Source organism: Nerophis lumbriciformis, linkage group LG01, assembly GCF_033978685.3.
Source record: "Nerophis lumbriciformis linkage group LG01, RoL_Nlum_v2.1, whole genome shotgun sequence".
In the NCBI taxonomy this organism is placed as follows: Eukaryota; Metazoa; Chordata; class Actinopteri; order Syngnathiformes; family Syngnathidae; genus Nerophis; species Nerophis lumbriciformis.
Genome location: NC_084548.2, coordinates 14,040,241 through 14,184,419, shown reverse-complemented (window position 1 = coordinate 14,184,419; position 144,179 = coordinate 14,040,241). Strand labels below are relative to the sequence as shown.

Below are 144,179 nucleotides of genomic sequence, written 5' to 3'. Positions count from 1 at the left end.
AGCCAAGTTATGTTATATTCATGTTATATTTATGCAAGTTTGAAGTATCAATTATCTAAACAGTTTTGTTTGCATATTTTCAGGATGTAGATATAATATATATATATATATATATATATATATATATATATATATATATATATATATATATATATATATATATGTATGAAATACTTGACTTGGTGAATTCTAGCTGTCAATATACTCCTCCCCTCTTAACCACGCCCCCAACCACGCCCTGTCCCACCCCCGACCACGCCCCCACGCCCCACCTCCCGAAATCGGAGGTCTCAAGGTAGGCAAGTATGAAACAAGGTAAAATATATAAAAAAATAATGAATGAAATGGACAAATTTAACATCACTTGTATCTTTATTGAAGACTTGTTGGCGAAGATGGCGATGAGTGGAAAGGGAGAAGCCACGCGAATTCACCTTCATCCATCCATCCATCCATCTTCTTCCGCTTATCCGAGATCGGGTCGCGGGGGCAGCAGCCTAAACTGTTATGATCCTGATGAGAGTGCGGAAATACGACCATATCACACCAATTCTCAAATCCCTTCACTGGCTTCCTGTTCCACTCAGGATCGAATACAAAGTCTCCCTACTAACCCACCAGTGCCTCCATGGAAATGCCCCCTTCTACCTCAAAGAACTACTCACCCCCAAATCCTCCACACGACACCTCCGCTCCGGACAGGCTAACCTCCTCCAACCTCTGAGGACAAAGCTACGAACTATGGGAGACCGGGCTTTCTGCTCCGCCGCTCCCAGTCTGTGGAATGCTCTCCCTGACCACCTGAGAGCACCACAGACTGTGGATGCTTTTAAAAAAGGCTTAAAAACCCTTCTATATGCATACTATAGTTCTAGCTATTAGGCTGTTCTAGTTTTTATTTGTATTTCTTTTTTTATTATCTTTTTTTTTTTTTTTTTTTTTTTTCAATACACTGTAGCACTTTGAGGTTGTTTGCTCAATGTAAAGTGCTTTCTACAAATAAAATCTATTATTATTATTATTATTATTATTATTATTATTAAGCAGGGAAGCCCAGAATTCCCTTTCGCCAGCCATTTCGTCCAGCTCCTCCCGGGAGATCCCGAGGCGTTCCCAGGCCAGCCGGGAGACATAGTCTTCTCAACGTGTCCTGGGTCTTCCCCGCGGCCTCCTACCGGTCGGACGTGCCCTAAACACCTCCTTAGGGAGGCGTTCGGGTGGCATCCTGACCAGATGCCCGAACCACCTCATCTGGCTCCTCTCGATGGGAGGAGCAGCGGCTTTACTTTGACCTCTGATTTGACCACAGAAAGTCTTTATTAGTGTATAGTTAATCTATTTTCATAGTCTAATTAGGCCATGTACAAACCCCGTTTCCATATGAGTTGGGAAATTGTGTTAGATGTAAATATAAACGGAATACAATGATTTGCAAATCCTTTTCAACCCATATTCAATTGAATGCACTACAAAGACAAGATATTTGATGTTCAAACTGATAAACTTTTTTTTTTTTTTTGCAAATAATCATTAACTTAGAATTTCATGGCTGCAACACGTGCCAAAGTAGTTGGGAAAGGGCATGTTCACCACTGTGTTACATGGCCTTTCCTTTTAACAACACTCAGTAAACGTTTGGGAACTGAGGAGACACATTTTTTAAGCTTCTCAGGTGGAATTCTTTCCCATTCTTGCTTAATGTACAGCTTAAGTTGTTCAACAGTCCGGGGGTCTCCGTTGTGGTATTTTAGGCTTCATAATGCGCCACACATTTTCAATGGGAGACAGGTCTGGACTACAGGCAGGCCAGTCTAGTACCCGCACTCTTTTACTATGAAGCCACGTTGATGTAACACGTGGCTTGGCATTGTCTTGATGAAATAAGCAGGGGCGTCCATGGTAACGTTGCTTGGATGGCAACATATGTTGCTCCAAAACCTGTATGTACCTTTCAGCATTAATGGCGCCTTCACAGATGTGTAAGTTACCCATGTCTTGGGCACTAATACACCCCCATACCATCACAGATGCTGGCTTTTCAACTTTGCGCCTATAACAATCCGGATGGTTCTTTTCCTCTTTGATCCGGAGGACACGACGTCCACAGTTTCCAAAAACAATTTGAAATGTGGACTCGTTAGACCACAGAACACTTTTCCACTTTGTATCAGTCCATCTTAGATGAGCTCAGGGCCAGCGAAGCCGACGGCGTTTCTGGGTGTTGTTGATAAACGGTTTTTGCCTTGCATAGGAGAGTTTTAACTTGCACTTACAGATGTAGCGACCAACTGTAGCTACTGACAGTGGGTTTCTGAAGTGTTCCTGAGCCCATGTAGTGATATCCTTTACACACTGATGTTGCTTGTTGATGCAGTACAGCCTGAGGGATCGAAGGTCACAGGCTTAGCTGCTTACGTGCAGTGATTTCTCCAGATTCTCTGAACCCTTTGATGATATTACGGACCGTAGATGGTGAAATCCCTAAATTCCTTGCAATAGCTGGTTGAGAAAGGTTTTTCTTAAACTGTTCAACAATTTGCTCACGCATTTGTTGACAAAGTGGTGACCCTCGCCCCATCCTTGTTTGTGAATGACTGAGCATTTCATGGAATCTACTTTTATACCCAATCATGGCACCCACCTGTTCCCAATTTGCCTGTTCACCTGTGGGATGTTCCAAATAAGTGTTTGATGAGCATTCCTCAACTTTATCAGTATTTATTACCATCTTTCCCAACTTCTTTGTCATGTGTTGCTGGCAGCAAATTCTAAAGTTAATGATTATTTGCAACAAAAAAAAATGTTTATGAGTTTGAACATCAAATATGTTGTCTTTGTAGCATATTCAACTGAATATGGGTTGAAAATGATTTGCAAATCATTGTATTCCGTTTATATTTACATCTAACACAATTTCCCTACTCATATGGAAACGGGGTTTGTATGGAATAATTGTACTATTGCTAACCTACCAACTAAAGATGTGCTGAAACTGACGTTAAATAACTTTTTATCATCGTTTAACTCTCGGCATGTGTTTGAGGCTAAACTGTGTTGGCAAAAAAATGTTAGTAGTTGGCGCTACACACAAAAAAATGTTGGGTTAAAAAGTAACCAAATTTGAACCCAACTGCTGGTTCAGAAAAGGACAAACCCCTTATCTGAGTTATTTTAACTCAACATCCATCCATCCATCCATTTTCTACCGCTTATTCCCTTCGGGGTCGCGGGGGGCGCTGAAGCCTATCTCAGCTACAATCGGGCGGAAGGCGGGGTACACCCTGGACAAGTCGCCACCTCATCGCAGGGCCAACACAGATAGACAGACAACATTCACACGAGCTTGGGATTGAACCCCAGACTACTCATAGTGGGTTAATTTTTTTCAAGCCAGCTTTTGCGTTGAATTATTTAACCAAAAAGTTGAGTTATGATAACTTAATTTTGGGTTATTCCCAACCCAACTTTTACGTTGAATTATTGAACCAAAAAGTTGAGTTATGCTAACTCAATGTTGGTTGGTTCATAACCCAACTAGTGGGTTAAATTTATTTAACACAAAAGCTGAGTTATGCTCACTACAATGTTGGGTTATTCTTAACCCAACTATTGGGTTGCACAATTTAGCGCTCATTGACCCAATAGTTGGTTAAAAATGATACATTTTACTGCTGATTTGTCCTACTCCTTCCCAACTACTGATCAATATTATGTTTATTCCATTAAAATATACTCAAAAGCAAGATATGAGTGACATTTTTTTTTACCAGAATTGCCATGTATGGTCATAGTAGTTCTAAAGTTAAAGTTAAAGTTAAAGTACCAATGATTGTCACACACACACTAGTTGTGGTGAAATGTGTCCTCTTCATTTGACTTGTTCACCCCCTGGGAGGTGAGGGGAGCAGTGGGCAGCAGCGGTGCTGCGCCCGGGAATCTTTCTATACAGCATGCTCAATTATTTTCATGTACATAAGATGTTTGATTGTAAATAATAATAATGAGATTAATCCTTAATGAAATTCCCTTCAATTCAGTCATTTTTAATTAAAAAAACAAAACAACCTTTTATCCAAAAATGCGTTGAAAAACAACCTAAAAATGGTTCATAGATTTGAAAACCCAGAAATTTAGTTAAAATAATACCCTTATAATACCCAAAATGGATTGCTCTTCATAAAAATAACTCCAAAATTTAACACAACACTCGCAACTCATAAATTGGGTTATCAAAATAACCCAGCATTTTTTAGTGTGTAAGGAATGCTATACAACAAATCAAAAGCATATGTTGAGAGCTTGTTGAATTTGGTCCTGACTTTGAGCAACTCAAACCTCGCGTTGAAACTACATGCTTTTTGACGACGTTTAATCAATGTTGGGTTCGGACCTTGATTTGACCATTGCATTTTTGGTCATTTCTCAACCAATATTCTACAACACAAATACAAGGTTGGAACAACATGCTTGGTTGGGGGCGTGGTTAAGAGGGGAGGATAATATTTACAGCTAGAATTCACCAAGTCAAGTATTTCATATATATATATATATATATATATATATATATATATATATATATATGTATATGTATATATATATATATATATATATATATATATATATATATATATATATATATATATATATATATATATATATATATATATATATAAGAGAAATACTTGACTTTCAGTGAATTCTAGCTATATATATATATATATATATATATATATATATATATATATATATATATATATATATATAGATATATATAATAATAAATTTAAAAAAAAAATATATATATATATATATACATGTATATATATATATATATATATATATATATATATATATATATATATATACATATATATATATATATATATATATTTTTTAATTATATATATCTATATATATATAGATAGATATAGATATATAAAAATAAGAGAAATACTTGAATTTCAGTGTTCATTTATTTACACATATACACACACATAACACTCATCTACTCATTGTTGAGTTAAGGGTTGAATTGTCCATCCTTGTTCTATTCTCTGTCACTATTTTTCTAACCATGCTGAACAGCCTCTCTGATGATGCATTCTGCTTCGTCTCCTTGTTGTGTGCGCAATTGTGCACTGCACTCTCTAAAAGCCCTAGATGTTATTGTCACATATGCATGTACAGTAGATGGCAGTATTGTCCTGTTTAAGAGTGTCACAACATTGCCGTTTATGGCAGACGAACTGCTTTACGGTAGAGGAAAACGTGACTGCTGTTGTGTGTTGTTGCCGCGCTGGGAGGACGGTAATGAAACTGCCTAACAATAAACCCACATAAGAAACCAAGAACTCGCCCTCGATCATTCTACAGTTATAACGTGATTGGGCAGGCACGCTGTTCATATTGTAGGAAAGCGGACGTGAAAACAGGCTGTCGACACGTCACTCAGGTCCGCCTGAATTTCGGGAGATTTTCGGGAGAAAATTTGTCCCGGGAGGTTTTCGGGAGAGGCGCTGAATTTCGGGAGTCTCCCGGAAAATCCGTGAGGGCTGGCAAGTATGCATGTAAGCTTTTTTTTTATTTTTAACTGACTGCATGGGACAAACCAAAATAAATGTTCTTGGAAATTAAATGTTTTTATTATTATTTTTTTGTGTGTATCATCTTATTGTAATATAACATTATGTTCAATGTATAACATGTTAAATATAGGATTAAAGTAGAAACTCTAAAAAAGTGTTAACAACTTAACTGTTTTGCAAATGTTATTTTAACTCTGTAGAGTGTGGAGTTATATAAACTAGGGATGTCCGATAATGGCTTTTTGCCGATATCCGATATTCCGATATTGTCCAACTCCTTAATTACCGATACCGATATCAACCGATATATACAGTCGTGGAATTAACACAGTATTATGCCTAATTTGGACAACCAGGTATGGTGAAGATAAGGTACTTTAAAAAAAAATTAATACAATTAAATAAGATAAATCAATTAAAAACATTTTCTTGAATAAAAAGGAAAGTAAAACAATATAAAAATAGTTACATAGAAACTAGTAATTAATGAAAATGAGTAAAATTAACTGTTAAAGGTTAGTGGACCAGCAGCACGCACAATCATGTGTGCTTACGGACTGTATCCCTTGCAGACTGTATTGATATATATTGATATATAATGTAGGAAGCAGAATATTAATAACAGAAAGAAACAACCCTTTTGTGTGAATGAGTGTAAATTGGGGAGGGAAGTTTTTTGGGTTGGTGCACTAATTGTAAGTGTATCTTCTGTTTTTTATGTTGATTTAATTAAAAAACAAACAAAAAAACCAAAAAAAACCGATACCGATAATTAAAAAAAAACCGATACCGATAATTTCCGATATTACATTTTAACGCATTTATCGGCCAATAATATATCGGACATCTCTATTTGTTATGCATTTTCGGCCGGTGCGACTTATACTCCGGAGCGACTTATACTCCGAAAAATACGACATCTCTAATATAAACCCTGAAAATGTTTTTACTTGCTTAGTTTAAATCGCTTAGTGTTAATTTAACCCCGTCTGGTGAGTTAAAGAAGGAACTCTGACATAGGGTTAATGACAACTCCCAAAGTGTTGATTTAACCCAAGTTGGTGAGTTAAAAAAGGAACTCTGATATCATGTTATATAATTAACTATTTTGAAAATGTGAATTTAACTCTGAAAAGTGTGGAGCTATATAAACCCTTAAAAGGTGTTCAAATCAACTCTGTGGGAGTTGATTCAACATTCCAGTTTTTGCTGTGTATAATCAACATTGTATCAATGTCTTGTGGCTGCTGGGTATACTTATGTAGCTATTAGAAATCCTTCTATTTAAAATATTATATATTACAGTGGAACCTCTATTTAACAAAATTTCGTTCTTATCCGTGCTGTAGAGTTCAAATTTGAATGACAATAAAAAGGAAGTCTAAGTCTAACCTCTATTTACGAACCCCTTGTTGTACAAACTTTTCAGTTTACAAAATACAGGCTGAAGAAAAATATGCTCTGTTGTAAGAACCTTGTTTACGTGTACAAACGTTTCATCCACCCATTTTGTGCCCACAGAGTAGCCATTTTGTGCCTGGCAGCACATCCATTGTGAGCGGGCTAATCGATCTCCGGTGCTCATTTTGTCAGCAGAGCAGTGCTATTGTTAGCTACTGTGCTAATGTGTTATTTTTAAGTGTGTTTTTTAGCCGTTTCACAACATGTTTCTATTTTTGCTAGCTCAGTATGAGTCTAAAAACAGCAACGGACAAGCAATGTGTGGTTTGAAACATTCTGAAAGTATCCGCAGCGACTCCACCTGCTGCCACGTTCTCCATTAGAAGATTAACCGACAACGTAAAGTTTTTTCAATGAACAAAAATGTGCCTTGGCTCCAAAAAGGTTGAAAAACACTGCTGTACACTATGTTCTCCTACCATGCATGTTATTAAAGGGGAACATTATCACCAGACCTATGTAAGCGTCAATATATACCTTGATGTTGCAGAAAAAAAACCATATATTTTTTTAACCGATTTCCGAACTCTAAATGGGTGAATTTTGGCAAATTAAACGCCTTTCTAATATTCGCTCTTGGAGCGATGACGTCACAACGTGACGTCGCATCGGGAAGCAATCCGCCATTTTCTCAAACACATTACAAACACCAAGTCAAATCAGCTCTGTTATTTTCCGTTTTTTTCGACTGTTTTCCGTACCTTGGAGACATCATGCCTCGTCGGTGTGTTGTCGGAGGGTGTAACAACACGAACAGGGATGGATTCCAGTTGCACCAGTGGCCCAAAGATGCGAAAGTGGCAAGAAATTGGACGTTTGTTCCGCACACTTTACCGACGAAAGCTATGCTACGACAGAGATGGCAAGAATGTGTGGATATCCTGCGACACTCAAAGCAGATGCATTTCCTACGATAAAGTCAAAGAAATCTGCCGCCAGACCCCCATTGAATCTGCCGGAGTGTGTGAGCAATTCAGAGACAAAGGACCTCGCTAGAACGGCAAGCAATGGCGGCAGTTTGTTCCCGCAGACGAGCGAGCTAAACCCCCTATCGATCCTAGCTTCCCTGGCCTGCTGACATCAACTCCAAAACTGGACAGATCAGCTTTCAGGAAAACAGCGCGGATGAGGGTATGTCTACAGAACATATTAATTGATGAAAATTGGGCTGTCTGCACTCTCAAAGTGCATGTTGTTGTTCCTAAATGTATTTCATATGCTGTAAACCTAGTTCATAGTAGTTAGTTTCCTTTAATGCCAAACAAACACATACCAATCGTTGGTTGGAAGGCGATCGCCGAATTCGTCCTCGCTTTCTCCCGTGTCGCTGGCTGTCGTGTCGTTTTCGTCGGTTTCGCTTGCATACGGTTCAAACCGATATGGCTCAATAGCTTCAGTTTCTTCTTCAATTTCGTTTTCGCTACCTGCCTCCACACTACAACCATCCGTTTCAATACATTCGTAATCTGTTGAATCGCTTAAGCCGCTGAAATCCGAGTCTGAATCCGAGCTAATGTCGCTATAGCTTGCTGTTCTATGCGCCATGTTTGTTTGTGTTGGCTTCACTATGTGACGTCACAGGAAAATGGACGGGTGGTTAAAATCAGGCACTTTGAAGCTTTTTTTAGGGATATTGCGTGATGGGTAAAATTTTGAAAAAAACTTCAAAAAATATAATAAGCCACTGGGAACTGATTTTTAATGGTTTTAACAATTCTGAAATTGTGATAATGTTCCCCTTTAAAAAGCCGTGCGCTGTAAACCTAGAAAAAAACAAAAACAAAGGTCGACCAAAGACGCATGATGAAGATCCTGGTCCATGAATCAACACGAGAGCGCGTTATTCATGCTCTTTTTAAATGAGCAGTTTTCATTGACATTATACAAGCGGTTATGTAAGACTCCTCCCATGGACGCTGCCTTCAGAGCCGTGTTCCTCCCTCAGGGCTGGCATTGTACCCAGTGAGAAAAGGAAATACGAACACCCCCCCACCCGTGACTGCGGTAAACGTGATCGTCATCCATTCGCTGCGTGCACCTGCCCACGTTCACCGGCACACCTGACAGCTGCACATCCTGGGAGGTGCACTCCTCCCCGTTCTGCAACAATCTCTCCAGGGGACGCAGTCGATAAAAGCCGCAGCTCCCCCGAGGTTTCACTTCCGATGACATGTGTAATTGGGCCGCGACAGACATCAACACAATCTGCATACGTTAAGTAGGCCAACAAAACACACAACAGCGTAAACGTGTAAACAGAAGCAAACGACAGGAATAGAAAAAAAAAACCAACGTTTGGACGCAGGAGATGCAAAGCCGTGCATGCTTGAGGCTTTCGGAGCGGCGTGCGCGCACTATTTCATCGGTCAATTACAGCACTTGATGACGGGCTTCAAGCTGAGGGGTTTCAAAAGGAGACATGAAGCCTTCCTCACGCCGGATGAAAGTTATAACCATGGTAACCTATTAGACTTCATCAGCTACATTTTGCAGCACCGCTCTTTTATTTTCCTGTTCATGGTCAAAAGTGAGATTGGTGTTATTATCTTGCTTATTTCATGGGCTTTAAAAGGCTATTGGACCACGGTAAGTGTTTCGGCCTTTCCACGCTTTCCCAGGTTCTAAACCAGAGGCCATGGGCTGAGCCAGGACAGGTGGCGCACATTCATGCGCACTTCCGACCACAGGCGCCGATCCCGTGGCCTACTCGGTGGCCTAGTGCGGTGTTTTTCAACCTTTTTTGAGCCAAGGCACATTTTTTGCGTTGAAAAAATGCGGAGGCACACCACCAGCAGAAATCATTAAAAAAAGAAACACAGATGACAGTAAAAAGTTGTTCTCGCAATTGTTGGATATGACTTGAAACCCTAACCAAGCATGCATCACTATAGCTCTTGTCTCAAAGTAGGTGTACTGTCACCACCTGTCACATCACGCCGTGACTTATTTTGAGTTTTTTGCTGTTTTCATGTGTGTAGTGTTTTAGTTCTTGTCTTGCGCTCCTATTTTGGTGGCTTTTTCTCTTTTTTTGGTATTTTCCTGTAGCAGTTTCATGTCTTCCTTGACCGCTATTCCCCACACCTGCTTTGTGTTAGCAATCAAGAATATTTCAGGTGTTTTTAATCCTTCTTTGTGGGGACATTGTTGATGGTCATGTCATGTTCGGATGTACTTTGTAGACGCCGTCTTTGCTCCACAGTAAGTCTTTGCTGTCGTCCAGCCTTCTGTTTTTGTTTACTTTGTAGCCAGTTCAGTTTTAGTTTCGTTCTGGATAGCCTTCCCTAAACTTAAATGCCTTTTCTTAGGGACACTCACCTTTTGTTTATTCTTGGTTTAAAGGGGAACATTATCACAATTTCAGAAGGGTTAAAACCATTAAAAATCAGTTCCCAGTGGCTTATTTTATTTTTCGAAGTTTTTTTTCAAAATTTTACCCATCACGCAATATCCCTAAAAAAAGCTTCAAAGTGCCTGATTTTAACCATCGTTATATACACCCGTCCATTTTCCTGTGACGTCACACAGTGATGCCAATACAAACAAACATGGCGGATAGAACAGCAAGGTATAGCGACATTAGCTCGGATTCAGACTCGGATTTCAGGGGCTTAAGCGATTAAAAAATTTACGCATATATTGAAACGGATGGTTGTAGTGTGGAGTCAGGTAGCGAAAACAAAATTGAAGAAGAAACTGAAGCTATTGAGCCATATCGGTTTGAACCGTATGCAAGCAAAACCGACGAAAACGACACGACAGCCAGCGACACGGGAGAAAGCGAGGACGAATTCGGCGATCGCCTTCTAACCAACGATTGGTATGTGTTTGTTTGGCATTAAAGGAAACTAATAACTATGAACTAGGTTTACAGCATATGAAATACATTTGGCAACAACATGTACTTTGAGAGTGCAGACAGCCCAGTTTTCATCAATTAATATATTCTGTAGACATACCCTCATCCGCTCTCTTTTCCTGAAAGCTGATCTGTCCAGTCCAGTTGGAAATGCATCTGCTTTGAGTGTCGCAGGATATCCACACATTCTTGCCATCTCTGTCGTAGCATAGCTTTCGTCGGTAAAGTGTGCGGAATAAACGTCCAATTTCAGGATGCCACCCGAACGCCTACCTAGGGAGGTGTTTAGGGCACGTTCGACTGGTAGGAGGCCACGGGGAAGACCCAGGACACGTTGGGTAGACTATGTCTCCCGGCTGGCCTGGGAACGCCTCGGGATCCCCCGGGAAGAGCTGGACGAAGTGGCTGGGGAGAGGGAAGTCTGGGCTTTCCTGTTTAGACTGCTGCCCCCGCGACCCGACCTCGGATAAGCGGAAGAAGATGGATGGATGGATGGATAAATATATATGTATATGTACAGCCCGGGCCCCGGCCAAATTTTTTTCAACCCAATGTGGCCCCCGAGTCAAAAAGTTTGGGGACCCCTAATTTAGTTCATTTTTGACGGCTTCGTCCATGCTGGCGCTCCCTGTTTTTCCAACAACTGTTCTTTTTTTTTTTTTACCTGCAAGTGGCCTGCCGTCTCTGCATCCTGGGTTCATGCTGCCAGCTCAAGCTTTCTAGATCGTGACAGAATGAACAAGCCAAGAATGGACGCCACATGGACTGATAAGGTTCTTGGGTGGCACCAGATGGTCTGCCCGTGGCACAAAGTTGGAGAAGCTCCCTGCTTCATTGCCGCAGGGACTGGTTCTAAGGTCTATCTCTAAGCCACAATCCACCCATCCCTGTCCTTGTGTTATATGTTGACTTTAAACCGCACTTATTTGTTACGTTCCTTTCCGGTTGCTGTACCCTTGCCTTTGAGCACTGGTTATTCCACTGTTGCACTCAAGAGGCTCACCTGTCGATTAATAATTTGGAGGTTTCTATCCTCATTGTGTGCTTGTTTTGATTGTCATGGTTACCTAGTTGTTGCACCTTGTTACTTCTTTGTAAACTTTTTAAACCTTGTGGTGCTTATATTACCCTTTTTTTTTTTTGATAGTCTCTTTCCAGCGTTCAAATATACATTTTCCTGCACTTTCCCGCCTTTGTCTCTGCATCCCGGGGTCCAAACCAACACAGAATGGGACAAAACATATGAAGTCGTGTACACGTTAAATCTGTTTTCTTCACATCTTGTCCGAAACTTGCAGCTCGCTCACTCGCTCTCGTACGTTTGGTCAAGAGTCGAGGGTTGGCTCCAACGACTCCGCCACAGATTGGCCCGCGAATGAACTATCTATGGCCCCCGGGATGATATTTGATTAGTATTAGAATCGGCCCGCCGGCCACAGCCCCCTGCTGCTGTTTTGCACGCACCAATACTCCATCAGTGTTGGCGCGAGGAATTATCAAAACGGGGTCCCAGGGACCCCATCAAGCCATGAAAATGGGATCCCACAGTAAATTTTTGGGGTCCCACTTTTTTGTAACCGTTTTGAAAACAAATGATAAATGTATGCATTATCCTGTTATATCTCACATTCTATATTGTGTTTTGGAAAAAGGTTGTCATAAACTTTACTTAATTCATTAAAAAAATTATACAAAAGAACACACATTTTTATGCATATGTAAACGTATTCAGTTATAAACATTCATTCCCTTTTTTCTTTCTTTCATGGATCTAAACTTTACCACTGCCGGTATTTTTTTCTATATTTTTATTGTAATATATTCAGACTGTTTGTTCTATTTTTGGCCAAAGTAAGACAAAGAAAACATTCTGAAGTTGTCTTTATTTTCTAGTTTTAATGCCATGATTTTAATGTGCACAGGTTTTCCTCCATGCGGCCCCTGAGCTAAAATTAGTTTGACACCACTGGAATAGACACATGTCCCCCCCTTAAGCGTTAAAGTGCTAGTGGTTATCAGCAAACTGCAGAAAAATAATTGGATATTGAATATAATTGGTTAAACTTACTTCCCCTATAAAGCGGATTCTGATTAATTTTTGGCGAATGCTGCATGGATTTGTGCTTTGTTCACAAAATAGGTGTCCATGAAGTGGTGAGAGCAAGTCTCAAAAACTAATTTCTCATTGCTGCCTTAACGCTGGTTCAGAAACACAATTACTTGCCAAAAAAACCCCCCCGTTAACAGGATTTAAGAGGGGCTTAAAAATGAAACCAGGGATAACTTAAAAACACACCAACCTGATGATATTGCACTTCCACATCAAACAAGTAGAACATTTTAAACATGCATATAAGCCTGCATAAAAGTCTAAAAAGCTGGAAATGGAGCATACAGTTCATTTAAAGGGGAACATTATCACCAGACCTATGTAAGCGTTAATATGTACCTTGATGTTGCAGAAAAAAGACCATATATTTTTTTAACCGATTTCCGAACTCTAAATGGGTGAATTTTGGCGAATTAAACGCCTTTCTAATATTCGCTCTCGGAGCCATTTTCTCAAACACCGAGTCAAATCAGCTCTGTTATTTTCCGTTTTTTCGACTGTTTCCGTACCTTGGAGACATCATGCCTCGTCGGTGTGTTGTCGGAGGGTGTAACAACACGAACAGGGACGGATTCAAGTTGCACCAGTGGCCCAAAGATGCGAAAGTGGCAAGAAATTGGACGTTTGTTCCGCACACTTTACCGACGAAAGCTATGCTACGACAGAGATGGCAAGAATGTGTGGATATCCTGCGACACTCAAAGCAGATGCATTTCCAACGATAAAGTCAAAGAAATCTGCCGCCAGACCCCCATTGAATCTGCCGGAGTGTGTGAGCAATTCAGGGACAAAGGACCTCGGTAGCACGGCAAGCAATGGCGGCAGTTTGTTCCCGCAGACGAGCGAGCTAAACCCCCTATCGACCCTAGCTTCCCTGGCCTGCTGACATCAACTCTAAAACTGGACAGATCAGCTTTCAGGAAAAGAGAGCGGATGAGGGTATGTCTGTTACGTTCCACGTAGTGCTGGTTTGTTTGTTTTGTGTTTCTTTTTTTGTTTGTACAGGTCACACTCAATCACGGCCTCTGCTGCCAATCAACCGATTCCTGTTCCCAGCTGCTGCTCATTTCACCTGTTGATCAGCCAGCCAATCCCAGTCCACCATTCATCCTCCCAGCCTGTTTAAAACCACCTGCTCACCACTGGATCAGGGGGATTATTTTTCTGAAATGCTGTGTGGAGCTTGGAGAGACGCTACTTTGTCTTTGACGCTATTTTGTTTTGTAATCATTTTTGTTAAGCTCTTTGCTAAACTTGTGCCCCCTGTTTTTGAGTCTTCCTTTTTGTTTTACCTTTCAACTTTTGTAAGTATCTGTAGCCTAGTCTTGGGAAAGGCTAGACAGAGGCCTCTATACACTACACACGTAGGATTTGTTTGTGTATAGAGACACCAGGCTTAGTGGTGGCTGTCACCCTTGTATGTTTTGGACCCCCTCTTTGGCTAGAGTAGGTAGGTAAGTTTTTGGTTTATGCTAATTAAATAGCTTTAGTTAGTAAGCTTACCTTTCTTTTTCAGAGGTGTCTTTTGGTATGTTTTGTTCATTTCTTTGACAGCACCTGTATTCCCAAGCTAGGCTAGTGTGTCTTGTTGTAACCCCCCCCCCATGGTTACTTTTCAATAACACTAGTTTTTGTTTTCAATTCTTGGCTTCTGTGTCTTTAATTTACAACTCATTTGGTTTATACATTTTTATGTTGCGTTCCCCTACGATCCCTAGACTCTGAGCCATCTGGGAACGTAACAATGTCTACAGAATATATTAATTGATGAAAATTGGGCTGTCTGCACTCTCAAAGTGCATGTTGTTGCCAAATGTATTTCATATGCTGTAAACTCTAGTTCATAGTTGTTAGTTTCCTTTAATGCCAAACAAACACATACCAATCGTTGGTTAGAAGGCGATCGCCGAATTAGTCCTCGCTTTCTCCCGTGTTGCTGGCTGTCGTGTCGTTTTCGTCGGTTTCGCTTGCATACGGTTCAAACCGATATGGCTCAATAGCTTCAGTTTCTTCTTCAATTTCGTTTTTGCTACCTGCCTCCACACTACAACCATCCGTTTCAATACATGCGTAATCTGTTGAATCGCTTAAGCCGCTGAAATCCGAGTCTGAATCCGAGCTAATGTCGCTATAGCTTGCTGTTCTATGCGCCATGTTTGTTTGTGTTGGCTTCACTATGTGACGTCACAGGAAAATGGACGGGTGTTTATAACGATGGTTAAAATCAGGCACTTTGAAGGTTTTTTTAGGGATATTGCGTGATGGGTAAAATTTTTTAAAAAACTTTGAAAAATATAATAAGCCACTGGGAACTGATTTTTAATGGTTTTAACCATTCTGAAATTGTGATAATGTTCCCCTTTAACAGCAGAGGCTCGGTCATGTTACAGCCAAGAGGGAGAGCCCAGTTTAGTAGGACTTCCATCAAGATCCCCTGTGGATGGGAAAAAAATGTGGATGGTTGGGGGGCTTCACCTGCTATTCCTCTGTAAGTAAAGCCCGGCTGGCTTCGATCCCAGATAACACAGGAGAGCTGGATGAAGGACTCCATGGGGGCAAGAGTCAGTCAGGTTGGACATCTTCCATCGCCATCAAACACCTTTGGGATGATATTGTGACTCTGCAGTGACCTCACAAATATTCTTCTTGGACAACATCTTGAAAAAAGTCTTGCCAAAAAAAAAAGTGAATATAGTTTCTGTAATAACTTTTGCACAGCTATAAACCACAGCTGGGACTATTGGCTGGTGTGTGTGTGTTCTTGTATTTCTACCCTTCTTGAGACATCAACAAGGAAAAGTACCTTCTGTATTAGGACATAAATCATGGTCCCAATAGGAAAATCATTGCATCTAATAAAGAATGTCTCATTTGTACCCCCTGGTGGTGAAATCTATCAAAATGAGTGTGGTCCCAAAAAGGAGGGATTTTTCAAATTGACTGTGTCGGTTTTTAAAAGTGCGCCCCCTCTGGCCAACATATGAAATAACAAGTGTGTGTAAACATTTTAAGTGCTCCCCCTCTGGCCAACAAATGAAATAACAAGTGTGTGTGAGAAATGTGCAAAATTAATTAAAACAATTCAAATAAATATGTCTATATAGACATGCTGTAATAACTTGAAGTAAATGATGAAGATTAAAAACCAATTACAAACAAATATTCCCCCCCCAAAATAAATGAACTATAAGAAGTCTTTCTCTCACAATGTGTCAACTTTTTTGTTCTTTCTGTTTCTGTAATATTGCAATATTTTCTCAAAAAAATTATAACTTTTTGATGTAAAATTATGACTTTTTAATGCAAAATGGTGACATCTGTCATATAAAATTATGACTTTTATCACAATATTGCCAATTGTTTTGTTTACTCTGTTATTGAGTAAAATTCCCACTTTTATCATAATATTGCACAAATATTCAGTTTTTCTTGTAGAATTTTGAATTTTGGTGAGTAAAATTACGACTTTTATTACAATACTGCCAAAATTCAAAATTTTTCTTGTAAAATTGTGACCTTTTTTTTGTGAAATTCCAACTAATTTTTCATAACAAGCTTGTTTATATTTGCATATTATGTATACATGATTAATGTTGTAAATACAAATCTTTATATATCTAGAAATGCTGGTTCTACAGAGGTAGGCATTTTTCAGAGGTCTCAAGAAGGTAACACATACAAGAATGTGTGTGTGTGTGGGGGGGGGGGGGGTTCTTGTATTTATCCTTCTTGAGACATCAACAAGGAAAAGAATATGCATATGAGGACCGGTGAACAAGTTAGGACCGAAATGATGGTCCCAATACGGAAAACCATTTCATCTAATAGAGAGCCAAATACTAAAGTCTGTGAACATTGCTCCAAAGTCAGGATTTTTGGTTGATTTAATTTGCATACAAAAGTAAACAGGTGCAAAGGGAGCAATATATGTTAAAACAAGACGGCAGCTAAAAAGAAGGACTTCCCTATTTATCACCGAAAAAACCCGCCAAGCAAAATTCCGATTATTACTCAGTGACGTGCGGTGAGGTTCATGGCTGGTGAGGCACTGACTTCATCACAGTCAGATTTACAAACATATGAACCCTAAAGAGTATCTTATTCACCATTTGATTGGCAGCAGTTAACGGGTTATGTTTAAAAGCTCATACCAGCAGTCTTCCCTGCTTGGCACTCAGCATCAAGGCTTGGAATTGGGGGTTAAATCACCAAAAATGATTCCCGGGCGCGGCGCCGCTGCTGCCCACTGCTCCCCTCACCTCCCAGGGGGTGAGCAAGGGGATGGGTCAAATTTCACCACACCTAGTGTGTGTGTGACAATCATTGGTACTTTAACTTAACTTTAACTTTACACATACAAACTGTAGCACACAAAAAAGCACATTTAATAAAAATAACGTTATTATGGTCTTACCTTTACTTATAAATGAAGTCCATGCGCCGCTCCTTCTGAACAAAAGCATCGATAACTTGTTTATAGAAGTCTTCCTTATCTTTCTTCAGTTTTAAAAGTCTCTCTGTCTCAATGGAGATCTTCCTTTAATTATTACATCCTGCTTCGATGGAAAGTCCAGTTTAGAAAACTGTTTTATTTTAGATATGTAATCCTCCATGTTAAAAGTCTAGGCGAGAGGAAAAAATAAACGATCGCTAACTGTTGCTGCTTGTTGTCACTTCCTCTGCAGCCGAATAGTCGCAAGAATGATCTCTGGGATCACTAGCGCCCTCTACTACCATGAGGCGGGATTACTGTGAGCCTCAGCCAGTGCGTCTTTGCAGCCGTTTTATGATTGCTCAGCACAATAAATACGTTACACACATACAGTTGTTGACAAAATACACTGTACATTATATACCTCAGCTAACTAAACTATGGAAATGTATAATATAATTCATATAGCAATACGGTCTCACTGCAAAGCAGGCCAGCAGTTAGCCGAGTCATTGCGCAATCCATGGCGAGGCTCAACTGACTGGTGACTCACCGCAAGTCTCTTCTCAGTATTTGAACGGCAAATGTAAAAAATTCTGCGATTTTGAATAAAAATAATCTAAAACTGGTGAAGTTAAATGGAAAATAACTTTATAGTATAATCACTGCATACATATAACAATTTAGTTATTTTTTTTTCTTTTTACATTTTTTTTCTTTCCATGATGGCAGGTGAGGCCCCCGCCTCACCTGCCTCCCCTGACTGCACGTCACTGTTATTACTATAATATCGCCACCATTTGAAAGTTTTCTTATAAAATTGTAACTTGTGTCGAGTAAAATTACGACTCTTTTCATAAAATTCCCAACATTTTAAGCTTTTCTTGTAAAATTCAGTAAAATCCCAACTTTTACCATAATATTGCACAAATGTTCAGTTTTTCTTGTAAAATTTTGACTTGCGTTGAGTAAAATTATGACTTTTATTATAATACTAGAGGTAGGCATTTTTCGGAGGTCTCAAAAAGGTACGAAATACAAGAGTGTGTGTGTGTGTGTGTGTGTGTGTGTGTGTGTGTGTGTGTGTGTGTGTGTGTGTGTGTGTGTGTGTGTGTGTGTGTGTGTGTGTGGCAAGCATCAATAGCGTCTGTCAACAGACTTGTGCAGCCTTATGAAATCATTGAGATCTTTCCACAGCTGACCTTAGGGAGTACGCTCAGGTGTGTGGGGGGAAGGAAGCTGCAGCTCCGCCTGTCAAAGAAACGATTGACGATGAAGATCAATGCTGAGAAAATATAAGGCGGGTCACTCAGTAATGAAAGCTGATAGTTTTCACTTCATCTTTAATCCATCCCGGTGAGCCCCTTAATGGTTTCCCTTCTGCACCATGCAGGCCATCACTCATCCTGCAAGTGGTCCTGCCGTTCTTCTCATGTCAAAAAATGACCCGATGTGTGTTGATCGGCTTCATTTCTTCTCTCTTATTTTGCATGTTTACCTGCATTTCTGTTTTTAATTCAACTCTAATTGTAAAAAAAAAAAAAAGTTTTCATATGAAATGGTGACGGTGTACAATAAACAAGATTATTGCTAATATTACAAGTCGCCAGGAGGCTCCTTCTAGAACGCCATGAGGGGGATTTCATGGAGCCTCCAAAAAAAAAAAATGCTGGAGTCAGCGGTTTGTATGAGAAACACTTATTTTTGCACCCAAAAGACAGAAACGGCAATACGTAGGTACCAAAACTTGGTTCATTAATACCACCGGTGCAAATGGTAATAATCAGAGAGAGAGAAAAAAGTAGCCATCTGTGGCTTATAAGTTTTGTAGCCTCCTAACAGAAGCACATTTCAACTTTATTGCCGACCTTAACGCCACAACAGTTCAGTTTCAACACCACGGTCACCACACAAACACACAACACTTCCAAGCGAGGTGCATTCCTGAACCCCAAAATTCTGAGCATCAACTTAAGAAGACAAGTATTCTCTGTCTTCTAGTGGTCGTATATTATGGTTACCGTATTTTTCGGACTATAAGTCGCAGTTTTTTTTCATAGTTTGGCCGGGGGGTGCGACTTATACTCAGGAGCGACTTATGTGTGAAATTATTAACACATTACCGTAAAATATCAAATAATATTATTTAGCTCATTCACGTAAGAGACTAGACGTATAAAATTTCATGGGATTTAGCGATTAGGAGTGACAGATTGTTTGGTAAACGTATAGCATGTTCTATATGTTATAGTTATTACCATATATGTTATAGTTATTACATTACCATAATATGTTACGTTAACATACCAGGCACGTTCTCAGTTGGTTATTTATGCCTCATATAACGTACACTTATTCAGCCTGTTGTTCACTATTCTTTATTTATTTTAAATTGCCTTTCAAATGTCTATTCTTGTTCATGAGTGAGGGAAGAGTGGATCGTGAGATCGACAGGCGGATCGGTGCAGCATCTTCAGTAATGCGGACGCTGTATCGATCCGTTGTGGTGAAGAAGGAGCTGAGCCGGAAGGCAAAGCTCTCAATTTACCGGTCGATCTACGTTCCCATCCTCACCTATGGTCATGAGCTTTGGGTTATGACCGAAAGGACAAGATCACGGGTACAAGCGGCCGAAATGAGTTTCCTCCGCCGGGTGGCGGGGCTCTCCCTTAGAGATAGGGTGAGAAGCTCTGTCATCCGGGGGGAGCTCAAAGTAAAGCCGCTGCTCCTCCACATCGAGAGGAGCCAGATGAGGTGGTTCGGGCATCTGGTCAGGATGCCACCCGAGCGCCTCCCTAAGGAGGTGTTTAGGGCATGTCCGACCGGTAGGAGGCCACGAAGAAGACCCAGGACACGTTGGGAAGACTATGTCTCCCGGCTGGCCTGGGAACGCCTCGGGATCCCCCGGGAGGAGCTGGACGAAGTGGCTGAGGAGAGGGAAGTCTGGGCTTCCCTGCTTAGGCTGCTGCCCCCGCGACCCGACCTCGGATAAGCGGAAGAAGATGGATGGATGGATGGATGGATGTCTATTCTTGGTGTTGGCTTTTATCAAATACATTTCCCCAAAAAATGTGACTTATACTCCAGTGCGACTTATATATGTTTTTTCCCTTCTTTATTATTAGGGATGTCCGATAATGGCTTTTTGCCGATATCCGATATTGTCTAACTCTTTAATTATCGATACCGATTTTAACCAATACCGATATCAACCGATATATACAGTCATGGAATTAACACATTATTATGCCTAATTTGGACAACCAGGTATGGTGAAGATAAGGTACTTTTAAAAAAAATTAATAAAATAAAATAAGATAAATAAATTAAAAACATTTTCTTGAATAAAAAAGAAAGTAAAACAATATAAAAACAGTTACATTGAAACTAGTAATTAATGAAAATGAGTAAAACTAACTGTTACTATTAGTGGACCAGCAGCACGCACAATCATGTGTGCTTACGGACTGTATCCCTTGCAGACTGTATTGATATATATTGTTATATAATGTAGGAACCAGAATATTAATAACAGAAAGAAACAACCCTTTTGTGTGAATGAGTGTGAATGAGTGTTAATGGGGGAGGAAGGTTTTTGGGGTTGATGTACTAATTGTAAGTGTATCTTGTGTTTTTTATGTTGATTTAATTAAAAAAAAAACACAAAAAAAACGATACCGATAATAAAAAACCGAATACCGATAATTTCCGGTATTACATTTTAACGCATTTATCGGCCGATAATATATCGGACATCTCTATTTATTATGCATTTTCGGCCGGTGCGACTTATACTCCGGAGCGACCTATACTCCGAAAAATACGGTATATTATATTCCTATTTAAATCAAATTACTATTCAGTTCAACGTGCATGTCATAACATTTTTGAAATAAAAAGCCATTGTTCCCCCCCCCCCCACGACTTATATCTTTTCCATTTTTTCCAGCACCGTTAAAGCACTGACAATGGTTTCAAAATGACCAATCTGGAACCGGCATCGGTTAAAATATAAACGATAGCCGCCCCTAGACAGCATCTATAGTTAAAGTCATTCCAAATCACTGAAACTGTCATTTAAAATGACCTTACATGCCGTACTGTACTACTAATAATAGTGGGCAAAACACGGACCCCTGTGGTACTCCATGACTCATTTTTGCACAAAAAGAAGAAGAAAAAAAGACTATTTACTGACTGTAAGTGTTAGCCCACTTAACTCATGGTTAGTGCTCTTGTGTCATCCTTTCGTGTTCCTGATGTTTCCCTCTTGTTTTCATGTGGGTTTTTTTGCCTTTTGGTCCAGGACACTTAAGGGGTGGCACTTTCGTAATTTCTGCGGTGCTTTTTTGGTGAACTTCTGAATCTGCCTCCCGGGAGCCTTTTGGCCATGGAGACCAGCTGCTGGGTCTCTGCCACACCAGAGTCCGTTTGGAGAGACTGGAGGAGATGCGGATGAAGGGACAGGACTGTGGAGCTGGCACGGAGCGCTGGGACGGACCCCCTGTCCAGGGGCCCAGGCTTAGACTGAATATTTTTTTCACTCTGTAATGCTATTGTCAAAAGATGAACTAAGGCCGCACATATACAGGTTGGTTCGGACCGACCAGGGAGTTGGTAAGCTTCACCCGTGCTGATGAATTTAAATGGTAAATGGTAAATGGGTTATACTTGTATAGCGCTTTTCTACCTTCAAGGTACTCAAAGCCCTTTGACACTATCTCCACATTCACCCATTCACACACACATTCACACACTGATGGCCATGCAAGGCCCTAACCTCGACCCATCAGGAGCAAGGGTCTTGCTCAAGGACACAACGGACATGACGAGGTTGGTAGAAGGTGGGGATCGAACCAGGAACCCTCAGGTTGCTGGCATGGCCACTCTCCCAACTGCGCCACCATGTCCTCATTTAAAATTCTGATTTACTTTAAAACCCAATGATCAGTTCCTCATAAGAACTCATCCAATACAAAACTGCTCGATATCACATATGGTCGGTTACCATAGTTACCACATAGTGTCTCCGTGTATGACAGCCGTCTGCAGGCAGCACAAATGAAATGGCTGAAAGTACGACGCTACAAGTTCCGCAGCAGAACACGTCATCATCATTGCAACGTGACGACGGCCGTGCTTTTTCCCTGCTAATATTTCCAAGAAGTCACGTCGAGCCTCCTGACAAGGATTGTGCTCTCTTTTTATTCCCACAAGGTTCCCTTAACCTCGCCAGGGTTAAAAATAGATGCAAGCCCCCCAACATGCCGCGTCACCCCCCTACCCTCCCTCAGCGGAAGCTTGAGACTAGCTTTATTTTCATGGGGAGGGTAAATGAAACGCTAGCACGGCGCTCTGGAGGGAGCCTGGGGGTCAGAAACAATAACCTTGAAGATCCAATGACAAACCGTTTTGTGCGTGCGTAAGGGGGAAAAACCCGATGTGGGTAATGACAAAGGATGTTTGCGAGGATGTTTTTGTCTCTAACACTCACTCGCTTCACTTTTTATGTTCATCTCTCCATCAGTTTACCGGGGACTTAAAAGTCGCAGCATTCAGCCTTTTGAGGTCAGGACAAATCAATAAAATACATTAAAAATGACATTTTAATTCCTATATTATTATAAAAAGTACATTTTAATTCATATGATGATTAATATTTCCAAATGTTAGACTTAGACTTAGACTTCCTTTTTATTGTCATTCAAATTTGAACTTTACAGAACAGATAAGAACGAAATTTCGTTACATAAGCTCATGGTAGTGCAGGATAAAAAAAGCACTAAGGTGCATATATAAATAAATAAATAAATATATATAAATAATATATAAATATATATATAAAATAAATAAATATATATATATATATAAATATATATAAATAAATAAATAGATTACTGTACAGATAAATATATTGCACTTTTTCACATGCGTCCACGTTTATGGATGTATGTTATATTGTCTTTTTTATTCCAGCGAGTTAATCCATTTTTGGGGGGAGTTGAGCGGATAATCTAATTATGATGCGTTCAAGAGTCTTACAGCCTGAGGGAAGAATCTGTTACAGAACCTGGAGGTTCTGCTTCGGAGGCTGCGGAACCTCTTTCTAGAGTCCAGCAGTGAAAACAGTCCTTGGTGGGGGTGGGAGGAGTCTTTGCAGATTTTCTGAGCCCTGGTCAGGCAGCGGCTTTTTGCGATCTCCTGGATAGGAGGAAGAGGAGTCCTGATGATCTTTTCCGCTGTCCTCACCACTCTCTGGAGAGACTTCCAGTCTGAGGCATTGCAGGCTCCAGTCCAGACAGAGATGCTGTTGGTCAGCAGGCTCTCTATAGTGCCTCTGTAGAACGTGCTGAGAAGGGGGGGAGGGAGCTGTGCTCTTTTCATCCGACGCAAAAAGTGCATGCGCTGCTGAGCTCTTTTTACAAGAGCTCCGGTGTGTAGGGACCAGGTTATATTGTCAGTTATCTGCACCCCCAGGAACTTGGTGCTGCTTACTATCTCCACCGCTGTGCCGCATGTTCCCATTAAACCATGGAAATTTTACATTTTTAATATGTTATTTTGCACAATTTTCTACCAATTCTGTGAATATTTCCCAAATTTCTCTGCTAAATTACATTTATTATATTTTTAACTCGGAATTTTCCTATCTGTGACTTTAACCGTTAAGTATATATATTATGTTTGTACTTACATTTGAAGACTCATTTTCAAGGAAAATATTTTATTTTCTGCACATACCAGTATACTATAGCATGGGTCTCAAACTCTGGCCCGCGGGCCAAAATTGGCCCGCCGTGTAATTTCACTTGGCCCTTGAGGCGATATCAAATTAACACTAGAGCTGGCCCGCCGATTAAATACAGCGGCGGTGCCGCGGTAACACCGCATTCACTGGGGGGGGGGGGGGGTTTGGTGGTAGCGGAGGGGTGTATTTTGTAGCGTCTCGGAAGAGTTAGTGCTGCAAAGGGTTCTGGGTATTTGTTCTGTTGTGTTTATGTTGTGTTACGGTGCGGATGTTCTCCCGAAATGTGTTTTGTCATTCTTGTTTGGTGTGGATTCACAGTGTGGCGTATATTTCTAACAGTGTTAAAGTTGTTTATACGGCCACCCTCAGTGTAACCTGTATCGCTGTTGATCAAGTATGCATTGCATTCACGTGTGTGTGCGTACAGAAGCCGCACATATCTTGTGACTGGGCCGGCACGTTGTTAGAATGGATGAAAAGCGGACGTGACGACAGCTCGTAGAGGACGTTAAAGGCAGTGCCTTTAAGGCACGACCCCAAGACTGTGGTCCGGGTGGACTACGAGATATAATCAGTGATGAACACCTTCGTTCGATAATGAAGGTTGCCTCAGCTCAAAACCTGAGCCCGGACATTAATGAACTAGCATCCATGAAAAGATGCCAGGTATTTCGGGAGAACATCTGCACAGTACGACAACATAAACACAACAGAACAAATACCCAGAACACCTTGCAGCCCTAACTCTTCCGGGCTGTTTTATACACCCCAGCTACCACCAAACCCTGCCCCCCAACCCCTCCACCTCAACCGACGCACGGGGGGGGGGGGGTCGTTGATGTGTGGGGGCTCAGGGTTGGGGGGGAGGGGTTTGGTGGTAGCGGGAGTGTATATTGCAGCCCGGAAGAGTTAGGGCTGCATGGGATTCTGGGTATTTGTTCTGTTGTGTTTATGTTGTCTTACGGTGCGGATGTTCTCATGTTCTCTCTCCTGTTTGTCATTCTTGTTCGGTGTGGCTTCACAGTGTGGCGTATATTTGTAACAGTGTTAAACTTGTTTATACGGCCACCCTCAGTGTAACCTGTATCGCTGTTGATCAAGTATGCATTGCATTCACGTGTGTGTGCGTACAGAAGCCGCACATATCTTGTGACTGGGCCGGCACGTTGTTAGAATGGATGAAAAGCGGATGTGACAACAGCTCGTAGAGGACGTTAAAGGCAGTGCCTTTAAGGCACGCCCCCAAGACTGTGGTCCGGGTGGACTACGAGATATAATGAGTGATGAACACCTTTGTTCGATAATGAAGGTTGCCTCAGCTCAAAACCTGAGCCCGGACATTAATGAACTAGCATCCATGACAAGATGCCAGGTATTTCGGGAGAACATCCGCACCGTAAGACAACATAAACACAACAGAACAAATACCCAGAACACCTTGCAGCCCTAACTCTTCCGGGCTGCAATATACACCCCAGCTACCACCCCAGCTGCATGGGATTCTGGGTATTTGTTCTGTTGTGTTTATGTTGTCTTACGGTGCGGATGTTCTCATGTTCTCTCTCCTGTTTGTCATTCTTGTTTGGTGTGGCTTCACAGTGTGGCGCATATTTGTAACAGTGTTAAACTTGTTTATACGGCCACCCTCAGTGTGACCTGTGTGGCTGTTGATCAAGTATGTCTTGCAGTCACTTACGTGTGTGTACAGAGGCCAAATACAACATGTGACTGGGCCGGCATGTTGTTTGTACAGGTTGTAGAGGGCGCTAAAGGCAGTGACATCACGGCACGCCCTCAATATTGTTGTTTGTGTGAAGACATTTGAGAGAATGGTTGCCCTGTAATTCGGGAGTCTCCCGGAAAAATCGGGAGGGTCGGCAAGTATGACGCTGTCAAGCGCCATTCATATAAAACTTGCGGGCCGCACTAACATAAAATTTTCATATTAAGGTGCGGGCCGCAATATAACGCAATTGGCCCGCGGACCGCGTGTCTGAGACCCCTGATGTAAATCAATACTACAATGAGTATATTGTATGGATTTTACAAAGAGCATCCTGTGAATCAGCTCCATAAGGCAGTTCTAATGGAAGACAAAAACCTGGGACAAGAAAGCAACAAAATTGTCTGAGGCACAAAAAGGAGTGAAAGAGAAGAGTCAGAAAGTGACAAAAACAGCAGAATGGAGAGCCAACATGGAGGCTGCTGCTGCTTCGGGAGGAGGAGGAAGGGAAGCGAGCAGGAAGTCAGAGTGTGACAGCGAGGAAAGGCGAGAGAGGTCTTCACCCATCCCTCCCCCCGCCGGGGCGTGGGTGAGATGTGAGTTGAGTCAAAGCCCCCCAAGCCAACTCCTGCAAACCCTCTCCCGCGGTGGAAAGATGGATAGCGTGTGTCCTCTCTGCCAAGGCATGCCCAAGACAATGACATCATCAACATCATCATCATCATCATCAAGCCAGCAAAGGACACGAGGCGAGAGCCCAGACTCACGCTTGCATCTTTAATTCATTATTTATCCTTTTAATCATCTTTTTTAATGCCCTTCTTAAAATCTCAATACTTTTTTTTCAAACCATCTCATCAGAAAATACTCAGTAGTTACATCAAAATAATTCTCTTAAGATTTTTAAAGATCTTACTATATGTGAACACTTTGGTCAAGTTTGAGGAGGAGGCTATGACAAGAGGAAAGGAAGAGGAAGAGGAAGAGGAAGAGCGGGCTTTGATTTCCTTCAGTGTTGCGGCGGTGTCACTGCTTGCCTTCCTTCTCTGCCATTCTCTTGGCTTTATTGTGGAGGTAACGGACTTGGCCTTCTTCGTAACGCCTCTGCTCCTCCTCACCGCTCACCTGGGTAGAAGAACGACAACAATTTCCAGATATTTTCCAAAAATATTGTGCATTTTATTTGTGCATTTGTCCATTATTATCAGCTGTTTGTTCACCCGTGCCATTTTTCTTTCACCACAGCTCCAACTGTCGGATCTGGTGGCTCAACACCCCCACTTTAACCCCAATGCTAGTGGACCGTAACAGTGAAAAGCACAAAGAAAGTCCTTGATTAAAGTTAAAGTACCAATGATTGTCACACACACACTAGGTGTGGTGAAATGTGTCCTCTGCATTTGACCCATCCTTGTTCACCCCCTGGGAGGTGAGGGGAGCAGTGAGCAGCAGTGGTGGCCGCGCGCAGGAATATTTTTTGGTGATTTAACCCCCAATTCCAACCCTTGATGCGGAGTGCCAAGCAGGGAGGTAATGGGTCCCATTTTTATAGTCTTTGGGTTTGAACTCACGACCTACCGATCTCAAGGCGGACACTCTAACCACTAGGCCACTGAGTAGGTCAGTTGATCTGCCAAAATGTAATGACTCCTTCCTTGGTCCATCAAACAAAATGTAAGTCCCCAATCATTCCGGTTCTCCATACACCCGGCCAGCTCCGTAGAGCTTTCAGCTCCCGCATCTTTCTTCAGGATGTCCACGTACGTTAGCGCGGGACGTCCTCGCGATCGATACCCGTGCGTTGGTTCCCATAGGACCAGCCTGCTGGCCGGTAGCTCCCGATGTCTGTGCCTCATCCTCCTAGCTGTTCCCTTCTTGCTGAGCCCATACAGGTCCTTGTTGGTGATGTGGATGTTCTGGTCCACATTCGGAACAGCTCGTATCATTCTGGTGTAGCACCCATCTAGGGACTTTGATTGATTGATTGATTGAAACTTTTATTAGTAGATTGCACAGTACAGTACATATTCCGTACAATTGACCACTAAATGGCAACACCCGAATAGGTTTTTCAACTTGTCGGGGTCCACATAAATCGATTCATGGTACAGATATATACTATCATCATAATACAGTCATCACACAAGATAATCATCAGAGTATATACATTGAATTATTTACATTATTTACAATCCGGGGTGTGGGATGTGGGGGGGTTTGGTTGATATCAACACTTCAGTCATCAACAATTGCATCATCAGAGAAATGGAAACGCGTCCTGATGCAGACCTGTCCAGGAATCAAACACACGCCCTCTGTCATGGAAGGCAGAAGACAACTGTATACCAGGGGTTTTATAGTACTGATTATTTTTATTTTGTATAAATATTAACATTTGCCTTGTCACACACCCCGACAGCGGGAGATTTCAACCATGCAGACTTAAAAAGTGTCTTTCATAAATACCATCGGAATGTTTATATGTGCAACCAGGGGAGAGAAAACGCTGGATCAAGTGTACACAAACATTGCAAATGCATACAGAGCCCATGCATATCCTCATCTAGAAATGTCAGACCACCTTTCTCTTCTGTTGCACCCACGTTACACACCCAAAATCAGAACTGCTGGAATTACTAACAAAACTATAAGAACATGGCCAGAAGATGCTATCCATCAGAATCAAGATTGTTTTCATCACACTCTCTGGGACATATTTAGAGACCAGCGTGCGATTTCGCGTGAGTCTCTGGACGAATACACCTCAACTGTGCTGAACTATATTACCTTCTGCGTAGATTGTGTTACATCATTTAAAACAATCCGTGTGTTACCAAATCAAAAACCCTGGATGACACACAAAGTTCATAACTTTTATGGACAGAATTTCTAGGCGCAGTCAAGGCGTTGAGGGTATCTGGTTTGGTGGCTGCAGGATTAGGTCTCTGCTTTTTGCAGATGATGTGGTCCTGATGGCTTCATCTGGCCAGGATCTTCAGCTCTCACTGGATCGGTTCGCAGCTGAGTGTGAAGCGACTGGGATGAGAATCAGCACCTCCAAGTCCGAGTCCATGGTTCTCGCCCGGAAAAGGGTGGAGTGCCATTTCCGGGTTGGGGAGGAGATCTTGCCCCAAGTGGAGGAGTTCAAGTACCTCGGAGTCTTGTTCACGAGTGAGGGAAGAGTGGATCGTGAGATCGACAGGCGGATCGGTGCGGCGTCTTCAGTAATGCGGACGCTGTATCGATCCGTTGTGGTGAAGAAGGAGCTGAGCCGGAAGGCAAAGCTCTGAATTTACCGGTCGATCTACGTTCCCATCCTCACCTATGGTCATGAGCTTTGGGTTATGACCGAAAGGACAAGATCACGGGTACAAGCGGCCGAAATGAGTTTCCTCCGCCGGGTGGCGGGGCTCTCCCTTAGAGATAGGGTGAGAAGCTCTGCCATCCGGGAGGAGCTCAAAGTAAAGCCGCTGCTCCTCCACATCGAGAGGAGCCAGATGAGGTGGTTCGGGCATCTGGTCAGGATGCCACTCGAACGCCTCCCTAGGGAGGTGTTTAGGGCACGTCCGACCGGTAGGAGGCCGCGGGGAAGACCCAGGACACGTTGGGAAGACTATGTCTCCCGGCTGGCCTGGGAACGCCTCGGGGTCCCACAGGAAGAGCTGGACGAAGTGGCTGGGAAGAGGGAAGTCTGGGCTTCCCTGCTTAGGCTGCTGCCCCCGCGACCCGACCTCGGATAAGCGGAAGAAGATGGATGGATGGATGGATGGACACACAAAGTGACACAGTTACTCAAAGAGAGGGACATGGCATTTAGATCAGGCGATCCAAATGCCTACCGTTCAGCCAGGACTGCTTTAAAGAAGGGGATCAATGCTGCCAAATCGGACCATTATAATAAACTCCAGGATTGCTTAAATAACTCAGACCCTAGGCAGGTGTGGGAAGGCGTCAAAGCAATTACAAACTTTAAAAAAACAACTTCTTCCTCAATGAAAGGCAGCGCCGTCTTAGCTGAGGAATTGAATATTTTTTATGTCCGCTTTGACAAGGAAAACACAGACCCAGCACTGCCCCCCCTCTCCTCCAACGACACGGCCACAGTCCTCAGCTCGCACTAAGTAAGACTCACCTTGCGTAACATCAACCCAAGGAAAGCAGCTGGACCTGATGGCGTTCTGGGCCGTGTGCTTAAGCACTGCGCGGACGAACTGACGGATGTATTTGTTTCCATTTTTAATCTGTCACTGTCTACATCCTGGGTCCCTGCCTGTTTTAAAACCGCTACAATAATTCCCATCCCCAAACAGCCCATCATCTCATGCCTAAATGACTACAGACCTGTAGCACTCACCTCCATACCTGCCAAATGCATGGAGAGACTGATATAGAAACGAATTAAAAAGGCAATACTACCATCCTATGACCCATATCAGTTCGCGTACCGGGAGAACCGATCAACCGAAGACACCATCGCTATTGTAATCCATAGACTCTTGGAACATCTTGAGCTTAAGGACACTTATGCAAGACTGCTCTTTGTCGATTTCAGCTCAGCATTTAACACAATAAGGCCAAACAGACTCAGATCTAAGCTTCACAACCTTGGTCTGAACACCTTCCTCTGCAACTGGATTTTGGACTTTTTAACGAATCGCACACAGTATGTGAAAATAGGCGAGCACATTGCTGCCACGCTCACCATCAACACCGGTGCCCCACAGGGTTGTGTGCTAAGCCCTGCGCTCTTCACCCTCTTCACACATGACTGCATAGCCTCTTCAACATCCAATCTCACTGTCAAATATGCCGACGACACCACGGTGCTTGGGCTCATCAGTAATAATGATGAGACAGCATACAATGCAGAGGTCCAACAGCTGGCTTCATGGTGTGCTAACAATAACTTGGTTCTTAACACTAACAAAACCAAAGAACTAATTGTAGACTTCCGCAAGAAAGGGCAGAACAAACACCCTCCACTTTTAATTAATAACAATCTCGTAGAAAGGGTCAAACATTTCAAATTCTTAGGGGTGAACATAACAGAAGATCTATGCTGGGACATTAACACTGCTTCTACAGTCGGAAAGGCCCAACAACGTCTTTTTGTTTTGAGGAAACTAAAATGTGCAAACATTCCGCAGAAATCAATGGTCAACTTTTACAACTGTGCCATCAGCAGTGTCCTCACTTACGGATTTTTAGTGTGGTTTGCTAGCTGCACTAAAGCGAACCAACAGGCCCTTCAGCGAGTGGTTAAAGCGGCGGGGAAAATTACAAGGACGATACTCCCAGAGATGAGTGCCATGTACACAACTCGCTGCCTAAAGTGAGTACAAAACATCCTGAAGGACAGATACCACCCAGCACATGGCCTCTTCAACCTGCTACCCTCTGGAAGGAGGTATAGATAGATTCGCGCCAGGACCACCAGAATGTCTCACAGTCTGTATCCCCAGGCTGTGAGACTGCTAAATGAACAGCCTGCCCCTTTGCTGCCCCGGACCATCTTATTACCTCACTCTTCACCACCTCAATAATTGTGCTCTGGACATTGCATTGCTGCAACATCAACGTAACATCCATCAGACATCTGACTGTACCCACCCCCACACCCCTCTTATCGCGATCTTCCTGACAATGCTAAAATGTTAAAATGTAAACTATTGTCAACCTGCACATCAATGCAGTTTTTATGCCGCTGGACAAAGCTCAAACAAAATCTCGTTGTTCATGTATGACTTAAGTGTTATTATGACCAGGGGCGCCAAAAGGGGGGGGTAAAGGAGACGGATTCTAGGGGCCCATGATGGAGGGGGGCCCAGAGAGGCCCCTAATGATGATGAAATTATAATACAGAAAAAATAATGACACTGTGTTGGGGGCCCTGTAAAGATTCTTTTCATGGGGCCCAAAATCCCTAGCGGCGCCCCTGATTATGACAATGACAATAAAGGAATTGATTGATTGATTGATTGATTGATTGATTGATAAAGACAGGATCTCATTTGTCATTTAATATTTATGCATGCCATTTGTATTGTGTCAAGACTTCCAGGTTTTGTAATCCATTGTTTTGCAAACTATACAAAGAAAAAAAACAATTTTTCTGCTTCACTTAGGTCAGGTTGACTATAGATTGGTGGGGGTCGACGTACTCCTGCCTGCGGTTTAATTACCACTTAAATAGCATTGCCACCCACGCGAGACAGCATCCACGCTAACTTTTTTGATGCAGCAGCAGCCCTGCACTACTCCGCCAAACAGGGAAACGTGACTGAGCGTCTGTTGTTGTTTTTTTAACGCACCCTGCATGTGAATACGGAGCATTTATGGCTTATTCAGACGAGACTCTTCACTCTGCTCACACGAGGGGGTTGGCACGTTCAAGAGCACCTGCCACTCAGTAGGGCTCAGAGCTTGACAGATGGCGCTTTAACTTGATGGCGGCAGCAAGGTGGTAAGACATACCGCAAAATGGGATGGAGCCGAGTACTGACTCGTGGGATGAGTTAAAGGCCTACTGAAATGCGATTTTCTTATTTAAACGGGGATAGCAGGTCCATTCTATGTGTCATACTTGATCATTTTGCGATATTGCCATATTTTTTGCTGAAAGGATTTAGTAGAGAACATCGACGATAAAGTTCGCAACTTTTGGTCGCTGATAAAAAAGCCTTGCCTGTACCGGAAGTAGCGGACGAGTAGCGTGACATCACAGGTTGTGGAGCTCCTCACATCTGCACATTGTTTACAATCATGGCCACCAGCAGCGAGAGCGATTCGGACCGAGAAAGCGACGATTTCCCCATTAATTTAAACTAGGATTAAAGATTTATGGATGAGGAAAGTGAGAGTGAAGGACTAGAGGGCAGTGGGAGCGATTCAGATAGGGAAGATGCTGTGAGAGGCGGGTGGGACCTGATATTCAGCTGGGAATGACTAAAACAGTAAATAAACACAAGACATATATATACTCTATTAGCCACAACACAACCAGGCTTATATTTAATATGCCACAAATTAATCCGGCATAACAAACACCTCCCCCCTCCCGTCCATATAACCCGCCAATACAACTCAAACACCTGCACAACACACTCAATCCCACAGCCCGTTCACCTCCCCAAAGTTCATACAGCACATATATTTCCCCAAAGTTACGTACGTGACATGCACATAGCGGCACGCACGTACGGGCAAGCGATCAAATGTTTGGAAGCCGCAGCTGCATGCGTACTCACGGTACCGCGTCTGCGCATCCAACTCAAAGTCCTCCTGGTAAGAGTCTCTGTTGTCCCAGTTCTCCACATGCCAATGGTAAAGCTTGACTGTCATCTTCCGGGAATGTAAACAATGAAACACCGGCTGTGTTTGTGTTGCTGCAGTCGGCCGCAATACACCGCTTCCCACCTACAGCTTTCTTTGCTGTCTCCATTGTTCATTGAACCAATTGCAAAAGATTCACCAACACAGATGTCCAGAATACTGTGGAATTTTGCGATGAAAACAGACGACTTAATAGCTGCCCACCATGCTGTCCCAAAATGTCCTCTACGATCCGTGACGTCATGCGCTGACGTCATCATACCAAGATGTTTTCAGCAGGATATTTCACACGAAATTTAAAACTGCACTTTAGTAAGCTAACCTGGCCGTATTGGCATGTGTTGCAATGTTAAGATTTCATCATTGATGTATAAACTATCAGACTGCGTGGTCGGTAGTAGTGGGTTTCAGTAGGCCTTTAACATATAATACACACTCACTGGCGATAGGATAATCCTACCTGTTGGGAATTGATACAATGTCATATAAAAAAATAATGACCAGGAATTAGTTAAAAATGGACATTTTTGTGGTGGGAATGTTTGCCTATCACATTTGTATATACCAGATAATTCGAAACCAGCAAGACTATTATTGCCATAGCGGCTGCAGACTAATAACTATGATTATACCACCGCTATTAAGTAGCAACGCTGCTAAAGGAACCCTTTTATTTGGTTGTATCGCACCAAACTTATTTAGATCTTGCACTAAAAACTAGAAGACAGTAACACAATCTTTGCAATAATTGTCGATGCAACAAGAAATAATTATCAATTATGACCAAAATGAATTTCACACATAAGAAATGACATCGATGTTGACTTCAATGCTGCTGACACGCTTGTCGCCATTAACCCGTTGCTTATTGAGCTGAACGCCGGGCCATCTAAAAATAAACGCCGCACATAGCTTGGACTACAGCAGGTTGCCGTGACAACCGGCCTTGTTTTGTCTGTGAGGGGACACCAGCTGAGTCTCTGCCACTAAGGAGTCAGAAGGAAGAAGGAAGGAAGACACATACAAGAGGAGAAAGGAAGGAAGGAAGGGTAAGAAAGAGGGAGAGAGACAAAGGAAGCAAGGAGAAAGGAAAAGGGACCGGACAAGGGAAGGAAGGAAGAAGTTGAAATAAATGGGGGGAAGAAAGAAGGTAATCCAGGGAAAAGGGAAGAAAGGATTAGGAAGGAACATAATAGTTGAAGAAGGTTAGAAGAAGGAGGGAGGAAAAGAAGGAATGGAGATGTAAGGAAGCATATAGAAAAGGAGATGAAGCAAAGAAGGATGGAGATAGGAAAGGAAGGAAATGAGCGAAAGGGGGGGGGGGGGGAAAGGTGGAAACGTTGAAGACAAAAAAAAAGGAGAAAAAGTAGATGAAGGGAGCTGAAGGAGTGAAGAATTAGCGAATGGAAGATCCAAGAAGAGGAGAAGGAGACATAAATGGTATAAAGGAGGGATGAAGAAAGACAATAAGTAAGTTATAAAGGAAGGACAGAAGGTTGGAGAGGAAGGAGACATACTGTATGAACTATAAGGATGTTCCCATCAGTGTTTTATGCTGCCGATTTCGATCATTCACATGTGAGATCGGCCGATACCGAGCACATGTATTAACTGTAAATATTGTGGTTTATTTACAGTGAGTGCAACTGACCCAATATTTAAACTAGTTCCTAATTACTAGTACACAATGACCAAATACAAGTTAAAAAATTAAAGCTGCAAGCAGCGTTTGACGGGGCCGACTTTTGCTGGTGTTTCCTACCTTTACCCATTCAACATATCTTTACCCGCACATTACCTACCTTCTCTGGTAGTGGGGTCACGCTGGTGTTAGTCCGAAGTGTCCCAATACTTCTGTCTACTTTTAGTCCATAAGTGTCCCAATACTTTTGCCTAGTGTTAGTACTAAGTGTCCCAATACTTTTGTCCAGTGTTAGTCCTTAGTGTCCCAATACTTTTGTCCAGTGTTAGTCCTAAGTGTCCCAATACTTTTGTCTAGTGTTAGTCCTAAGTGTCCCAATAATTTTGTCCAGTGTTAGTCCTAAGTGTCCCAATACTTTTGCCTAGTGTTAGTCCTAAGTGTCTCAATACTTTTGCCTAGTGTTAGTCCTAAGTGTCCCAATACACAGTACCTACCTTTTCTGCATTGTGTGCTCACGCTGGTGCTTCCTGCTTTTAAGCGGCCATCTTGAGACGGCAGCAGCGCAGCAGCATCAGCGCAGCGGTTCTTTGAAGGCTCATAAAATCAAAACCGGAGCAGTAATGAAAACTCTTTCGTCAACGTTTAATCAGAAGGGTTCAATCTCTCTCCTGTGTTAGTTTGAAGCCGAAACAAACAAACGCGCTCAGAGGAGATAATGTTTGAAAATAGGTGACCGGTTTTTACAAAACCTTTGTTTTGAAGGGAGAATTGCAAACTTCCTGTTGATTTTTGCTGGGGGTTGTCAATCTATGAAATGTAGGTCTAAGTGAGACCTACATAGCGGTTTTTGTTTCATGTCTCTACGACATTCCTACTGGAAGTTACAGGCAGTTTTTTCTGTGTTTTCTTCCTAGGGGGCGCTAAATCGCAATTTTGAGTTTTGGGGTTAGGTTTTTTTTTATTAGATCGCAATTTTCGCCAGTCCTGATGTGTGTGTCCTGTTTGATGAGTTTTGAAGCATGTTAAGGGGGTCAAATTACAGCTCAAAGAGGCGGCGGAATAATAATAATAATAAAGAATAATAATAACAATAATAAAACCTAACAAATTCAATAGGGTCCTCTGTCCCAAAGGGACATTGCGGTCCCTAAAAATACTATCTACTACTCAAATTCTTCCTTTGTCCAGGGAATTATTCACAAGATTTTGTAAACAATGACAAAACCAACAAAAAAATGTTGAGGTAAATAAAAATATCGCTCTGATCACTCCATCGATCATATGGATCAATGCGCCCTCCTCTTATGTGTCGTGTACTGACTGTGACAATGCCGACGCACCAACAGTTGTTATATTATCCTCTCTCTAAATTGTTATTCATCTACTCGTTCATTTCTGCTGTACCGTGGTTCCATCTACACTTCTTAAAAACTTTACTAAGCACTTATTACTTGGTGTTGTTTTAATCTACGTTAGCTGTTCGCTTAACTGTGCCTGCTCCTGGCTTGCACTTGGTGTGTAACATGTTTAGCCTCGTCTTCCACTCATAATAATTGGTAATGATATTAAGAAATGGAGACCGAAATTGTTGCTTTTATAGGCACTGCCCGAATTATCTCGGTACTACTGGCTATCAAGTCAAGTAAAATCAAACGCCGGCGTATTTTATTATCTTTGTTGCTTGTGATGAACCAACGAAAGATTTCTCTACAGAATCTCCTCTCCGGTCAACAAAAGCCCCATGAAGATTCTAGCGGGAACTCTCATTCAACCCTTTTTCGACTACGCATGCACCTCCTGGTAACCTAGCGCCTCCAAAACCCTCAAATCTAGACTCCAAACATCCCAGAACAAGCTAGTCAGGTTCCTTCTAGACCTCAACCCCAGATCACACCTCACTCCTACCCACTTCTCCAAAGTGGGCTGGCTCAGGGTGGAGGACAGAGTAAAACAACTTGCACTGAGCCTAGTCTATAAAATTCGCTGCACCTCCCTGATACCGAAGTACATGTCAAACTACTTCCATAACGTAAATGACCGCCATAACCACAACACCAGGGGGAGCTCCACAAACCATGTTAAACCCAGGTTCCGATCTAACAAAGGTCTTAACTTATTCTCCTTCTATGCCACATCAATATGGAGTGCACTCCCTACAGGTGTAAAAGAAAGTGCATCTCTACCCTCCTTCTAAACCACACTAAAAGAACACCTCCAGGCAACTACAACTCTAGACTAACACCCTCCTCCCACCACATCCCACCTCCCCAGATTGTAAATAATCAAATTAATATACTTGTTCTTATGCTTTCTGAGCTCACTATGTTCACTGCTCGCTGCACATATCCTATGTAATCAGACCTTCACTGTTTCAATGTCCATTTCTCAGATGATATAATTGTTGATGACTGAAGTGCTGATATCAACCAAACCTAACCCCCCCGCCCCAACCCCCTCCACATCCCACCCCTCGGATTGTAAATAATGTAAATAATTCAATGTGTATACTCTGATGATTAACTTGAGTGATAACTGTATTATGCTGATAGTATATATTTGTACCATGAATTGATTAACGTGGACCCCGACTTAAACAAGTTGAAAAACGTATTGGGGTGTTACCATTTAGTGGTCAATTGTACGGAATATGTATTGTACTGTGCAATCTACTAATAAAAGTTTCAATCAATCAATCAAAAACGTCATGTCCGGTAGCAGACTGAAGACCAGCTCATACATTTCAGCCAAATGATAAATCAAGGCTCTGCTTTTCCAAAATACACTAGCATTAGCGATTTTACATGGCAATTTTAACGCCTCAAAATGTGGTCGTAAAAACTACAACAAAGATGCACATAATAATCAAACAACTAGTGTGTAATAACAGGGTTTCGCCTTAAAGGGGAACATTATCACCAGACCTATGTGAGCGTCAATATATACCTTGATGTTGCAGAAAAAAGACCATATATTTTTTTAACCGATTTCCGAACTCTAAATGGGTGAATTTTGGCGAATTAAACGCCTTTCTATTATTCGCTCTCGGAGCGATGACGTCACACGTGACGTCACATCGGGAAGCAATCCGCCATTTTCTCACTTTCGTCGGTGTGTTGTCGGAGGGTGGAACAACACGAACACGGACGGATTCAAGTTGCACCAGTGGCCCAAAGATGCGAAAGTGGCAAGAAATTGGACGAAATTTGTTCAAAATACGAGGCTGTGGGGAAAGCCGACGAAATGGTCAGTCGTTTGTTCCGCACACTTTACCGGCGAAAGCTATGCTCCGACAGAGATGGCAAGAATGTGTGGATATCCTGCGACACTCAAAGCAGATGCTGACATCAACTCCAAAACTGGACAGATCAGCTTTCAGGAAAAGAGAGCGGATGAGGGTATGTCTACAGAATATATTAATTGATGAAAACGTTATTCATTACTCGCCATTTTACGTAAATTATTATACATAAACTGTGTTTACCAATAATTTAGCTTAAAAACATTTTTTTTTTTCAATCATTCGAGTACATTCGGGTAGTCTTGTGTAATGCGGTATTTTGTGTCTATTTAGGTATGGTTAACCTGAGTGCTGAAATCGTGGAAAAATATATGTTCTTAGCGCGCCTGAAATGGGCTGTCTGCACTCTCAAAGTGCATGTTGTTGCCAAATGTATTTCATATGCTGTAAACCTAGTTCATAGTTGTTAGTTTCCTTTAATGCCAAACAAACACATACCAATCGTTGGTTAGAAGGTGATCGCCGAATTCGTCCTCGCTTTCTCCCGTGTCGCTGGCTGTCGTGTCGTTTTCGTCGGTTTCGCTTGCATACGGTTCAAACCGATATGGCTCAATAGCTTCAATTTCTTCTTCAATTTCGTTTTCGCTACCTGCCTCCACACTACAACCATCCGTTTCAATACATTCGTAATCTGTTGAATCGCTTAAGCCGCTGAAATCCGAGTCTGAATCCGAGCTAATGTCGCTATACCTTGCTGTTCTATGCGCCATGTTTGTTTGTATTGGCATCACTGTGTGACGTCACAGGAAAATGGAAGGGTGTATATAACGATGGTTAAAATCAGGCACTTTGAAGCTTTTTTTAGGGATATTACATGATGGGTAAAATTTTGAAAAAAACTTCGAAAAATAAAATAAGCCACTGGGAACTGATTTTTAATGGTTTTAACCCTTCCGAAATTGTGATCATGTTCCCCTTTAATGTATTTAATTTGTAGCGTTGTGCCATGGCAATATATTAGCCGTCACACATTAATTTATATATATTTTTTTTTTACATGAAAACAAAGTATGTGAAACGACGTGGACGCATCGTGATGCGGGTGTGGTTCTCCCAAGGATGCAGACGGCTTCGGACACAGCTTGCAGGTAGGAAAATGATTTATTTTAAATATAAATCATATGGTGAATAACAAAAAGACATGCACGTAGCACAAAAGGCAAAACAAAAGGACTAGCGTGGGAGCTAGCAGGAAAAAATAGCATAGCATGAAATCTAAGTAGTCGTTAACAGTTGTATGGGAACAAACTGGGAAGCCAGCCCGAGTGAGGCCAGGGCAAAGACTAAATAGCCCTCTGATTAGCGCCCGGGCAACAGGTGCGCGTCCCGGACACTAACCAGAGGCAGGTGTAAACAATCTGCCGTCATGGCAACAGAAATAAACGAAACTCAAGGTGCTGAAAACACATGTGACTCAAACATAAACAAACTATGATCCGGGCAGCGGATCGTAACAGTATGTCTATGAATGTTCTCAATCATCCAGGTCATTGTCATCTCATAAATACAGTGTCAGCCAAAGAAGAGAAAAGAAGGAAAGAAAGATGGAGAGTGGTGGGAAAAAAAAGAAGAATAAAGGGAAATAGGGGGGCAAAATAAGGGATATGGTGGAAAAGAAGGGTAGACGTGATGAAGACAGAAGAAAAGTATACGCATGGAGAAAAGGAGACCGAGGAAGGAAGGAAAAGAGCCTGAGACATAAAAGGGAGGAAATGAAGGATGAGGTAAAGAAGCATACACATAAAGGAAAGGAAGGAAGAATGAGAATAAAGAAACTACAAAGGAAGGATGGAGAGCAGATGAAGGAAGAAAATGAAGAAGTGGAGGAGATAGATGCAAGTTAGTGAAAGAAGGCATGGAGCAAGATGGCAGGGAAGAAAGAGAAGGCGGAGATTTAAAAAAATGAGGCAAGTAGGATGAGATATAGAATTTAGGGTGAAGAGATATGGAATAATAACTGTATAGGTGTACAGTATATACATTAGAGTTACAAACCCCGTTTCCATATGAGTTGGGAAATTGTGTCAGATGTAAATATAAATGGAATACAATGATTTGCAAATCATTTTCAACCCATATTCAATTGAATATGCTACAAAGACAACATATTTGATGTTCAAACTCATAAACATTTTTTTTTTTTGCAAATAATCATTAACTTTAGAATTTGATGCCAGCAACACGTGACAAAGAAGTTGGGAAAGGTGGCAATAAATACTGATAAAGTTGAGGAATGCTCATCAAACACTTATTTGGAACATCCCACAGGTGAACAGGCAAATTGGGAACAGGTGGGTGCCATGGTTGGGTATAAAAGTAGATTCCATGAAATGCTCAGTCATTCACAAACAAGGATGGGGCGAGGGTCACCACTTTGTCAACAAATGCGTGAGCAAATTGTTGAACAGTTTAAGAAAAACCTTTCTCAACCAGTTATTGCAAGGAATTTAGGGATTTCACCATCTACGGTCCGTAATATCATCAATGGGTTCAGAGAATCTGGAGAAATCATTGCACGTAAGCAGCTAAGCCTGTGACCTTGGATCCCTCAGGCTGCACTGCATCAACAAGTGACATCACTGTGTAAAGGATATCACCACATGGGCTCAGGAACACTTCAGAAACCCACTGTCAGTAACTACAGTTGGTCGCTACATCTGTAAGTGCAAGTTAAAACTCTTCTATGCAAGGCGAAAACCGTTTATCAACAACACCCAGAAACGCCGTCGGCTTCGCTGGGCCTGAGCTCATCTAAGATGAACTGATACAAAGTGGAAAAGTGTTCTGTGGTCTGACAAGTCCACATTTCAAATTGTTTTTGGAAACTGTGGATGCTGTGTCCTCCGGACCAAAGAGGAAAAGAACCATCTGGATTGTTTTAGGCGCAAAGTTGAAAAGGCAGCATCTGTGATGGTATGGGGGTTACCCAAGACATGGGTAACTTACACATCTGTGAAGGCACCATTAATGCTGAAAGGTACATACAAGTTTTGGAGCAACATATGTTGCCATCCAAGCAACGTTACCATGGACGACCCTGCTTATTTCAGCAAGACAATGCCAAGCCACGTGTTACAACAGCGGGGCTTCATAGTAAAAGAGTGCGGGTACTAGACTGGCCTGCCTGTAGTCCAGACCTGTCTCCTATTGAAAATGTGTGGCGCATTATGAAGCCTAAAATACCACAACGGAGACCCCCGGACTGTTGAACAACTTAAGCTGTACATCAAGCAAGAATGGGAAAGAATTCCACCTGAGAAGCTTAAAAAATGTGTCTCCTCACTTCCCAAACATTTACCGAGTGTTGTTAAATGGAAATGCCATGCAACACAGTGGTGAACATGCCCTTTCCCAACTACTTTGGCATATGTTGCAGCCATGAAATTAAAAGTTAATTATTATTTGCAAAAAAAAAAAAAGTTTATGAGTTTGAACATCAAATATCTTGTCTTTGTAGTGCATTCAACTGAATATGGGTTGAAAAGGATTTGCAAATCATTGTATTCCGTTTATATTTACATCTAACACAATTTCCCAACTCATATGGAATTGGGGTTTGTAGTTGTAAGCATTAATAGCTACTGTATATTACAACAACAACATGAGTTCATGCATGCTGCAGCACATTTGAGGATCCCAAGTGCTGACCTTCTGATAACAAGGCAGCCTTTTTACCCTCCAGGCCAGAACGTTCCCCCATTAGAATACATCTGAAATACAGCAAAGACATCAAGTGGCCAAAAGGTGCTTGCAGGCATCTTTGCTCGTTTTTTGTTTTTTTGTTTTTTGTTCTTTCTTTCTCTGCTGGCCCATGCGGCACATAAATTACGGTGCCTTCTCTCATCCTCACGCAGTCCTCCTTCCACAATTTAGCATCAACGTTAGAGCGACATCCCCCACTCACAGTTCCCAACACCCCAACAAGCCAAAAAGGGAAAGTCTAAAAATAGAAACACAGCGGGCTCACTGGAGAGGAAGCCTGGATGAGAGAATGGGGTGGCGGTTGTGGGGGGGAAGCACCTGCAGTCAAAAATAGAGGGTTTTTTTTTTACTCAAGCTATTTATAGCACACGACTGGAGCCGAATCTGTCACAGTGTCATGAAATATTCATCCTTGAAGCCTTGTGTCGCTGGGGAGACTATTTTATTAGATTAGATGTGTAAGAAAAAGATTACGTCTAGTGAGAATAATCTGCATTTTCAATGAGTGCACATATTATGTACTGATATGTAAGTAAAGCTGCAGACATTTTAAATGCAAGTAGCTTGTCAGGAAAAATTAATCATCACAAACACGCTTCTGAGAACAACAAATATGAGACTTCAGCTCAGTGAGCATCTAAAGCAGGGGTGTCCAAACAACAGCATTACTAAATATTTTTCTTTTCTTTTATAAATGCTAAATTATTTATGTTACACACAAATCCTCACATTTTGGCATTATGAGAATAAGTTAGGTAATGACTGCACATTCTGTAAGCAACTTATCATAGCAGTGTGGTGTGTTCAATGACACTAAGAAAACAAATACTCTAAGGCTCTCATTGACTTTGACTGCACTACAACTTTATTATTCTCTATGCTGTCTTATTGTCATGATCTGGCAGCTCTGCTGCAGCCTGTCTGCTTTGTGTTGCAGTGCCTGGTTTTCGGGCTATGGGGCAAAGCCACCTTCACGCACACCTAATACCCATTTCCTCTAGACTACTTAGGCTCTCCAGTCCGTTCACTTAGAGGCAGTAGATTCCTGATGTTTCACCCTTCCAGTCGTGTTCATCTCCTCTTCTCTGTCTCCACTCACACTCCTCGTTCCTGTGGCTCTGCCCCGGCGCTGATGTGTAGTGTTTACTTATTCTCCTTCACACATCTTGTGTGCGATTTCCGTTTTCTCCAGACCTTTTGATTCATCCTTAGTTGTTTTTCTCACTCCTTTTTGAGTGTGCTTTTTGTTATTATTCTTATTAGTTTTGTATCTGCATTGTACTGTATAATGCATATGTTCCTTCTTGACTGTACTTAAATGTAGAGTATATGTAGTATATGTAGAATATATTTATATTATTTATATTATATATATAATATATTATATACATTATATTATTTATTATTATTATTGTCTATTGTGAGCGAACTGTGGTGCTGAATTTCCCGCAGGGATCAATAAAGTACTTTCTATTCTATTCTACAAACCCCGTTTCCATATGAGTTGGGAAATTGTGTTAGATGTAAATATAAACGGAATACAATGATTTGCAAATCCTTTTCAACTCATATTCAATTGAATGCACTACAAAGACAAGATATTTGATGTTCAAACTCATAAACTTTATTTTTTTTTGCAAATAATAATTAACTTAGAATTTCATGGCTGCAACACGTGCCAAAGTAGTTGGGAAAGGGCATGTTCATCACTGTGTTACATGGCCTTTCCTTTTAACAACACTCAGTAAACGTTTGGGACCTGAGGAGACACATTTTTTAAGCTTCTCAGGTGGAATTCTTTCCCATTCTTGCTTGATGTACAGCTTAAGTTGTTCAACAATCCGGGGTCTCCGTTGTGGTATTTTAGGCTTCATAATGCGCCACACATTTTCAATGGGAGACAGGTCTGGACTACAGGCAGGCCAGTCTAGTACCCGCACTCTTTTACTATGAAGCCACGTTGATGTAACACGTGGCTTGGCATATTCTTGCTGAAATAAGCAGGGGCGTCCATGGTAACGTTGCTTGGATGGCAACATATGTTGCTCCAAAACCTGTATGTACCTTTCACCATTAATGGCGCCTTCACAGATGTGTAAGTTACCCATGTCTTGGGCACTAATACACCTCCATACCATCACAGATGCTGGCTTTTCAACTTTGCGCCTATAACAATCCGGATGGTTCTTTTCCTCTTTGGTCCGGAGGACACGACGTCCACAGTTTCCAAAAAAAATTTGAAATGTGGACTCGTCAGACCACAGAATACTTTTCCACTTTGTATCAGTCCATCTTAGATGAGCTCAGGCCCAGCGAAGTCAACGACGTTTCTGGGTGTTGTTGATAAACGGTTTTCGCCTTGCATAGGAGAGTTTTAACTTGCACTTACAGATGTAGCGACCAACTGTAGTTACTGACAGTGGGTTTCTGAAGTGTTCCTGGGCCCATGTGGTGATATCCTTTACACACTGATGTCGCTTGTTGATGCAGTACAGCCTGAGGGATCGAAGGTCACAGGCTTAGCTGCTTACCTGCAGTGATTTCTCCAGATTCTCTGAACCCTTTGATGATATTACGGACCGTAGATGGTGAAATCCCTAAATTCCTTGCAATAGCTGGTTGAGAAAGGGTTTTCTTAAACTGTTCAACAATTTGATCACGCATTTGTTGACAAAGTGGTGACCCTCGCCCCATCCTTGTTTGTGAATGACTGAGCATTTCATGAAATCTACCTTTATACCCAATCATGGCACCCACCTGTTCCCAATTTGCCTGTTCACCTGTGGGATGTTCCAAATAAGTGTTTGATGAGCATTCCTCAACGTTATCAGTATTTCTTGCCACCTTTCCCAACTTCTTTGTCATGTGTTGCTGGCATCAAATTCTAAAGTTAATGATTATTTGCAAAAAAAAATTTTTTTTTATCAGTTTGAACATCAAATATGTTGTCTTTGTAGCATATTCAACTGAATATGGGTTGAAAATGATTTGCAAATCATTGTATTCCGTTTATATTTACATCTAACACAATTTCCCAACTCATATGGAAACAGGGTTTGTATTCTATTGTGCTCCTACTCTTGACACCTATTTCGCAGCCACTGAAATGTGTGTTGAATCGCACTAAAACAGAGATTGTGTAAAAAATCCAAGACATATTTTTGGTGGAATTTTTTTTTTCCAAGACAGAAACAATCTAAAACCAAGGCATATGAAAACCGAGGTACAACCATACTTATAAAATGATCGTTAAGAATGTTAAACCATGACCTGCACAATAAAGCATTCAAATAAATCGAAAAAAAATGATTGTAGTTGATAATAGTTGTTCCACTGGATTATTTTAGTGTTTACAATTAAGTTCACTGAATCATAACTGAAAACAGTAAAAGAAACAAAAAAAACACCTCACTACCTTTAATCTAAAAATTAAAGGAGTTTATGGGGTACCTATAATAAAGAAAATACTACAAGAACGACAATTCCAAATGCATACATGTTTTTTCAACATTTTGGACACGATTATATGCGGACATTTTGAAAAACTGGGTCACACTACACTCAAAATCCTTTGGCTAGGATGGCAAATGAGTGTCATCATGTTATTTCCATCCATCAGAGTCCCATCGCTATGGTTAGGGCAACATCAAGTGTTAATTGGCTTGATGTGTTAAAGCTTATTTCCTGTCTGTGATTACGCAGCTCTTTGCACAACAGGGGCAGCCACTTTTGAGAAAAGAGGCACTTAAACAGTCGCTTTTTAAAAATAATGCTTTTAATAACCTCCTTATTTCTAATCCAGTGCGTATACCCTCGATTTCATATTGGCCAGCTTTAAGTAAAAAAAATATATATAAAAATATAAAAATAAAACTAGGACTGTCAATTTTCTATTTCTTTTTCTTCTTTTTTTTTAAATCAGATATAATCACATTTTGGAATTTGGATAAATCATGATTAATGACAGGCAATTACTTGCTTGCATGATTAACATTTGTTCAGCAAAAGACCCCAATATTTGTACACATACAATTTTACTGGCAGAATGTCATCCAGGAACATTCTTAAACATTTTTACGAAAATGCATTTCATTTATTTGCACGAAACTTAGTATCAGTTTTATGTCAAATTCTCTCAGGCTGTATTTTGCCAACCCTCCCGAATTTTCCGGGAGACTACCAAAAATCTCCCGGGACAACCATTCTCCCGAATTTCTCCCGATTTCCAGCCGGACCTGAGTGAGGACAGCCTGTCGTCACGTTCACTTTTCCTCCATATAAACAGCATGCCGGCCCATTCACGTTATAACATCTACGGCTTTTGGAGCTCAGTGCGCAACTGCACACACAACAAGAAGGAGACTATTATATATGTCTTCGTTAGCCATAGGTTTATCTATAACCCATAAAGTAGGCAGGCACGGAGCTATTGCTCAGCGTGTGTTTATTCCAGCCGGCACGTTAATACACTGACACACAACATCCGGATTCCCATCATGCATTGCTTCAAAACTACGGCAAGTAGTAATGTCCAAAAACACAACGGTATGGTTAGAAAGATAGTGACAGAGAATAGAACGAGGATGGACAATTCAACCCTAAACTCACTCCTTTCCTGCAAATTAAATTTCACAGATGCTGCCCATACCTATGCTCCTTCAAAGGCTGTGCTACTGGCTGCAAAGCATTGCACTTTCAAATACGACAATGAGTAGAGAGGAGTGTTATGTGTGTGTATATGTGTAAATAAATGAACACTGAAATTCAAGTATTTCTTATATATATATATATATATATATATATATATATATATATATATATATATATATATATATATATATATATATATATATATATATATATATATATATATATATATATATATACCGGTATATATATTAGGGCTGCAACAACTAATCGATTATCAAAATAGTTGGCAATTAATTTAGTCATCGATTTGTTGGATCTATGCTATGCGCATGCGCAGAGGCTACTTTAAAAAAAAAAAAATTATAATCCTTTATTTATAAACTGCAACATTTACAAACAGCTGAGAAACAGTAATCAAAATAAGTATGGTGCCAGTATGCTGGGTTTTTTTCAATAAAATACTGGAAAGGATAGAAATGTAGTTTGTCTCTTTTTTCCGATCATTAATCGATTAATCGAAGTAACAATCGACAGATTAATCGATTAACAAATGAGTTGTTAGTTGTAGCCCTAATATATATATACTTGTGATTTAGGGCTATATAAATAAACATTGATTGATTGATTGATTGATATATATACATATATATATATATATATATATACACATATGCAAGTATTTCTTTTATATATATATATATATATATATATATATATATATATATATATATATATATATATATATATATATATATATATATATATATATATATATATATATATATACATATATATATATATTAGGGCTGCAACAACTAATCGATTTATCAAAATAGTTGGCAATTCATTTAGTCATCGATTTGTTGGACCTATGCTATGCGCATGCGCAGAGGCTACTTTTTAAAAAGAAATTTAATAATCCCTTATTTATAAACTGCAACATTTACAAACAGCTGAGAAACAATAATCAAAATAAGTATGGTGCCATTATGCTGTTTTTTTTTTCAATAAAATACTGGAAAGGATAGAAATGTAGTTTGTCTCTTTTATCCGATTATTAATCGATTAATCGAAGTAACAATCGACAGTTTAATCGATTATCAAATTAGTTGTTAGTTGCAGCCCTAATATATATATATATATATATATATATATATATATATATATATATATATATATATATATATATATATATATATATATATATATATATGCAAGTATTTCTTTTATATATATATATATATATATATATATATATATATATATATATATATATATATATATATATATATTAGGGCTGCAACAACTAATCGATTATCAAAATAGTTGGCAATTAATTTAGTCATCGATTTGTTGGATCTATGCTATGCGCATGCGCAGAGGCTACTTTTTTTAATTTAAATTTTTTTTTTTATGATCCTTTATTTATAAACTGCAACATTTACAAACAGCTGAGAAACAATAATCAAAATAAGTATGGTGCCATTATGCCGTTTTTTTTCCAATAAAATACTGGAAAGGATAGAAATGTAGTTTGTCTCTTTTATCCGATTATTAATCGATTAATCTAAGTAACAATTGACAGATTAATCGATTATCAAATTAGTTGTTAGTTGCAGCCCTAATATATATATATATATATATATATATATATATATATATATATATATATATATATATATAAAAGAAATACTTGAATTTCAGTTAATTCTAGCTATAAATATACTCCTCCCCCTTAACCCCGCCCCCCGGCTTCACAATAATAGCGCGACACGTCACATCCGCCAACAAAATGAAAAAAACCAATGGCTTACGCTAACGTTTATGTCCTCCTGTCCCACTCCTTTATGTTACATCTATCAAGCTGGAAAAGTTGGCTATATTGAGTATGTGAAAAATGGATAAAGTGCACAATAGAACTTCTTGGACACACAAAAGGGCGTCTTCACAGTAGAGCTTACATAGAGTTACATAAAGTCTAGATCGTGGGCAACACACTTCCAATACACTACTGTGGGACCTCTGAGTCATGTAAAATTATAATCTAGGACAGGGGTGTCAAACTCATTTTAGGTCAGGGGCCACATTGAGGAAAATCTATTCCCAAGTGGGCCGGACTGGTAAAATCATGTCATGATAACTTCAAAATAAAGACAACTTCAGATTGTTTTCTTTGTTTAAAAATAGAACAATCACATTCTGAAATTGTACAAATCATAAGTTTTTTGTTTTTTTTACACTTACATGTTGCTGTTCATAGTAGTCTATCTTCATTTGTCTGGATTTATAATTTCTGAATAAATAATGAGATAATATTAATCAGTCAAATAGGTGTGAATCTGGCAGAGTTTTAAAATGCTCTCATTGGTGTGAAATTTTAATCTATATATGTAATAAATAGTAATATCAGAATCAAATACAGGATGTTATTAATGTAATTTACTATTTTTTCTCAACTGATGTACTAACATGTGGTTTATTCTGTACACATGTAGCATCATCTACAACAAAACCTGTGAATTTGGACTCATTTCATGAATCACACATGAAGTTAGAAGGGGATACTTGTTATTTCGGCATATTTATGTGCACCCATATAATGTGTCCTCAGACCTCTATCTTAACCAGGCACATAGCTCCGCCCCCTCTGAAGTCATGCGCACTACTGCTGTAGGGGATACAAATAATTGTTATTGCGACATCCAGTGGACACATTTAGAAGAGCAATTTGTTTCATTCAAATTTCATTCAAATTTTTATACCGACCAAAAACCTCTCGCGGGCCGGATGAAATTTGTTCGAGGTTGACACCCCTGGTCTAGGACCCTTTTAAGCATTTAGCCTTGTGTGCATCTCAAATAAATAAATATGTTGATGCTCTTCTGAACACACAAAGCCCACTACATTACTCACACAAATATATATTACACTGCTTATTTTTGGTCTTTTTTCTCATTCAAACAAACACATCAATCATTTCTGTCAGTATTTATGTCCAACATTATCCCTAACAAACATAAATGTCTCCCTTTTCATTTGGCATGCTGCACGCCGGAGTCCCGGCTGTGCAGATTCCATTTACAGAGATGAGGATAAATTATTAAAATCATCAAGAGAGTTGGTTTTCCTTGTTTTGCGTCTCTTTTCATCAAATGGAGGCACGCAGATACATTGCAGCGAGCGCTATCATGGCTGCAGTTCCGTGCCATTAAAACCAAAGCCAGGAGCAGCTCGTGTGAGATGGAGAAGTAGCTAATGAATGCATGAAAGCAAGCATACAAAAGGAGAAACACAACACAGGCTTGTGTCAAATGGAAATGAGGACACTGGCAGGCGATTTGGTAAGTGATGACCAGCAGCAGAGGCTGATAATTGATTCAAATGTTTATATGACGTGAACAAAAGCACAGAAATGTGTTTGTCAACATGTACGGGCTCTACATTTAAAGGGGAACTGCACTTTTTGGGGGAATTCTGCCTATCATTTACAGTCCTTATGTAAGACAAGAAAACATGTTTTTCCTTTTTTTATGCATTCTAAATAGTAAATAAATGCAATCAAAAGTCAGCTTACATTGGAGCCTAAGGTATTCTGCCTATATAGCCCTTAAAAACATCCAAACACCTCCATTAGGTTTTATATACATGCTATAAGTAGTAAGTATATTTAATGTAGTACAGGCGCATTTATAATAACATTTAATATTTGGATCATTTTATGCAAACGCAGCGTATTAATTAAAAAAACGCATCACAACTAGGGATACCATACCATACCATACCATACCAATTTTATTTATAAAGCCCTTTAAAAACAAGCACAGTTGAAAAACAAAGGGCTGTACACCACAAAGAAATAGAGGCAAAGGACAGACTAAAAAATAACATTTAAAACAGAAATAAAAATACACATTTAAAAAGCAAATATAAATTACCCTAAGAACAGTTTGTTAGATAAAAACAGTTTAAAAGTTAAAAACCGTTCAAAAAGTTAAAAGCTAAAAACAGTTCAAAGTCTCATGCTGTCCGATAATATCGGCATGCTGATATTATCGGCCGATAAATGCTTTAAAATGTAATATCGGAAATTATCGGTATCGTTTTTTTTATTATCGGTATCGTTTTTTGTTGTTGTTGTTTTTGTTTTTTATTAAATCAACATAAAAAACACAAGATACACTTACAATTAGTGCACCAACCCAAAAACCTCCCTCCCTCACACAAAAGGGTTGTTTCTTTCTGTTATTAATATTCTGGTTCCTACATTATATATCAATATATATCAATACAGTCTGCAAGGGATACAGTCCGTAAGCACACATGATTGTGTGTGCTGCTGGTCCACTAATAGTACTAACCTTTAACAGTTAATTTTACTCATTTTCATGAATTACTAGTTTCTATGTAACTGTTTTTATATTGTTTTACTTTCTTTTTTATTCAAGAAAATGTTTTTAATTTATTTATCTTATTTTATTTTTAATTTTTTTTAAAAAAGGACTTTATCTTCACCATACCTGGTTGTCCAAATTAGGCATAATAATGTCTTAATTCCACGACTGTATATATCGGTATCGGTTGATATTAGTATCAGTAATTAAGAGTTGGACAATATGGGAAAATCGGATATCGGCAAAAAAAGCCATTATCGGACATCCCTAATCACAACGTTCGTTTTTTTCTTCGACAACATCACTGATTATTACTGACTGCAGACTTCATGAGAGCCAACAAGCATAATTAAACATTACTTACTTGGGCAATGTCTGCTGTCAGTAGGATGCCGACTGATAGAATGTTGTTATATTCCCGTTTAGATGAAGAATGACTCATAATCCTTGCGAACCAATATGGGGTGAAATCAAGTGTTTCTTTGTGTCTTTCTCGCCATTTCCGGGTCTAAATTGGCTGCCAAATGTTACCAACTTGGCGGATTACGTCCTCATCCTTCTACTATCAAGGTGAGAGGCATTATTTATAATCTAGAGTAAACTTCCACAAGCTCCGACGCGCCAAAGCAGCTCACCATACGATTATGTCAACATAGGTACACAAACTAGTGATCACGGCGCTGCTATAAATAGTTTGTCTGTGTTAGGACTTATAATCAGAAATACAGTACCATTTAAAAGTTTGAGTACACCTGGTTATTCAAATACAGGAGAAAATGTCCCTAAACCTTTGTCTAGTACTGTAGATAAAAGTGAAAATCATATTTGTTTCTAAAAGAATACTAGTTTGTTGGACAAAACTGTGATATTTATCTGTATTTATTATAAGAAATAACATACCGCATTAAAAAAACAAACAACCCTATACATTTTTTTGTGAGCAATCATCTTTTGGAGCATCAGAGCAGAAGAATGGAGCATGAAAATATTAAAGTTGCTGACTTAAACAGATGGTCAGTGTGTGCTGAGTTTGCATATAAACAGGATATGGACGAGAGTGTGCAGGTAAACATGAATATGCTGAAAAAAGTGCTTCAGCGGGCCACTTAAGGATCTGTGATTCTGACATAGCAATGCATTTAATCATCTTCCTTGGCTAAAGATGCCGCCTCTCATGGGCTTCAGGCAAATAGTTCGAGTCATAACGACCCACTCAAGTCATCCACACGCACATTCACTGTACAAACATACATATACACATACTGTACATGTACATTCACTGTACAAACATACATATACACATACTGTACATATACATTCACTGTACAAACATACATATACACATACTGTACATATACATTCACTGTACAAACATACATATACACATACTGTACATATACAAGCACATATACAGGTAAAAGCCAGTAAATTAGAATATTTTGAAAAACTTGATTTATTTCAGTAATTGCATTCAAAAGGTGCAACTTGTACATTATATTTATTCATTGCACACAGACTGATGCATTCAAATGTTTATTTCATTTAATTTTGATGATTTGAAGTGGCAACAAATGAAAATCCAAAATTCCGTGTGTCACAAAATTAGAATATTACTTAAGGCTAATACAAAAAAGGGATTTTTAGAAATGTTGGCCAACTGAAAAGTATGAAAATGAAAAATATGAGCATGTACAATACTCAATACTTGGTTGGAGCTCCTTTTGCCTCAATTACTGCGTTAATGCGGCGTGGCATGGAGTCGATGAGTTTCTGGCACTGCTCAGGTGTTATGAGAGCCCAGGTTGCTCTGATAGTGGCCTTCAACTCTTCTGCGTTTTTGGGTCTGGCATTCTGCATCTTCCTTTTCACAATACCCCACAGATTTTCTATGGGGCTAAGGTCAGGGGAGTTGGCGGGCCAATTTAGAACAGAAATACCATGGTCCGTAAACCAGGCACGGGTAGATTTTGCGCTGTGTGCAGGCGCCAAGTCCTGTTGGAACTTGAAATCTCCATCTCCATAGAGCAGGTCAGCAGCAGGAAGCAGGAAGTGCTCTAAAACTTGCTGGTAGACGGCTGCGTTGACCCTGGATCTCAGGAAACAGAGTGGACCGACACCAGCAGATGACATGGCACCCCAAACCATCACTGATGGTGGAAACTTTACACTAGACTTCAGGCAACGTGGATCCTGTGCCTCTCCTGTCTTCCTCCAGACTCTGGGACCTCGATTTCCAAAGGAAATGCAAACCAAACCAACCCAAACCATCAGTGATGGTTTGGGGTGCCATGTCATCTGCTGGTGTCGGTCCACTCTGTTTCCTGAGATCCAGGAAACACTGGCAAAGCTTACTTAACCCATTGTTACTATAACAATCTACAAGGTTAATATAGTTGGCTTATCTTTCTTCCCCTCCATGTATCTGCTTTCTTTTGTATTTCAAGTTATCATTACATATATGTATTGTTGCATTTGAACAATTGTATTGTTGATAATCAGTGTTGGGTTAGTTACTGAAAACCAGTAACTAGTTACTTTATTTCAAAAGTAACTCAGTTACTTACACCAAAAAGTAATGCGTTACTGTGAAAAGTAACTATTTAGTTACTTCTTCTACTTTTTTTTTTTTTAAAGCTCCCATTAATGCCCCTTTAGCCTTCATTTCAGTACTGTTATTGCACTGGAGAATAATACAATCTGTTGATCAACTTGACATGCATTTGCATCACTGAACTCTGCTAAGCAATGTGGTCTACATACAACACACAAAGACAAAGATATGTTTCAAAGGGCCAATTTATTTCAGGCCAGAACAAATTGACAAAACTATTTTAAATAGCTGCAACATAACATACATAAGTAACAAACAGCATAACAACAACATAGCTGTAAACCTGGCTTCACCTAAGGCAGGGGTCTGCAACCTGCGGCTCTAGAGCCACTTGCGGCTCTTTAGCGCCGCCCTAGTGGCTCCCTGGAGCTTTTTCAAAAATGTATGAAAGTAAAAAAAGATAGAGGAAAAAATATATTTTTGTTGTAATATGGTTCTGTAGGAGGACAAACATGACACAAACCTCCCTACTTGTTAGAAATCCCACTGTTTATATTAAACATGATTATCTGATGAGAGTATTTGGTGAGCGCCGTTTTGTCCTTCTAATTTTGTCCGTCCTTGAACTGACCGTAGTTTGTTTACATGTACAACTTTCTTCAACTATGCCACAGAAAGACATATTTTATGCCACTCATTCTTTGTCTCATTTTGTCCACCAAACTTTTTATGCTGTGCGCGAATGCACAAAGGTGAACTTTGTTGATGTTATTGACTTGTTTGGAGTGCTAATCAGGCATATTTGGCAAGCTAATCGATGCTAACATGCTATTTAGGCTAGCTGCATGTACATATTGCATCATTATGCCTCGTTTGTAGCTCATTTAATTTCCTTAACTTAACTTAAACTATCATTTTGATAGTAGGCTAATATAGCTAACAAAGACACTTATATCATGTGTTGACTTCATTATATCACTTATAAAAGGCTTTAATTTTTTTGCGGCTCCAGACAGATTTGTTTTTTGTATTTTTGGTCCAATATGGCTCTTCCAACATTTCGGGTTGCCGACCCCTGACCTAAGGAATGCACACGTGACATACACAAAGCCTAGCCAAGCAGATTTGAATTGTTGTTTTGAGCAGTAGACGGGATCTTTGATCCAAGACACAACTTAAATTTAACTAAAATGTTATTTTCTTTGTGCTCGACAAAAGAAAAGAAGTGAGAATATCTCATACTTGCCAACCCTCCCGAATTTCAGTGCCTCTCCCCGGGACAACCATTCTCCCAAATTTCTCCCGATTTCCAGCCGGACTTAAGGCACGCCCCCTCCAGGTCCGTGCGGACCTGAGTGAGGACAGCCTGTCGTCACGTCTGGTTGGCCAACGGTTTACGTTGTATTGCGCACCCCCCCCCCCCCTCCCTTCCCCTCCCCTTCCCACACCCAGACACACACACACACAGAGAGCGCAGAGGAAGATTCAGAAGCACGTCACTGCTTCGCTGCAATAAAACACACTCAGATCTTCTGTTTCTAGCCGATACTACATCAAAAATAACGTAAAATAACGCAGTAACGCATCATGTAGTAACGGTAACTGAGTTACTGAATATAAAAAATAACGCGTTAGATTACTAGTTACCGCCGAAACTAAAGGCGTTACAGTAACGCGTTACTTTGTAACGCGTTAGTCCCAACACTGTTGATAATAGAGGTAATTATTGTCAATATTCATTATCAATAGTGCTATTTGTATTGGTATCTGTATTGCTCCATTTGTAGTGTAATAATGTTCATTGTCATTTCTGTATTATTTATTTCACTAACTGCTTCTTTGCTATCACTTTTACCATCATATTTGTACATACATACATACATACATATATATATATATATATATATATATATATATATATATATATATATATATATATATATATACATATATATACATATATATATATATATATATATACACATATATATTTGCTGATGTTCTATTGTTGTTGTTGTTATTGTTGTGTTTGCTGTTGTCTCTCTGTCTTATCCCCCTCTTGTCCCCACAATTTCCCCCTCTGTCTTCCTTTTTTTCCTCTTTCTATCCCCTCGTGCTCCGGCCCGGCTGCACCAAATAATGATATAAATCCATTTAATAAAGTCAAATACAGAAAAGGCAACAAAAGAAGTATCCCACACTTCTCCTTTGTAAAGTAAATTTGTACAGCTGATATGGGCATCTACATCAACCATATGATTTGCCTGAGTAGCTGGACAGGACAAACCCTCCCCCCCCCCCCAAAAAAACGACCACTCAAGTCAAGTACCACCAATCAACCCCTTTTCTCACAGTCATGATTCACTACAAAAAGTTGAGTGTTAGTTTCTACTTACTTATTTTAGAGTTGTGAATATCTGTGGTGTCACAATGTGTGCTTATACAGTAAACCAAACAAAGATGGACCCAGAACAGAGCAATTGAGTTACATTTGAGACCAGCAATATGATGTTTTTTTCATTTTTTTCATTCTAACCTCTTTAAAAACACCATTAACTTATTTGCAACTTTCTTAAGGTCCACTTAATTAATCTTTGTACCTAAGTTTTCTCCCTTTTCTGCTCCCAGAGGTGAAAAGTGTGAGCAGACATACGGTCAGGGTCAAAAAGCACATAACAGACATAACTGTTATCACCACCAAGGCAATTATACTTTCATTGTGAGTTGTTCAAAATGTTTTACTGATTTTTTTCATACTTGGTACAGTATTTTAATGTATGTATAGAAATATGCCTTCAATTAATCTAATACATTATAAGCAATACAATATTAACAAAACTCATATTTGTAATTAACAGGGTTAATGCGATTATAACGAGTAAACGCAAATTTCGTTTAACGGCACTATTTTTTTGATACCCGATTTACGTGCGCTCGTCATGTGTGACCGTCGGCCACAGCCACAAGTGGGAAGTTGTATTGAATATGGCCAAATACCGTCATTTTTTACAAATCAAATGTGCTTCATTTATAAGGTTTGGATATGTTGAAAATGTGCTCCTAAATCCATACTCAAAAAAATGTACAATGTCAAGAAAAACCTTATTTGCTCTAAATTGGAAATTATATTTTAGAAAAATACAAAGACGTACAAAGCGTTAGAACACAGATTAATACTAGAGTTTCTTAATACAATATTTTAATGTACAGTATTAGGATTGTTAGGTGGGCTGAAAATGACCACCACCCCAGCCATGGTATGTCTGTCAAAGAGTGTTTGCGTCTATTTTGTGTTGAGCTGGTTAAAAAAAGCATAATGTTTAATAAACAAATATTTGCAGAAAACAAACAAATTGTCCAATCCCATGTTGATAGGATTAAAAACTTGTAAATTATATGTCTAAGGTTTGGTTTGGTTTAAATTTATTTCGAACATGTATGCAATTACAAATAATCCATTATTATATTTCTCTAATAACTCATGTTCAAAAAGTAGTAGGAAGAAGCCAGGCTTATTTAATCCTACCCCTTTTCCAATTTTTATCAATTTAGTAGCAGTATATATGTTCACTTTCTGTCCTCATTTTGTAACACAATGAAATACACCAGATCTCTTAATAAATAGTTAAGTCAGGTATGATGAATAATATCTATATAAGATGTTTATTAAAATTCTTCTTCCTGGTACTTTGTAAATACTTTAAGTTTGAACAGCCTTTTAACTTAGATTATATTAGTACAACTTATTTGTTTAATTCATTCTATAATGTAATTCCACAGACTCATATGCTAAAGGTTTTAAGTATTGTACGTGCATACAAATGTTTTAAGTTAGCTTTCTCTCGAAGGTTATATTTCTCCTCTTTTGTTGAGAAGAATTGTTGCACATTCTTGGATATCAGGTTATAGTTTGCTTTGTGCATCATTTTAGCAGTTTGCAAATGCACCAAATATAAAATTATATATTTTTATTCACTAAATTAAGGGTTTGTGTGTTCTCTATATTCAACATTATGTATTATTCGAACTGAACTTTTTTGTAACACAATTAGTGATTGAAGTGTACTAGTTATTTCCCCATATTCCTTCGCAATAGTTCAGGTATGATAACACTAGCGAGCAGTAGAAAATATTAAGTGATTTTTGGTCTAAAACATAATTTTCTTTGTTCATTATTGAAATACTTCTTGCCATTTTATGTAGTATATTTTTTACGTTAGAATTCCAGTTTATTTTTTCATCTGATATAACATTTGATTTCATTTATTCTTTCAATATCTACTCTATTTGTATTTGTGTTTGACTTTCTCTTCTACTGTTACCGAATAGCATTATTTTAGTTTTACTGGGATTCAAAGATAGTCTGTTTTTGTTAAACCATCTCTTTAATTTGTTCATTTTTTTTCTGTTAATATTTGTATTAGCTTCCGTGTGTTCTCTCCTGAACATAACGCAGTGGTGTCGTCCGCAAATTGTACCAACTGAGTTTTTTGTACTTTTACAAATGTCGTTTGTATAAAGGTTACACAATTTTGGTCCCAGTATTGATCCCTGGGGTACGCCGCAAGATATTTCTAGCGCTGATGACGTATTTTCATTGAGTTTCACGTATTGTTTCCTGTTGGTTAAGTAGCTTCTCATCCAGTTTAATACCAATCCTCTGATTTCATATCATTCTAATGTGTTGATTAAGATATTATGATTCATTTTGTCATATGCTTTTAATTGATCCAAAAATACTGCAACTTAATACTTTAATAAAGTAGCGGAAGTACAAATTTCGTTCCGTCTTCTAGTCGTCCGTAGCGCTTCTACTCAAATAGATTCTTCATTTATCACTCGAAGCAAAGTTTGTAGGTTTTACACTATAACTGAAACAATTTATACTAACTAAACTGTCCCATGTGTGATGTCTGTAGGAGTTTTTTCATGCATATTTGTATGGGCTATTGGACAGCATTAACTAATATGCTAACCTGTTTACAAATGTCTTTGTTAGTATTATAAACTTACAATGGCATTCTTTACATTTACAAAACCTTTCTATGTAAATAACTAATTTCACAACGTATAAGTCTGCAGCATATAGTCTGGTCCGACTAATATATGGAAAAGTAGGTGCAGGTTATATACCGATGCGCAACAGTCCGGAAAATAGAGTAAATAAATACATGTATGTAAAGGGTTAGACAATATAAAGTCAAGCCACCTTTCATTACGATATGATCCTGATAAGCACATTTGGCAGAAATTGAACAAGAAATTAACAAGTTCTGGCTATAATCAAGCAGTGTAGTTTTTTTTTAAAGGGGAACATTATCACCAGACCTATGTAAGCGTCAATATATACCTTGATGTTGCAGAAAAAAGACCATATATTTTTTTAACCGATTTCCGAACTCTAAATGGGTGAATTTTGGCGAATTAAACGCCTTTCTATTATTCGCTCTCGGAGCGATGACGTCACAACAGGAAGCAATCCGCCATTTTCTCAAACACATTACAAACACCGAGTCAAATCAGCTCTGTTATTTTCCGTTTTTTCGACTGTTTTCCGTACCTTGGAGACATCATGCCTCGTCTGTGTGTTGTCGGAGGGTGTAACAACACGAACAGGGACGGATTCAAAGTTGCACCAGTGGCCCAAAGATGCGAAAGTGGCAAGAAATTGGACGTTTGTTCCGCACACTTTACCGACGAAAGCTATGCTACGACAGAGATGGCAAGAATGTGTGGATATCCTGCGACACTCAAAGCAGATGCATTTCCAACTGGACTGGACAGATCAGCTTTCAAGAAGAGAGCGGATGAGGGTATGTCTACAGAATATAGTAATTGATGAAAACTGGGCTGTCTGCACTCTCAAAGTGCATGTTGTTGCCAAATGTATTTCATATGCTGTAAACCTAGTTCATAGTTGTTAGTTTCCTTTAATGCCAAACAAACACATACCAATCGTTGGTTAGAAGGCGATAGCCGAATTCGTCCTCGCTTTTTCTGTCGTGTCGTTTTCGTCGGTTTCGCTTGCATACGGTTCAAACCGATATGGCTCAATAGCTTCAGTTTCTTCTTCAATTTTGTTTTCGCTACCTGCCTCCACACTACAACCATCCGTTTCAATACATGCGTAATCTGTTGAATCGCTTAAACCGCTGAAATCCGAGTCTGAATCCGAGCTAATGTCGCTATACCTTGCTGTTCTATGCGCCATGTTTGTTTGTGTTGGCATCACTGTGTGACGTCACAGGAAAATGGACGGGTGTATATAACGATGGTTAAAATCAGGCACTTTGAAGCTTTTTTTAGGGATATTGCGTGATGGGTAAAAATTTTTAAAAAACTTCGAAAAATAAAATAAGCCACTGGGAACTGATTTTTAAGGGTTTTAACCCTTCTGAAATTGTGATAATGTTTCCCTTTAAAGATTTCATTTATACATTTTGTTCCCTCAGATCCAGAACTGCCCTATTCATTGTTATTATAAAGCACATGTAAAGCGGTGTGACATCATTTCCCACATTATGAGTGTGGTGAGACGGTACTGACCTTGAGAGGAGGAACAGGCTGAGCTTTGCCAAACTTGTCCAGCGAGATGAACGTGAAGAAGGCCGAGACGGCGCGATTGTTGACTTTCTCAGCATCGACCAGCGAGCAGGCGTCTACCAGCACTTCTATCTCCATGGACTTGTTACTGACGAACGTGAGATGACCCGTTACGGTCACTACACAACCTTGATAAGGAAAAACAGGATGTCAATGACACATTTTTTTTCAGTGCATTTAGCAAACGTTTCATTAAAAGGTGTGGTTATCCTATGTGAGGTTTAGACATAATATAAAAAAGCACTTAATATATCAATGTTAAGCTCGTCATTCTTTTCCTTTTGTGTATGACATGAAAATAAGTAATCATCTGCTTTTGTCAGGGAGGTTGTTTCTTTACTCCTATAATGTGCTCAAACTGTGTTATTACGGCTGGTTGCCATGGAGACGGGGAAGGAAGGCGTTATCCCTGCAGTCTGAGGTCTATTTTAAAACTCAAATAATAAACTAGACTACATGGAAGATGAGCCCGTCTTTGTCGGGGCTGCAAAACATTAGTTTGTGTGTCACATCTGATGCAGAATCCTATGATCATGGAGCGGGTGGCGTATGAATAAGTGGATTTTTCCATCAGCCGCATGTCTCCCTTTGGATTTTCATATTTTAAAAAAACAGCAGTTGGAGCTACAACAAAATCTGTGTAGACTCTATAACCAGTAACCAAGCATTGTTAAGGAGTTTAAAGGCCTACTGAAACCCACTACTACCGACCACGCAGTCTGATAGTTTATATATCAATGATGAAATCTTAACATTGCAACACATGCCAATACGGCCGGGTTAGCTTACTAAAGTGCAATTTTAAATTTTGCGCGAAATATCCTGCTGAAAACGTCCCGGCGCGTGACGTCACAGATTGTGGAGGACATTTTGGGACAGCATGGTGGCCAGCTATTAAGTCGTCTGTTTTCATCGCAAAATTCCATAGTATTCTGGACATCTGTGTTGGTGAATCTTTTGCAATTTGTTCAATGAACAATTGAGACAGCAAAGAAGAAAGCTGTAGGTGGGAAGCGGTGTATTGAGGCCGACTGCAGCAACAAAAACACAGCCGGTGTTTCATTGTTTACATTCCCGGAAGATGACAGTCAAGCTTTACCATTGGCCTGTGGAGAACTGGGACAACAGAGACTCTTACCAGGAGGACTTTGAGTTGGATACGCAGACACGGTACCGTGAGTATGAATGCAGCTGCGGCTTCCAAACATTTGATCGCTTGCCCGTACGTGCGTGCCGCTATGTGCATGTCACGTACGTAACTTTGGGGACTTTGGGGAAATATATGTGCTGTATGAACTTTGGGGAGGTGAACGGTACTTTGGGCTATTGGATTGAGTGTGTTGTGCAGGTGTTTGAGTTGTATTGGCGGGTTATATGGACGGGAGGGGAGAGGTGTTTGTTATGCGGGATTAATTTGTGGCATATTAAATATAAGCCTGGTTGTGTTGTGGCTAATAGAGTATATATATGTCGTGTTTATTTACTGTTTTAGTCATTCCCAACTGAATATCAGGTCCCACCCGCCTCTCACAGCATCTGAATCGCTCCCACTGCCCTCTAGTCCTTCACTCTCACTTTCCTCATCCACGAATCTTTCATCCTCGCTCAAATTAATGGGGAAATCGTCGCTTTCTCGGTCCGAATCGCTCTCGCTGCTGGTGGCCATGATTGTAAACAATGTGCAGATGTGAGGAGCTCCACAACCGGTGACGTCACGCTACTCGTCTGCTACTTCCGGTACAGGCAAGGCTTTTTTATCAGCGACCAAAAGTTGCGAATTTATCGTCGATGTTCTCTACTAAATCCTTTCAGCAAAAATATGGCAATATCGCGAAATGATCAAGTATGACACATAGAATGGACCTGCTATCCCCGTTTAAATAAGAAAATCGCATTTCAGTAGGCCTTTAAGTGTGTCTCGATACTTTTGTCAGTCACCTTTCTTGATCTTGCGATGGAAATTGATGGCGTCCACAGAGGCAGTGACTATGTTGGTGTTACAGTGACGTGCTGCAACAATGCCTGCGACTTCATCCATCAGCTTCATGGTCACGCCTGTTCAACACACAAACACATGACTTTGGTATCATATTACCGGTAGGTTTTATTTTTTAGCTTTTACACCTGAGGTCCCAAGCGTAGTCAGAACGATGAACCCTTCATATTCACATTGACGGATGAAGGTGAGGAGTCAAGGGTACTTGCAGTATTAGCGTCTTTATTCATGCTTGAACAATAAACAAAGCTCCAGGCGGGTGGCAGCAGTGCTCAAATTAATCAAAAGGCTGTGCAGAATAAGATCTTTATTAGTAATTGGTAAATGGGTTATACTTGTATATTGCTTTTCTACCTTTCCACATTCACACACATTCATACACACATTCACACAGTGATGGCGGGAGCTGCCATGAAAGTCCCTAACCACGACCCATCAGGAGCAAGGGTGAAATGTCTTGCTCAAGGACACAACGGACGTGACAAGATTGGTAGAAGGTGGGGATTGAACCAGGAACTCTCAGGTTGCTGGCACAGCCACTCTCCCAACTGCGCCACGCCGTCCCCGTGCACCCGTTAGTAACACGTGCTAACCAATACCTGCTTGACATATACAAATAAATAAATACCATCAGGTTAAATAGTATGACCTGTATGTTTTTAGACAGGAAACATGAAAACCCTGGAGGCTCAAAACGGTTGCACAAAGATTGAAACTGAGGTGACCCTGTTGCCACCATGCCACTCTCATGTCAGCATATTCAATACTGAGAAGACAGTGGGATATTTATTCTGGGAAATATTTTTCACTTTTAAGTTGTGAGAGCACGTCAAATAATTCAGAAAGCTTACAGGGCACGTTGCCTGTTTTGCACATTAAAAGTTGATTAAAGTTTAAAGAGTGAGAAAGAAATCCTTTGAGAGGGCGATGAAAGTTGAGACGGAGTGTAAAAGGAGCACTAAACTCCGCAGAAATTCCATTATTTGTCTGTGCAACTGCTCAAAATGAAAGAGCTGCTAGCGGATTTCGGGCGGAAACACCATTATCTATTGATGCTTTGCAAAAAGCACGTGTTACATACAAGTGAGATCGTTTTCTCAGTCCAAAATATTGGAATTTTTCTGCACAAGGAGAACATAAAAAGTGCTTGGCATCATCATATGATTAGAGATGTGTACAGAATTTGGTACTTTTATAGGTACCGACTGAAGTCGGTCAGTAATAATAATAATAATAATAACAGAGGTGTGGACTCGAGTCACATGACTTGGACTCGAGTCAGACTCGAGTCATGAATTTGATGACTTTAGACTCGACTTGACAAAATGTAAAAAGACTTGCAACTCGACTTAGACTTTAACATCAATGACTTGTGACTTCACTTGGACTTGAGCCTTTTGAATTGACATGACTTGACATGACTTGCTACTTTCCCCAAAACCCAAAGATGAAAAAGTTATTCGGGAGCGCTCCGTATTTTTCATTGTGTACTTGTCTATCAGCGTTGCGTGTGTCAGCTGGTGTGGTCTAGAGCACACCAGCTGTTGTACTGAGCTCAGTACAACAGCCAATCAAATTAGATCTACTTTGTTTTCATCACACAGCATTCATCCAATCAAATTGCAGGACAACCAACGAAGAAGACATGTCCAAACCACACGCCAGTGAACAAAAAATGATACCTAAAATAATTTCGTTTGGGTATAAAAATTACGAGGTGGTCAACACAAAACGGTTTGCAGTATGCAACACATGCGGTTCGAGAATTACTGATGGAGAGGCAACAACTTCCAACTTCGTCCGGCATTTGAAGTTGCACAAAGAACGGTAAGTTTTGAATGTAAGATAACGTTTATTGGCTAAGTAACGTGACTTTTATTTGCTGTGTAGTTAAATCAGTGAGGCTGTAAACTCACTGCTAACGTTATAACGTTATTGCAAACACGAGAATCTGTTGCAGTTCACTACCTTATTCATACTTTTTGTTCAGTGATTTTTTTTAAGCAGGGTTACGTTAGTCAATATATCACACGTAACGTTAGACGGCAGTCAGCAGCACCGCGTATTTTAGCCACCTAAAAAAAGACAAAAATAGTAAAATAAAGGTAAAATAAATACTACGCCCCCATCGTGCACAAATGACTGACAGACTCTTGGCTAATTTGGTCTTTTGCAAATGCAATGCAGCATAGGGCCCTGACATATAAAAAGTACAATTTTTTTGTTATGTTCACGTATGTCATGTTTTTTCAATGTTAACACTTTTGTACAAATAAGTACATTTGCACTTTATTTTTTAATGTGTTTGTTCTGTAAAGGAATGAGTTAATGTTTAAAATGACTGGTTAATAGTGCTATTATAAAGTGCAATGTCAGCACAATTTTCTTTCCTGCAATTTAAAATGCACTTGTTTTAATAAATAAATACAGCGTTTGAAAAGCATACACAATCTGTGTTAATATATTAGTCTGTGGTTAAAAGGACTTGAAAAGACTCGAAACTCAAAACGCAGGACTTAGGACTTGACTTGAGACTTTCCAGTCTTGACTTTGGACTTGACTCGGGGCTTGCCTGTCTTGACTCGGGACTTGACTCGGACTTGAGGGCAAAGACTTGAGACTTACTTGTGACTTGCAAAACAATGACTTGGTCCCACCTCTGAATAATAATAATACATTTTATTTATAAGGCGCCTTTTTGGGCACTCAAGGACACCGTAAAAAATCAAAACAATAAAATCAAATTGGATAAAAACAACAATAATAACAACAACAAAGATAGAGAAGAAAAGATCATTACAATGAATAAGCAGTCAGGAATATGTGTGTTTTGAGTCTTGATTTGAAGAGGGATATTGAGTCCAAGTTACGAAGAGTTCCAAAGATGTGGGGAAGAGCGGCTGAAAGCTTGGGCACCCATGGTGGACAATTTAAATAAAGGGACAGTGAGATGGATGGATGAAGAGGATCTTAGGGAACGTGAGGGCGTGGCGACATGGATAAGGTCAGAGAGATAAGATGGAGAGAGGTTATGGATGGCTTTGAAAGTGAGGAGAATGATTTTAAAGTGGATACGATGTTTGATGGGTAGCCAGTGGAGTTGCTGCAGAACAGGGGTGATGAGCTGGATTGAAGGGGTTCTGGTGATTATACGGGCTGCAGAATTCTGGAGAAGCTGAAGTTTGTGAAGTGACTCGTGAGGGAGACCAAACAGTAATACAACGTACCGATCCAAGTATAATCCTACGATGCCATATTTCGATACCTTTTTTGCATGTGACGTCAAGTCAGGTTTCAGACTTGCTTCAGCTCAAGCATTTATGTTACAGTCTTGGTTTGGTGGTGTTGGTCTGGAACCCAGAAAGCAGCGATGGCAGGCAGAGCGCAGGTAAAAATGTATTTAATAACATAAACAAATAAATAGTGCAGCCGGGAAGTGCACAGGAAGCATAGGTAAACGTACGCACATCTTAGTTATGAACAAAGCAACACGGTGAGGAACAATGCAAACACAATGATGCAAAGTAAAATTACAAAAGTCGACCAATCTCCAGACGACAGGGCTGGCATATAAAGCATCCTTATTGGCAACCAGGCACAGGTGTGTCCTGATTGCCAATCAGGCACAGGTGAGGAAGCCATTGCCCTAACAAGAGAAATGATGGCAAAAGGAGGCAAACAGGAAATGGAAACAAAAATACGAGCGCTGGACAGTAAATAAAAAACAAAATACCATAAACTAATGATAATTGTCCCAAGATATCATGACAAAACAAGCAGTCGAGCACTCATAGTGAACTCAGCCAGACTGCCTCTAGGTACAGTCGTGGTCAAAAGTTTATATACACTTGTGAAGGACATAATGTCATTGCTATCTTGAGTTTCCAATAATTTCTACATCTCTTATTCTTTTGTGATAGAGTGATTGGAGTACATACTTGTTGGTCACAAAAAACATTCAAGAAGTTTGGTTCTTTTATGAATGTATTATGGGTCTACTGAAAATGTGACCAAATCTGCTGGGTCAAAAGTATACATACAGCAATGTTAATATTTGGTTACATGTCCCTTGGCAAGTTTCACTTCAATAGGGCGCTTTTGGTAGCCATCCACAAGCTTCTGGCAAGCTTCTGGTTGAGTTTTTGACCACTCCTCTTAACAAAATTGGTGCAGTTCAGCTACATTTTTTGGTTTTCTGACATGGACTTGCTTCTTCAGCATTGTCCACATGTTCTCAATGGGGTTTAAGTCAGTACTTTGGGAATGGCATTCTAAAACCTTAATTCTAGCCTGATTTAGCCATTCCTTTACCACTTTTGACATGTGTTTGGGGTCATTGTCCTGTTGGAACACACAACTGCGCTCAAGACCCAACCTACGGGCTGATGGTTTTAGGTTGTCCTGAACAATTAGGAGGTAATCCTCCTTTTCCATTGTCCCATTTACTCTCTGTAAAGCACCAGTTCCATTGGCAGCAAAACAGGCCCAGAGCATAGTACTACCACCACCATGCTTGACGGTAGAATTGGTGTTCCTGGATTTAAAGGCTTCAACCTTATCTCCTCCAAACATATTACTGGGTATTGTGGCCAAACAGCTCAATTTTTGTTTCATCTGACATCACATGGACAAAGATAAGACCTTCTGGAGGAAAGTCTAGTGTCTTTCCCAAGAACCCAAAAGCAGGGACTAGGATGGATTCGAACATTCGACACTACATTTACTAGAAGACCGTTTCTGCCTGATCAACACCATCCCAACAACAACAAGGCAAACTAATAGCCGTAAGCTCAAATGTCAGAGTGAGTGATCACATGGCTTCAGTTGAGCAGGTACTATAAACAGGAGAAACACGTCAATAGAAAGAAGAGTAGTGCCAAACTCTGCAGGTACCACACAGAGGAAAAGGGTAGTACTGTAATGGGACTCTAATGTAATGAATATAAACTTCTGCACGTTTGCATGGTGTCTTGGGATAGCGACCATGATCTATGGTGTATTTTAGCTGAGTGACATCATCTATTATGCCACTTGTTACACAAAATCAATAAGTCTGCCTGCGATGGCTTTTTTTTTTTGGGCTCAGACCGTCTGCACTCTGTAGCTTTTTGCCTAATGTGTGGGAGTACAAACAAGAATGTGCTGCCTACTCCAAAATGCAGCACTCAAAAATAAAAGTGGGCCTGCTAGGTTGATTTGCAATACATTTTGATATTTCTCTGATACCTTTCTCGCCTAAATCGATGAGACGTCCACTCCAATTTTGTCAATAATGACCATAAAGCTTTCGTGGGAGTTACAGTCAGAAAGATCTTGGAACGGCTGCCTCAATTTCCTTCTACCGTCCTTCACCTCTCATTTCCCGTGCATTCCATAATATTTTCATTCACGATTCTGATGTCACTTCTTAATGTCCGGTCCTCTCCTCTAAGCTCATCAAAACTCTGCCGGATGCCCTTTAAATATCGTGCAGACGCAGACATCCTGCATGTACGATTGTGCCAGCATCACAAACACTGAAAAACACTCCTAGAAGTACAACCTCCGTCACCCTACCTAAGAGGGTCCACGCCAGGGGTGTCAAATGTAAGGCCCGCGGGCCAGATCAAGCCCGCAAATAAGGTTTTATTCAGACCGTGAGATGAGTTTGCTAAGTATAAAAATGAGCTGAAATTTCTAAATGAAAGAAAATGCTGTTTTAAATGGATGTCACAATATTAATTATTTGTATCTATCCCCTGCCGCGTGACTTCAGAGGGGGTGGAGCTACGTGCCATGTTAAAAATGGGAGAATAGAGGCGACACGTCCGTGTTTGGACACTACGTACTTACACAGAAGTGTAAATGTGATTTTGATTATCTTTACATTTCCCCTTCTAACATCGTGTATGATTAATGAAATTACTCCAAATTCAAATGTACAAACCCCGTTTCCATATGAGTTGGGAAATTGTGTTAGATGTAAATATAAACGGAATACAATGATTTGCAAATCCTTTTCAACCCATATTCAATTGAATTAAAAATAGACCAAATCATAATGGGTTTTTTTGTTAGTGTTTTTTACACTTACATGTTTCGGTTAATAGTATTCTATTTTCATTACGTCGTTTTTTTTATACTTTCTGAATAAATGATGTAATAATGTTCATCAGTCAAATTGGTGGAGTTGAGCCTGGCAGAGTTTGAAAATGCTCCCATTGGTGTTCAGTTTTAATCTATAAAAAGATGAAATGAGTAATAATAACATGACAATCTAATTACAGAATGCTATTATTGTATCTTACTCATAATCCTCAACCGATGTAATAACATCACGTTGTTTATTCTGTACATATGTAGCATCATGTACAACCACAAACCCCGTTTCCATATGAGTTGGGAAATTGTGTTAGATGTAAATATAAACGGAATACAATGATTTGCAAATCATTTTCAACCCATAATCAGTTGAATATGCTACAAAGACAACATATTTGATGTTCAAGCTGATAAACATTTCTTTTTTTGCAAATAATCATTAACTTTAGAATTTGATGCCAGCAATACGTGACAAAGAAGTTGGGAAAGGTGGCAATAAATACTGATAAAGTTGAGGAATGCTCATCAAACACTTATTTGGAACATCCCACAGGTGAACAGGCAAATTGGGAACAGGTGGGTGCCATGATTGGATCTAAAAGTAGATTCCATGAAATGCTCAGTCATTCACAAACAAGGATGGGGCGAGGGTCACCACTTTGTCAACAAATGCGTCAGCAAATTGTTGAACAGATTAAGAAAAACCTTTCTCAACCAGCTATTGCAAGTTAGTTAGAGATTTCACCATCTACGGTCCGTAATATCATCAAAGGGTTTAGAGAATCTGGAGAAATCACTGCACGTAAGCAGCTAAGCACGTGACCTTCGATCCCTCAGGCTGTACTGCATCAACAAGCGACATCAGTGTGTAAAGGATATCACCACATGGGCTCAGGAACACTTCAGAAACCCACTGTCAGTAACTACAGTTGGTCGCTACATCTGTAAGTGCAAGTTAAAACTCTCCTATGCAAGGCAAAAACCATTTATCAACAACACCCAGAAACGCCGTCGGCTTCGCTGGGCCTGAGCTCATCTGAGATGGACTGATACAAAGTGGAAAAGTGTTCTGTGGTCTGACAAGTCCACATTTCAAATTGTTTTTGGAAACTGTGGACGTCGTGTCCTCTGGACCAAAGAGGAAAAGAACCATCCGGATTGTTATAGGCGCAAAGTTGAAAAGCCAGCATCTGTGATGGTATGGGGGTGTATTAGTGCCCAAGACATAGGTAATTTACACATCTGTGAAGGCACCATTAATGCTGAAAGGTACATACAGGTTTTGGAGCAACATATGTTGCCATCCAAGCAACGTTACCTGCTTATTTCAGCAAGACAATGCCAAGCCACGTGTTACATCAACGTGGCTTCATAGTAAAAGAGTGCGGGTACTAGACTGGCCTGCCTGTAGTCCAGACCTGTCTCCCATTGAAAATGTGTGGCGCATTATGAAGCCTAAAATAGCACAACGGAGACCCCCGGACTGTTGAACAACTTAAGCTGTACATCAAGCAAGAATGGGAAATAATTCCACCTGAGAAGCTTCAAAAATGTGTCTCCTCAGTTCCCAAACGTTTACTGAGTGTTGTTAAAAGGAAAGGCCATGTAACACAGTGGTGAACATGCCCTTTCCAACTACTTTGGCACGTGTTGCAGCCATGAAATTCTAAGTTAATTATTATTTGCAAAGAAAAAATTAAGTTTATGAGTTTGAACATCAAATATCTTGTCTTTGTAGTGCATTCAATTGAATATGGGTTGAAAAGGATTTGCAAATTATTGTATTCCGTTTATATTTACATCTAACACAATTTCCCAACTCATATGAAAACGGGGTTTGTACAACAACAAAAACACTAACATCAGTATTGGACACCACGAAAAAAAATAAAAATAAAATGAAACATCATAGTAATCACGTAAGTGCGTAGAAAAGTCTTATGGCTGTGGGCAGAAAGGACCTGCGATCGCGCTCCTTCTTGCACTGTGGATGCAACAGTCTAGTGCTGAAGGAGCTACTCAGGGCCTCCACAGTGCCGTGCATGGGGTGAGATGGAATGGACATTACGGATGTCAATAACGTTCTATAGTCCCAATGAAACATCGTGTTGGGCTTGCTTAATAGCGTCATTAATTGAACAGGCGTCAACCTGCAGTCCACACGAATCTCTTATGTCTATTTGCCGTCTACTGGTCACACTTATCATTACGCCATCTACCAAATAAAGTTAAAGTTAAAGTATCAATCAATCAATCAAAGTTTATTTATATAGCCTTAAATCAGCTGATATAGGCTCCAGCACGCCCCGCGACGCCGAAAGGGAAAAGCGGTAGAAAATGGATGGATGGATCACAACATAACAGGCGTTGATAAGCCACATTTAAAAAAAAAAATTGTGAAGGCCTTGTAAATTGTGACCAGTTTAACCTCCTCAGGTACTGAGTTCCACACATTTGCGCTCCTTACTGATCAGGCCGACTTACTGAAAGTGCTCCTGCGCAGAGGAATATAACAGTCACCTCTGACAGAGCCTCGAGTGACACGCTCAAGGCTGTTTCTTTGGCTGATGAACTCTGCCAGAGGATCTGGAGTCAATCCATGCAGTACTTTATAGGTCAGTCTTAAGTCTGCAAATGTGTGAAAAATACTGTATTTTTTAGAATGGCACAGGGATGATAGTGCCTAGGTTTATTATCCATAACCTTAATTGATTGTTTGTACTAGATTTCCAATGGGTTTTTTTTAAACTCTGACCAGCCTGAGACCAGCTGATAAGGCAATAGTTGAAGTGGCTGAAAATCATCGAATGCAAATCCAATTTTGCAGCTTCAGTTGACATTTCATTTCGAATTGCACGAAAATTTGCGAGATTAAACTTGATTATTTTACACAATTTGCCATTATGGGCTTTAAAGGAAAGCTCTGAATCTATTAATTAACCCAATATATTTATATTGGCTGACAATTAAGAATAAAAAGTATCAAAAATGTCATAAAGTTGAAATATACCAAGAATAATAGAAGTGTAGGCATGGCAACGCGTATTCTTTTCATACATCTTATTTTTAACACTGGTCAACTAACATTGACACTTGCATGTCAGTTAAACTTGTTTAAAGGGGACTTAAAACAGGAATGGATTATTTTAATTGCAATTCATATTGGACTCCCTGCTGTTTTTAAAATAAAAAAACAACAGGGAGTTGATCAGTGGCACTGAATTTTGGAGAATTTGGAGGTTCCAATGTATTGCTTTAAGTTGTGGTTGCCTTCTTGTTAACAGTTAATGTCTACCATTATCTTTTATTCTCTTATCTACCTCTTATCTATACAAGTACAACCCATTACCACCACTAGAAGAAACACACAACTTCTGCAAGCTGTCTTAATAGGTAGCCATAATGGTGACATACTAAGAAACTGATGCCAGTCAAAAATTACTTGAATCTCAGTTGGAGTAGAACAGTATGCTCCCAATAAGTCTATTGGAGTGGTACACAGTCAGGTTAGTCTGACCTGCTGTTCTAAACTGTGGGTACATTGTCACAAATAACTCAATTTCTCTGCCAATAACATTTTTTTTATTTGGTTTCAATGTGGCAGTCTGCCTTTGTAACTGCTGCAATGGGGAACATTAGAATAGAAGCCAGTGACCTTGATGTGATGGGAAAACACGATCTGGAGTCAGATGCGCAACCATAATAAGGCTCTGATATATGTATGTCTGCGGTCAATTTTAAGTTGTTTGCGAAGTAAAAAAAATAAATGCGCTTGGATCTGCCAACACATGTACAGATGTGTTGGCATCTGTACATTGAATACATCTGAATTTTTACTTGCGTATGTTGTTTTCTGGATTGGAACCTACATCTATTTTTAGTAGGAAATCCATGTGACTTTTGTTACATAAGGCCCCTGGTCTGGTGAGGGTCCACATTGAAAGTGACATTGATGGAGGTCTTAAAATGGGCCATGACCATCTTTGGAGTGAGGGTTCCTGGCCAATCGTCTTTCAGACCTGGCACTGTGGTGCTCTTTGGTACAGGAATAATGGCCGCGGACTTCAAGCATAAGTACAGCATATTATATACAGAATAATAATTACCAAATTTTTTTGGACTTTAAGGCACTCTTTTCTCAAAATTCGACAGTGCGCCTTAACCTGGTGCGCCTGTTGTACGGATTAATTCTGGTTGTGCTTACCGACCGTGAAGCAATTTTATTTATCAAGCCTGGTTAGAGTGTCCGCCCTGAGATCGGTAGGGTCATCTGCGGTCCCCTCCAAGGTTTCTCATTGTAATCCCATTGGGTTTGAGTTTTTTCTTGTCCTGATGTGGGATCTGAGGGTGTCATTGTGACTTGTGCAGCCCGCGGAAGGCGGGGTACACACTGGACAAGTCGCCACCTCATCGCAGGGCCAAAACAGATAGACAGACAACATTCACACTCACATTCACACAGTAGGACCAATTTAGTGTTGATGTTGTATTTTTTTTTTTTTTATCATATTGTATATGTATTGTGTGCTTTTTTCTTTTTTTGTCTTTATTTTCTTTTTCTTTTAAATTGTAATTGTACTGCCTTTTTTTACATCATGGCCAGGGGACTACAGATGAAAACTAGCCTTCTGGCTAATTCTGGCTTTTTTAAAGGGGAACATTATCACCAGACCTATGTAAACGTCAATATATACCTTGATGTTGCAGAAAAAAGACCATATATTTTTTTAACCGATTTCCGAACTCTAAATGGGTGAATTTTGGCGAAATAAACGCCTTTCTAATATTCGCTCTCGGAGCGATGACGTCACAATGTGACGTCGCATCGGGAAGCAATCCGCCATTTTCTCAAACACTGAGTCAAATCAGCTCTGTTATTTTCCGTTTTTTCGACTGTTTTCCGTACCTTGGAGACATCATGCCTCGTCGGTGTGTTGTCGGAGGGTGTAACAACACGAACAGGGACGGATTCAAGTTGCACCAGTGGCCCAAAGATGCGAAAGTGGCAAGAAATTGGACGTTTGTTCCGCACACTTTACCGACGAAAGCTATGCTACGACAGAGATGGCAAGAATGTGTGGATATCCTGCGACACTCAAAGCAGATGCATTTCCAACGATAAAGTCAAACAAATCTGCCGCCAGACCCCCATTGAATCTGCCGGAGTGTGTGAGCAATTCAGGGACAAAGGACCTCGGTAGCACGGCAAGCAATGGCGGCAGTTTGTTCCCGCAGACGAGCGAGCTAAACCCCCTGGATGTCTTGGCTCACACCGTCCCTTATGCCACCGAAGATGATCACAGGCAATTACAGAGCCTGCTAGTCCGGGTGAGGAGTCAGTTAAGCTAGAACTAGCCAGCACCAGGCTGGATAATTCCTGTACGCATAGCAATTTTCTTAGAATAACACACAACTCACATAATGTGTTTTCTGTTGTGAATGTGTCCGGGGTAGATATGCATTCTACTGAGGTGGCAAATCATGATGCGTTCAGTCGATCGCAGCATCAAGCAAACAATCTGAAAATTCCCGTCGTATCAATTCCTAGATATGGTCGAAACTATTTAAAGTGCACTACGTATAATAAACGCAACATTATTAATATTTCTACTACGGATAATTTAAACAAAAACTCGTCAAAACAGCCCAATACTTATAATATGGGCTTTTTAAACATAAGATCATTGTCTCCCAAAACGTTATTAGTTAATGAGGTCATTAGAGACAACAATCTTAACGTCATTGGTCTTAGCGAAACCTGGCTCAAACCAGACGAAATTTTTGCGCTAAATGAGGCATCTCCTCCTAACTATACGAATGCGCATATTGCCCGTCCCCTTAAAAGGGGTGGGGGGGTCGCACTAATATATAATGAAAACTTTAACCTTACCCCTAACCTAAATAATAAATACAAATCGTTTGAGGTGCTTACTATGAGGTCTGTCGCACCGCTGCCTCTCGATATGGCTGTTATCTACCGCCCCCCAGGGCCCTACTCGGACTTTATTAATGAATTCTCAGAGTTCGTTGCTGATCTAGTGACGCACGCAGACAATATAATCATAATGGGGGACTTTAATATCCATATGAATACCCCATCGGACCCTCAGTGCTTGGCGCTCCAGACTATAATTGATAGCTGTGGTCTTACACAAATAATAAATGAACCTACGCATCGCAACGGCAATACGATAGATCTAGTGCTGGTCAGGGGTGTCACCACCTCCAAAGTTATGGTACTCCCGTATACTAAAGTAATGTCCGATCATTACCTTATAAAATTCGAAGTTCTGACTCATTGTCAACAAACTAATAATAATAATAACTGCTATAGCAGCAGCAACATTAATGCCGCCACAACGATGACTCTTGCTGACCTACTGCCTTCGGTAATGGCACCATTCCCAAATTATGTCGGCTCTATTGATAACCTCACTAACAACTTTGACAATGCCCTGCGCAAAACCATTGATAGTATAGCACCGCTAAAACAAAAAAGGGCCCCTAAAAGGCGCACCCCATGGTTTACAGAGGAAACCAGAGCTCATAAATTATCATGTAGAAAGTTGGAACGCAAATGGCGCGCGACCAAGCTTGAGGTTTTCCATCAAGCATGGAGTGATAGTTTAATATCGTATAAACGCATGCTTACCTTAGCTAAAGCTAAATATTACTCAAATCTCATCCGCCTCAACAAAAACGACCCTAAATTTTTGTTTAGTACAGTAGCATCGCTAACCCAACAAGGGACTCCTCCCAATAGCTCCACCCACTCGGCAGATGACTTTATGAATTTCTTTAATAAGAAAATTGAACTCATTAGAAAGGAGATTAAAGACAACGCATCCCAGCTACAACTGGGTTCTATGAACACAGATACAACTGTATCTACGACGGATACTGCAATACAAAATAGTCTCTCTCTTTTTGATGAAATAACATTAGAGGAACTATTACAGCGTGTAAGTGGGATAAAACAAACAACATGTTTACTTGACCCACTTCCTGGGAAACTTATCAAGGAGCTTTTTGTATTATTAGGTCCATCAGTGCTAAATATTATAAACTTATCACTTTCCTCTGGCACTGTTCCCCTAGCATTCAAGAAAGCGGTTATTCATCCTCTGCTCAAAAGACCTAACCTCGATCCTGACCTCATGGTAAACTACCGACCGGTGTCCCACCTTCCCTTTATTTCGAAAATCCTCGAAAAAATTGTCGCACAGCAGCTAAATGAACACTTAGTGTCTAACAATCTCTGTGAACCTTTTCAATCCGGTTTCAGGGCAAATCACTCTACGGAGACAGCCCTCGCAAAAATGACTAATGATCTACTGCTAACGATGGATTCTGATGCGTCATCTATGTTGCTGCTTCTTGATCTTAGCGCTGCTTTCGATACCGTCGATCATAATATTTTATTAGAGCGTATCAAAACACGTATTGGTATGTCAGACTTAGCTTTGTCGTGGTTTAACTCTTATCTTACTGACAGGATGCAATGCGTCTCCCATAATAATGTGACCTCGGACTATGTTAAGGTAACGTGCGGAGTTCCTCAGGGTTCGGTTCTTGGCCCTGCACTCTTTAGTATTTACATGCTGCCGCTAGGCGACATCATACGCAAATACGGTGTTAGCTTTCATTGTTATGCTGATGACACCCAACTCTACATGCCCCTAAAGCTGACCAACACGCCGGATTGTAGTCAGCTGGAGGCGTGTCTTAATGAAATTAAACAATGGATGTCCGCTAACTTCTTGCAACTCAACGCCTAGAAAACGGAAATGCTGATTATCGGTCCTGCTAAACACCGACATTTATTTAATAATACCACCTTAACATTTGACAACCAAACAATTGCACAAGGCGAATCAGTAAAGAATCTGGGTATTATCTTCGACCCAACTCTCTCGTTTGAATCACACATTAAGAGTGTTACTAAAACGGCCTTCTTCCATCTCCGTAATATCGCTAAAATTCGTTCTATTTTATCCACTAGCGACGCTGAGATCATTATTCATGCGTTCGTTACGTCTCGTCTCGACTACTGTAACGTATTATTTTCGGGTCTCCCTATGTCTAGCATTAAAAAATTACAGTTGGTACAAAATGCGGCTGCTAGACTTTTGACAAGAACAAGAAAGTTTGATCATATTACGCCTATACTGGCTCACCTGCACTGGCTTCCTGTGCACTTAAGATGTGACTTTAAGGTTTTACTACTTACGTATAAAATACTACACGGTCTAGCTCCGTCCTATCTTGTCGATTGCATTGTACCATATGTCCCGGCAAGAAATCTGCGTTCAAAGAACTCCGGCTTATTAGTGATTCCCAGAGCCCAAAAAAAGTCTGCGGGCTGTAGAGCGTTTTCTATTCGGGCTCCAGTACTATGGAATGCCCTCCCGGTAACAATTAGAGATGCTACCTCAGTAGAAGCATTTAAGTCCCATCTTAAAACTCATTTGTATACTCTAGCCTTTAAATAGCCCCCCTGTTAGACCAGTTGATCTGCCGTTTCTTTTCTTTTCTCCTCTGCTCCCCTTTTCCTTGAGGGGGGGGGGGGGGGGGGGGCACAGGTCCGGTGGCCATGGATGAAGTGCTGGCTGTCCAGAGTCGGGACCCGGGGTGGACCGCTCGCCTGTGCATCGGCTGGGAACATCTCTACGCTGCTGACCCGTCTCCGCTCGGGATGGTGTCCTGCTGGCCCCACTATGGACTGGACTCTTACTATTATGTTGGATCCACTATGGACTGGACTCTCACAATATTATGTCAGACCCACTCGACATCCATTGCTTTCGGTCTCCCCTAGAGGGGGGGGGGTTACCCACATATGCGGTCCTCTCCAAGGTTTCTCATAGTCATTCACATCGACGTCCCACTGGGGTGAGTTTTCCTTGCCCGTATGTGGGCTTTGTACCAAGGATGTCGTTGTGGCTTGTGCAGCCCTTTGAGACACTTGTGATTTAGGGCTATATAAATAAAGTTGATTGATTGATTGATTGATATCAACCCTAGCTTCCCTGGCCTGCTGACATGAGGGTATGTCTACAGAATATATTAATTGATGAAAATTGGGCTGTCTGCACTCTCAAAGTGCATGTTGTTGCCAAATGTATTTCATATGCTGTAAACCTAGTGCATAGTTGTTAGTTTCCTTTAATGCCAAACAAACACATACCAATCGTTGGTTAGAAGGCGATTGCCGAATTTGTCCTCGCTTTCTCCCGTGTCGCTGGCTGTTGTGTCGTTTTCGTCGGTTTCGCTTGCATACGGTTCAAACCGATATGGCTCAATAGCTTCAGTTTCTTCTTCAATTTCGTTTTCGCTACCTGCCTCCACACTACAACCATCCGTTTCAATACATTCGTAATCTGTTGAATCGCTTAAGCCGCTGAAATCCGAGTCTGAATCCGAGCTAATGTCGCTATAGCTTGCTGTTCTTTCCGCCATGTTTGTTTGTGTTGGCTTCACTATGTGACGTCACAGGAAAATGGGCGGGTGGTTAAAATCAGGCACTTTTGAAGCTTTTTTTGGGATATTGCGTGATGGGTAAAATTTTGAAAAAAACGTAGAAAAATATCATAAGCCACTGGGAACTGATTTTTAATGGTTTTAACAATTCTGAAATTGTGATAATGTTCCCCTTTAACCATGTGTAGTCATGTGTTTTATGAAATTGCATTGTCCCCTTTGAAATAAACTAATCCAATCTAATGTCATTTAATCTCTTTTTTTTTTAAACCTTGCATGCCGCTTTCCCTCCCTTGTAAAGTTGCTGGAAATGTGAATTTCTCTTGAAGATTAATACAGTATCTTCAGCATTTTGTCAAGCACAAGTCCCCTGCCGCCTGTGTGCAGCAGACCTACACTTACGTGTATGAATACCGGTGCTATTAAACTCCATTATGTAGCCACTGGTGTGTCTGCTCCAAGAAGGAGCCGCAAAGTCCTGGTAAAACCACCGTGGCAAAAAGTGGCAACGCCTACAGAATATGTTTTCACAGGTACTAACTAGGGATAATGTTCGAAACCGGTTCTCCCGGTTGTTTGATAAGAAAAGAACCGATTCCATGGACTCGAATCCCTTTTTGAGAACCGGTTCCCATTATCGAGGCCACTATAGTAAAGAAAAAGAGTTGGTTCTTTATTTGAATACCTGGGAACGAATCCCATCCCACAAGAAATGCCCTGTGGGGCCATCCATCCATCCATCTTCTTCCGCTTATCCGAGGTCGGGTCGCGGGGGCAGCAGCCTAAGCAGGGAAGCCCAGACTTCCCTCTCCCCAGCCACTTCGTCCAGCTCTTCCTGTGGGACCCCGAGGCGTTCCCAAGCCAGCCGGGAGACATAGTCTTCCCAACGTGTCCTGGGTCTTCCCCGCAGCCTCCTACCGTTCAGACGTGCCCTAAACACCTCCCTAGGGAGGCGTTCGGGTGGCATCCTGACCAGATGCCCGAACCACCTCATCTGGCTCCTCTCGATGTGGAGGAGCAGCGGTTTTACTTAGAGCTCCTCCCGGATGGCAGAGCTTCTCACCCTATCTCTAAGGGAGAGCCCTGCCACCCGGCGGAGGAAACTCATTTTTGCCGCTTGTACCCGTGATCTTGTCCTTTCGGTAATAACCCAAAGCTCATGACCATAGGTGAGGATGGGAACGTAGATCGACCGGTAAATTGAGAGCTTTGCCTTCCGGCTCAGCTCCTTCTTCACCACAACGGATTGATACAGCGTCCGCATTACTGAAGACGCCGCACCGATCCGCCTGTCGATCTCACGATTTCCAAACCATTCAAACATTCACCCATTCCACTCATCCTGGACATTCAAACGAACACTTTCCCAAGTTCCAAACCAAATTCCGGTTTTCCCGGAAATTCTAACTCTTCAACATTCAAACCATCCCAACATTCAAACGATTCTTACATTCATACTACATTCTGTCAGCATTTCAGTTCAACTTCAGCATTGGAGCATTCACACGCAATTCCTTCAGGAATTGCCTCTTCTAGTTACATCTTAAGATTCCATATTATCTTCCCTTGAAGGACATGTTGCATGCATGATTTACTTATGCAACAACAAGGGGAGGTCCTAACTGTCCTTAACAAACAAATATCTCTGTCTGTATTAACAAAAATCCTCTCTCGATCAAGACGACGCAAAAGGTTGACGGTACAACTCAAAGCGAGACTGAAAATGAGGACAAGGGAGGCCAAGACAGCCAGAAGACCGCCGTTACACATTCACAGGGTGACATGGCACACTATGACTCCCTTTGCCGTAGGGCGGGAACAAACGAAGGGGGGCATGGAAAGGGTTAGGGCTAGCATGGTGACACTGTCTGTGTAGAGTAGAGAGCGCTCACTCCAAACGGAGAAAAAAGGCCAATTAGTAACCAAGTCGCAAGTGCAGCCCAGTTTGCCAAAAGGCAGAATACCCTCTGATCAAATTCTTTGTGACCATCCCACTACATCTAAACATTCATTTTGGAACACTGGCAGCAGAACAACAGAGGCAGTCTACGAGGAAGCCTTTACAGCCCATAAACATGCTTTATTTATTTTAACCAGCCCTTTAAATTAAACAAGGGTCCCGCTAATGAAAGGGGGAGGCAGTGATGGAAAAACAGTGAAACCAAAGACTGTGTGACCTCTCACAGTCTTGACACCACAGGTTAAATGGCCTCCTGGGCTTCATTAATTAGGATAATTGATAGAAACACATTTTTGCTTACTGTAGTGGAAAAAAACACCATCAACTTATTTATGAACTGCTGTGCTAACGTTAGTCCTATTCTTGATTTCAGCGAATCAGCTTCAGCATATTAACAAGTGGAATCTTTAATCACTTCATAAGCTCCCGTTCCTGCCCTCCGCACACCTTCTTAACCACTCCCCTGCAAGGGCTTTGATCGTGGACGGCATCAAACTGCCTCCTAATGAGCGGTAACTATGGAAACAGCTTCTGTTGTTATTATTAGCGTGCCTGGCAGTAACCCACCCACATCCTTATGGAAACACTCATAAACAGTTTTTTTTAACGTATTTTTCACTTTATGGATTAAATAAACACGTTGCACACATATTTACAGAGAAGTGCAGCCTCTGTTTTTGTGCGGAGTTTACAGTACTGTAGGTCTGATATAATGTAGACTTTCTGTTATGATAAGAAAGTTAAGAGTGAGAGCATTAAACGGAACTGACTGTGACAGTAAATGTCATCAGACTTTCTTAGTGGTCCTCGAAACTTCTTTGTGTCGTAAATCAGATACAGTATATATGATAATAGCTTCAATATAGAGCAGATCTGGGCAAATTAAGGCCCGGGGGCCACATGCGGCCCGTTAAGCTTTTCAATCTGGCCCACCGGACAGTCCTAAATAATTTTTTTAGATCATTAAATAAATTATAAATGTGTTGTACTTGTATAGCGCTTTTCTACCTTCAAGGTACTCAAAGCACTTTGACACTACTTCCACATTTACCCATTCACACACACATTCACACACTGATGGAGGGAGCTGCCATGCAAGGCGCTAACCAGCACCCATCAGGAGCAAGGGTGAAGTGTCTTGCTCAGGACACAACGGACATGACGAGGTTGGTACTAGGTGGGGATTGAACCAGGGACCCTCGGGCCGCGCACGGCCATTCTTCCACTGCGCCACGCCGTCCCTGAGATGGAAACTGTAGCTGCCATTATGATGTGAAGTGATGTTTTCAAATGACTGTCAGTCTTGAACTATACAAAGTATTTCAATGGTTGGAATATGCGCTTTTGCATGATATACTAGTTACTATGTTAACCTAATTAGTTACTATGGTAATGTAATTAGTTACTATGGTAATACAAGTCACAGCAGCTCAGACGAGGCACCAGGCAGTGTGGGTGGGGAACGTTTCCACAGAATGTTTCCAGAGCGGCCAGCCTGAAATGCGGGTGTCAGGGACAGACGCGGAAGGAGATTTTTACAGCAAAGTTCTAAAGCTTAGTGATATATCAGATCGTAGGTGTTTTTTTTATTTTTACCCTTCACCTTCGTATTTCACTGTTTCACTGCGTTTCGCTTGATTGTAAATCGAGAGGGGGTGTGACGTTCATATGTTGTCAATATTCAGTGTTTTATCCTTCATAGTTAATAATGTAAATCCCAAATTCTTTATTTTCATGTACATTCTGGGTGTCTCATTCAGTAGAAAATGTAAAATGACATTCCGTTTTTTAACGTTTTCAGCATTCAATAATACATTATTGCATACTTGCCAACCCTCCCGGATTTTCCGGGAGACTCCCGAAATTCAGCGCCTCTCCCGAAAATCTCCCGAAATTCAGGCGGAGCTGGAAGCCACGCCCCCTCCAGCTCCATGCGGACCTGAGTGACGTCGTGTGCGCAACACCACGTAAATCGTTGGCCAACCAAAAAGTAACCCCAGTACGCTATAGCCAACATTCACCAGGAGATGGCAACAGACAAACATAGATCACTATTACATTCCTCCCCTTTTAGAAATGTATAGAAGTTACTCAAAAATATATACAACCCAACCAAAAAATGCAGCAGCTCGATTAAAAAACTGTACTTAAGCCACATTCTTTTTTCTTTTTTTAGTACTGAACTCTTAACCCTCATTTGTAAAAAATAACATGCTTATTATACAAACAGTATTTGTACACCTTTAACACAGATTTTTATACTGCCTTCAGAGATTCAGTTTTTTTGGTGGTACTCGAAACCTTTCTGGGTACCTGCGAAAGGGTGTTCAGCATGGTTAGAAAAATAGTAACAGAGAATAGAACAAGGATGGACAATTCAACCCTTAACTCAACAATGAGTAGATGAGTGTTATGTGTGTGTGTATATGTATAAATAAATGAACACTGAAATTCAAGTATTTCTTATATATATATATATATATATATATATATATATATATATATATATATATATATATATATATATATATATATGAAATACTTGACTTGGTGAATTCTAGCTGTAAATATGCTCCTCCCCTCTTAGCCCCGCCCCCAACCACGCCCCACCCCGACCACGCCCCCCACCCCCCACCTCCCGAAATCGGAGGTCTCAAGGTTGGCAAGTATGCATTATTGTGAGGTTTTGTATTAGTGCTCCTAAAAATAAATAAACCGGCCCGCAGACACATTTCTTTCTCTACATTTGGCCCCCGAGTCAAAATAATTGCCCAGACCTTGATATAGAGGCAACTTGTTTTTCCACTCTACTGGTACTTTAAGTTGAGGTATCACTGTACTAATCATTTTAAAGCCACTGTGTCTTATTTTGAGTGAGCAAAATGTAGCACAAATGAGGAAATGCCAATCTGCTGCCTTTTTCTCTGCATACGTAAGATTTTAATCAGTACAGTTGTGTCCACCTGTGGAAATCAGCAGCCGTTCCCATGGAAACAGCTGGTATGCTTCCCTCAGAACATGAACGGCAAAGTGGGGGGTGTGGGGAGGGTACAGGATTAATGTAGAGAATGCCTGTGAACACGCAGCAAAGGAAAGACAAAAGTACAACAAGTGCAGGTTGGAGGGACGCTGACTTTGTTTGAGGACCTAAAATGTTTCGAATACTGACTCTGGACTTCATCGCAAACTCTGTCGGTGCAGTTAATGAGCAGATGGAGGATAGCACTCATTGATTTGTGTTTCTCTTGACTTTTTGTCAAAAATGTGTATATTACTGCCACCAAGCCGTGTGTGCATATATTATCAATAAATAATGAGGGATCTTGTTTGTTAATATGGTGAGCAGTCTCTTGAGGTTTCAGCTGCTTCTGTATTATGCACACACTCACTGGCCACACTATTAGGTACACCTACACAATCTCATCAGATCCCCCATACAAGAGCTTGACGAAAAATTTGACTAGTAGCAAAAATAACCCCATAACAGAACATGCCACACGTTACCACACGCTTCCTCTCTACCCATGTCTGTTTAGACCAGTGGTTCTTAACCTGGGTTCGATCGAACCCTAGGGGTTCGGTGAGTCAGCCTCAGGGGTTCGACGGAGCCTCCGCCGCAGAGGTCAAGACACACCTGACTCATCGTGTGAATAAAAACTTCTCCCTATCGGCTTTATGGATACGGCAACAGCAGAAGTCAGACTGATTTGCATGTGTGTAATTTGTTGTGAATTCATTCACTGTGTTGGTTTTGTTCTTTGAACAAGGTGATGTTGATGCACGGTTAATTTTGTGCACCAGTAAAAAAAACATAAATTTGTCTTGAATTTGAAAAAAAACCATTTTATTTTACACTAAAGAAGGGTTCAGTGAATGCGCGTATGAAACTGGTGGGGTTCGGTATCTCCAACAAGGTTAAGAACCACTGGTTTAGACTCATAGTGTCAGAAAGCTGCGCTAAACTAACCCCAGTAAGAAAGACTATGCATGTAAGATACTTATGCAAAGCAACAGCATCCAAGGTGGCATGAATGAAAATAAGAACAGAAATTGTAAAGGTGTAATGCAAAGATACACAGTATAAGTATGATCTTTTTCCAATACATGATTTAAAAAAATGATAATTATTATAATATCTTAAAAATACAACTACGACAACTTCAGATTGTTTTCTTTGTTTTACTTTGGCCCAAAACCGAACAAAGACATTCTGAAAATGTACACATCACAAATAATCCTCTTGACAATACACGTCAAGTTGGTAAAAAATTCTGAGGAAAAAAATTGGTGCAGTTTCAAAAACACCATGAAGACCTCAATGAAATTAGACTTAATCGGTTTCTACAAAGCAATTAAACCGTAAGTCACAGCTAGGGATGTCCGATAATGGCTTTTTGCCGATATCCGATATTCCGATACTGTCCAACTCTTTAATTACCGATACCGATATCAACCGATATCGATATATACAGTCGTGGAATTAACACATTATTATTCCTAATTTGGACAACCAGGTATGGTGAAGATAAGGTCCTTTTTTTTTTTTTACATTAATAAAATAAAATAAGATAAATAAATTAAAAACATTTTCTTGAATAAAAAAGAAAGTAAAACAATATAAAAACAGTTGCATAGAAACTAGTAATGAATGAAAATTAACTGTTAAAGATTAGTACTATTAGTGGACCAGCAGCACGCACAATCATGTGTGCTTACGGACTGTATCCCTTGCAGACTGTATGGATATATATTGATATATAATGTAGGAACCAGAATATTAATAACAGAAAGAAACAACCCTTTTGTGTGAATGAGTGTGAATGAGTGTAAATGGGGGAGGGAGGTTTTTTGGGTTGGTGCACTAATTGTAAGTGTATCTTGTGTTTTTTATGTTGATTTGATAAAAAAAACAAAAACAAAAAAACAAAAAAAAAACGATACCGATAATAAAAAAAACGATACCAATAATTTCCGATATTACATTTTCAAGCATTTATCGACATCTCTAGTCACAGCCCATATATGATTGAATAAAAACAAAATGAAGCATACATATAAACACTTCTATGTATCATTTCCATTGTTGACTTTCTTTAAATTTGCACAGAAGAAAATCATTTTCACAGAACTACATCAATGTGCGGTGTCTCGTGCAGCATTTTAAGTGGAGTCACCAATTGTTTATTTTACTCCTGTTTGTTTTACATTGGGTCGAGGGGGAGGAGTCGCAGCCCCGCTTTACCGTGTACCTCTTGCTTGGTATACTTGCTCGCCCCAATATAAACTACCTGCTTGCCTAACAGAATTGCTATTGTGACACCAAATGGACACTTTTAGAACAGCAGTTTCTTTCATTTAAAAAAGAAAGCTCAATTTTACACTTAGCAAACTCATTTCGCGGGCCGGATTGAACCTGTTCTGCATGTTTGACATCCCCAATATAGAGTATTATTTAGTTTCATGCTCGAATTAAATGTAATCTAAACATGACCATTTTCCACTGTGCCTACCGGAATAGGTAATTATAATTGTGCTGTTCAAGTATGAATAATTAAATGACCAGAGCTCGCTGAATGTATCCTAACCATTAAATTTACTTTAAAACAAAAACAAAAACATATGACCCTGATGTGGGTTTATAATAACTGACATTGGCTGATATTTGCATATTTTTCACTATATTATTATACAATTACTCTTCAGTGCTAAACACGCCGACATATGTTTGTAGGCTGGTAAAGGAATATATTGTCTCCAGACTTCGCCTCACATTCGACCTATACCAGTTTGCTTATCGCCCTAACCCATACTTGCCAACCTTGAGACCTCCAATTTCGGGAGATGGGGGGTGGGTGCGTGGTTGGGGCGGGGGCGTGGTTGGGGGCGTGGTTAAGAGGGGAGGAATATATTTAAAACTAGAATTCACCAAGTCAAGTATTTCATATATGTATATATATATATATATATATATATATATATATATATATATATATATATATCCCTGCGACCCCGAAGGGAATAAGCGGTAGGAAATGGATGGATGGATGGATGGATACACATTATATATATATATATATATATATATATATATATATATATATATATATATATATATATATATATATATATAAAAATATATATAAAAAAATAATAATAATAAATATAAAAATCTCCTGATGATTGAGGGTACCCCCCCTCATGAAACAGGCCTGTAGAGATGAAATAGTCTTGTGATTTTTTTCCCACACATACATATATATATATATATATATATATATATATATATATATATATATATATATATATATATATATATAAATAAAAGAAATACTTGAATTTCAGTGTTCATTTATTTACACATATACACACACATAACACTCATCTACTCATTGTCGAGTTAAGGGTTGAATTGTCCATCCTTGTTATATTCTCTGTCACTATCTTTCTAAACATGCTGAACACCCTCTCTGATTATGCATTGCTGTGTGGCACGCACAAAATTGCTTTCATCAAATGCACTAGATGGCAGTATTGTCCTGTTTAAGAGTGTCACAACATTGCTGTTTACGGCAGAACGACTGCTTTACTGTAGACGTTCTTTATATTGTGGGAAAGCGGACTCAGGTCCGCATGGAGCTGGAGGGGGCGTGGCCTCCAGCTCCGCCTGAATTTCGGGAGATTTTCGGGAGAAAATTTGTCCCGGGAGGTTTTCGGGAGAGGCGCAGAATTTCGGGAGTCTCCCGGAAATTCCGGGAGGGTTGGCAAGTATGCCCTAACCGCTCCACAGAGGACGTCATCTCCTCTGCACTCCACCTGAGCTTAGAACATCTGGAAGGAAAGGACACACACGTGCGGATGTTGTTTCTGGACTTCAGCTCAGCATTCAACACCATCATCCCGCAGCACTCGGTGAGCAAACTGGCCCCTCTTGGATTCAGTGCCCCCCTATGCAACTGGCTGCTTGACTTCCTCACAAACAGACCCCAATCTGTGAGAGTGGGCAACAACACCTCCAGTGCCATCTCCCTGAGCACCGGCTCCCCCCAGGGCTGCATCCTGAGTCCACTGCTGTTCACGTTGATGACCCATGACTGCTGCGCCAGGTCCACTACTAACCACATTGTGAAGTATGCGGACGACACGACAGTAGTGGGCCTCATCCGTGACAACAGCGACATGGACTACAGGGAAGAGGTGAAACATCTGGTTGAATGGTGCAGAACCAACAACCTGGTCCTGAATGTCGACAAGACCAAGGAGATCATCGTTGACTTCAGGAAGCACCAGTCCAGCCACGCTCCACTCTTCATCAACGGCACAGCAGTGGAGATAGTAAGCAGCACCAAGTTCCTGGGGGTGCAGATAACTGACAATATAACCTGGTCCCTACACACCGGAGCTCTTGTAAAAAGAGCTCAGCAGCGCATGAACTTTTTGCGTCGGATGAAAAGAGCACAGCTCCCTCCCCCCATTCTCACCACGTTCTACAGAGCCACTATAGAGAGCCTGCTGACCAACAGCATCTCTCTCTGGACTGGAGCCTGCAATGCCTCAGACTGGAAGTCTCTCCATAGAGTAGTTAGGACGAAGGAAAATATCATCAGGACTCTTCTTCCTCCTATCCAGGAGATCGCAAAAAGCCGCTGCCTGACCAGGGCTCAGAAAATCTGCAAAGACTCCTCCCACCCCCACCAAGGACTGTTTTCACTGCTGGACTCTAGAAAGAGGTTCCGCAGCCTCCGAAGCAGAACCTCCAGGTTCTGTAACAGCTTCTTCCCTCAGGCCGTAAGACTCTTGAACGCATCATAATAAAAATTTTCCCTCAACTCCCCCCAAAATGGATTAACTCACTGGAATAAAAAAGACAATATAACATACATCCATAAACGTGGACGCATGTGAAAAAGTGCAATTTATTTATCTGTACAGTAACCTATTTATTTATTTATATATGCACCTTATTGCTTTTTTATCCTGCACTACCATGAGCTTATGTCACAAAATGTTGTTCTTATCTGTACTGTAAAGTTCAAGTTTGAATGACCATAAAAAGGAAGTCTAAGTCTAAGTCTAATAAATAATAATGGATTAGATTTATATAGTGCTTTTTTAGACACTCAAAGCGCTTCATTAATAACTCATCATTCTATTTGTGTACTTTATCGTTTCCCTCTTGTTTTCATGTGTTTTTTACCTTATTTTTGTGGACTTATGCATACTTTCCTCAATGTAAGATTAAAAAAAAAGTCCCTTATCCCATACTTGCCAACCTTGAGACCTCCGATTTCGGGAGGTGGGGCATGGGGCGTGGTCGGGGGTGGGGCGGGGGCGTGGTTGGGGGCGTGGTTATGAGGGGAGGAGTATATTTACAGCTAGAATTCACCAACTCAAGTATTTCATATATATATATATATATATATATATATATATATATATATATATATATATACATACATATCTACATCCTGAAAATATGCAAACAAAACTGTGTTTAGATATTTGAAACTTCAAACTTGCATAAATAAACCTTAAGGAATATAACATAACTTGGCTTCTGAGAGCTTCAAAATGTAATGAATAAAATGCTAAAGTTGTTGATAAACAAGCAATTATTTTAATAATTAAATATGGTCATTTTAAATGAATTATTATGATCATTTAAAATTAATTATTTCAAATGTTTATTTTAATGTATAATTCTATGGCTGGGTGTAATAAGGAGTCAGAAAAAAATACAAATAAAAATACAATTAATTTTGATGTTTTAAGCAAAATATAATAAAAATGTATTTCGTTTTTTTTTTTTTTTTAATTAATAAATATATTTATTTTTAGGTAAGATAAACATAATAATACAATTTATCTCTAGTCTGGATGATTTAGTTCTTGTCACCCTGTTGTCCTCCCGCCGTCTCTTCCCCAAGGATGGCTCCATGAGCTGGGCAAACGCCTGGAGATGCCCTACGTCAACAACACGGTCGGCGGCCCGTCGGTGCGCAGCTCGTACATCGCCGCCCTCTACTTCACCCTCAGCAGCCTGACCAGCGTCGGCTTTGGCAACGTGTGCGCCAACACGGACGCCGAGAAGATCTTCTTCATCTGCACCATGCTCATCGGCGGAATGCCGGACGCCTCGTATGGAATAACGTGATTGGGCAGGCACGCTGTTTATATCGTGGGAAAGCGGACGTGAAAAAAGGCTGTACTCACTCAGGTCCGCATGGAGCTGGAGGGGGCGTGATTTTTGGGAGAATATTTGTCACGGGAGGTTTTCGGGAGAGGCGCTGAATTTCGGGAGTCTCCCGGAAAATTCGGGAGGGTTGGCAAGTATGCCTTATCCTATCCTGTTCACTCCACATTCACACGTTGTTGGTGGTAAGCTACATTTGTAGCCACAGCTGCCCTGGGGTAGACTGACTGAAAACCACCACCAAACATTCATACACAGTGTATGGCGTATCTTACATTATTATGTGTACCATCGGGTGTAACTGCTGGGTTGCACGTGGACGCTGACCAATATGTGAAGCCAGGAAGTGCCTCAAGGTCACGTGATTGCAACCCAGCAATATCATTATTATACCTCACACAGTTGAAATCATTACAAATAGAAGAAAACGCAAAGGCCCTACAAACAGAAGTTGAACGTCACTATTTGGATGGATGCTGTCGTATGAAGCGACCCGACTGGAGATTGAACTTTAGAGAGAGTATGTTTGCTATCAGGCTGTTCACATGTGGTTCCTGTGTTTGTGCATGTGCTCTACGTCTCCTTAGGTTGCAGCCAAGTAGGTCACATTTACACAGCGCGGAGGGGAAACATACGAAAAATGATTAGTTTGTATTGTCAAGTAGAAGTCAATACTCTCAAGCAAGTCATGAAGAAAGAGGAGGAAGAAGGACAGGACTCCTGCTTATGTAAACAAAATAAGGCTAGAACGAGCAATGGGGAATGTTTCCTAATGAGCAGTAGCATGTGTGTGCGTGTGTGTGTGTGTGTGTGTGTGTGTGTGTGTGTGTGTGTGTGTGTGTGTGTGTGTGTGTGTGTGTGTGTGTGTGTGTGTGTGTGTGTGTGTGTGGATTATAAATGACCTGCATGCTTGTTCCACATTTCATTCTTAATTGGACAGATGTCTGAGCAAGTTCTTCAAATTAAAAAGCCAAGCGTGACATGTGCAACATTTATTTGTGCTGCCTTTGCTCGCTCTTTCCCCTTCCTTTCTTTTCCTTTCCTTCCTGTTCTGGCCTTTTTACATCTATTCCAGGAGCAAATCCACACGTTTGAACAAAATGGTTATTTATTTAAATGCATGCCACAGTCACCTATATCGACGTACACCCATAATTATGGGCCAAAAAATATTGCTTAAAACTGTAACCAAAAATGTACCCAAAAGGTACATGCAGTATTGTGCAACTGCACTTAACACCAAGTGGGAGTATTTTTGTCATAAAAGGTATGCTTGGATGATTTTAGTGAGAGCCCCATTAAATAGATCAACTACAACATTTACCCTGAATTGATTTACGTGGACCCCTACTTAAACAAGTTGAAAAACTTATTCGGGTGTTACCATCTAGTGGTCAATCGTACGGAATATCTACAATTGTGTGCAATCCGTGCAATCAACTAATAAAAGTTTAAATCCATCAATCAAACAGAGTTGGTGCATGAGCCAACGAGCCAACATCCTATGACAGATGGGGTCATCAAAAATGTTCTTCTTGGACAAAAGACACATTTAGAAAGTCTTTCCAGAAGAGCAGAAGGCTATTCCACCAAATCAGTGCAATTTGCTTGTTGTAAGTCCCTCAAAAAAAATGTAAATATATGTTCATTTAGAATCAGAATCAGCTTTATTGTCATTACGCAAGGTAACGAGATTGAGGCCATTCCATACAGTGCGATGTGTGCATGCTAGAAAAACAATGTGCAAATATATAGAAATATAAAAAATGTAGAAGTGCAATGAATATGGTGTGAAATGAATATATACATGAAAAAACAAAACAAAAACAGGGTGGTTGGTGGAATGGGTTATTGCACCGAAGAGAAGGCAGTTATGAGGGACAATGGGGCAGTCCGTTCAGGATGGTTATGGCCCTGGGGAAGAAGCTGTTCTTTAGCCTGTTTGTTTTAAACACTCAATCGGATAATACACATACAGAACTACACAGAATGTGTTTTATCCAAAGCCTAAAATAACGTATTTGCATAAGAGGACAGAAAGTAATTATCACAAGTGAGTTTTACCATGGTATATACCAGGGGTCGGCAACCCAAAATGTTGAAAGAGCCCTATTGGACCAAAAATACAAAAACAAAACTGTCTGGAGCCGCAAAAAATTAAAAGCCATATTACATACAGATAGTGTGTCATGAGATATAAATTGAATTAAGAGGACTTAAAGGAAACTAAATGACCTCAAGTATAGCTACAAAATGAGGCATAATGATGCAATATGTACATATAACTAGCCTAAATAGCATGTTAGCATTGATTAGCTTGCAGTCATGCAGTGACCAAATATGTCTGATTAGCACTCCACACAAGTCAATAACATCAACAAAACTCACCTTTCATGCACAACGTTAAATGTTTGGTGGACAAAATGAGACAGAAAAAGAAGTGGCATAAAACACGTCCTAGAAAGTCGGAGAAAGTTATACATGTAAACAAACTAAGGTGAGTTCAAGGACCGCCATAATTAGTAGGACAAAACGGCGCTCGCCAAATACTCGAATCAGTGAAGCATGTTTAATATAAACAGTGTGCTTTGTAACAATTAGGGAGGCTTGTGTCATGTTTGTCCTCCTACAGACACCATTATAAAACAAAAAATAGATTTTTTTCCTCTCATCTTTTTCCATTTTTCATAAATTTTTTAAAAAGCTCCAGAGAGCCACTAGGGCGGCGCTAAAGAGCCGCATGCGGCTCTAGCCGCGGGTTGCCGACCCCTGGTATATACAGTACACGAATTATAGCCACATGACATTCATGCTAATAGGGTGGTAACGTTAAGCACATTACGTAATTAAACTTTTTTTTTTTCAAAGTTAAAAAATAACATCGACAAATAAATAATTTTTTTAATTTCATTTTTTTTTTTGTTTATTGATATCGCCTGTCATAATTCCAAAATAAATTGTTACTTTTGCTCTTCCAATGGACTGCAGAGAACCTCTTACACAATGCAAGAGGGCAATGTTTTCCTTTAGTAGACAACCACAACTCTTGTTAACCATTAGCTTAGTAGCTGGAACTATCCATCCATCCATTTTCTACCGCTTATTCCCTTTGGGGTAGCGGGGGGCGCTGGAGCCTATCTCAGCTACAATCGGGCGGAAGGCGGGGTACACCCTGGACAAGTCGCCACCTCATCGCAGGGCCAACACAGATAGACAGACAACATTCACACTCACATTCACACACTAGGGCCAATTTAGTGTTGCCAATCAACCTATCCCCAGGTGCATGTTTTTGGAGGTGGGAGGAAGCCGGAGTACCCGGAGGGAACCCACGCAGTCACGGGGAGAACATGCAAACTCCACACAATCATTTTCAATATTGCTATGAAACCAGACAAGAGGGTTCCCCAAAGTGAGCTGTGTGACCCTTAAAATGCGTTAATGAGACAAGGCAGTGGAGGGGCAGGAAAGAAATCCTGGAAATGATGTACTAAAAAAAATGACCAATCACAGCTGACGCGAAGTTGAACATTTTTGGAGGTGCACGTAAAGGTCAGCCGTATGCTTCGGGGGGGGGAGGGGCCATGCAAGCTACATGTGCTTCAAGCACACCTGTGAAGTGAAAACCATTCCAGGTGACCATCTCTTGAAGCTCATCGAGAGAATGCCAAGAGTGTGCAAAGCAGTAATCAGAGCAAAGGGTGGCTATTTTGGAGAAACGTGAATATAAAACATGTTTTCAGTTATTTTACCTTATTTGTTTCACGGTGGCAGAGGGGTTAGTGCATCTGCCTCACAATACAAAGGTCCTGAGTAGTCTTGGGTTCAATCCCGGGCTCGGGATCTTTCTGTGTGGAGTTTGCATGTTCTCCCCGTGACTGCGTGGGTTCCCTCCGGGTACTCCGGCTTCCTCCCACCTCCAAAGACATGCACCTGGGGCAGGCCCGGCCCTAACCAATCTGGCGCCCTAGGCAAGTGAAGTGTATATACTCACAAGAAACCGAATAGCTTTATCTTTGACCCTTTTTTTTTTTACTTACAACTATACCTAATATATAAAGGGGTGGACAAGTGACTATTACCTGCAGGGCAAACATTAGCTAACCAGAAGGCAATAACAATGTGAACAAAAAACACCTGCTTAAAAGATCTAATACCTGAGGAATGTAAGGTGGGAGTACAGTAATTACCTAACGTTACATTATTATTTTCCATAACAATTTAGCCCCCTCCACAATATTAACCCGACGTTAAAACAGAACTAGCTATTTATTGATTAGCAATTGCCGAATCATGTAACATTAGCTTAATGCTAACAAGCCAGGTTACTATCACATTCTGTAACAGACAAATAATTTCATGTAGGCTAACGTTACCTACCTTCTACCTCTGTCTTTTCTCGTTTCTACTCCTCTTCTTTTCTCTTTTTTTCTTCCTTGGGCACCTGACAGTTTTGGCCGTTTTGACATCTTGTGTTGATTTTTTGATGTGTCCAAAAAGAGTCATGATACGGGAAGGGAGGGGGCGCACCGTGCGCGGGGGGGGGGGGGGGGGGGGGGGGGCGTAATGTTGTAACAAATAATATTTCTATTAAATAGGCTTTACTTTGCATTTTAATTAACGTGGGATTATTTTTTGGATTTAGAAATAATAGTACCAACTTTTTCTTTTCTTTTTTTTTTCTCCAACATTTGTGGCACTGGCGTGGCGCCCCCTGATGGACGGCGCCCTTAGCATTTGCCTATACGGCCTATGCCACGGGCCGGCCCTGACCTGGGGATAAGTTGTTTGGCAACACTAAATTGGCCCTAGTGTGTGGATGTGAGTGTGAATGTTGTCTGTCTATCTGTGTTGGCCCTGCGATGAGGTGGCGACTTGTCCAGGGTGTACCCCGCCTTCCGCCCGATTGTAGCTGAGATAGGCTCCAGCGCCCCCCGCGACCCCAAAGGGAATAAGCGGTAGAAAATGGATGGGATGGATGGATGTTAAGTACATAACTCCACATGTGTTCATTCATAGTTTTGATGCCTTCAGTGACAATCTACAATGTTTATAGTTATGAAAATAAAGAAAACCCATTGAATGAGATAGTGTGTCCAAACTTCTGGCCTGTACTGTATATAAGATTTTATTATCTTCACGGCTCCCCTTAAGTTTGGCCCCGGGGATTCGGCTGGGTCTCAGTCATAAAAATACAAAATATTAGAAATATAAAAATATGTCATATCATTTATTATTTTATTATTCAATAACAGCTTCAGGTCTATATAATGATATAGAGTAAAAAAGAAAAATAATTATGCTCTTTTTGTCAAAGAAAATCAATTTTTTATGGCAAAAACAAAAAATATTTTCCTCCCAAAAAATGTCAAAGTGGATTATTGATGTGAAGTAATTGAAGCCTTAAATAGTTCAAATATTCACAACAATATTTTGATTTAATTGTATTCTTTGAACAATGACATTACAGTTATTGGGGATCCAAAGAGGCCCCACTCATAAAAGTGATAAAAAATAAGTCATACATTTTTTATTTATTTTTTTTTTACTTTCCACACTTAAATCTCTAGACCAACTTCAAATCTATTTGTCGATTTTAGTGGGGTTTTTTTAGTTCTCACGTTTGTTTAATGCACTTATTGTGTTGAAAACTTTGTTTTTTATATAGCAAACACAAAATATGCAATATTTTCCACACAAAATATTTCAAAGTGGAATACTTGATGTGAAGTAATTGAAGCTTAAAATAGATCAATAATTCATAACATTGATTTTTATTCATTATTTTTTGAGCAAAGACAGTTTTAAAAACAACAGCCCACATGGCAGCTTTGTGATATTACAGTCAACATTGCAACTTGTTCTCGTTACATTTCACCTATTTGCTCTTTTTTGTAATAGTATTTTCAAAATGTGCTGCAGGCCATTGAAAATTAGCTGTGGGCCATTTGGCCCCCACGCCGCACTTTGAACACCTCTACTTTTGGGTAATAGGACTGAGTGAAAAAACAAGCACACCACACAGTGTGACTTCAAACTCATTTTCCTATTCTAAAAGTATAGTTGGAATAAAGAGTACCACAAATATGTAAAATAAATAAATAAATAAATTCTGAAGAATTTACTCAATATTTCATGTTATAGTGTAATTTTAGGTAAAACAAGGTACGGTTTACAGTGTTCAAGGCTGTGAAAATATATATTTTAAATTGTACTCATCAAATATGCAATCGGATAAATGTGCAAAACACTTTGATAAAAAAAAAAACATTTTACAGATATTTATTTGGTTTTATTATCTCCTGGGGACTCAAATAGCGGTAAATTCAGTTGAACGATCTGGGAGCTGTTTTAGCAGCAATTTTCATTTCCTGTATAGATGTATAGTATTGACCAGGTGTTCTATTACTATTGTTCATGTAGTTTTTTTTAGTTCATTCCATCCATTCAGCTGTCTCTCTTCAACCTCCTTTGAGATTCATCCCAATTCCCTTCTTCTCTGTGGGTGTTTAGGCTTCATCTTGCCCCTGGGGGACATCCACGCAACTAAAAGGGCTGTGGGTTCAGTCTGCTCCTGCCTTGAAAGTTAAACTGAGACAATGCTCGCTACTGTGTAGCTTTACTTGTAAGAGACTGACGAAGATGTCAGATAAATACTGCAGACAACATATTGATGCCGGAAAATATGAAACCGATGGTAAATCAGCAGGAATGCATCAAATTAAACATAATATCTTCAAAATCAATATATTCGATATTATTTTTTTCTTAAGATGTGGACTTATAGGACCCATTGAATACAGTACTTAACTGATATCTCTGAAATTACATTGATTTACATGACATTAGAAACAGGTCCACTTATAGGAAAGAGGGTTTTAGACTGGGCAAGGTGGCAGCCTCTGCCGTTATCGGCGTATAAAAGTGAGCTCATCATCATAAAATACACCATGAGTGTCATGCTGTCGCCGGGTGCTATATATTTGTCCAAATGTTATATTATTTCTATACTTTATTGATTTCTGAGCTGAAAGCCAATCCATCAATCCAGCAATAACTCGTCAGCAGCTGGTCTTAAATCCACAGCTCAGGAGTCCAAAGCCAAGCCCTGCCAAACTGAGTTACAGCTGCCAAAACGGTCATTAGTCACAGTTGTCGGCAGCATCTTTCAGCTCCTGGAGTAAGTAATAAAGCAGCTATGGGGAGAGAGTTTAAATTTTTAAATGTCGGAACATAACTACAATCAATAAGTCTCAAGGTAACTGTATAGTTGCAAATGTTTTCTATTTTGTATTCCTTACCGAGGCATTAAAGTATCTTAGTGCATGCTCAAATCCATGCTTCAACACTGCATTACACCAACATTATTGACTGCGTGGCTCATTTCAAGTCTGTGTGTTGTATTTCTATCGTGCAAGATAGGAATTATCATTAAAAAAAAATTGTGGCAAGTGGAGTAATTTGTGCATGAGCAATATAGTAGAGTGTAGACCAGGGGTCGGCAACCTTTACCAGTCAAAGAGCCATTTTGACAAGTTTCACAAATTATAGATAACAATGAGAGCCACAAAAATGTTTTGAAATTTAAAATTAAATTACACTGCATACAAAGTTATTTTTTTGCTTTGTTCTATGTTTAAACCAAGGGTCTCAGACAGGCTACCCACACCATTATATGGAATTTGAATGCTGGTGCGGTACGCAGGTTTTTTATGAATGGCGCTTGTCAGCGTCATGCGTGCCGTGATGGTACAGCATATGGCACCCACTACAACCAGCGTGCCTGATAAGCCACACGTTGTATGGGACTTCCGCTTGCTCAAGTAGGTGACAGCAAGGCATACTTGTTCAACAACCACACAGGTTACACTGACGGTGGCGGTATAAAAAAAACTTTAACACTCTTACTAATAATGCGCCACACTGTGAACCCACACCAAACAAGAATGACAAACACATTTTGGGAGAACATCCGCACTGTGACACAACATAAACACAACAGGACAAATACCCAGAATCCCATGCAGCCCTAACTCTTCCGGGATACATTATACACCCCCGCTACCAAACCCCGCCCACCTCAACCGACGCACAGAGGTGTGGGGGGGGTTTGATGTGAGACTAATTTGATTGGTGAGACTAATTTGATTGGTGAAAATGACGCTGATTAGCTAAAACATGCGCGGGACGTTGCGGGCATAAGAGACCGTGCATAATTTCCAAGAATTGCACATTGTTGGAGGGCATGTATAATGACATAAAGTGAACGTAAACTCTTCTATTTGCACCTTTATCTAGACCTGCACCAACATTTCATCGGTTCTCGCCCATGCGTCACTCATCTACAAAGCTTCTGTATGTGAGAAATGTCTCTGGCATGCGGTATTCGTGCTTGGTAGAGACAATTACAATTTGCCTCAAATGTGTGTTTTCAAATATTTTCACAAGTCCTTGTTGGTTGTGAGTGTATTTTGTAAACAGAGTTCCATCAGGGGGAAATAACAACTGTGAGATGAGTTCCCACATTACGAACAACAACAACATAATTACCACACACTTGTTGCATTCTGTAGCTCCTGTGGTCTCCGGCTAAATCCCCTTGAGTTGATTGAGTTCATTCTAATTTATATTTTCACAAAACTAGCATGTTTGCAAGAATGGTAAAGGTTGTAAAAGAATGAGTGACGCAAATGGCCTCACCTCCGTGCACGTAGTCATGTAGGGTGCAGTCACAAGGACCAACCAGATGGATCAGACTGGACTGGCTGTATCCGACTGTGTGTTTTTCTGCAATCAAAATGAACAACTAATATAAATCTTGTCCATGCACGCTAAAATTGTCAAAATTGCTTATGAGCTGCATGACAGAGACAGCATGCTGTACTCTTTCATACATCCTCTGTTTAAAAGATTAAAATGAAATTTCAATAATTCATTAAAGGGGAACATTATCACAATTTCAGAAGGGTTAAAACCAATAAAAATCAGTTCCCAGTGGCTTATTTTATTTTTCGAAGTTTTTTTCAAAATTTTACCCATCACGCAATATCCCTAAAAAAAGCTTCAAAGTGGCTGATTTTAACCATCGTTATATACACCCGTCCATTTTCCTGTGACATGACATAGTGATGCCAACTCAAACAAACATGGTGCATAGAACAGCAAGCTATAGCGACATTATCTTGGATTCAGACTCGGATTTCAGCGGCTTAAGCGATTCAACAGATTACGCATGTATTGAAACGGATGGTTGTAGTGTGGTGGCAGGTAGCGAAAACGAAATTGAAGAAGAAACTGAAGCTATTGAGCCATATCGGTTTGAACCATATGCAAGCGAAACCGACGAAAACGACACGACAGCCAGCGACACGGGAGAAAGCGAGGACGAATTCAGCGATCGCCTTCTAACCAACGATTGGTATGTGTTTGTTTGACATTAAAGGAAACTAACAACTATGAACTAGGTTTACAGCATATGAAATACATTTGGCAACAACATGCACTTTGAGAGTGCAGACAGCCCAATTTTCATCAATTAATATATTCTGTAGACATACCCTCATCCGCGCTCTTTTCCTGAAAGCTGATATGTCCAGTTTTGGAGTTGATGTCAGCAGGCCAGGGAAGCTAGGGTCGATATTCTTCTCTTGATCATCTTCGGTGGCATAAGGGACGGTGTGAGCCAAGACATTCAGGGGGTTTAGCTCGCTCGTCTGCGGGAACAAACTGCCGCCATTGCTTGCCGTGCTACCGAGGTCCTTGGTCCCTGAATTGCTCACACACTCCGGCAGATTCAATGGGGGTCTGGCGGCAGATTTCTTTGACTTTATCGTTGGAAATGCATCTGCTTTGAGTGTCGCAGGATATCCACACATCCTTGCCATCTCTGTCGTAGCATAGCTTTCATCGGTAAAGTGTGCGGAACAAACGTCCAATTTCTTGCCACTTTCGCATCATTGGGCCACTGGTGCAACTTGAATCCGTCCCTGTTCGTGTTGTTACACCCTCCGACAACACACCGACGAGGCATGATGTCTCCAAGGTACGGAAAACAGTCGAAAAAACGGAAAATAACAGAGCTGATTTGACTCGGTGTTTGTAATGTGTTTGAGAAAATGGCGGATTGCTTCCCGATGTGACGTCACGTTTAATTCGCCAAAATTCACCCATTTAGAGTTCGGAAATCGGTTAAAAAAATATATGGTCTTTTTTCTGCAACATCAAGGTATATATTGACGCTTACATAGGTCTGGTGATAATGTTCCCCTTTAAACAGTCATCCTGCGGTTTTCATACCCCACTTTTTGATGAAAATTTTAAACACAATTTTGCATTAGTTTTCATACCGTCTCAACTATCGTACGGTCCAACATTGTGCATAACAAACTAATCAGATTGCCCGCGCATCATTTTGTGGAATACCTAGAGCATCCTTCGCATCAGTGACTCGGTCTCTGTGCTTTTTCATCTTATATTGAATATGACCGCAACCTCGAGAAGGACAAGCGGTAGAAAATGGGATGCAAAATAAGCCATCTTGGGGCCAAAGAAAGTTGCAAGTGAAAGCATTTGGATAAAAGGGAAAACTGTTGGAGTTCAAGAAAGAACTCGTAGCAAAGTACGATTCCCTCCCTTTCTGCCGTCTTCGTCAACAAGAGTATTCAATTAAAGGTCAAATAAATGTAAAATGTTTGTTTATCCATTTCATTTGTGATTTATATGTATTTCACATTGGATTTAGTTTACATTAAATCTTATATGAAAAAATAGTAACATTTTTGTACAATTCGGTTTTCGACTTACCTTTTGGAGCAAATTACTTAAGAAAATATCAGTACCACAGTACATTCTTTATTTTTTGGGATTTTATTGTGGTTTCTTTTAAGTTACCTGGTTGCTTTGGAGGCGGCACAACTTCTTCAATCCTTTCCTTGGTTTTCAGTCTCCCTGCCTTCTGAGCCTCGTAGCGCTTTCGACCCTCCTCCTCTTGTTCGCTGCTATCATACTACACATACATTTATAATACATTCAAAGGAACATCAGCAACACACACACACTACTAATTCTAAATCAACTAAATGGAGTTAGAATTTCTCAAAGTGGAATTAAAATGTGCATTTGACATTATTTTTTTGACCAAATAGCCGCTCTTATTAATTAATGCCTTCTCTTCATGACGGAGAAAAGGCTGGTAAAATGCCAAAGTTGTGTGTTACGGTCAGAGTGGCACGCGTTTTCTACGTACCTTGATGGGCGGCACGTCCATGATCTTGTCGACATTCTGCAGAGAGCAGGAGACGTACCACAGCACGGCCCGGTTTACCAGCTTTTTGGCACCTGCAGTCACAGAAGAAAAGGTCATCGTCTTCCTTCTACCTGAGGAAAATGTCACCAACAATCTTGAAGCTTTCCCCTCCCAATAAATAACAGAGAATGCTTTTTGGAAAGTTTAAAAAAAATGAGTTTTTAGTCCCAGAATGAAGAAAAAATCAGTGATTAGCAGGGAGAGAAACCTATAAATAGTTGCAAAAATGGACATCGTGCTCTGACATTGAGAAATAACAGCATGACAAATGTGGACACAGCCTTTGAAATCTCGGGTCAGATATCCTACAAAATATTTCCAACAGTTTTCCCATTTTTTTTTAGAAATAATTGCTGAAACTCGAGTAAATATTTACTTCTTTAGTGGTAAGTGGTTTGCAGAACCCATCGTGAGATTTATCTGACCTTTGACCACATGTTCATGTGGTCATAACCAGTGTTGGGACTAACGCGTTACAAAGTAACGCGTTACTGTAACGCCGTTAGTTTCGGCGGTAACTAGTAATCTAACGCGTTATTTTTTTTTATTCAGTAATTTAGTTACCGTTACTACATGATGCGTTACTGCGTTATTTTACGTTACTTTTGATGTAGTATCGGCTAGAAACAGAAGCGCTGCGGTGTCGTTCTTCTGAATCTTCCTCTGTCACAAGCCGGAGAGAAGAAAAGAGGCGCGGTCTATGTGTGTGTGGGTGTGGGTGTGGGGAAAAAAAGTTGTTGGCACGTTCAGTCCACACACAGCGTGGTCATGGCGAGCGGAGTAACGGAGGAGCTTGAACGCCCCCGCCATTGAATCGGTGTGTTTATAAGTGCAGACTCGGTTGTGCAAAACGAGGGTTTTAAACACATGCTGAATGTGCTTGAACCACGTTACGACATCTCGTCGCGCACCCACTTCAGCAATAAGATTGTGCCAGATCTTTATGAGCAGGAGAAGAAAAAAGTTGTGGATGAACTATCCCGAGCATCATCTGTTGCGCTCATGACAGACGGGTGGACGTTCAGCGGAACTATAAGCGCTCACTTCATCACAGCAGACTGGGAGATGAGAAGACACGCCCCCTCTACGAGAGTCACCTTGCGCAGGTACTGACACAAGCAGTGGAGGACTGGAAGATAAAGATATCCCAGTCACACGTGATAATGCCAAAAATCAAATAATTACAGAGAATGAGGCAGGACTGGGACCACAGATAGGTGCTTTGCACATGTAGTGAATTTGGCATCACAGAAGGGAATCTCAGTCAATAGGATGGAGCGCCTATTTGGGAGGATCAGGAAGGTTTCTTACTTCCACCCAAGCACAACAGCTGCTCATGTGCTTAAGACAAAGCAAGAAATGCTAAAGCTGCCTGCTCATACATGATGTCCCAACGAGGTGGAACTCCACTTATGATATGTTGGAGCAGCAGGCAGCTATATACTCTGCATTGACCCACAACACCCTGAAGACAAATGTCACCCTGTCTGATGATGATGTGAGAGTGGCAGGTGAGGTCCTCCAGGTGCTTAAACCCCTCAAAAGTGTTCCATCTCTACTGAGCACTGAAACTTCACCATCTGTGTCAATGATCCTGCCACTGAAAACAAGTATTCTACAATCCATGGCTCCAAGTGTGGAAGACAGCAGCATCACTCCAGATGTCAGGCTTTATGTTTCAAGGAAGATGATGTGCCTTCTTATGTTGCACTTTAACTTGTTTTTTATTCATGGTCATTGGTCCAAGTTTAAAGAAAGGAGGAATGCCTTTTTATGTTGCACTGTTTTTCATTAATTATGTTAAAAGGAAAATAAAAATGTATGTCAAGTTGATCAACAGATTGTATTATTCTCCAGTGCAATAACAGTACTGAAATGAAGGCAAAAAGGGAAGTAACTAAATAGTTACTTTTCACAGTAACGCATTACTTTTTGGTGTAAGTAACTGAGTTAGTAACTGAGTTACTTTTGAAATAAAGTAACTAGTAACTGTAACTAGTTACTGGTTTTCAGTAACTAACCCAACACTGGTCATAACCACATATATCTCAGCCATATGAACAGTGCAGAATCTAAAATATAGCAAGATCCATTTTTTTTTGTGTTAGACCATGTTTTGTTAGTAATATACCAACAGAACAATTTGATAAGTATCAGATGTCCTGATCAACATTTTTGGCTTCCGATGGTGATCTGAATTTTTAACCTCAAATTCCGATCCGAATTTGAGTATTGATGCATTACTGTGACAATACATTATAGAAGTGAAAATGTTTTATAGCAAGTACAGTGGGTTTGGAAAGTATTCAGGCCCTTTTTCACTCTGTTTCATTGCAGCCATTTGCTTAAAATCAAATAAGTTTAATTTATTTCTCATTATTGTACACTCAATACTAACCTGACTCTCGCCAGATCCTCGCTGAGCTCCACACAAGGATCTGGGACTTCTCAATAGAAGATGTATTTCAGAAGGCGGGGCCTTGTAAAAAAAATCATTGTATGTCATTGGATAAACCTGACCCAATTGAGCATCTTTAGAGAGACCTGAAAATGGCTGTCCACGAACGTTCACCATTCAACCGGAATGAACTGGAGAGGATTTGCAAGGAAAATTTTAGAGAATCCCCAAATCCAGGTGTGAAAAACTTGTTGCATTATTTCCAAGAAGACTTGTGGCTATACTAGCTCAAAAGGGTGCTTCTACTCAATACTGAGCAAAGAGTCTGAAAACGTCCATCCATCCATCCATCTTCTTCCGCTTATCCGAGGTCGGGTCGGGGGGAAGCAGCCTAAGCAGGGAAGCCCAGACTTCCCTCTCCCCAGCTACTTCGTCCAGCTACTCCCGGGGGATCCCGAGGCGTTCCCAGGCCAGCCGGGGAGAGAGATAGTCTTCCCAACGTGTCCTGGGTCTTCCCCGTGGCCTCCTACCGGTCGGACGTGCCCGAAACACCTTTCTAGGGAGGCGTTCGAGTGGCATCCTGACCAGATGCCCGAACCACCTCATCTTGGCTCCTCTCGATGTGGAGGAGCAGCGGCTTTACTTTGGGCTCCTCCCGGATGACAGAGCTTCTCACCCTATCTCTAAGGGAGAGCCCCGCCACCTGGCAGAGGAAACTCATTACGGCCGCTTTTACCCGTGATCTTGTCCTTTCGGTCATGACCCAAAGCTCATGACCATAGATGAGGATGGGAACGTAAATCGAGAGATTTGCCTTCCGGCTCAGCTCCTTCTTCACCACAACGGATCGATACAGCGTCCGCATAACTGAAGACGCCGCACCGATCCGCCTGTCGATCTCACGATCCACTCTTCCCTCACTCGTGAACAAGACTCCGAGGTACTTGAACTCCTCCACTTGGGGCAAGATCTCCTCCCCAACCCAGAGATGGCACTCCACCCTTTTCCAGTGAGAGTTGAAGATCTTGGCCAGATGAAGCCATCAGGACCACATCATCTGCAAATAGCAGAGACCTAATCCTGCAGCCACCAAACCAGATACCCTCAACACCCTGACTGCGCCATAAAGGTTATGAACAGAATCGGTGACAAAGGGCAGCCTTGGCGGAGTCCAACCCTCACTGGGGTCTGAAAACGTATGACCATGTAATATTTCAGTTTTGTTTGAAAAAATTTGCAAAAATGTCTACTATTCGGTTTTCTGTCAAAATGGCGTGCTCAGTGAAAATTTAGGGGGAAAAAATAACTTTTTGATTTTAGCAAATGGCTGCAATGAAACAAAGGGTCTGAATACTTTACGTAACAACTGTAACTAAAAGTAAACACAACAACACGTTTTTTTATCATGCTTATCTTATTAGATTTGGAATTTGTCACTATTGATGTATGACACATTCAATTTGTGGTATATACACAAATTTATTTATAACAAAATAAACTGGCTGGTGCACAATAACTTGAAGCAAAAATTACAATTGGTTTCCCATTTAAATCAAAGCTTTCCTGTGTCCAGTGAAATGTTCCCTGAATTTGAAAACAATAACAAACAACAACAAAAAGTTTGTTGATAATAAAAACAAGACAAAATAAATTGATTGTCACTTTAGTATCATTTATATACTGATATTATACTAGGAAACTATAATACCAACATCTGGATCAATCACCTCTAATTTACATTAAAGCTTTAGTGGTTAGGTCCTTGCGTCGTCCAGCTACAGTAGAAGTGTGTGTGTGGCATGTTTAGCCATTCGTTTTCCTCTAGTCAGTCAGTGATACTTGGAAGAAACATTGTTTATTTTCCATCATGGTGGCGAGGATTAGTATAAATTGTTTAGGCAGACTGTAGGTTGAAATGTTCTGCTGCTTTGCCTCGCAGCACCAAGCAGAAGATCAGAAAACGAACCTTGTAGAAATCACATCACACAGCAATCAGGCGGAGAGGTTGGCATGGTGATATCTGTTCTGTTCTGCCAACACTTTTGTCACTTAATTCACTAACAGAGAACTGGAGGCTATTTTAAAGCGTTCAGGCACGTACTCACGGATGCACCCATGTAAGGATTACTCATTTTGGTGGAACACATTTAAATTCCTGTTGTATGTGATTCATTATTCCTTTATTATTAACCGTATATTTATTTAAATATATGATAAACATGGAGAGGGTAGCACATGCTTAAAGTAGACCTCTATTGGGGAGTATAATTTACATTTTACTCCCGAGTTTAAACCGCACTGACAGCTTGGCAGCGTTGCCATGGCGACCACGCTTGTCTCCTGCTCCTTCCATTAGCTTCTGTCCTTGACCTCCACCAGGAAGTTGCCCACAGACATCTGTATACATCTTTGACTCTCCCAACTATGACTGAGACTCTAGTCTATTTTTGGTCACAGCCGGATTTTTTTAAAGTGAACTGGCGGGTGGATCTCCTGGAATGAAGCATTCCCAGTTGGATAAATGACCTTAAAGGCCTACTGAAACCCACTACTACCGACCACGCAGTCTGATAGTTTATATATCAATGATGAAATCTTAACATTGCAACACATGCCAATACGGCCGGGTTAGCTTACTAAAGTGCAATTCAGATTTCGCGCAAAATATCCTGCTGAAAACGTCTCGGTATGATGACATCAGCGCGTGACGTCACAGATTGCAGAGGAAATTTTGGGACAGCATGTGGCCAGCTATTAAGTCGTCTGTTTTCATCGCAAAATTCCACAGTATTCTGGACATCTGTGTTGGTGAATCTTTTGCAATTTGTTCAATGAACAATGGAGACAGCAAAGAAGAAAGCTGTAGGTGGGAAGCGGTGTATTGCGGCCGACTGCAGCAACACAAACACAGCCGGTGTTTCATTGTTTACATTCCCGGAAGATGACAGTCAAGTTTTACCATTGGCCTGTGGAGAACTGGGACAACAGAGACTCTTACCAGGAGGACTTTGAGTTGGATGCGCAGACGCGGTACTGTGAGTACGCATGCAGCTGCGGCTTCCAAACATTTGATCGCTTGCCCGTACGTGCGTGCCGCTATGTGCATGTCACGTACGTAACTTTGGGGACTTTGGGGAAATATATGTGCTGTATGAACTTTGGGGAGGTGAATGGTACTTTGGGCTGTGGGATTGAGTGTGTTGTGCAGGTGTTTGAGTTGTATTGGCGGGTTACATGGACGGGAGGAGGGAGGTGTTTGTTATGCGGTATTAATTTGTGGCATATTAGATATAAGCCTGGTTGTGTTGTGGCTAATAGAGTATATATATGTCTTGTGTTTATTTACTGTTTTAGTCATTCCCAGCTGAATATCAGGTCCCACCCGCCTCTCACAGCATCTTCCCTATCTGAATCGCTCCCACTGCCCTCTAGTCCTTCACTCTCACTTTCCTCATCCACGAATCTTTCATCCTCGCTCAAATTAACGTGGAAATCGTCGCTTTCTCGGTCCGAATCGCTCTCGCTGCTGGTGGCCATGATTGTAAACAATGTGCAGATGTGAGGAGCTCCACAGCTTGTGACGTCACGCTACTCGTCTGCTACTTCCGGTACAGGCAAGGCTTTTTTTATCAGCGACCAAAAGTTGCGAACTTTATCGTCGATGTTCTCTACTAAATCCTTTCAGCAAAAATATGGCAATATCGCGAAATGATCAAGTATGACACATAGAATGGACCTGCTATCCCCGTTTAAATAAGAAAATCGCATTTCAGTAGGCCTTTAATGACCAGAATCTAATGAGGGAGATTCCTTCTGCATCAGATGACCATGTTGTCCTTTAAAATGTGCCCTATTGTAATTTCCACTTAAGACTGTGCACTGGATAATGAGTATGCTGCAACAAAAAGGGGTGTAACGTGTCATCAAAGAGTAAAAATGCATTTCTTTCAATATGCATCATAACAAAAACGGTAATATTAAAAAAATGGATAGATGTTGATTGTCCAACTCATACTGAGTGGTATACACAAGCAATGGAGATGATATCAGTAGAAAAAAACTGCATTTAGTTTAGGTAATAATGAGTCATATACAGTGTTGGGTTAGTTACTGAAAACCAGTAACTAGTTAGTTACTTTATTTCAAAAGTAACTCAGTTACTAACTCAGTTACTTACACCAAAAAGTAAAGTGAAAAGTAACTATCTAGTTACTTCTTTTCTTCTTCCTTTTTTTTTTTAAGGCTCCCATTAATGCCCTTTTAGCCTTCATTTCAGTACTGTTATTGCACTGGAGAATAATACAATCTGTTGATCAACTTGACATGCTTTTGCATCATTGAACTCTGCTAAGCAATGTGGTCTCCATACAACACACAAAGACAAAGATATGTTTCAAAGGGCCAATTTATTTCAGGCCCAGAACAAATTGACAAAACTATTTTAAATAGTTGCAACATAACATACATAAGTAACAGACAGCATAATAACAGCATAGCTGTAAACCTGGCTTCACCCAAGGAAGGCACACATGACATACACAAAGCCTAACCAGACACTTATTTTCTCTCAAGGAATTCGGAAATAAAAACATGTATTCAGGAGATCAACACTGTACTGACGCCCAGAACACACTACACATTTCCGCAGTTTTAGTTTAGAGATAAGGAAAGATTGCCCTGGCCCACTAGGATTCCTCTTTATGTTTGTGAACTTTATAGTCTATACATTTAGAGTGATGTGATAATCAAACACTCTAGAAGTCTAGAATGAAAGAGTATATAAGAGAATTGACAGAGTGTGTACCTTCAATGATGAATGATGAGCAGAGGCAGAGTTTGGAGTGTTTTCTTTAGCTTGCTTTCCATGTTTATGTACTCACTGTCCAGGTATGTAGAACATGTTTTCCATGCCATTTGCTGTTTGATGCCGGTATCATGCTAATTAGTTGCCTGAAAGCGGGTGACTCCACTGTAGAAATGGCCTGCATGTCTTTTAGCACATACACTGCAATAGCTCTGTCAATGTTGTCCTGGCTAGCAGTCCCTCCGTTAAAATCCTTAAGTGGAGCTGAAGTGGCATCTGAGTCTGTCTCTCTTTACTAGCTTTGTCGAAGCATGTTGCTTATGTAGCTGTTTCAGCAGATTTGAATTGGTTTTGGGCAGTATTCCCAGGCGCGGTCACTGCTGCTGCTCACTGCTCCCCTCATTTCCCAGGGGGTGATCAAGGGTGATGGGTCAAATGCAGAGAATAATGTTGCCACACCCAGTGTGTGTGTGACAATCATTGGCACTTCAACTTTAACTTTAAGTAGATGGAATCTTTGATCCAAGACACAACTTACAATTAACTAAAATGTTCTTTTCTTTGTGCTCGACAAAAGAAAAGTATTGAGAATGTCTCCATGTTAAGAAACTCGACTTCTGGCTTCGCCATGATATCTTGTTAGTTGTTATGAGAGTAGCGTATGTGTGTGTGTGTGTGTGTGTGTGTGGCCCTTTAAGATATGACACTTCATTTTTTGTCGGTCTATACGTTTTTTGGTTTGCTGTTGTTTTATCCTTCTTCTTCTTCTTGTCCTGCACCCTTACTTTTGTTTCACCTCCTGTTTTGTTTTGTTTTGCAGTGACTTGACTTCTGAGTCCTATTCTCCTCATTTATTCCTGGTTGGCAAAAAAGAGGCTCCCCTGTCCCTGATTGCCAATCAAAAAAATTTAGCTTCCAGTGTCGCCTGTCTCTCGACGCTGGTTCAATTGTCTTATGTCTCACGTTGCCGTTTGCACAACCTACTGTATATCATTTACCTTTTCTTCTGGACTTTGCCTACCATCTCTGTATCCTGGTGGTCACCCCAACAGCTGAAATGCCCCACTGTGACATGTTTTGCTTCTGCTCCTTGTTTCGGGTATTCACAATGTCAAGAATGGGAAAACTTTCTTCCACATCAACAGGATACCATCCCCTAGCTAAATTATCACACCCTGTGTATACACATCCACTCAAAAATAAATAAATAAATCAGGCTTCGCTACACATCTTAAAATAAATTCCTGCATTCTGCCAACAACTATCCACTACAGACAATGCAAGTTAGCCAAAATTATCAAACTACTGTATGTGACTAATGCTAGCAGTGCGATTATTGTCAAATATGTGATCGGCATTGCCAATTAATGCCTTTTAACGCGAATTCCCAGGCTAAAAAACAGCCAGCAGCTAATTATGTGTCTCCATTCAGTGTGGAGCCGCTCCCCTAAACTAATAATGAGCACCTCCGTTTTAGCAAATAAACTGCATTTCTTAGTGCCTTAAGTATAATTTCATGTAACATTATCAGTGGAGAATGAGGCTAAACATGGTACACATCGAGAGCAAGCTGGGAGCAACCATGTTAACATCCACACTAACCGCTAAGATAGCTGTTGTAACAACAAGAAATACGTGTTTTGTCAACTTTAATAAGTCTAGAACCATGTTGCATGAGACAGTAAGCTGGAGGGCAGATCGATCCATAAATTGGTGGCGTCGATACCAAGGGTAGTATTAGTATATGATCGATACAAGAGTGATAAAGCCAATGTTTTTAGTCTCAAAATCAGGTTTTGTTGTTTTTGTCATACTTGCCAACCCTCCCGGATTTTCTGGGAGACTCCCGAAATTCAGCGCCTCTCCCGAAAACCTCCCGGGACAAATTTTCTCCCGAAAAACTCCCGAAATTCAGGCGGACCTGAGTGACGTGTTGACAACACACAACAACAGTGTCTACCGTAAAGCAGTTCGTCTGCCGTAAACAGCAATGTTGTGACACTTTTAAACAGGACAATACTGCCATCTACTGTACATGCATATGTGACCCACCCATAATGTGTCACATTTTTGTGTTGATTTATTTATTTTATTTTGTGGTTTGAATTCGTTTTTGGAGCTGTCATTACACATTTATCAGTATTCACATTGGTCAGTAGGGGGCAGTAGGGCGTTTCTTCCCAATTGAATGCTATCACCTGCAGACCGGAAGTGTCTTGTCATTCTGATGAGAGCGACCAGTCTGTGAACAATTGAAACGTCCTGTGTGCTTTTTCCTCCTGTATAACAGGTTAGTTTTGGTGAATCAACTCACTGAATAATATCCATGTGATCTTTATAAGTTTAAGTACACATTCTGATGGTGGAGCCTAACTCTAAAGTGTTTGTGAGTTGTAGTTTGTAAATGAACACTGAAATTCAAGTATTTATTTTATATATATATATATATATATATATATATATATATATATATATATATATATATATAGCTAGAATTCACTGAAAGTCAAGTATTTCTTATATATATATATATATATATCTTAACCACGCCCCCAACCACGCCCCCGCCCCCACCCCCCACCTCCCGAAATCGGAGGTCTCAAGGTTGGCAAGTATGGTTTTTGTTCATGTTTACAAACTCAAGGAATAATTCCCTTACACAGTAGGACTTTGAGAGCAAAAACCAAAAGATTGAAATTAGTAGTAGAGCAGTTTTTACTTTTATGTAGTTATTGTGTACTATTTTGTTCCTGTTTTGCGCAAACAATAGTTTGTAATAAAAGAGAATAAGGTACTAGTTTAAATATGGTGTTGATATTGTTAAACTGTCAATAACACACACCGTAAATAAATGGAGAAATGTACACTTTATATGTGTGATCGGTATTGGTATTGGCCAATCTCACTCATGAATGATCGTATTCAAAAGCAGAAAACCCTGTTCGGAAGATCTTTGGAAAATATGGTTTATTTATCCTTATTAAGAATAACTACTTAGCTCAACAGAAGTGGCGGTTTTACAATGATGGACTCCATGAACGGAAAATTGCACTTTGGCTCCAACAGCAAAGACAAATTGCACTTGACCATCTGGGCTCTATTTTAAACAATACAACTTTGCAAGAACCAAAGTATTTGACAAATAAAGTGCAGCAGTCAGTAAATATCTTTGAAACTTGGATGGAAAGGGCAGAATAGTCCAAAGCAGGCATTCCAATCGACATCAATCCCACGTTAGACTAAGTAGCAGTAAAGCATTCAAATGTTAGTCAAAAATGAAGCCAAGTTAAATTTGCTGTGAGACAACATGAAAATTCTAATCTGCCAAACAACAAATTCCAGGATAAAATCCAATAGCTCTAGGTCGTTTTACTTTGTGATTCATTTAGTTTTTATACAGTCTTTATCCTATGTTTTTATGAAACATAAAAAGTTTTTCTGTGACCTGCATATTCTGGGTTGAGTCACTGTCGGCTAACTTCCAGTATGGTAAATGGTAAATGGTAAATGGGTCGTACTTGTATAGCGCTTTTCTACCTTTTTAAGGAACTCAAAGCGCTTTGACACTATTTTCCACATTTATAAAGTATAAAGAACAATCAGCTATGGGAAGCTGAATGCATCCCTGCTATAACATGTCAAAAAAGCCATCTATTATGGATACTTAATAGTACAAATTACCTGTAGTAGATTGTGCATGCAGTTCCAATTACAAGACATTAGAGTGTGTTGCAGTCTTTGCCATTAAGCTACATCTAGTCTTTTGTTGCGCCCTAAAAAGTGTTAACACTGTAAATATTGTACTCGATACACACCAGCTGTTTGATGGCAACGTGTATCTTAAATGTAGTTTTCATTACCGCATTTAGGTGTTAAAATCGCCATGTAAAATTACTAATGATAATTAGTAAGAAATCTATGGCTAATTCAAAATTAGCATTTTGAAAAGTGCAGCCTAACTATACGTTCAAGTATTTTCTTTCAGGCATACTTGCTTTGTTGGCATGGAAAATTGTAACATTGCCTAGATTTTTAGTCGCATTAGCAGTCCATTAGAAATAAAGTACAGATCACTAAAACTTGAGTTATTTCTCATCTTCACTTTCTACAGAAAGAAACTTAATGTGTTGTTAATACAAGTTAAAAACAAAACAAACAAAAAAAACTCAGGTTACAGTTGCTAATTTTCCAATCCTGTCCTATAGGTGGCAGTATTGTGCAAAAAAAAATTACATCTTTAAAAGTTTTTACATTTTAACATTTATGAGGACTATGAGTTGAAGTTTTTTCACCAAATTTATATTCAAATAAAAAAAAAATTTTTTTTTAAATACAATGGCCAATCGGGGGACCTGCGAAGAATTAAAGTACGAAGGGTGACCCTTATTAGCTACATCCGATTCAAAAGGGTGTTATAATCCAGCCGTGGTCATGTAAGCTTTAAGGCAATTAGTGGATTAGTGAGGCTGGGTTTGACTGTTGTAATGTGCAGATATACTGTATGTCCCCCACAAAGTGCTCAATTTTAAAAGGCATGTTTCAGTACTCCCACAGTTGCTCAAATACTACTCACCAGTATCTTTTATCTTGCAATCTTGGAGCAACTTGAAACCCCTCCATCCTTTTATTGCTTGCCTCTGTCTTTCTATCCAAAATCAACCCTTGCATCCACATGCAGTTTATCACTTGACTTATTGCTATCTATAACTCCGTCTGCCCCTCTCTTCTCCCCTTTGTCTCTTACGCAAGAGGTTTTAGGCCTTCAGAGCACATAAAACCTGTTTCATTTTTTTTTTCTTCCTGCAGCGTGTTTCATCCTGAGAGACATGGCACAGGGATGATTGGTGTTAGTGTTTGATCCCCCATCATCAAGAACACATATTTTTTTCCCCCCATTGTGCTGAGCCAAGGTTAAATTACTTTTAAACTCAGGCACACTCCCGCCTGAGGGAGGACAAAGATGACTTGATGCCGAAGGTTTTTGGACGGTGACTATTACATTTTAGGTGATCATGTTTGAAGACGCTACATCATACAAGTGACATGCAAGGATTCAATTACATGTTAAATGACCCATCAGGATGACAGCAAGGACTGTCATGCTTATTTGAAGCCTTACCCATAATGCATTACTCAGCTGTGTCTTTGCATGCGTACATGAGCCTATATGTGTGTATGTGGGGCTGTACAAATTATGTGTGTATACTGCGTTTATGCAAAACAGACTGCATGTAATATGTTCCATTGTGAGTAATGCCTGATGCGTGTAACGTTTGCACCTGCATTTTTTTAATGAGTTTTACTCTGTAGACACGTGTATTGTACATATAAAAAAGCTACGTGTGTGTTTGCGAGACTGCACATCTGTGTATAGTTTGTGCGCATGTGCGTTGTGCACAGCGGGGACAATCATCACGGCTTGTGCCCACAGTAGGCAGGCTCCCCCTGGGGGGCCGTGACTGAGGCCTGCCTGATGTGATGCTGCCTGACTGACTGTGGAACCTGAATGCCTGCCTTCTCGTCACTAACACACACACACACAAGATACTCATTAATGTTTGCATCCTAAAGAGCCTGCACAAGTACGTGTGCGTGTATACTTCCCTAAGAAGCACGTATGCTCACAATAAGACTAACATTGAAACTGTACATATTTGACAGAGAATATTTTGTTCTAGCCATGATGCAACATGGAGTCAGAAATGTGAAAATACGTAAAAGAGGACAAGTGTGTGTGTTCTTGATGTGTGGGAGCAAGAAAGGTCTACGCACAGCGTGTCAAGACGCACATTTCAGCGCATATGTATGTGTGTGTGTGTGAGACGCGTTCAGGTACACTCACTTGGCGTCCATGTGTAACTGGACCACAGTGTGTGGGGCCTGATGCTAAGCCGACATGACAGAAGCAAATAATGTCTGCTCCCGTTATCTTCTCTTCCCCCTCGGCCCCGCAGGAACCTTTTAAAGGGCCAAGCGCTGATACAAGCACACAAGCAGACACGCACAAATGTATGCAAAACATGTACATGCATACTCCACCTACATATACTGTATTGTTTGCATATTGCGAACAAAAAGAATCAATCTAAACCCATATTACCAGACTTTTTTTTAGTTCTGCACCCAATACATTGGGACTATTGAGTTATAGTGGCACAATGTAACTAAATGGTGCAAATTGTCATGTCTGTGTAATCATGTTTTGTTTTAGTCATGTTTTGTTTTGTTTAGTTATTGGACTCTTTAGTTTCTGGCTTTTCACTCCCTTGTCTTGTTTCCATGATTACCCATTAGTTTCACCTGTTCCACGTTTGGACTCATTGTGCATTCTTGTTTGTCACCATAGCAACCCATTAGTTTTCACCTGTCACGTCACGCACCTGTTTCACGTTTTGAGTCACGCACCTGCTTTCACTAATCATGTCTATAGTATTTAAGTTCATTGTTTTCAGTTTGTCGTTCTGGCGACATCCCACAATTATGCTCTACACACTCTTCATCCTCTTAGATCCTGCTTCATGTCCCATGCCAAAGTAAGTTTTTGTTCCATGTTTATAGTCTTTTTGGTTTCATAGTTTGTTCTCCGCCATTGTGCGCGCCTTTTGTTTACTTCCTTTTTTTGTAGTTATAGTGTTTAAAAAAAATGTACTTACATTCCCGTCTCGCCCGAGCCAACTTTCCGTTGCATCCCGGAAAAGCAAACACCCAGGACCAAGTCATGACACAAATATCTTTGAATTAAGTTTGATTTACCTATAACACTGAGGCTACCTGAATAAAATATTTGAAAAGAGCAAATAAAAACATACAAAAATCAAAATGAATAAAAAATACATTTAATACATAAAACAAATGAAAAATATTTTATATTTTATTAAAAATGCAAAAACCTTATTTGCTGTGTTTTGGAGTCAAATGTTAGATTTTGCTTGGAAGTCCAAAATCTATGACTCGACCTTAAAGCGTTACAGTCAAAAAGTAAACGTGAAAACCGTGACAAGCTAATATAGTTCAACCAAAATGTCAAACAATTATGAGTGAAATCCCCAAAATACTTGCTTTGGTCACACTGCATGGTATAATGCCAACTTCGTTTTTTCTGTTAGAATTTGATATTTTTATGTAGTCCTTCATATTTCAAAAAGAGTGACTTCCATTTATGTCGAATGTGAACGGAATGCATCAATTAAGTGACCCACTTGTGCACAAACCACAACGTTACACGTGTGTTTTTCTGAAGTAATCATGGCCCCAATTCATGTAGCTCTCAGTCCTGGCACATTTGTGGCGTTTAACAGGAGATTAAGGCCCAATCCCAATACACCTCCTCACCGACGACCACTAGCCCTTACCCACACCCTCGGAATGAAGCAAAAAGGGGTAGATCTTTGTAATCTTCCCTAGGAATTGGGACACCATTTTCTACGTCACTGCAGAGTTTACGTCGGGCACGTAAGGGACTACATAGTTACGTTTGCACATACGTCCCACCTAGAGTTGTACCGACACCAATATTTTGGTACCAAAATGTATCTCGTTATGTATTTCAATACTTTAAAAAAAAAAGGGTACCACAAAAAATTTCATTATTAACCTAATTTGAACATTTATGATAAAACATGTTTCTTATTGCACCCAAAGAACAATTTTAAAAGATTGCAATTCTTTATAAATAAAGTTGATTTGATTTAATTTAAAAGGCACATTAAACACATGGGCTTTTCTTATTGCACTCAAAGAACAGTTTACATATTAGATAAAGCCTGCCATAATCTAGAATTAGGTTAAAAAAAATGCTTTGACATTGTATTAAAGGCCTACTGAAATGCGATTTTCTTATTTAAACGGGGATAGCAGGTCCATTCTATGTGTCATACTTGATCATTTCGCGATATTGCCATATTTTTGCTGAAAGGATTTAGTAGAGAACATCGACGATAAAGTTCACAACTTTTGGTCGCTGATAAAAAAGCCTTGCCTGTACCGGAAGTAGCAGACGACTCAGACGAGTAGGGTGATGTCACAAGTTGTGGAGCTCCTCACATCTGCACATTGTTTACAATCATGGCCACCAGCAGCGAGAGCGATTCGGACCGAGAAAGCGACGATTTCTCCATTAATTTGAGCGAGGATGAAAGATTCGTAGATGAGGAAAGTGAGAGTGAAGGACTAGAGGGCAGTGGAAGCGATTCAGATAGGGAAGATGCTGTGAGAGGCGGGTGGGACCTGATATTCAGCTGGGAATGACTAAAACAGTAAATAAACACTAGACATATATATACTCTATTAGCCACAACACAACCAGGCTTATTTGTAATATGCCACAAATTAATACGGCATAACAAAACCTCCCCCCTCCCGTCCATATAACCCGCCAATACAACTTAAACACCTGCACAACACACTCAATCCCACAGCCCAAAGTACCGTTCACCTCCCCAAAGTTCATACAGCACATATATTTCCCCAAAGTCCCCAAAGTTACGTACGTGACATGCACATAGCTGCACGCACGTACGGGCAAGCGATCAAATGTTTGGAAGCCGCAGCTGCATGCGTACTCACGGTACCGCGTCGTGCGTATCCAACTCAAAGTCCTCCTGGTAAGAGTCACTGTTGTCCCAGTTCTCCACAGCCCAACGGTAAAGCTTGACTGTCATCTTCCGGGAATGTAAACAATGAAACACCGGCTGTGTTTGTGTTGCTGCAGTCGGCCGCAATACACCGCTTCCCACCTACAGCTTTCTTCTTTGCTGTCTCTATTGTTCATTGAACAAATTGCAAAAGATTCACCAACACAGATGTCCAGAACACTGTGGAATTTTGCGATGAAAACAGACGACTTAATAGCTGGCCACCATGCTGTCCCAAAATGTCCTCCACAATCCGTGACGTCACGCGCTGACGTCATCATACCGAGACGCTTTCAGCAGGATATTTTGCGCGAAATTTAAAATTGCACTTTAGTAAGCTAACCCGGCCGTATTGGCATGTGTTGCAATGTTAAGATTTCCTCATTGATATATAAACTATCAGACTGCGTGGTCGGTAGTAGTGGGTTTCAGTAGGCCTCTAAATGCTTCATGATTTATGGTTGCCAATTTTGATCTATACTTTAAGACAAATACAATTATATTAGTAAATACAGAAGGCTAAAAGTACACGTAGCATGTAAAACACACATAGTTTAAGATAAAACACAAATGAAAAAGTAGGAATTTGCTAGGAAATTCAGTCAATTCACTTGCAATATTTTACATTACGTGGGCTGTTCGGACTGCGCTACTAATTTTCAACAAGCCAACCAGCTGTATGCGTGTCTCGTACCTACTGTATATGTAGGTAATTTGATAATGAAACATTTATTTATTTGGTAACTACCGGGTACAACTAAGATGCACAACACAATCAACCAGCAAGTGTGTAATAAGCACAATGCTTACAGTATAAACACTGTAGGGCACAACAAAAGACAGGACTGGCACATTCAGCTTCATGGCAAAGACTACTTCCTGGTTAGACATCACACCATAGTCTATACCAGTGCTTCTAAATGATTATTATTATTATTATTAACCCCCAACTTGGCAGAAAAAAAATGTTCACGCACCCCCACCCTCCACAGTGACTATAAACAGTGTAATTTGTCTACAAAAGTGTTCCAACTATACCTCTGCATAACATTGTAAGCTTGTTAACATTAAAATAAACACACCAGCCTTTCATTGTCTCTTATCATGGTTACAGTGAAGCAAAGTGCTACATACGCTTTATCATGTCCTGGTACAGCAAAAAATGCATGTTCCGAGGTCACACGCGTCCCACCTGGCACTGCACCGCGCCCCCCCAGGGGGTCCCACCCCCCTATTTGAGAAGGACTGGTCTATACACTACTGCCATCTAACATCTTGGAATTGCAACTGCATGCAAAGTGTTAGGAATGCTCTTTGTGGAGGTCATGACCCAATTACCTGCAAAGTGCAGGTAATTGGGTATTTAATGTCTAGGACAGGGGTTGGCAACCTTTACCACTCTAAGAGCCATTTTGACCCGTTTCACAAATTCAAGAAAACAATGGGGGTCACAAAACTCTTTTGAAAATTAAAATGAAATAACACTGCATACAGTTTTTTTTTTAATTTGTGCTATGTATAAACCAGACACGCGGCCCGCGAGACGTTATTTCGCGAGTTCCGTATGAATGGCGCTTGACAGTGTCATACTTGCCAACCCTCCCAATTTTTCCAGGAGACTCCCAAAATTCAGGGCAACTATTCTCTCGAATGTCTGCTGATTTTCACCAAAACGACAATAATAAGGGCCTGCCGTGATGGCACTGTCTTTAGCGCCCTCTAAAGGCTGTATAAACAGCGTGCCAGCCCAGTCACATGTTGTATGCGGCTTCTGCAGACACACATAAGTGACTGCAATGCATACTTAGTCAACAGCCATACAGGTTACACTGAGGGTGGCCGCATAAAACAACTTTAACACTGTTACTAATATGCGCCACACTGTGAACCCACACCAAACAAGAATGACAAACACATTTCTGAAGAACATCCGCACCGTAACACAACATAAACACAACATAACAAATACCCAGAATCCCATGCAGCACTAACTCTTCCGGGCTACATTATACACATCAACCCCCCCTCCCCCCTTCCCCCTCCGTGCGTCGGTTGAGGTGGGCGGGGTTGGGGGGGCGGGGTTTGGTGGTAGCGGGGGTGTATAATGTAGCCCAGAAGAGTTAGTGCTGCATGGGATTCTGGGTATTTGTTCTGTTATGTTTATGTTGTATTACGGTGCTGATGTTCTCCAGAAATGTGTTTGTCATTCTTGTTTGGTGTGGGTTCACAGTGTGGTGCATATTAGTAACAGTATTAAAGCTGTTTTATACGGCCACCCTCAGTGTGACCTGTATGGCTGTTGACCAAGTATGCCTTGCAGTCACTTAAGTGTGAAGGGCAGAGCCTGCATACAACATGTGACTGGGCCAGCACGCAGATAGTGTAAAATCGGACGCTAAAGGCACGCCCTTCTTATTGTTGCCCCGGGAGATTTTCGGGAGAGGCACTGAAATTCGGAAGTCTCCAGGAAAAATTGGGAGGGTCAGCAAGTATGCAGCTGAGCCGCATCAGAGTGATCAAAGAGCCGCATGCGGCTCCGGAGCCGCGGGTTGCCGACCCCTGGTCTAGGAGGTCCAAAAATCTAAGGTAGAGTGCAACATGGACATGCACAAAGCAAGCACAATGAAGACGTGCAAGAAAAATAACTAAAGATAGCTAACGTGAAAGAAATACAAAACAAAAAGTGACAAATGGCACAAACCATGAACGATCCTCTGAACACCAAACATTTGGAATGATCCCACACGCAACAGAGAAAAAGAGACTGGCTTAAATAGCCCTCCAGCGCCAGGTGAGACAATCAATGCAAACAAGCCGCAGGTGAGGAGGGAAGCGCTCGGAAAGAGAGTAAAGCTTGTGCAAACAAAATACAAACAAAATAGGAAGCAGATCCAAAATAAGAGCGTAAAACAAAACGTGAAGTCAAAAACCCAAGAAAAACACCCAAAAACTAACAACAAAGAATGGCCTGGCCTTACAGGTTGTAACAAAAAAAAGCCTACTATATATGCAAATGTAATAAGACAACAAGATATAACATATGACAGCACAGTTATCATAATTAGCTCATTTTTTAAATGTTATATTAAATTTTTTTTTTTTTTTTTTAACATTCCCATAATTTTAATGAGGCATGCCACATAACAAATGTGTCTCACTACATCATTTTATTGTAGCCTGACACATAATTGTATTGTGGCCTGTCCAATCATTTTACCGTTGCACGCTACATAATTCTAATGTGGCCTGTTGCATCATTTATGTGGCCCTCCACATCAGTTAAAGTGGCACGACATGTCATTTTATGTGGCCCGCCAATTAATTTTACGTGGCCCACTATGTCATATATGTGACCTGGAAATAAAAAAACACTTTCTGGTTAAATGTACGTTCTACACTTTAAAATTATGTCAAGTTATCCATCAATCTGTGAAATATATATAAATCAAAAACAGTTGCAATTTATATTAATATATATTCACTCTTACATGTGGCCCTTTGAAGACAGCGATAATTGTGATGAGGCCCTTAATAGAAAATAGTTTGACACCCCTGCTGTACAGTATGGGGAAAAAAATGGATTTGACCTGTGTCCTAAACTCCTGAACTTTTACACCATATTCTCATTTATTGAGATGTGAGAGGAAGAACTGCTTGCAAGAGCAAATTGATCACTTTAAAGAGAAGTTTAAAGGACTCGACTCGTTCGTGACGATCTCATCTCTACCAGGCACAGACCTGCGACCCACCAGTTGAGAATCACTGATCTAAAGAATGCATCCATCCATATTCTACCGCTTGTCCCTGGAGCCTATCCCATCGCAGGGCCAACACAGATAGGCAGATAACATTCACACTCACATTCACACACTAGGGCCAATTTTAATGTTGCCAATCAACCTATCCCCAAGCGCATGTATTTGGGGGTGGGAGGAAAACAAGGTACCTGGAGGGAACCCACGCAGAACATGCAAACTCCACACAGAAAGACCCCGAACCCAGGGATCAAACTCATGCCCTTTGTGTTGTGAGGCACACGCACTAATCCCTGTGCTACCCAAATCTAAAGAATTAATAAACAAATTTAATTGTCTTTGGCTCTATTGCGGTCCTTTGTAAACCACTTAGCTCTTGCAGAAGAGACAAAACGCAGAAGAGAAGATTGACGGTGCTGACGAGAACAAACTGCATGAAGTGGATGGAAGGGCTGATTTTGGAGAGAGTGGGAATCATTATGAGGAGGGCTACAAGTGGCTACGAGATCTTAGTATTAGCCATATAAAGGTTATGGGAACAAAAAACATGAGAAGCACTGATTAATACCTTTAAAATGTGAATAAAGGGGTTTGGAGGATGCATAAACACTGGAGGCACGTACAGTATATGGCTATGGCTACGAAGAAAAGTGTGATAAGAACCATAGAAACAGAAATTTGACTTATTAAATGATGTCAACTCTTACGAATTCTGGCAGGACCTATACGAATATCACTCAACACTTTCCTGTTCCTTCTCCACTATGTGTCTTTCACAAGGTTTTACTTTATTTTAGTTGAATTCAACAATACAATAATCCTATTAGGTACATAAAAGTAGACTGGGCCTTCACTCATATCCGTGTCAGCATAAGTTCTGAACGTACGCTTGGTCTTTACTTGTCATCTCATATCTCCACTGCACCTCAGTCAACCTGCTTCCAACCCAGCAACCAGCCAACCAACCAGTACAAGCCTGTTGCTAGGGCAACGGACGTCTAGGGGATACTTCTTTTGTTTCTCACACCTCCTTCATCCTTCTCTCCATCCTTTTCCCACCCTGAGTTGTTCTTCTACCATTCAGTGCGCGACCACCGTGCTAATCAACATACTGCTAGGTGTGTCTGTTTAGGGTTAGGGTATGTCTCGTTCTTCTCTTGTTGCACTTTTTCCTCCCTCTCTACTGGATGTTGGATGTTTAAAAGACAGACGTGTTCCTACAGCACCATCTATTTTGTTCGTTAGAAAAATACAAAAACTGTTGAATTGGACTCCAAGCTAAGAGCAATCGCAAATAATGTACATTAATGTGCATTGAAGCTGTGAATGTTGCAGGGCTTATTGTGTGTGTGTGTGTGTGTGTTGTGTGTTTATGGCAGACCATCTACTAGGCAGATTGCATCATTGGCTATGCATAAACTATTCAAATGACAAAAGTATGACCTCACAAATGCAGAGAGGGTTTGTTACTGTGTCTGTGCTGCCCTCTAGTGTTCAAAAAGCAACACAGTGTCTTACAGTCTTGCCAATGACTAGAATGAAACGTTATATGACCTACCTGGGTCATTAAAACACACTGAAAATTAGATTACCAGATGGTGCTGTTTTCTTTCTATATACAGTATTTTATATTGAATACATGAGCAGTGATTCAGTTGCAAAAATATTACAGTAGCACCTCAATTTAGGAGGTGAATTAGTTTTGTGACAGAGCTTTTAACTCAAAACACTAGTATCTCAAGTCAAAGCTGACCATTGAAATTCATTTAAAATCAATGCAACTGGTGTTTGCCCTCTAAGCCTCAAAAAACAGCACCATTTTAACATGTAACATGCCTTTTGAAAAGAGAAACAAACTTTTAGATCAGAAATATTGTATGAAAACCAATCTAATAGAATGTACTACTAACAACATGTACATTACTACTTTGGAGAGCAGACTTCTAAGGTATCTCATTTGAGCTGCTTCTCCGTCAAACAAACCATTAGCAGTTTTTCTATATTTTCCTGGATAAATGTCCGCCATTTACTATATTGATATATTTGGCTGGCGTTAGACTCATACTGCTTCAGTATAGTGCAGACTAGCAGTGATATGCTTGTACTACTTTGCCAAGTTGGCGACACGCTCTGTCATGTTTTTGATGATTTATTTTTGTGATCCAATGAATATCATCCACTTCTTCTTCCCAGCACTGTCTCTCACTTTCTTTCTTCATGGTTAGAAAGACAACGTTAAAGTTAATGCCAGCATGTTAAAGTTAAAGTTAAAGTACCAATGATTGTCACACACACACTAGGTGTGGCGAAATTATTCTCTGCATTTGACCCATCACCCTTGATCACCCCTGGGAGGTGAGGGGAGCAGTGGGCAGCAGCGTTGGCCGCGCCCGGGAATAATTTTTTGGTGTTTTAACCCCCAATTCCAACCCTTGATGCTGAGTGCCAAGCAGGGAGGTAATGGGTCCCATTTTTTTATAGTCTTTGGTATGACTCGGCCGGGGTTTGAACTCGCAACATACCGATCTCAGGGCGGACACTCTAACCACTAGGCCACTGAGTAGGTTTATCGCCAGCATGTAAGACCAATTGATCTTACTGAGTCCACTGTGACATTTGCTATGCCCACTAATGGCGGGGATACTTATACTGTAACTCATATTTGTGCTTGCAACTTAATGTCCACCCTGAGATCGGTAGGTTGTGAGTTCAAACCCCAGCCGAGTCATACCAAAGACTATAAAAATGGGACCCATTACCTCCCTGCTGGCACTCAGCATCAAAGGTTGGAATTGGGGGTTAAATCACCAAAAATGATTTTGGGCGCGGCCCCGCTGCTTCCCACTGCTCCCCTCACCTCCCAGGGGGTGAACAAGGGGATGGGTCAAATGTAGGGCTGCAACAACTAATCGATTAAATCGATTAAAATCGATTATAAAAATAGTTGGCGATTAATTTAGTCATCGATTCGTTGGATCTATGCTATGCGCATGCGCAACGGCTCCTATTTTTTTTTTCTTCTTTTTTTTTTAATAAACCTTTATTTATAAACTGCACATTTACAAACAGCTGAGAAACAATAATCAAAATAAGTATAGTGCCAGTATGCTGGGTTTTTTTTCAATAAAATACGGGAAAGGATAGAAATGTAGTTTGTGTCTTTTATCCAATTATTAGTTGATTAATCGAAGTAATAATCGACAGATTAATCGATTATCAAATTAGTTGTTAGTTGCAGCCCTAGTCAAATGCAGAGGACAAATTTCCCCACACCTATAGTGTGTGTGTGACAATCATTGATACTTTAACTTTAACTTGAGGTACCACTGTATATAAACGTGTCTCATAATCCTTAGTGTGTCCATGTGATGTGCCTAGTTGTCCAAACAGCGTAGTGGACACATGTAATATGAAAAATATTACTACCATATTTTACGGACCATAGGGGGCACCGGATTGTAAGGCGCACTGCCGATGAATGGTATATTTTTTATCTTTTTTTCATATATAAGGCGCACCGGATTATAGGGCGCATTAAAGGAGTGATATTAGTTTTATTTTTTCTCAACGAAAACACTTCCTTGTGGTCTACATAACATGTAATGGTGTTTCTTTGGTCAAAATGTTGCATAGATTATGTTTTACAGATCATCTTCAAGCCGCTTTTTGACAGTCGCTTCCAGATGCCCCGTTTTTTGGGCGGCCTTATTTACGAGGCTCACCTTCAGCAGCGTCTTCTCCCCGTCATCTTTGTTGTAGCGGTGTAGCGTGCAAGGTCGGGAGTGGAAGAAGTGTCAAAAGATGCAGCTAACCGTTTTAATGACATTCATACTTTACGTCAATCAATAACGGAGCAGCATCTTCTCATCTGGAAACAACAACACCAGAAATGTGCGCGGTAAAAAAAACGTCCGACCGGAACTCTGTAATAACTAAAGTTCCTTGGGTGAATAATGTAAACTCACTACACCGGTATGTTTTAGCGCTTTCATGGCGAGTTTACTGGCAGATATAAGTAAGAACTTTACACTACTTTATATTAGAAATGGCAACAGCGGAGGATGAATGTCCCATAACAAAAAGATAGAGAAGAAGAAGAAGCTTATCGACTACGGTGTCGATACGGACTGCGCGCGCAATTTTTCAGGATTTATGCAGATCCCAAATACAGATCAGCAAGTACCAGAAGGTAAGAAAAGTTGCTTTTGCATAATATTGTAAAACAAAACGCCAGATATGTCTTACCTTATACAAACGCCATAATAATACTTGTATGTTCCATCCATCCATTTTCTACCGCTTATTCCCTTTTGGGGTCGCGGGGGGCGCTGGAGCCTATCTCAGCTACAATCGGGCGGAAGGCGGGGTACACCCTGGACAAGTCGTCACCTCATCACAGGGCCAACACAGATAGACAGACAACAGTCACACTCACATTCACACACTAGGGCCAATTTAGTGTTGCCAATCAACCTATCCCCAGGTGCATGTCTTTGGAGGTGGGAGGAAGCCGGAGTACCCGGAGGGAACCCACGCAGTCACGGGGAGAACATGCAAACTCCACACAGAAAGATCCCGAGCCCGGGATTGAACCCAAGACTACTCAGGACCTTCGTATTGTGAGGCAGATGCACTAACCCCTCATCCACCGTGCTGCCCTACTTGTATGTTGAAGCCCATCAAACGGTGCAGCCTACACTTATCTCTTATGTTTGACTGCCATCTACTGGTCACACTTATCATTACACCATATACCAAATAAAATTGCTTCGAGGTGGATAAGCTCAACCAAACTTATAATTTACATTAGGCGCACCGGGTTATTAGGCGCACTGTCGAGTTTTGAGGAAAAAAAAGGATTTTAAGTGAGCCTTATAGTCCGAAAAATACGGTAAGTTGAATAAATTCGACTTAGCAACAAGCGACATCGCCAGAAAAAAATCCTTTTACAATAACACAAACAGTTTAATTAAAACATTATTAGAAGATAAATTGTGACAGTCCACATTTTGTTTGGAAATAGTGTACTGCTGAGTGTCCGCACCACAGTAGCTAATGTCACCAATGTGGTTGTGTGTACGTGCGTGTGTTTCAATTGTGTTGGCTATCTCTCATGAATGTTTGTCATTCTTTGTATTCCTGCCAGAAGACGTAGGCAAGAAGAGAATGAGGTAAAAGGTGAACATTGTTGTGTGGCAGCAAGTACACAAATGTAAATAATAATCATATCTAGAAAGGAATACAGTCTTCCAGGGAAAGAATCATGTCGAGACAAGTTACCTGTGAGGATGTTCTCAGCCATGACTTTGACCTGCACCTCCAGAGAGTGCTGAGAGGTGAACGTGATCTCAGCGGTGGCGTGGGCGACCTCCCCAATGAACATCGGGTACAAGAACTCCGTCTTTTCCACCCGCACCAACGCTGCCATACAGCGGTCCTAGAGACGACATGTACAGTATTAAGTACACTCAAAGTTCAATATGATGCGGCCGTTGGGGTGCTATAAAAAAAAATCACGTTATTCCCGAGATTGCGTTATACAGAACTCCTTATTTTTTTCCGATAAAGAAAAAAAAAAGTTATTCACGCTGCTGCTTGTTCACACTGCTGTTGGTTCAGCTGTCCTACTTCGTACTCCATTATTGTCGTCAAAGCTAAGTGCTAACTTTGTATTTTGTGTGCTTCTAGATCAGGGGTCGGCAACCCGCGGCTCCGGAGCCGCATGCAGCTCTTTGATCACTCTGATGCGGCTCAGCTGCATACTTGCCGACCCCCCCGATTTTCCCGAGAGACGTCCGGATTTCAGTGCCTCTCGCAGAAAACTCCCAGGATTAGTATTCTGATTTTCACCCTTACAATAATAATAAGGGCGTGCCATGATGGTACAGCATTTATCGACCTCTACAATCTGTATACACAGCGTGCCAGCCCAGTCTCTTGTTGTTTGCATCTTCTGCTTGCACACGTAAGTGACAGCAATGCATACTTGGTCAACAGGTGGCCATATAAAACAACTTTAACACTCTTACTAATAATGCACCACACTTTGAACCAAAACCAAACAAGAATGACAAACACATTTCGGGAGAACATCTGCACCTTAACACAACATAAACACAACAGAACAAATACCCAGAATCCCATGCAGCCCTGACTCTTCCGGGCTACATTATACACCCCTGCGACCAGCAAACCCCGCCCCCACCCCAACCCTGCTCCCTCACACATCAACCCCCCCTCTGTCCGTGGTTGAGGTGGGCGGGGTTTGGTAGCGGGGGTTTATAATGTAGCCCGGAAGAGTTAGGGCTGCATGGGATTCTGGGTATTTGTTCTGTTGTGTTTATGTTGTGTTACGGTGCAGATGTTCTCCCGAAATGTGTTTGTCATTCTTGTTTGGTGTGGTTTCACAGTGTGGCGCATTATTAGTAAGAGTGTTAAAGTTTTTTATACCGCCACCGTCAGTGTAACCTGTGTGGTTGTTGACCAAGTATGCCTTGCTGTCACTTACGTGAGCATGCAGAAACCCAATACAACGTGTGACTGGGCCGGCACGCTGGTTGTAGTGGGCGCTAAATGCTGTACCATCACGGCATGTTCGAGAGAACAAATGCCCTGAAATTCGTAATGTGCCGGATAAATCGGGAGGGTCTGACAAGTATGACGCTGTCAAGCGCCATTCATTTAAACCCGTGGGCCGCACTAACAATCAATTTTAATATTAAGGTGTGGGCCGCGTGTCTGAGACCCTTGGTTTATACATAGCACAAAGCAAAAAAAAAACTTTGTATGCAGTGTTATTTCATTTTAAATTTTAAAAGATTTTTGTGGCTCCCATTGTTTTCTTTAATTTGTGAAACTGGTCAAAATGGCTCTTTGACTGGTAAAGGTTGCCGACCCCTGTTCGAGATATTTCATAGCCTTATTTACTATTCTTTATATATTTGAATTAGGACAGTACATATTAATCAACATGTCAGCAACCTGTCATAAGGCAGGTTGAAATACACGAACGCATAGACACTATGGACACAATAGACAAACATTAACACCACAGGTACAAATAATCTGACCTTTAAAAGACATAGTCCAAGGAGAGGTTAATCTATGGAAGCATGACTGGTTTGACTTCAACCGATTTTTTTAGGACCCTTTTAAATGTCAGGGAGGTCCCACAGGTTTCTTATGTGCTCCGGTAAAGTATTCCATAATGTTAGTGCTCCGGTTCTGACTCCAATGTTGTTGTTTTTATATTTAAAATCCATTTAATGGTGGAAGAGCATGTCCAGTTAGAACAGGGGTGTCAAACATACGGCCGGGTTTTATCCGGCCCGCGGGATGAGTTTGCGAAGTATAAAAATGAGCCAACATTTTTGAATGAAAGAAACTGCTATTCTAAATGTGTCCACTAGATGTCACAATAGCAATTCTTTGTATCTTTGTAGATTATGCTACATATGTAAAACAAAAATAAACCACATGTTAGCGCACCATCCATCCATCCATTTTCTACCGCTTATTTCCTTCGGGGTCGCGGCCAGTCGAGGGAAAATGAGCAAACTACATAAATAACATCCTGTAATTTGATTTTGATATTATTTTTTTATCTTGATAGATTGAAAATTAACACCGATGAGTTGACTGATGAACATGATTTACATCATCACATAATTTATTCAGAAAGTATAAATAACGACAAATAAAGATAGAGTACTATTAACAGTTAAGTGTAAAAAAAAAACAACATTATGATTTGTACATTTTCAGAATGTGTTTGTTCTATTTTTAAACAAAGAAAACAATCTGAAGTTGTCTTTATTTTTAAGTTATTGTGCCGTGATTTTACCAGTCCGGCCCACTTGAGAGTAGATTTTTCTACATGTGGCCCCCGATCTAAAATGAGTTTGACACCCCTGATTTAGAACTTTGAAAAATAACAGAAGCATCCAGAAACTTCTGATAGCTCTCAAAATGTAAACTATTATACTTACTTACAATGTTATAATAATGATAATGCAGGTGCTTCCTGTATAGAGTTTTAAGTGTTTTCTTAAACAGAGACTTGAGTGGCTTCAAAGATGTGGGGGACCAAGTCGTGTGGCAATAGTTAATGTGACCAAATATCATAGTATGCATATAAACTTTTACAGACTACTGCCAAGTCTGGTTTTATATGTTTAAAGTTTGCCAAGTTGAATTTATCAATGTTAGTTATTTTTTTAACATGGTCTATGAAAGTTAAGAGTGAATCAAAGATTACTCTGAGATATTTAAATTGTTGTACAATCTCTAAATGCTGTCCATTGACCAGAACAGATGGCTGCTCACCCCCTGCTGGCTGACGTGAGAAGATCACACAGACGGTTCTCCAACACATTTCGTAGTCTTATCAAATTTAGAAAGCACTTGCCCTCTTTGGTTCACCGCTTCACTTTCAGCTAGCTAGCTAGCTGTTAAACTAGCGGAGCTAACCTAGCCCCCGTCTGAATGAGCTGTATTGAGCTAAGTGGCCCAGTTTGTAGCAGCCCTAAATGGCCTACAAGCTACGGGGAGCTGTCTAAGACGCATTACAGATTTAGCATGTTAGCTGGTCTTACACCCCGGTCTACCCGCCACCACACCGCGATGTAAACGGGCTTATCCAACACAAGGCATCACTATCAATTACCACAGAAGGGGAAGAAACATGACTAGTTAAGATCTGAAGAGGATGTCTGGTACCATGATGTCTGCAACAGATACATCTTTTGTCCTTTGGGTCCTTTAATTATGAGTTTAAATAACCGGATGATGAATGTATTATAGTTTCTATAGGAATTGTATGGAATGGAATGGAATGGCACAGTATTTGATTGAAACAGGTGTGTACTGTATGTTGCATGTCACATCTGCAGGAAGAAGCAAAAAGGTAAGACATCATCAGAATGTTGTTGAAGGTGAGACAAGGATCAAATGATGCAATTCCAACCAGGGTTAGTTCACTGGGTGAAAGGTGAAACAAAACAAAACAAAACAAAACAAAACAAGAGGTTTCAGGCAAGACGAACACGGTAGTATAAAATGTTAATTTCTTTAGGTCAAAGTAAAATATTAACTTACAAAACAATAATAATAATAATAATAATAACTTGGATTTATATAGCGCTTTTCTAAGTACCCAAAGACGCTTTACATGTAGAACCCATCAATCATTCACACCTGGTGGTGGTAAGCTACTTTCATAGCCACAGCTGCCCTGGGGTAGACTGACGGAAGCGTGGCTGCAATTTGCGCCAACGGCCCCTCCGACCACCACCTATCATTCAATTCACCGGTGTGAGTGGCACCGGGGGCAAAGGGTGAAGTGTCCCGCCCAAGGACACAACGGCAGCGATTTTATTTTTTTATTTTTTTTAAATTTTTGGATGGTAAGAGGCGGGGAGCGAACCTGCAACCCTCAGGTTTCTGGCACGGTTGCTCTACCCACTACGCCATGCCGCCCCTAAAACGGACTACTGTCGAAATTGGACGTACTTGAAAGTAGTCAAAGTAGAGCTTGTATAGCAGCAGTGTACAGTAGTGCCTCAATTTACTATCTTAAATGGTTCTGTGCTCTTAACTCAAAACACATGTGTCTGAAATCAAAGTATATCATTGAAATTAACTGTAATTAATGTCATTGGTTCTCGCCCCCCCTTTCCCCTCCTTCATAAAACTGCTATGGTAGTTTTATGAAGTAATGTAATAATAATAATGTGCAGCATTTACTTTGGCCAGTGGAATTCTCCTTCCAGCTGCTTCTCCATCTCCATATACAGGTAAAAGCCAGTAAATTAGAATATTTTGAAAAACTTGATTTATTTCAGTAATTGCATTCAAAAGGTGTAACTTGTACATTATATTTATTCATTGCACACAGACTGATGCATTCAAATGTTTATTTCATTTAATTTTGATGATTTGAAGTGGCAACAAATGAAAATCCAAAATTCCGTGTGTCACAAAATTAGAATATTGTGTAAGGCTAATACAAAAAAGGGATTTTTAGAAATGTTGGCCAACTGAAAAGTATGAAAATGAAAAATATGAGCATGTACAATACTCAATACTTGGTTGGAGCTCCTTTTGCCTCAATTACTGCGTTAATGCGGCGTGGCATGGAGTCGATGAGTTTCTGGCACTGCTCAGGTGTTATGAGAGCCCAGGTTGCTCTGATAGTGGCCTTCAACTCTTCTGCGTTTTTGGGTCTGGCATTCTGCATCTTCCTTTTCACAATACCCCACAGATTTTCTATGGGGCTAAGGTCAGGGGAGTTGGCGGGCCAATTTAGAACAGAAATACCATGGTCCGTAAACCAGGCACGGGTAGATTTTGCGCTGTGTGCAGGCGCCAAGTCCTGTTGGAACTTGAAATCTCCATCTCCATAGAGCAGGTCAGCAGCAGGAAGCATGAAGTGCTCTAAAACTTGCTGGTAGACGGCTGCGTTGACCCTGGATCTCAGGAAACAGAGTGGACCGACACCAGCAGATGACATGGCACCCCAAACCATCACTGATGGTGGAAACTTTACACTAGACTTCAGGCAACGTGGATCCTGTGCCTCTCCTGTCTTCCTCCAGACTCTGGGACCTCGATTTCCAAAGGAAATGCAAAATTTGCATGGTTGGGTGATGGTTTGGGGTGCCATGTCATCTGCTGGTGTCGGTCCACTCTGTTTCCTGAGATCCAGGGTCAACGCAGCCGTCTACCAGCAAGTTTTAGAGCACTTCATGCTTCCTGCTGCTGACCTGCTCTATGGAGATGGAGATTTCAAGTTCCAACAGGACTTGGCGCCTGCACACAGCGCAAAATCTACCCATGCCTGGTTTACGGACCATGGTATTTCTGTTCTAAATTGGCCCGCCAACTCCCCTGACCTTAGCCCCATAGAAAATCTGTGGGGTATTGTGAAAAGGAAGATGCAGAATGCCAGACCCAAAAACGCAGAAGAGTTGAAGGCCACTATCAGAGCAACCTGGGCTCTCATAACACCTGAGCAGTGCCAGAAACTCATCGACTCCATGCCACGCCGCATTAACGCAGTAATTGAGGCAAAAGGAGCTCCAACCAAGTATTGAGTATTGTACATGCTCATATTTTTCATTTTCATACTTTTCAGTTGGCCAACATTTCTAAAAATCCCTTTTTTGTATTAGCCTTAAGTAATATTCTAATTTTGTGACACACGGAATTTTGGATTTTCATTTGTTGCCACTTCAAATCATCAAAATTAAATGAAATAAACATTTGAATGCATCAGTCTGTGTGCAATGAATAAATATAATGTACAAGTTACACCTTTTGAATGCAATTACTGAAATAAATCAAGTTTTTCAAAATATTCTAATTTACTGGCTTTTACCTGTATATATACATATATACAAACGTTTGTATATATATACACACACACTCACACACACACACACACACACACACACACACACACACACACACACACACACACACACACACACACATATATATATTATCGGCCGATAAATGCTTTAAAATGTAATATCGGAAATTATCGGCATCGATTTTTTCGTTATCAGTATCGTGTTTTTTTGTATTGTTATTTTTGTATTAAATCAACATAAAAAAACACAAGATACACTTACAATTAGTGCACCAACCCAAAAAAACTCCCATTCACACAAAAGGGTTGTTTCTTTCTGTTATTAATATTCTGGTTCCTACATTATATATCAATATATATCAATACAGTCTGCAAGGGATACAGTCCGTAAGCGCACATAATTGTGCATGCTGCTGGTCCACTAATAGTACTAACCTTTAACAGTTAATTTAACTCATTTTCATTCATTACTAGTTTCTATGTAACTGTTTTTATATTGTTTTACTTACTTTTTTATTCAAGAAAATGTTTTTAATTTATTTATCTTATTTTATTTTATTTATTTTTTTAAAAAGGACCTTATCTTCACCATACCTGGTTGTCCAAATTAGGCATAATAATGTGTTAATTCCACGACTGTATACATCGGTATCGGTTGATATCGGTATCGGTTGATATCGGTATCGGTAATTAAAGAGTTGGACAATATCGGAATATCGGATATCGGCAAAAAGCCATTATCGGACATCCCTAATATATATATATATATATATATATATATATATATATATATATATATATATATATATATATATATATATATATATATATATATATATATATATATATATATATATATATATATATATATTAGAGATACACGGTTTGCGGGCACAACCGCGGAGTCCGCGGATTATCCGCGGATCGGGCGGATGAAATTTAAAAAAATTAGATTTTATCCGCGGGTCGGGTCGGGTCGGGTCGGGCGGTTGAAATAAAAAAAAATTAGATTTTAAATAGATTCAGGCGGGTGGCAGTTAAACCAATTCGGAAATATATATACATAGTTAAATGTTGTTACCCACATACGAAAAACGAGCAGGCACCTGCTGCATATGCCACAACAGAAGAAAAAAAAAAAAAGAGATGGACACTTTTACGGAGCGGAGAAGGCCCCCGACGCCTCGCCGGGGTCCGGGACCGAGGCCCCTTCCCCCGAGAGGGCCCCACCGGGAGCCGCAGCTGAGGCGATCCGCGAGAAGGGCCCGACGCACGTCCAGGGTCACCACCGCGCCCACCGCACCGACACCCCGCCTCGTCCGCCTTCGCCACGGCCGGCGTCACGCGCAGCAGGTAAGCAGCTTACCTGCCCGCCACCCCCGTGGCCGGGGGCTCGTAACAGGGGGAACTCCGCGCGCTCCGCCCGCGCAGCTTACCTGCCCGCCACCCCTGTTGCCGGGGGCGCGTAACAGGGGTCACTCCGCGCGCAGTGCGCTCACGAAAGGGGTGGGGCTCACCCTGGTTGATATAGACAGCAGGACGGTGGCCATGGACGTCGGAACCCGCTAAGGAGTGTGTAACAACCCACCTGCCGAATCAACTAGCCCTGAAAATGGATGGCGCTGGAGCGTTGGGCCCATACCCGACCGTCGCCGGCAGCGAGACGCGCTTGGAGGTGCGCTCAGCGCGGCTCCCATATGATTGCGCACTGGTGTGCGTCTGGGTCGTGACAGCGTGGCACGCGAATGTCTGTGCTGCATTGGATCAGTCTCCTTTCTTTAACAGGCAAAAGCTTTATAACCTCACTAATGCCTTGCATCGTCTATATTAGATATATAACAACGGGCGGGTGCGGGCGGATGGCGGGCGGGTGCGGTTCTGATCAAATGTTACATCGGGTGGATGGCGGATGGTTGACGACTTTCTGATGCGGTTGCGGATGAAATAATTGCCTATCCGCGCATCTCTAATATATATAAATCCATGTTACTTTACATGCAGTCGGCTTTTGGCCCTCGACTAAATTTTTTCTGCCCAATGCAGTCCCAAGTCAAAACGTTTGGACACCCCTGGTCTACAGTATTTCCTTCCATTTAGTGCTTTGAGCCAGAAGTACAAGTGCTGTTTCGTGTTCTAGTCGTCCGTAGCGTTTCTACTCGTATGGATTCTTCATTCATCACTCCAAGCAACGTTTGTAAGTTTTACAACATAACTAAAACTATTCATACTTACTGAACCGTCTCATGTGTGATTTATGAAGGAGTGTTTTCCTGCATATTTGTAGGTTCTATTGTAATGTAATAAAGCTAGCGTTGTTAGCATTAGCTCAAATACTAACATGTTTACAAGTGTCTGTGTTAGTATTATTAACTTACAATGGCTTTCTTTTTGTATTGTTTCAGTTCCAGGAATTCCTCAGCAAATTTACCAAAACGTCACCTTGGAGCTATTGAGTCTGTTTAACTGACTATAGAGCTAGCTAGGGTCCATGATGATGACTTCTGTTTTGTTTGATCAGTCGTTTTACTGCCGTGTTACAGGCACTCTTTGGAAAAAATTAGGGTATGTAAATTAACATTTACAAAATATTTACGAGTAAATAACTAATTTCACAATGTATATATTTGCGGCTTAAAGTTTGGTGTGGCTAATGAATGAAAAAAAATGTTTTTCCATCTAAAATTTAGTGGGTGTGGTTACTATACTGGTGTGCTCTATAGTCCGGAAAATGTGCTAGAGGTGGTCGTATTTTCTCACCCCATTCTGTGTGTTGCAGTGTCGTGTGCTGACAATGCATCCGGCTTCCTCGATCATCTTCAAGATGTTGCCCCCGTGCACGTTGCCCACAATGTTGGCATCGTCGGGCCGCATTATCCTGCAGTAAAAACAAAAAGAGTTAGCTGCCTTGGAGGCTTTGATGCTGTTTTTTTTTCAATGCAGTACATATACTTGAATAATGGAATTGTATGAGGTCGGTAGCAGGCTTGAGAGGGAGAAAAAAAAATGTGTGCATGACAACCAAGTGATAAGAATGTGGCATAAAGGTCTGGCTGACAAAAAAAAAAAAAAATGAGATGAATGCAGTTGGAAGTTATCAGGAACTTTATCAGCTGTGATATGGAAAAGCACTACAGTGCTGCACACATGATGAAACATTATGCTAATGTGGTTTTGCGAAACAAAAAATGCTCTGATTTGTACTGTATGGCTGTGTTCACAAAAATGCAACAACAGAAAAAAAGTTACTGTGAGCACACTTTACTGCATTCACACTATAATTATACATATGATTACATTATATATGCATACATGCATAAATTAAGAACTTGATGGGGCAGCTTTCGTGTTTTATTACATGACGTAACTCAAATATTCCAAATATTTTTGCTGTGATGAGGTGGCGACTTGACCAGGGTGTACCCCGCCTCCCGCCCGAATGCAGCTGAGATAGGCTCCAGCGGCCCCCGCGACCCAAAAAAGGGACAAGCGGTAGAAAATGGATGGATGGCTATTCACCATCGTAGATGACACAAAAAGTAGGGGTCTCAAATTATTGTGTTAATTGCAATGAATTTGTATTCATATTTAGCGTGTTGTGTTTTTAATAGCGTTCATTTAATTGTATAGTAATCAGTGGCCTAGTGGTTAGAGTGTCCGCCCTCAGATCGGTAGGTCGTGAGTTCAAACCCCGGCCGAGTCATACCAAGGACGATAAAAACAATGGGACCCATTACCTCCCTACTTGGCACTCAGAATCAAGGGTTAGAATTGGGGGTTAAATCACCAAAAATGATTCCCGGGCGCGGCCACCGCTGCTGCTCACTGCTCCCCTCACCTCCCAGGGGGTGAGGGTGATGGGTCAAATGCAGAGGATAATCTCACCACACACAGACAATCATTGGTACTTTAACTTCACTCTCTAATGTTACACGTCACAATAATGTGTACACTACATTTACAGTCAATATATATATTCACATGTACAATGATGTGTACATTATACTTAAAATCAAAGTAAGGTACACTTACATGGAGGACAATGTTGTTTTAGTCTCTTGTGCGGTATAAATGGAATGCTTGCGTGTCTACCGGTGAACGAAAGGAAACCAAAACTCATTAGTAAATAATAGAGATGTCCGATAATATCGGCCGATAAATGCTTTAAAATGTAATATCGGAAATTATCGGTATGTTTTTTTTTTATTATCGGTATCGTTTTTTTGTTGTTGTTTTTTTTTAATTAAATCAACGTAAAAAACACAAGATACACTTACAATTAGTGCACCAACCCAAACAACCTCCCTCCCCCATTTACACTCATTCACACAAAAGGGTTGTTTCTTTCTGTTATTAATATTCTGGTTCCTACATTATATATCAATATATATCAATACAGTCTGCAAGGGATACAGTCCATAAGCACACATGATTGTGCGTGCTGCTGGTCCACTAATAGTACTAACCTTTAACAGTTAATTTTACTCATTTTCATTAATTACTAGTTTCTATGTAACTGTTTTTATATTGTTTTACTTTCTTTTTTATTCAAGAAAATGTTTTTAATTTATTTATCTTATTTTTTTAAGGACCTTATCTTCACCATACCTGGTTGTCCATATTAGGCATAATAATGTGTTAATTCCACGACTGTATATATCAGTATCGGTTGATATCTGTATCGGTTGATATCGGTATCAGGAATTAAAGAGTTGGACAATATCGGAATATCAGATATCGGCAAAAAGCCATTATCGGACATCCCTAGTAAATAACTTCATGTTCTGTCATTGAATATACTGTAACATTTATCGGGATTTCACAGCATTTAACAGTATTTTTTCATAGTAAAATCAAAATCTACTGTAACAATACAACACATGACTGTAAAAATGACATATATGTATTTCACAGCAATTAACTGTTATATCGCAGTAAAATACTGTAATCGTAGTCCTCTGTCACCACAAATTGCTGTGAAGATACACTGTATTGCCAAAAGTATTTGGCCACCCATCGAAATGATCAGAATCAGGTGTCCTAATCACTTGGCCCGGCCACAGGTGTTTAAAATCAAGCACTTAGGCATGGAGACTGTTTGTACAAACATTTGTGAAAGAATGGGCCGCTCTCAGTGATTTCCAGCGTGAAACTGTCATAGGATGCCACCTGTGCAACAAATCCAGTCGTGAAATTTCCTCGTTCCTAAATATTCCAAAGTCAAATGAATAAGAAAATGGAAGAAATTGGGAACAACAGCAACTCAGCCACGAAGCAGTAGGCCACGTAAACTGACAGAGAGGGGTCAGCGGATGCTGAAGCGCATAGTGCAAAGACTTTCTACACAGTCAGTTGCTACAGAGCTCCAAACTTCATGTGACCTTCCAATTAGCCCACGTACAGTACGCAGAGAGCTTCATGGAATGGGTTTTCATGGCCGAGCAGCGCCTCTAAGCCATACATCGCCAAGTCCAATGCCACTGGACTTTAGAGCAGTGGAGACGCGTTCTCTGAAGTGATGAATTACGCTTTTCCATCTGGCAAACTGACGGATGAGTCTGGGTTTGGAGGTTGCCAGGAGAACGATACATTTCGGACTGCATTGTGAAATTTGGTGGAGGAGGAATTATGGAGTAGGGTTGTTTTTCAGGAGTTGGGCTTGGCCCCTTAGTTCAAGTGAAAGGAACTTTGAATGATCCAGGATACCAAAACATTTTGGACAATTCCATGCTCCCAACTTTGTGGGAACAGTTTGGAGCGGGCCCCTTCCTCTTCCAACATGACTGTGCACCAGTGCACAAAGCAAGGTCCATAAAGACATGGATGACAGAGTCTGGTGTGGATGAACTTGACTGGCCTGCACAGAGTCCTGACCTGAACCCAATAGAAAACCTTTAGAATGAATTAGAACGGAGACTGAGAGCCAGGCCTTCTCGACCAACATCAGTGTGTGACTTTACCGATGCGCTTTTGGAAGAATGGTGGAAAATTCTTATAAACACACTCCGCAACCTTGTGGACAGCCTTCCCAGAAGAGTTGAAGCTGTAATAGCTGCAAAAGGTGGGCCCACATCATATTGAACCCTATGGGTTAGGAATGGGATGGCACTTCAAGTTCATATGTGAGTCAAGGGAGGTGGTCAAATACTTTTGGCAATATAGTGTAATTCACAAAAAATTACTGTAAATGTTACTACTGTACAAAAGCAAGGCCATTATTAGCCAGCAATTTGCTGTGAATTTACAATGAAAGTTTTTACAGTTTAAAGTTTAAAGGGGAACTGCACTTTTTGGGAGTTTTTCCCCAAAAAAGGGACAAGCGGTAGTCGTTTACAAACATTATGAGATACAACAACACATGTCTTTTTTTTTTAGGATTTTAAAGATGATAAAAAACGCTTGGAAGATGCGCCTAATGGGAGTCACCGTTTTAGCCTTCAAAGCCCTCTAAACAACTTTTTTTTTAAAGACTAGTAACATGCACTGTGCCTTAAATTAACAATGAGTCACAAAATCTTGTTTAATAAACCAATTAAAATAATTAAATACACATGCTGACGCCATTAGCATGTTGTTATTCTTCCCAGGAAGGTGAGTCAAAATAACGTTTACTGTCTGACTAACTTGTTTTTGTGAATGACCGAGGACAAAAAGTTGAAATGAGTCACAAGGTGTGTGTAGCAAAACCTCCACTTCTCCATTCATTCGTTCATTCTATGCAGCTTAACCAGTACAGGGAGTTTACTTGCATGATTCACGAGCATAAATGAGGAGTTTAAAAGAGTTCTTTGTGTGTGACACAGATAATGGACTACCTGCATAGTTCATATCTGAAGTCTTCTCTGCCGGGTGACACTACGTCCTCTTCATAGTGGGGAAATTTTCTTGGAGGCATGAAGCAACGCATCTTCCCAGCCTTGACCTTCTCCTTCTCTGTTTAACTCAGCCTTTAGATGTCTTCTATAGCTGAGATGTGATGCCCTGTACTGTAGCCATAACCACTTTTAACGATGACATTACCACCCCTCCCCCTCATCCCAACTGGTCGGACTGGATCAGAACCCTCCCACTGATGTGCAGATAAGACACCAGCTGATCAACAATAAGTGTGACAATTCAGATTAGCGCCATGTGCCACAGCTGACAAGCAGCCAAGGGACTCCCTCGAATGGCAGATGGTTACTATCAGGGGCCGGGGCATTCAATCGATCGCAACTGGACTGTTCAGTTTGCCTTAGAAGAAGTTTCACCTCTAATCCAAGTTGGTGTCATCAGATCATGCTCATAGACTTAGATTGTTCAGATCTAGTCTGTCAAACTGGTCAGATCTAATCTGTCAGATTGGTCAAATCCAGTCTGAGACTTTGATTAGTCAGATCTAGTTTCAGGCTAGATTGGTCAGATTCAGTCTTAGACTTTGATTAGTCAGAACTAGTCTTACTCTAGATTGGTCAGATCTCATCTGAGACTGGATTAGTCAGATTAAATCTGTCCAAACTAGGTCTAAAACTAGACCTAACCAATCTATGAGTACGTTATCACAGCAAGGCTATTCAACTACATAATGAAAAGGGCCGCAGTTTCAAGAGCCTATGATCTCAGGGGCCAGAAATCAAAATGTGGATGTTTCTATAATAAGTGCCGCCACAGGTTATATTCCTTTGAGACTATGTGTATTTAATAGTAGCACCACAGTCAGATCTAGTCCTAGACTAGATTGGTCAGATCCAGTCTTAGACTTTGATTAGTCAAATCTAGTCTCAGGCTAGATTGGTCAGATCCAGTCTTAGACTTTGATTAGTCAGATCTAGTTTCAGGCTAGATTGGTCAGATTCAGTCTTAGACTTTGATTAGTCAGAACTAGTCTTACTATAGATTGGTCAGATCTAATCTGAGACTGGATTAGTCAGATTAAATCTGTCCAAACTAGGTCCAAAACTAGACCTAACCAATCTATGAGTACGTTATCACCGGGGCTATTCAACTACATAATGAAAAGGGCTGCAGTTTCAAGAGCCTATGATCTCAGGGGCCAGACATCAAAATGTGGATGTTTCTATAATAAGTGCCGCCACAGGTTATAATCCTTTGAGACTATGTGTATTTAATAGTAGCACCACAGTCAGATATAGTCCTAGACTAGATTGGTCAGATCCAGTCTTAGACTTCGATTAGTCAGATCTAGTCTTATACTAGATTGGTCAAATCTAGTCTGAGACTGGATTAGTCAGATTAAATCTGTCCAAACTAGGTCTAAAACTAGACCTAACCAATCTATGAGTACGTTCTCACCGGGGCTATTCAACTACATAATGAAGAGGGCCGTAGTTTCAAGAGTCCAAGATCTCCTTTGAGACTGTGTGTACTTATTAGTAGCACTGCAGTCAGATCTAGTCCTAGACTAGATTGGTCAGATCCTGTTTTAGACTTCGATTAGTCAAATCTAGTTTTAGGCTAGATTGGTCACATCCAGTCTTAGACTTTGATTAGTCAGATCTAGTTTTATACTAGATTGGTCAAATCTAGTCTGAGACTGGATTAGTCAGATTAAATCTGCCCAAACTAGGTCTAAAACTAGACCTAACCAATCTATGAGTACGTTCACATCGGGGCTATTCAACTACATAATGAAGAGGGCCGTAGTTTCAAGAGTCCAAGATCTCCTTTGAGACTGTGTGTACTTATTAGTAGCACTGCAGTCAGATCTAGTCCAAGACTAGATTGGTCAGGTCCAGTCTTAGACTTTGATTAGTCAAATCTAGTCTTAGGCTAGATTGGTCACATCCAGTCTTAGACTTTGTTCAGTCAGATCTAGTCTTATACTAGATTGGTCAAATCTAGTCTGAGACTGGATTAGTCGGATTAAATCTGTCCAAGGCCCTGCGATGAGGTGGCGACTTGTCCAGGGTGTACGCCGCCTTCCGCCCGATTGTAGCTGAGATAGGCTGCAGCGCCCCCCCACGACCCCGAAGGGATTAAGCAGTAGAAAATGAATGGATGGATGGAAATCTGTCCAAACTAGGTCTAAAACTAGACCTAACCAATGTATGAGTACGTTTACACCGGGGCTATTCAACTACATAATGAAGAGGACTGCAGTTTCAAGAGTCCAAGATCTCCTTTGAGACTGTGTGTACTTATTAGTAGCACTGCAGTCAGATCTAGTCCTAGACTAGATTGGTCAGATCCAGTCTTAGACTTCGATTAGTCAAATCTAGTCTTAGGCTAGATTGGTCACATCCAGTCTTAGACTTTGTTCAGTCAGATCTAGTCTTATACTAGATTGGTCAAATCTAGTTTGAGACTGGATTCGTCAGATTATATCTGTCCAAGGCCCTGCGATGAGGTGGCGACTTGTCCAGGGTGTACCCCGCCTTCCGCCCGATTTTAGCTGAGATAGACTCCAGCGCCCCCCACGACCCCGAAGGGATTAAGCGGTAGAAAATGAATGGATGGATGGAAATCTGTCCAAACTAGGTCTAAAACTAGACCTAACCAATCTATGAGTACGTTCACACGGGGCTATTCAACTACATAATGAAGAGGGCCGCAGTTTCAAGAGCCCAAGATCTCCTTTGAGACTGTGTGTACTTATTAGTAGCACTGCAGTCAGATCTAGTCCTAGACTAGATTGGTCAGATTCAGTCTTCGACTTCGATTAGTCAAATCTAGTTTTAGACTAGATTGGTCAGATCCAGTCTTAGACTTTGATTAGTCAGATCTAGTCTTATACTAGATTGGTCAAATCTAGTCTGAGACTGGATTAGTCAGATTAAATCTGTCCAAGGCTCTGCGATGAGGTGGCGACTTGTCCAGGGTGTACGCCGCCTTCCGCCCGATTGTAGCTGAGATAGGCTCCAGCGCCCCCCCGCGACCCCGAAGGGATTAAGCAGTAGAAAATGAATGGATGGATGGAAATCTGTCCAAACTAGGTCTAAAACTAGACCTAACCAATATATGAGTACGTTTACACCGGGGCTATTCAACTACATAATGAAGAGGACTGCAGTTTCAAGAGTCCAAGATCTCCTTTGAGACTGTGTGTACTTATTAGTAGCACTGCAGTCAGATCTAGTCCTAGACTAGATTGGTCAGATTCAGTCTTCGACTTCGATTAGTCAAATCTAGTCTTAGACTAAATTGGTCAGATCCAGTCTTAGACTTTGATTAGTCAAATCTAGTCTTAGGCTAGACTGGTTACATCCAGTCTTAGACTTTGAATAGTCAGATCTAGTCTTATACTAGATTGGTCAGATCCAGTCTTAGACTTTGAATAGTCAGATCTAGTCTTATACTAGATTGGTCAGATCCAGTCTTAGACTTTGAATAGTCAGATCTAGTCGTATACTAGATTGGTCAGATCTAGTCTTAGACTGGATTGGTCGGATTAGATCTGTCCAAACTACGTCCACAACTAGACCTATCCAATCTATGAGCACGTTCACACCAGGGCTATTCAACTACATAATGAAGAGGGCCGCAGTTTCAAGAGCCCAAGATCTCAGGGGACAGACATCAAAATTCGGATGTTTCTTTAGAAAGTGCTTCCGCAGGTTATATTCCTTTGAGGCTGTTTCTCATTGTCCCATTGGGTTGAGTTTTTCCTTGCCCTGATGTGAGATCTGAGCCGAGGATGTCGTTGTGGCTTGTGCAGCCCTTTGAGACACTCTTGAATTAGGGCTATATAAGTAAACATTGATTAATTGATTGATTGATTAAGAGCCAAAAGAGCTAAAAAAAAATTAAAACACCTGCTTATTTAATAGTATTAGTAATTTGAATACTATTTTACTAATACGTATGTACACTTAATCTTTTAAAACATGTATGTTGAACAACTTCCTGTTTTAAACACACGGTACTGGATGGTTGTTGTAAACGTTATATTTGTCTCCATCTGTCGGTAAACACGAGTATGACAACACAACATGCTACTGTCTGGGACATGAAGCCGATATAAAGGCATTCATGTTATCGATGGTTATACTTTAGTACTATTTTCTAACTTAAATAATGGCACCACAATGATGCTACATTGCGTCATATACTTTTTTTTTTTCCCCAGTGACGTCATCACATACGACACGAGGACCCGAAGCGAAAGCTTCGTCGCGACAAAATACTTCCCGTTTCACGTTAGCTGTCAATGTTGAAACACAGTCGTACATAAATACGCGAAATACCTCAAATTTGACGTCAATGTGAATTTTGTCGGACAAATAAAGCAGATTAACCGCCTGCGTAAACCCGGCTCGTGACGTCAATGTGGCGACATGCCCCGGCATCACTGAGTTCCGCGTACATGTGATGAATATACGATCCCTTTTTTCTTTTTTTTAATAACACCGTTATTGTCATCGTACCTGCATAGTTGAAGGGCCGACGCGACGTCCGGAGCTTTCATCGCGGACATGATGCTGATGAGGATGTCCGCTTGTCGGCGTGCACTCCTGATGGGGGAGAGAAAAAAAGGAAAGGACATGTGTGACCTGTCTCAACATCCGGGACACTTCAGCATTCATTCAGTGCATAAAACAAGAAAAACAGGAAATATATCTTACGGGTGTAAATAAATGAGATGTATTGTTAGAACAAAGCCGGTAATGAACTACCTTAGATGTTTATTTAGTAACTGTCGGAGCCGACAACAGCCATTTTGCTTTGATCGCCCTTTGAACGAGGCGAGTCTGAGCCCTTGAACGCAATCTTCCCCATGTAGGTAGAGATACTGGCCACAGGAGAGCGGCAGAGACCACCTAAAAGGGATAAGACATCGGAAAAATTATATTTAAAATGATGATTATGAACTAATAAAATGCCATTTGCACATATAAAACAGAACATTCTCGCACTAGAATAAACAGTATTTTATCAATCAATCAATATTTATTTATATAGCCCTAAATCACAAGTATCTCAAAGGGCTGCACAAGCCACAACGACATCCTTGGTTCAGAGCCCACATAAGGGCAAGGAAAAACTCACAACCCAGTGGGATGTCAATATGAATGACTGAGAAACCTTGGAGAGGACCGCAGGTGAAGACGACCCCCCCCCCCCACCACCACCCCGAGCGGGGACAGGGTCTGCAGCGCAGAGATGTCCCCAACCGATGCACAGGCTCCGGACAACCAGCACCTCATCCATATATATACTTCTGCAGGCCTCTTACAACTAGTCTTGTAAAGAACATAAAACAAATACGAATATTATTTTGGTAATATTTTTGTCTATTTTTTAGAGTGTGAACAACAGTGTAAACCAGGGATGTCAAACGCACGGCCCGAGGGCCCGATCAGGCCCGCGAACAGGTTTTATCCGGCCCGCGGGATGAGTTTTCTAAGTATAAATATTAACCTGAAATGTTTTAATGAAATAAACTGCTGTTCTAAATGTGTCCACCGGATGTCGCAATAGCAATTCTTTGTATCTTTGTAGATAATGCTACATATGTAAAAAAAAAAACACACAAAAAAAACACATGATGTTAGTACATCAGTCGAGGAAAATGATCAAATTACATAAATAACATACTGTAATTTCATTTTGATATTATTTTTTTTATCTTGATAGATTGAAAATTAACACCAATGAGTTGACTGATGAACATCATCACATCATTTATTCAGAAAATATAAATAACGACAAATAAAGATGGAATACTATGACCCATAACATGTAAGTGTAAAAAAAAACAAAAAAAAAACTTTATGATTTGTACAATTTCAGAATATGTGTGAGGAACTCGCATGGCTGCCGTTTGTGTGACCCCAAGATGCAAGAACCAGGAGGAGGATGAGCAGGTAAGATGATTTTAATGATCATCAACAGAGAAATGTAGCAGTCTTGCATACAACAGTTCCAAACATAAAGAGTCTATCATCGAGCACTGAGGAGTGCTCGAGAGAAAACATAAATAGACATATGCTGATTGGCAGCTGGTGTGGACCGGCTGCCAATCAACGGCAGGTGAGGAGAAAACAGTGCTCAGCGGAACAAACAGGAAATATAACAAAATAAGAGCACTGACAGGAAGTAAATACAAAAACAAGGAAACAAACCGAAATGAAGTGACAGATTGTCACAATATGTTTGTTCTATTTTCAAACAAAGTAAACAATTTGA

At 40.6% G+C, this 144,179-nt stretch overlaps 1 protein-coding gene across 2 annotated transcripts; it reads right to left on the bottom strand.

Annotated features, from left to right (window-relative positions):
• Nucleotides 1-26,827: 26,827 nt before the first annotated feature.
• acot7 (acyl-CoA thioesterase 7) lies at nucleotides 26,828-142,504 on the bottom strand. 2 transcript variants are annotated; one of them, XM_061975694.1, is made up of 9 exons: nucleotides 142,418-142,504; nucleotides 133,815-133,932; nucleotides 124,967-125,123; nucleotides 100,037-100,128; nucleotides 99,682-99,796; nucleotides 97,492-97,578; nucleotides 62,023-62,139; nucleotides 60,028-60,212; nucleotides 26,828-27,040 (listed from the first exon to the last, which is right to left on the bottom strand). In XM_061975694.1, the coding sequence occupies exons 1-9, from the start codon at nucleotides 142,465-142,467 to the stop codon at nucleotides 26,942-26,944; spliced, it is 1,020 nt and encodes a 339-aa protein (XP_061831678.1). In that variant the 5' UTR covers nucleotides 142,468-142,504; the 3' UTR covers nucleotides 26,828-26,941. The 2 variants fall into 2 exon arrangements, with proteins under 2 accessions (XP_061831678.1, XP_061831668.1); XM_061975684.1 differs by lacking the exon at nucleotides 142,418-142,504 and adding an exon at nucleotides 137,870-138,063.
• Nucleotides 142,505-144,179: the final 1,675 nt, after the last annotated feature.

Excerpts from the sequence above, each read along its gene's own strand:
- acot7 (XM_061975684.1), bottom strand. The coding sequence starts at position 137,961 with ATGCGTTGCTTCATGCCTCCAAGAAAATTTCCCCACTATGAAGAGGAC. Across the intron at positions 133,933-137,869 it reads TTCAGATATGAACTATGCAG|GATAATGCGGCCCGACGATG; the intron begins GTAGTCCATTAT and ends TTTTTACTGCAG. Across the intron at positions 97,579-99,681 it reads GCCGCCTCCAAAGCAACCAG|AAAAACACACAGTCGGATAC; the intron begins GTAACTTAAAAG and ends TTTTGATTGCAG.